This window comes from Cnephaeus nilssonii (genome assembly GCF_951640355.1).
Source record: "Cnephaeus nilssonii genome assembly, chromosome: 7".
In the NCBI taxonomy this organism is placed as follows: domain Eukaryota; kingdom Metazoa; phylum Chordata; class Mammalia; order Chiroptera; family Vespertilionidae; genus Cnephaeus; species Cnephaeus nilssonii.
Genome location: NC_137078.1, coordinates 32,104,954 through 32,238,692, shown reverse-complemented (window position 1 = coordinate 32,238,692; position 133,739 = coordinate 32,104,954). Strand labels below are relative to the sequence as shown.

General features: G+C 40.9%; 1 protein-coding gene across 3 annotated transcripts; it reads left to right on the top strand.

Moving 5' to 3' along the window:
• Positions 1-18,591: 18,591 nt before the first annotated feature.
• ABCD3 (ATP binding cassette subfamily D member 3) lies at positions 18,592-105,106 on the top strand. 3 transcript variants are annotated; one of them, XM_079777582.1, is made up of 23 exons: positions 18,592-19,054; positions 39,534-39,570; positions 47,183-47,281; positions 52,094-52,182; positions 59,862-59,931; positions 61,609-61,706; positions 62,055-62,178; positions 64,489-64,545; positions 69,249-69,391; positions 72,987-73,056; positions 75,782-75,851; positions 75,933-76,030; positions 76,420-76,511; positions 80,553-80,644; positions 80,736-80,808; positions 80,936-80,999; positions 87,431-87,508; positions 87,611-87,676; positions 87,771-87,860; positions 88,253-88,372; positions 97,288-97,392; positions 99,963-100,019; positions 103,232-105,102. In XM_079777582.1, the coding sequence occupies exons 1-23, from the start codon at positions 18,945-18,947 to the stop codon at positions 103,307-103,309; spliced, it is 1,980 nt and encodes a 659-aa protein (XP_079633708.1). In that variant the 5' UTR covers positions 18,592-18,944; the 3' UTR covers positions 103,310-105,102. The 3 variants fall into 3 exon arrangements, with proteins under 3 accessions (XP_079633708.1, XP_079633710.1, XP_079633709.1); XM_079777584.1 differs by lacking the exon at positions 39,534-39,570 and having other exon boundaries at positions 18,927-19,054; positions 103,232-105,106; XM_079777583.1 differs by lacking the exons at positions 18,592-19,054; positions 39,534-39,570 and adding an exon at positions 44,656-44,795 and having other exon boundaries at positions 103,232-105,106.
• Positions 105,107-133,739: the final 28,633 nt, after the last annotated feature.

Below are 133,739 nucleotides of genomic sequence, written 5' to 3'. Positions count from 1 at the left end.
AGCACGATAGTATAGAGCTCTGGCTCCTTAGCATCTATGTGACTCATAATTGCTCTGCTCTGACTGTGAGGCAATGGGAGCTCCCTGGAGGAAAATGGTTATCAGGTGGAAATGAGGCCAAGAAAGAATTACACACAGGACAGCAGGGGCAGAGGACAAACCTGGAGACTCTGAGCTGGCTTGTCTTCAAGATCGAGATCCAGTTTCAGAGACATCAGTCCTGGTCAGCATGACCTAGCCCATTTTTAGAGGAAAGTAGGATCTAGACCCGGAGAAGGGACCTAGTAAAAAGTAGGGTGAGGGGGTGGTTGGTTAGAACTCCAACCTGTTAGGCTGGTGTTCAGGGCTGGGTGCTAATTCTATATTGTAACATTACAGAAGTTTGAGTGGACTAGCCTCTGCCAGCACTGATTAAACAGGGTGCCAATGCTCGTGTGGCACCCTATTTAATAAACAAATATTGAGTATTTTTATGTGGCAAGTATTGTCCTGAACACTGGAGATACAATGTTAAAAAAAGAAAAATAAATCATTGTCTTTTTGGACCTTAGGTAGAAGTGAGAAAGGCACAGTTCAGGTACATTCATTCAAATGCTGAGTTAATCATTACAGTAAAGCATGCTGTGGAGAACTGTGGGCGCTATCATAACACACAACAGGGGCCCTACCTAATAGAGAGTCACGGAAGACTTCTCAGGAGACAAACTTATCTCAGGATCACTAGCTGGCTGGTAGACATGAGAGCAACAAACCACTTCTGTTGTGGTGAAAAAGCTCCCAGTCACTATCCTACCAGCCGTGCTCTGCTGAGTTGCAGCCTGCACAGGAGAGAGCCAGGCAGAGTTGGCCCTGGAAGAGTGTAGAGGAAATAGAACTGCCGCTGTAGGTGTGTGTGGTTATTTGGTGGCTCTAATTCCACTTGCTCTGCGAGTGTAAGATATCTCTCTCTCTCTCTCTCTCTCTCTCTCTCTCTCTCACACACACACACACACACACACACACACACACACACACACCACATGCCTGCGTGCAGAGGAGAGGGGCAGGGGAGAGAGAAAGAACATTTTGTCTTTGTCTCCATGTTATTTCCTTGTTTGCTCCAATGTTGGTTTTTTAAATCAGGAAACCAATCCCAGCAGCCATTAAAAGTGAATTCAGTACTCGAGGCAAATGCTAAACTCTCTCACATTATTCCTGCCTGTCCTTTCTTTTTCTTCTTGGTTCCTTGTGTCTGCTCAACGTTAGACTCTTTCTGTGTTGTGGTTATAAGCTCAAACTCTGAGGTCATACAGATCCAGGTTCCAGTTCTGGCTTCCCCAGCTACCAGCTGTGGGACTTGGGGCTAGTTCCTGAATGTACCTTAGCATCAGCTTTCCCAGTTATAAAAGGAGACTAATGGTAGTACCCATCTCTCAGGGCTAGTGTGAGAATAAAGTGAGATATGCTACTACACATGGAAGCTTTAGTTATTATATTGTTTTTCCATTTTCACCCTGGGACCTGGCAGCAACATCTCACTGCTGAACTTGAATACTCATCCTCTACTAGGACGCAGACTGCAGTTCCTCTCAGGTGCTTCTCACTCAGGATGGCTTCACTTAAACACCCCATTCAACCTCATTCTCTAGGTCACCGGAAGGGGGTTAGCCAGGCAGGCAACGCCATCTGGGAGTGTCAGGAAGCTCCTTTTCAGGACCCTTCCTCTCTCTTTTTTTTTTCATTCCATAACTTTCTAATGTGTATAGAGTTTTTCATATTTATGAAACAATTTTAAGTAAACTCTTCTTAATTTTAAAATCACATGAATATAATGTCACACATTTCTATTTCTGAAAAAAACAAAAACAAAAAACCACTCCAAAACTAACAACCAAAGTGGCATTAAGTTGCTTTGTACTAATGCTAATGATTTTTTTTATGGTCTATGGGCCTGGGTGGGAACGAAGTGCTCCCCAACCTTGATAAGATGATCTCTTGAGGTCCCTTTAGAGATAGAAAAAGCAAGCTAATGACAAAATAATGAGTTCTAGCCTACAGGATGTGCAAGCTACGTGCCCAGGCTTTGTTGATAGGTCTGAGATGCTGTTGTCAGTATTTCAAGAAAAAAGACAGGAGTTGTCCATATTTCTTTTTATTTAAATCTTTTTAGGATTTATTTATTTATGCTAGTTTCTTAAGTAATTTCTGGATTCAACAATAAGGCTATTGCTTAGACATGCATCTTTCTTTTTTGTGATACTGAATGCATTTTTTAAAAATATATTTTATTGATTTTTTACAGAGAAGAAGGGAGAGGGATAGAGAGTTAGAAACATCGATGAAAGAGAAACATCGACCAGCTGCCTCCTGCACACTCCCTACTGGGGATGTGCCCGGAACCAAGGTACATGCCCTTGACCGGAATCGAACCTGGGACCCTTGAGTCCGCAGGCTGACGCTCTATCCACTGAGCCAAACCGGTTAGGGCCTGAATGCATTTTATTATAACATTTTCCTAAACTTTTTATTTTGAAACAATCTAGGTTTACATATAAGTTACAAAGATATTACAGAACTCTTACATATTTTACACTCAGCTTCCCCTAATGTTATTAAATTATCTACTACACTTATCAACCCTAAAAAAATTGACATTGCTACAGCATTATTAACTAAACTACAGACTTTAGTTGAATTTCACCCATTTTCCCACTTAAGGATTTAGTAAGATACCACATTGCATTCAGTCATCCTCCAATCTGTGTCGCATTCAGTTTTCCCTTGTTTTTCATTAATTGACACTTTTGAAGAGCACTGTCGGATATTTCATAGAATGTCACTCAGTTTGGGACCAGAACTTGTCTGATGTTTTCTCATGTTTAGACTGGGGTATGGATTTTTTTTTTTAGAAAACCATAGAGATGAAGTGCCCTTCTCATTGCATCATATCAGGGAAACATGAGGTCAGCATGTACTAGTCAGCTTATTACTGGAGGTGGTGACCTTGATAGCTTGGTTAAGGTGCTGTCTGCCAGCTTTCTCAACTGTAAAATTAGTATTTTTACTCTTTTTATACTTTATTCACTAGAAGCAGTTACTAAGTCCAGTTAATAACACTCAAGGGCTGGGAAAATAAATTACATCTTCTGGAGGGAGGAGTATCAAAGAATTTGTGGACATTTTTTAAAAACCACAAAAGCATTTAACAAATATTTTGGGAGAGGTAGTTTGGGGTTATGATTCTATTCTGTCTCTCTTTAAAGTTTCACCCACTAATCTTATCATTCACCCTTGAATCTTGTCCACAATAATTATTACTATGTAGTTCAAGTGGTGGTTTTTCTATTGCCCTCATTCTGTCTACATTTGTTATTTGAAGTTTTGGAATTTTTCTAAGGAAGAGTTTTCCCTTCTCTACCATTCATTTGCTCAATCATTTATTTGTATCAGTATGCACTAATAGATACTTATTTTATTCTTTGGGTTATATTCGAATGTTATTGTCATTAATTTTGTTGTTCAAATTGTTCCAAGTTTGGCCAATAAGAGCTCTTTTTATTCTGTATCATCTCTCTGCCTGCCTATCTAGCTCTCTGTCTATATGAGTTCATGCTGATATCCTTGACTCCTCCAACTCCACACGGTTCATTCTAGCCTTCCCTCCTTTGCTTATTTGTTATCTTACTTCCTCTGACAATGAGAAACATCACTTCCGTTATCTACAATTTATGCACTTACTTGTTCAACCCCCGTGTACTCAGAAAGCAGTATCAGACTTGCTGACCTGTATTCTTGTGGGAAACAATTATCCGGTAGAGTGCAGTGCTTTTGTCGGTTCTTTTTGTCTTGGGCATTACAGTTTACAGTAGAGCACTGCTTTCCCAGATTACCTAGGTCAGCTCTTCCCCACTCCCGTGCAGTTTTGTTAGATATTTTTCATACAGTTAGATTAAGGTGACCAGATTTTAACATTGGTAAAGCGGGACACCATTGACCGGGGTGGGGGGGGGGGGGGTAGTGGGGGTTCTTGATTAAAAATTTGGTCTATATGGAGCAACAAAAATTTTCATAGAACGCAAAAATAGTATTGTAATATATTTTTTTAAATTTCAACATAAGTACAATTTATAAATATAATAAATAAAAAATTATGTATAGTATTATTTTATTCTTTGGCATATTTCTCATTTGAGTGAATTTTTTATAGTAGATTGCTGTCGTTGTTTAAAAGGTCATGAATTTGCCGTAACGTAAGTTGTAAGTGTCACTTTCAAGGCCGGCGCTAGACTTTTTGCTGCCATTATAAAATATAAATAATATGAGTACTGTCTGCTAAATTCAAGAAAATTTATGTATTTATGAAATAAATAAATAAATAAATTACTTACCTAAATTATCTGAATAGCTGATTTGTAATTACATCACTTGTTTAACTAGCTTACTAGCACGCAATACGATGTGTATCATCTGAGAGACAGTTACAAAATGTTTGCGTCGTTGCCAATCCCCAAAAATGCCATTGTTCATTAAGTCCAAACAATGGTGGTCGAATTCTAACAACTGATCAAGAATGCGAATTTTGATAAGCAGTTCTCGATAATCAGTTCTCAACAATTATTTGTTATTATTAAAGTTTAACATTATAAAATTAACAAAAATAATATAAAACTCATATCCTGGCTAAATAGCCACATGGCCGCCAAAAACCGTATATTCCCTTCCCGTTCTTTCACCGTTCCCTAGCTTGTCGTGCATTCTTTCCAAAAATCGGGACTTTTTTCAAACGCCGCGAGACGTGGGACAAATTGTTAAAAATCGGGACTGTCCCGCCCAAAGTGGGACGTCTGGTCACCTAAAAAAGTTAGATGCATTTGTCATAGTCAGTCTGCATTTCAACTTGGGATTCCCTGACGTCCTGATTTATTTCTTTAAAGCTGCCTGCAGTAAAGTTTGCTCTTTGTGGTATACAATCTAGTGGGTTTTACTAAATGCATGGAGTCAAGTGTTCACCACCACAGCCCCTTTGGGTGAACTCCTTCCCCTGGCCTAACACATATGGTAACATTTTCAATAATATTTCTAAGGACTAAGTTATATTAGGAATCAACTTGCCCCAAACTTTTCTATTTCAAAATTTTTGGTATTTTAAAAATGTATACAAGTAATACATGTACATTTTTGTTTAATGGTAGAAAAGGTATAATATGAAAAACAGTTCTCTCTCAGTCATTTGTATGTGTCAATATGTCAGAGCTTGTCTCCTTCGGTGATTTCATTGGCATGTCCTTGTCTGCCCCAGTGTCAGACCTTTGAATCTGGACGTCTCTCCCAGCAGCTAATGGTTCCAAGTCCCGTTCTAGGAAGTAACTAGTATTGACCCTTTCATTTCACATGTAAGAAAGCTGAGAATCCGATATTAAGGTCAACCAGTTATTTATGACAAAACTTGATGTGAAATTCAGACTCAAGCCTCCAAGCCCATTGTTCTTTCTGCTTCCTGGTGTTTTGTTCAAAGGCACGGACTCAGATCAATCTGCAACCCAAATATGGGTGAGTGTGAAACGGAAAACTTGTAAAACACCCACGAGGTGGTAGGCAAGTCGGTTGCTTAGATTTCAGCTGCTTTAACTGTAGATCAAGAGGCATTTGTGTGCTGAGGGAGGGTCTCAATCCACATGATTTTTATGTCTCCCCCCTCTGGCTGTAGCAGGGGGTTAGTAGGGATTTGTAGAGAAGCTCAGACACAAGGCATCAGTAAAGGTTTTCTTTTTAAAAAAAAAAAATATTTTATTGATTTTTTTTTACAGAGAGGAAGAGAGAGGGATAGAGAGTTAGAAACATCGATGAGAGAGAAACGTTGATCAGCTGCCTCTTGCACCGCCCCCCCCCCCCCCCCCCCCCCCCACTGGGGATGTGCCCTCAACCAAGGTACATGCCCTTGACCGGAATCGATCCTGGGAACCTTGAGTCTGCAGGCCGACGCTCTATCCACTGAGCCAAACCGGTTTCGGCTGAAAAGGTTTTCTTATGGAAGTCCCTGTTTTGTAAAGATTTAAGGAGTAGCAATTAGAAGCACAACATTCTACACCACTAAAAGAATCATTGATAAAATCTGTGCCCTTGAAACTGAAGTTTGAGGAACAGAAAAGAAAAAGAAACTCTAGAATTTGTATACTAGTCATGAAACGACCCCACGACTGGACCAGTGTGGCACTCGGAAGCCAGAAAGGCGGAGGAAGAACCCACAGAGGCAGCCTGACGGAAGACAGAGCTGCCACAGGACCCGAGCAGGACATCAGCCTCCCACCTCCGGAGGAAGCTTCGCCAGCACCTAGACTAGCTGCTGCAGCTCTAAAACGAAACCATGACTCTCGCTGTGAGTACTTGAAATATGGCACAGATATTTAAACCCATTATTTCCATGGTGGAGTTTAGTTTTCTAACTAATCCTTTTATCACTTGAATAAAATGAACTCCATATACTGTTAAAGATAAATGCCTGAGTGGGGGAACTTGCTAACGTGTGTAGTCACAGCCCTAGTGGGTGCCCAGCGTGGGCAGACTGGGACAACATGCCCAGCACAAAATGTTGCCCAAACAGGCCCCAATTCTGTGAAGATGTGCCACTCCTTACAGGTATGAAACAAAACCCCAAGTAGCAAAATTTAGAAGTCCTTCCAGGAAGTGTAGCAATATATTCATCTTTCTGTGTTACAAACTGGTTTATGTTTTGAAATTAATTATACATCTCACAATTGTACATTTATTTTAAGAATATTTTAACATTAGTAAATCCCATGAAACCATCACACAAGCAAAATATAGAACATTTCATCACCCCCAAAAGTTCCCTCATGCTATCTTCCAGCCAGTTTTACCCCACTTTAAAATGCAATTACTTTCTGAGTTCTATCATAAATTTATTTTGCCTGTTCTTTTACTTCATTTAATCAAGGATGTTTTTGTGTGTGTGCATGTGTGTGTATGCATACACATATCTTTCACTGTTTCTGATATTCAGCCATATTGCTGTACTTATCAATAGTTCTTCCTTTTTATTGTTGAATAGTATTCCATCGTAGGGATATACCACAACCTGTTTACTCACTCTCTTATTGATGGATACTGGGGTATCCAGTTTTAGGCTGTTATGAATAAGGTTGCTATGGATATTCCTGAATTAATATTTAATTTTTTTCTTCTTAAAAAACTTATTCTTTTGAATGAATTTCAAATTTACAAAAAGTTACACAAATTAAAATAGCACAAAACACTCATACTCTTTATCCAGATTTATCTATTATAAATATTTAACCTTTGCTTTATCATTTGTGTGTGTATGCTTTCTCTTTTTGTAAATGTATATGTGTGTGTTTTCCCCTGAACCATTTTAAGGCCTTTTACTCCAAAATTATGGCCCTTTACTCCTAAAAGTTCATTGTGTATTTCTTAGAATATGGATATGGTCTAATACAGTGGTCGGCAAACTCATTAGTCAACAGAGCCAAATATCAACAGTACAACAATGGAAATTTCTTTTGAGAGCCAAATTTTTTAAACTTAAACTATATAGGTAGGTACATTGTTATTAATTTAATTAGGGTACTCCTAAGCTGGCCTTTGCTAAAAACTCAAGGGGCCAAAGAGCCGCAAGTGGCTTGCGAGCCGCAGTTTGCTGACCACTGGTCTAATATAACCACAGTATATTTATCAACTTCAGTAATATAACATCAATATAATACTTTAACCTACCAATCATATTCCGATTTTGTCAGTTATTAAGCCAATAATGACCTAACAAAGTCTCTTACTCTCCCCTCCCTCAATACAAAATCCAGTTTAGGTTTAGCTATTGCTTTTAATTGTCACCTCTCTTTAGCCTCTTTTAATCTAGAGTATTTCTAAAGCCTTTCTTTGTCTTAAGACATTGACATTTTTGACAAATACAGTACCCACCCTTTGTAAATGTTCCTTATATAGGGTTCTGAGTTTCCTCATGATTAGATTCACATTATGCTTTCTAGACCAGAATACTGCATAAGAGATATATCCTTTTTAGAGGAGCTCATTTACAGAAATGAGATGTCTATCTATCTCACATTGATGATATTAATTTGGACTGCCCAGTCAAGACGTTTTTCATTTTGTTCACTGTAAAATTACTGTTTTCTCTCTGTTGTAACTAATGGTTGGTCTATGGGGTGATAATTTAGGATTATGAAAATATCTTGTTTCTTACCAAAATTTCCTCCTAGATTTAACATCCATTGGTAATTCTTGTCTGACTCAATTCTTGTATGACTGTTGCAAAATGATAATTTTCCACTTGTGTATTCCTACACATTTACCATTTGGCCCTTAGCATTCCACTGTATCAAGAGCTCTCTCTTCTGCATTATTTATTTATTATAGGTATTAAGTTATTAATTTCTAGTTCTTCAATTACTGTACTTATTTTGGTGCCTAAATTATCCCATATCTGGGCAAAAGGAGTATCCTCTAGATGGCTCTTGTGTTCATGTGACATATGCTCATAATTTTTTCAATCATCTCCTTATTTTCTGGAATCACTAGATGTTCTAGGCTCATCTTATACTTACCCTGCTCCATCCATGGAATTAGATGTTTTTTGAGGAGCTCTGGTTTGTCAGTGAAGAATGGTGTTAAAGATCAAGATCTAGGTACCAAAGCATCTTTGCCCGTTGTCGCTTTCAGTGGACAAAATTAAGAAATATACAGATATACAATTATACACCTGTATAGGGGTTCAGAATGAATGACCCCAAGATGTGCCTCTGTGGTATGTGGATTATTTTGAGCTAAAGGCAACTATGGGCTCAAGAGAAGCTTCTGTCCACCCCCTCCCTCAACTACCAAGAAGAATTTAAATTAGGGGCATTGCCCATAAGAGATGATCAGAGATAAACTTACCAACCTATCTCTATGGCAGGGAAAACTACTAATTATGGAACAGCTCTCTTCTTATTGCCCTGGAAATGACCTTCCTCCCCTCTAAAGCCCCAAAGCGCCTTACCTCATCCTTAGTTCAGAATGTCATACAAACTCATTTTTCTTTCTATCTCTGAACCTCTCATGTATATATAGGATTTCTGACATTCTTATACATACATACATACATACATACATACATATGCATTTAAATTTGGTAATTTTCTCTTGTTAATCTGTCTTATGTCGATTTAGTTAGACCAGGAAAAAGAACTTGGAAAGTAGAGGAAAGTTTATTCCTCACCAATACCTGCAAATATATAAACATATCCTATCTAATAAGGAGGGGATATGCTAATTGACTGTCCTGCTCTCAAAGATGGCGGTGCCCACAGCCAATAAGGAGGGAATATGCTAATTGACTGCCCCACTCTCAAAGATGGCAGTGCCCACAGTCACAAGATGGCGGCACCCAGTCCCCTCAGTCCCCCAGCCGCCCAGGGCTGGCCCGAGGTGCAGGCAAGCCTCAGATGTCAGCTGCCCAGCAGTCCAGGGCCTCCCAGAGCTGCCCAAGGCTCAGATAACCGTGACCGGCTGAGGCTTGCGCTGCCTGCAGTGACAGCAGCAGAGGTGTGATGGGGCATTTCCTTCCTCTGATGGTTGGGTCGCCTCCTGCCCCTGAGGGCTCCCAGACTGTGAGAGGGGGCAGGCCAGGCTGAGGGACACCCCCCTCCAGTGCATGAATTTTCATGCACTGGGCCTTTAGTGTACTTTTATACATGAATTTTATATATGCACTAGTAGCCCGTTTGCACGAAGATTCGTGCAATAGACCTTCATTCACCTGGCTGCCTGCACCAGTTTTCTGCCGGCACCAGGGACCCAGGCCTTGGCTGTGGCCACCGCCTTCTGCCTTTTTCAGGGTCGGGGCTTGGCCCCGGGCGGTGGCCTTGGGCTCGGCGGCACCCAACATCCTTGCTAAGGATCGCAGGAGCCGACCCCCAGTGGTTTCCTGCGATCCGTGCAGGCTGCCCACTGGTGCCCAAGGCCGGGAAAGCCTCCGCCCCAGGCTTTCCTGGCCTTGGGCTGGCCGCACCCAGCGTCCCTGCTACCGATCACAGGAGCCGACCCCCAGTGGTTGCCTGCGATCGGTGCAGGCTCCCCGCTGGTGCCCAAGGCCCGGAAAGCCTCGGCCCCTGGGACCCCCGGGAGGGGCGGGAGGGGCAGGACCACACCCTCCCAGGTGGATGATCAACCCCGGGACCCCCGGGAGGGGCGGGAGGGGCAGGGCCACGCCCTCCCAGGTGGACGATCAACCCCGGGACCCCCGGGAGGGGCGGGAGGGGCCCGGACACGCCCCCCTAGGTGGCCGATCGCCCCAGGCACCCCCCGGGAGCGGCGGCATGGGTCCGGCCACGCCCCCCCGGGGTGCCGATGGGCCCGGCCAGCCCCCCCGGGGTGCCCATCGCCCCAGGCACCCCGGGGAGTGGCGGCATGGGTCCGGCCACGCCCCCCCGGGGTGCCGATGGGCCCGGCCATGCCCCCCCAGGGTGCCGATCGCCCCAGGCACCCCGGGGAGTGGCGGCATGGGTCCGGCCACGCCCCCCGGGGTGCCGATGGGCCCAGGCACCCCCGGGAGCGGTGGTATGGGTCCGGCCACGCCCCCCCGGGGTGCCGATGGGCCCGGCCACGCCCCCCCGGGGTGCTGATCGCCCCAGGCACCCCGGGGAGCGGCGGCATGGGCCCGGCCACGCCCCCCCGGGGTGCCGATCGCCCCAGGCACCCCCGAGAGCAGCGGCATGGGTCCGGCCACTTGGCACCGCCATCTTGAACTTCTCAACGGCGGATATGCCACCCGGAGTCCCGCCCCCAGCCTCCTGCCGGCCCAATCGTGGGCATAGCGGAGGTGCGGTCAATTTGCACGTTTCTCTATTATAAGGTAAGATACACACACTATCTACATGTTTTAGATTTCATAAATTCACACCTGAGAACCCCAATTCCAATCCATCCCCCCAGATTCCTTTTTTTGTCTTCTTCCATTACATATTTCCATGTCCCTTCTACCTTCCTGAGATCTGTAGTTACCAACAACATCAATACATTTGCTCAATCCTATAATATATTCTAAAATAGCTTCAGAATCACTTTGCCCATAATACTACAATAAAGACATTTCTAACATGAACTCAGGATTCATTTGTAATTCGTTCTTATCAACTTCACCTTGCCAAGACTGAGTAGTCAAATATTTGTTCATCATTTACTTGGCTTCCTTCCATCTTTTCTTCCTTCCTTAGCTCTTTTCTTATTGTTGCCCCCCCCTCCCCCCGCTCCAGTTTGGGTTATGGTTTCATCTGAAATACAATTAGGTTCATTTGTTTTGTTTTCCTTTCAGTTTTTCATTTCCCCCTTGTTCTTAGTGGTTGAATTTAATTTCATAATATGTAAAACATAAATATACTTCGAGAGTCAGAATTATGCAAAAAAAAATATTGTCAGAGAAGTGATACTCCCTTCACATCCCTTCCATCTGATTTCCTGCCACCCCATATACCACCAATTCATTGTTATCTGTTTTCTCCTTTAGTGTTTCTTTTACAATGATAAGGAAATATGTATATATATCCTTGTTTTCCCTTCTTTTGTACTTAAAAGGTAGCATTCTATATAAACTTGTCTGCTTTTTGTAACTTAATGATTCCTTCTGAAATTATTTCATTTCAGTTCATAGAGATCTCTATTATTTTTTACAGCTGTATAGAATTCATTCTGTGCCTTTACCAAAGATTTTACAATTATGTCCTATGTTTGATTAGTTTCCATTATTTTGTAATTCCAAATAATGCTGCAGGAAATAATCTTAAATAAAATTGTTCAATGGAACTCATTATTTATCTATGGTGTCATTTAAAATTTAATTTTAAATAACCCTGTTTTGATTATTAAAGCCTGAATTTAATAACTTTAAATAGAAATATCTAAATCCAGTGGGTACCAACACTGATTACATTACTATTCTGAATGGGTCTATCTTAATGTAACTATATTATAGAGGAAAGAAGTGGGAAAGTATAGAAACAGGTGATGGAATAGGAGAGGTAATATTGATTCTACCATTAATTAGTCACAAAACATTGGCCAAGTCGCTTCACCTCCTGAACTCACCTCTCCCGATGATCTGTCTTCATCTGTAAATAAGGCCATTGGTCTGGATGTCAAGGTCCATTGCAGCCCTGAAATCTTCATCTTCTGTTTGTCTTTTTACAGCTTCCCTCTCATAGCTATCATTATTACTTAAATAATGATCTTCTGGTATCTGTTTCACAGAAAAGAAACAAAGTAAATGTGAGACTAGATACCAAGGAATAAATAAATAAAGTCAGTTGAATACCTAAATGTTGGTAGTAATTTTCTTTTTAATCAGTGCTAGTTTTAGGCTTTAAAAATTGTTCCACACAATCAAAGATCATGAGTGCACAATCAAGAATTATCAGACCGGCTGGTGTGGCTCAGTTGGTTGGGTGTTGTCCCATGCATGGAACGGTTGCTGGTTCGATTCCAGGTCAGGGCCACAGGTTGTAGGCTGGATACCCAGTATGGGGCATGCAGGAGGCAGCCAATTGGTGTTGTTCTCTCACATCGATGTTTCTCTCTCTCTCTCTTTCTCCCTCTCCCTTCCTCCACTGAGTGCCTGCTATGTGCTAGCATGGTACAGGGCCTGAGGATATAGCTACTGTAAAGAAACAAGTGTGCACATACGTTTTTAATCAGTATGATCTGCTTCATTAGTCTGGGGTAAAAGTCACATAACATTCCATATTACTTATTTTTCCCAATGAATTGCCCAATTAATTCCCTTATTAGGAAATCCAGTATTTTGCTCTTGGTGTTGCCTCTTTCACCTAGTTCACCAAAACCGATAGGAGCTAACCAGCCCAAAGAGGTTATTAGACTTGTTTGCAGATAAAAGAGGGAATAGAGGTTTCTGATTAGTTTGGTGACTGGAGTTTTGGCTAATAAAAATCTTTGGCTGCTAGCTGGTGTTGCCATTGCAAGTTGGCTCGGTCAGTCCCAAGCACCCTGTTGCACCGCCCAGTGCACCAGGTGCACAGGTTGTAGAATGGCTGAAACACGGACTCCCAAAGCTTCTCTATGCTGGGACATTGTCCCCCCAAAACATGGGTAGTTCCTAGGTGACTTTCATAACTCAGCTCTACCTGTGGCCATGAGGCTTTCCTGTTGAACTAGTTCATTAGCCCAGATTTCTATTCCTCCTGAAGCGTTTCTCTTTAGGACCCTGCGCTAGTGAGACAGGACTATCTCAGTCATCAGAGCAGTTCTAATCATGGTAAACCTGGACAAGAAAGAGGTTGAAATCAAAATCTCTTTCCTCTCAGAGGCTCTCCTGGGCAAACTTTCCCTGCATGGGTTTGGGCTAATAGGGCTAATAGGAATTGTTTTGTCAGGATGTCTTATTACATACTCTCCCTGGTGCAATGGGTACCTAACTCTTCTTCCATTTGTATCAGTAAGAGGAGCTTCTCAAGGGACTCCTTTCTAAGAAAAGATGGTATGTTCCTGGTGACTTATGTGTTTACTTTGTCAGAGCAATGACATGCCTCTCCAGACATCCTATTATACATTCATAGAATTATATATGAAACAGAAGTAGTACAAAGGAGGAAGTGATTGACTTGCCAGGAGGTGGGGGGTAGGTAGAAATGGCCAGAAAACACAGTTTGGAGTAGGAGACCATCAGTGCCTCGTATTAAAGGATGAGCTGAGTTGGGAGTGAGGATGGTAGGGCAGGAAGAGATTGGTATTTTAGGTAGAAGGAATAGCATAGTCAAGGGAAGACAACAGAGGGGAATAGCAGTGTGCTTTTGTCTCCTGGGGCAGAGGTAGAAAACATCGATTGGAGGGGAGGAGTGCCAAGACAGGAATTCAAGGAGGTAGGCAGAGCTTATATCATAACTGCCTTTATGTAAGATGCTAAACATCCTGGAGTTGGTATTGGTGATGAGGAACCAGTGAGGAATTTATTCATTTGCATATTATTACCTTCCTTGATAAACACACACGACTTCTCTGCGCCTGTTCTCAGGTAAATATTATCATCCTCTCAGGCACCCCACCAGGAAATCTCAGCGTCCATTTAAAATTTTTCTTCCAACTAAATAACAGTCTCACCCACCCCATCCATTTGAATCCAAAGTCCTTTCTTCTTGTTTGCTCTGTTTTGCCCTGACTCAGATGATCACAACCTCTTACCTAGATTATTTCAAGAGTGTTCAAACTGTTCTCTGTGCTTGATGTTTCCTCCTTCCATCCATCCTACACACTGCCACTAACATGGTCTTCCTTAAATAGAAGCTGAGGTTACTACTCAACCCCGAACTTGAATTAAACATTAAATAATTAACTCCATTAAATATTGACCTCCATTAATCATTTCAACTATTTGTCCTATTTCACACCCTTCCTTGAACTTCCATCTATACCACTTCTTTGCTCTCATTATATCTAAAGCCCCTTTCTTCTATCTATTTTTCAAGGTGTGGCCCAGATTACATCAGCTGCATAAAAATTACCTCAAAATATAATGGCTTAAAACAAGCATGTCAAACTCACGGCCCGCGAATATTTTTGCGGCCCAGCCAATATAACGGTATGTAAGAAACGTTTTAATAAAAATTTCATAACTTAATTTTTACAATATCCTGTTATATATAATTATTAATAACGAATTACAACGTTCGCTAATGACTGATGACTGTAATCGTTGCATTTCCCTTACGCGCCTTATGCACAGGCGCACCATTTCTCTCCACTAATACTAGCAGCGAATATTTTAGCAGCCGATTGCCATGTCATTAGTCTTGGACTGACTTGTTTGGTGTGCGCAACAGGAAATATTTCGCTTTCGGAGAACAAGAAAAAAAGGTTTATTTGCATAACGCTTATTACTTTGTGCAGTTATTCAGTGTCTGGTAAGTTAATGTTCAAGAAAAAATATTAATTTTTATTAAAATGTTCTATTATTTTATGTTAACAATTACTCATTGATTTCAGCTCTTTGTATTCAGCATGTCTCTATCGAAATAAACCTACATTTCTATGAAAATTGAAGCTTTTGCGGCCCATATAAACTTAAACCTTGTTTATTTGGCCTGTGTTAGTCCTTGAGTTTGACATGCTTGGCTTAAAACAATGATAAATATTTATTATCTTCCACAGTTTCTGTGAGTCAGGAATTTAGGAGCATCTTGGCTGCACCAGCTGGCTCAGGGCTGCTCCTGAGGCAGCAGTCTGAGGCTTGACTGGAGATGCAAGACCTGCTTCCAAGGCTGGCAAGCAGGTGCTGTCTCTTGGGGGGAGGGGGGGAGTCCTCAATTCTCCTCCAGCCTGTCTGAGTGTTCTCTGTGGCAGCTGGCTTCCCCAAGAGTAAGGAAGCAAAAAGACCAAGGTGGAAGCCACAAGGCCTTTTATGATCTGGTCTCAGAAGACACATATTACTCTTTTGGTCACACAGACCAGCTCTGATGTGAGGGAGATTACACATGGACATGAATGTCAGGAAGCAAGGATTACTGAGGACAGTGTTGGAGGCTGGCTAACACAACATCTCTTACGAGGTTTTCCAGAGTCCCTAACTCCATATGACCTTCTCCTCCGTAGTCTTGATAGGTCAAACTCTATAAAAGGCAGAGCTCCTGGAGATCTGATAAAATAATATTTTTTCTTAATTATTCAGTATTATAAACTGTGAGCCAGAAAAATTGCTTTGTTTTTTTAAAATATATATTTTATTGATTTTTTACAGAGAGGAAGGGAGAGGGATAGAGAGCTAGAAACATCGATGAGAGAGAAACATCGATCAGCTGCCTCCTGCACACCCCCTACTGGGGATGTGCCCGAAACCAAGGTACATGCCCTTGACCGGAATCGAACCTGGGACCTTTCAGTCTGCAGGCGACGCTCTATCCACTGAGCCAAACCAGTTATGGCCAGAAAAATTGCTTTGGTTAATTATCAAAGGACAATGCTGAGAAAACTTGTTCTCTAAAAACATAGGTTATCAGAACGTGGTTGTTTGGAACTCATATTAGGGTGAACAGAGCATTCCTTTCTTGCATGGGAGATGTAAACTACCCAAATCACTTTCACTTAGAGAAGCAGCCTCAATTTAGAGTGAGTGCATAGGTTCAGAGAAGGACTCTAGGACACAATATTCTACATTAATCTTAAATTTATGTTTCCATGGAAATAGAACCCCAAGTCTGCTTGTCAACTGAGGTCTGATATTAACCCATTTACATACAGATCTGAGTCTCTTAAGTACAGTTTCACTTAGATCCTACTTAAACTCTCCCCTTCCCCTAATACTATAATGACCCCCATTTCTTCCTTTTTTTGGAGACATGCCCACAGTTCTTCCGCTGTGTGGTGTCCTTTGCTGCAAGTTAATACACCTAACTTTGTTGGGTTATAGGTTTGGCTCTGGAGATTTTTATCTAATGGGCTTTATGAACAGCTAAAATTATTTGCGCTCATATTATCTAATTTCATTTTTTTTAGAATCACCCATGCCTCTAGATCAAGGGTACCTTTTGGAATATCTTGCCTAGTGAATCCTTATCTTTCCTCTGAACTACAGTCTACTTCCTAAATATATCGTCCCTCTGAAATATAGTCTATTTCCTATACAGACTACATTTTTTAAAAAAAATGTTCTTATTGATTTCAGAGAGAGAAGGAGAGAAGGAGAGAGTGAAAGAAACATCAAAGATGGGAGAGAATCATTGATCTGCTATTTCCTGTATATGGGGATCAAACCATCAACACAGGCATGTGCCCTGACCAGGAATCAAACGGTGCCTGTTTCATGGGTTGATACTCAACTACTGAGCCACATAGACCGGGCCGGCCAGACATTTTGGACTCACCTTGCATGCTATTCCTTCACTGCTACAGACTCTAAAATGATTCATTCAGTCACTTTCTCCCAAGGATCCTAATACTTTTACATTACTAAGCAATTTATTACTCAACTAGTAATTTTCCCTTTTGCCCTTCTGAGCAACTTCTTGTTAGGTCACCGAAGGAGGAATGCACGAAGGCAGAATAGTGAGGGATTACAAATTTCTTCAATCATCTGCACACCAGGTGGCTGAGCCTGGATGGCTCCAGCACCCAGTGACAGAAGTCAGCAGCTTTTAAAGGACTTTTGGTGGGCTTTTTTCTGGGCGGAGACTTCTTTATGCATACCCGGAGGGGAGATAATAGAATGTGGTCACCACAAGTGAAATGTGGTCTCAGCAAAGGGAATGTCCATAGTGAAATGACCTGAAAAGCCAGTTCCCGGGGGAGGGGTATCAATTCAATTGCTTGATCAAACCTAACACTTCTCTGGTCTTTAAGATTCAGCTACAAAGTCATCTTCTGTGTCAAGCCTTAATCAAAGGCTCTAGACTTAGAAAAACTAAGCATTTACTCTTTTGTGCCTTGCTTATACCTTCAATGTAGCACTTACCATATTGATAATTTTCCCTATGTTTTTCATCTCCACCACCTCTGCAAAATAGGGATTATAATCTGTTCATCCTTGTATCCACTGTGCCAGGTTTACCTAATCACAATTGTTAAATGAGGTAATGAAATATATACATGGCAAATGAAGAATTTAGTAGAAGCTCTAGTTCATTGAAATTTGGACTGTTGAACACCCCTATACACACAGAGATACACCATTAGTATAGGTATCTGGTCCTTGTGATTCTTGTCATCTGTATTAGGCAACTACCCACTTGTACTGAAACCAACGTTTTGTGGGCTATTTTAATGAGGGCTACTTCAACACACAGGCTACTTCAATATGCGTGCATATTATGCAAGGTTTTATGTATTCATTTTCTGAATGACACACTTTCTTTTCTCCAGTTTTCTCAACTGAAGAGAGGAACTGACCAAGTTACTGTACACATGCCAGTCTAAACGCTAGGAATCACGATTTCTGCATCATTAGGGCCAGGCAGGAGAAGAATGCTGTGATCTGGAATGCTCTTCAGGTCCTGGGAGTAAGGCCAGTTTAACACAATGCACGATTGTTATTTCTGAATGCTTCTTTGCAAAGAACAGTTGTTTCTCAAACTTTTTGTTTGATCAGACCCACGTAAAGAAATGCATCTTATATTACTACTTGGGACACATAGATACAAAAGACTGGAATAAAAATTTCAAAGAACTCCTTTACCCGGGATGCATTCTGAGATTTTATATCATGTTCGATCCTTCCCATTTCATTAAAACACAAAGTAGTGGTCTCGATCTGCCAAACTGATTTCACGGTCCCCTAGAAATTACTAGAATCCATGGTTCGGAAAACACAGGCTTGGAAAAAGGTTTTGGATCTGTAGTCATTCTTTCCCCATCTCCTTACACGTCGGGGTTCCCGACAGTTGTTTTGGGTAAATGATGACCGAGCCCCCCGTTTTATGTAAATGCTCTGTGATCGGGCCATTCCCTCCTCCCAGGGCTCCTTTAAGAGGGTGGTAACGGCCCATCACCCGGGGGTGGAGAGGCAGATCCCACGAAATCCCCGGCGCAGGCCCGGCTCGCTTTTCCAGTTCTTGTGAAAGCCTGGGTGTGTGTGTGTGCGCGCGCGGAGGTGGGAGGAGGGGTGGTGCAGGCACCGGGAGCGGAGGAGTCAGGAGGCGCCGCGGGACGCTCGGTGGTTTCTCCACGCCCGCGTTCCCGGCGACTCTGCGGGGGTCCGCGCGTGCGCGGAGAGTGCCCGGGACGGCTCCGGCCCCCGCGGTGCCCGCGCGCGCTCCCGCGGTGCCCAAGTCCGAGGTGGGCTCCGGCGCGGCGGCGGGGCGCGCGCCAGGGGGCGGTCCTGCGCGGCCGGCCCCGCCCTCCCTCCGCGCTCCTCCCCTCCCAGTCTCCCCCGCGCTTCCGGCACTAAGGCAATCACCGCCGCGTCCCCGGGCCCGGCTGCTCGTTCCCGCGGTGCCATGGCGGCCTTCAGCAAGTACCTGACGGCGCGAAACTCCTCGCTGGCGGGGGCCGCGTTCCTGCTGCTCTGCCTGCTCCACAAGCGGCGCCGCGCCCTCGGCCTGCAAGGGTAAGAGAGCCCGTGGCCGCGCCGCTTTCCCGGCCCCGAGCGGACGCTCCCGCGCGTCTGTCCCGCCCCGCCCGGCGGCGGGCGGACCGGTCCCTTTGCCCCGCGGGGTCAGGCGGAGAGAGCGCCGGCCGCGGCTGCTGCCAGGCTCCAATGTCAGGGCGCCCGGCTGTGCCCGCGGCGCCGGCGTCCTCCGCGCTCCCTGCGCCCCCGCCGGCCTGGCCGGTCCCTTCCTCTGCCCCCGGGAGTGGGATATTCTGCGCCCGCTAGCGAACCAGTGTGTCTGTCCCCGGACTCCCTCCTTTCTGTTACCAACTTTCTGGGCGTGTTCTAGTTTTGCCATCTCATCCCCTGCCACACGGTGGATTTGCTTTGTGGACGAGTGTGTGTGTGTGTGTGCGTGTGTGTGTGTTTGAGGGTGGGATTGATTGGACTTGGACTTGCCAGGCTGGAGGCTGCTCGCTCCTCGCTCCGAGGTTTGGCACGATTCCTTAGTAGTCGCTGTTGAAAGTTGCGAGAATGGTTTCTGTGAAACTGTCCGGATCCGCTTGGCAGAATTGCTTTCTCAAGTGGTGTCACCTTGGAGTTGGCCAGGGAATGCCTGCCCTGGCGTTTCACCCGGAAAGCAAGGTTCCCTCCCGCGGCTCTGCAGGTGTTAAGTGTGTTGTAGGGGGGGATCAAGATTCTTTTTTCAGAAACTGATTTGTGAGAAGAGAATGCAGAGTGTGAGCCTATAATTACGCTTAAATTACGGAGGTAGAATTACTGAATTATTTTAAAACTATTAAGAATGGTGTTGAGCCTGTCGTTGTAGATGTTGTACTTCCAAAAATCTTACGCATGCCTTTTTAGTCGCTGCCTTTTGGCATCACAGTTTGAAGATTAGAAAATTCTCACTTTAAATTGTACTGGCTTTTTTGAGTATATTTGGTAATAGGGCTAGTTAATTTTACTATCCGGTGCCTAAGGAACCTGTGGCTTCTCAGCGTGTTTTTGTTTGTTTGTTTGTTTGTTTTTTTGTCTGTGCTATCAACAGTAGGTTTTCCTTAGAAGATATTTCTTAGAATCGTAGAGCCAGTAAAACCACTTTAAAAGTTACAATATCACATTATTTCAGATATTAAGGGAACAATTAATTTAATGTTCTGAGTTACTTTTTAGTTTTGTTAATGCAGTTTTTTCATCCATTTAAATTATATGTACATATATGACTTTTTATTACAGAAATTTTCACACATTACATATTTGAAAAGTAGATGCAGAATAATATAATGAAACCCCCTACACTTTACCCAAGGAGTATCATCAACATTCTTCAAGTCTTGTTTCATCTATAGCTCTGTGCTCCCCATCCCTTACTTTTATGTTTTTAGGTAAAATTTGCATATATTGAATGTACAGATCTTAGTTATATATATTTTATTTAAAAAAAATCTTTATTGTTGAAAGTATTACATGTGTCCCCCTTTTTCCCTATTGACCCCTTTCAGCCCCCCCCCCCCCCCCCCCGCCCCTGCCCCAGGCCTTTGCCACACTATTATCTGTGTGTGTCCATGGATTATGCATATATATGCATACAAGTTCTTTGGTTGATCTCTTCCCCCCCCCCCCCCCCCCCCCCCCCCCCCCCGTCTCTCTGATATTTAACACTTTGTTCCATGTTTCTATATCTCTGGATCTATTTTTTTTTATTTTAATTTTTATTGATTTCAGAGGGGAAAGGAGAGGGAGAGATAGAAACATCAATGATGAGAGAGAATCATCTGCCTCCTGCACACCCCCTACTGGGGATCAAGGTCACACCCCCAGCATGGGCCCTGACCAGGAATCTAACCATGACTCCTGGTTAATAGGTTGACGCTCAACCACTGAGTTAACACCAGCCTGGCTCTGGATCTATTTTGTTCATCAGTTTATTTTGTTTATCTCATATGAGTGAGATCATGTAATACTTGTCTTTCTCTGACTGGCTTATTTGGCTAAGCATAATACTCTACAGGTCCCTCCATGCTGCCTCAAAGGGAAAGAGATCCTTTTTTTACTGCTGTATAGTATTCCATGGTATAAATGTACCATAGCTTTTTTATCCACTCATCTACTGATGGGCACTTGGGCTGTTTCCAGATCTTAGCTGGTATAAATTGTGCTGCCATGAACATAGGGGTGCATATATGCTATCTGATTGGTGTTTCTGGTTTCTTAGGCTATATTCCTAGAAGTGGGATCACTGGGTCAAATGGCAGTTCCTATTTAATTTCTTTGACGAAACTCCATACTGATTTCTATGATGGTAGCCATTTTGACAGGTGTGAGGTAAAACCTCATTGTCATTTTAATTTGCATCTCTCTGATGACTTTTTGAGCACTTTTACTTATATATAAAATATATGGGCACCACGGTGTGTAGCACACACCTATCATAAATTAGAACAATTTATTCTTCCCAGAAAGTTCCCTTGTATACATTCCCTGCTGTCACTGTACTAACTTTTTTCTCAGTTTTTCCTAATTATACATCTTCTTTTGTTCCTCATTTATGGGGAATAGTAGAATATTTTTACTCATGGATAAAGGAGACCATGTATTCAGTTCAAAGGCATTATCTGTTTTAGAATGTTACATTACTCTGCTAGGTGCTACGGGACGAAGAAAGGTAGTTGTGTGTGTGTGTGTGTGTGTGTGTGTGTGTGTGTATTACACAAACATTAAAAAAAAGATGACTTTTTTTTCTTCTTCCTCGGGGAACTCATGTACTTGTTAGAGAGAAGAAATGTAAATGTAAATTAGGCAAAAATGTAAGGTGCTGACACAGTGTACTGCAGACAGATATTCCTTAGAAGTTCTGAGAAAGGAAAGATTAATGTGTTTGGGAAGTTAGGGGAGGTTTTATTTCTGAAGGATGTGTGCTATGCCTAGTTTGGAGATAGGAATGGATAGCAGGAGATAAATTGAATGTTATAGCAGCCTACATCAGATTTTTGTTGTATGTTATGTTAGGAAGAGAAGAAGTTTTGTGGTGTCCTTTCAATCCGTGTCCCACTTTTTAAGAAACACAAATGTGATTTTTTAAAAATTTTTATTGAAACTTTGCTATGCTAAAATACAAAGTTCTTAGCATGAGAAAATGGTGTTCATGGTGTGGTACTTGATGACTTCTACCATGTGTCCATATGGGATTAAAAATCTCTGAGTATGGCTGTTTCTGCCCAGCCTTTGCAGTCTGATGGCAATCACTGTTATCTCCAGGTCTCCTCCCCACCCTTTGACGTTTCTTTTCCTTCAAGACTCAGTTCAGTCAACACTTTCTTTTAAGTGTTTTCTATCTTTTCCTGATCTCCAAACTGATGTTACTGTCCTCAGCTCTCAGGGTACTTCAAGCATTCCTCTACTCCAGTAGTTACCACTCTGTATTGTATTAGTTCATTTTAAAAAATATTTTTATTGATTTTAGAGAGGAAGGAGAGGGAGAGAGAGATAGAAACATCAATGATGATAGAGAATCATTGATTGGCTGCCTCCTGCATGCCCTTACTGGGGATCAAGCCCGCAACCTGAGCATGTGCCCTTGACTGGAATTGAACCTGGGACCTTTCAGTCCACAGGCCAACATTCTATCCATTGAGTCAAACCGGCTAGGGCTGTATTAGTTCATTTTATTGGCTTCTGCCTACATCAGACTCTGAGTTTCTTGAGGGCATGGATTGAGTAATATTTAAATTCTTTGTTTGCACATGTCATGGGATGGACAATAAGTGTTTATAGGCTGGACCAATGATGTAGGATAGGTGAAGACCTTGTGAAGGTAATTGTTTGACAGACAGTTGGAGCCCTGAGGCCAGTACAAACATGAGTAGGGACATTATCTTCATAGAAGTGATTAATAGTTGTGTACCTAGGGTAGTGTAATATGAGCTGGGTAGTGGGAAATCAGTGGGCTAATTTTAGAAGGCAGGGAAAGGACCAGTCTACATTGCCAAAGTATTTTACGATCTTCAAAAACAAACCAAAAAAAAAAAAAAAAAAAAAAGAAAAGAAAGAACAAAGCAGTTCTTTTCCTTCTTATGAATGCTTATCACAGTTCAGATTTCTTGTCCTGGATTTCAGAGTCTTCCTCCATCTGATCTCATCTTACCTGGCTAATCTTATATGCCACTGCCTGCCAGTGGGCAGTGTCTGTTCCAAATAGGCCAGTTTCTGCAATGTTCTCCAAACAGGCCAAACTCATTCCTGGCTTTGGAGTTTTGTTCACCATGTTAGCCATACCTGGAATATCTCTCTCTGTATCCTCTGCTCTTCGACTCTTCTCCTTTAAGGATGAGGTCAGGGCCACCCCTCCCATGAAGTATTATTTAACAACTCTTGATAATTTAAATGATGATCACTCCCTTGTTAACCTTCTGAAGCATGAATTTAGGTACGTTTCTTGTTTTATCTGTTAACTAGTGACCCGGTGCATGGATTTGTGCACATTGAAACAAAATTAACTAGAAAAAATATTTTAATACTGCTATTCGCCCTTTCTCTATAATAGAAGTGTCAACCAAATTCACGATCAACAATGACAGATGGAAACACACGCGTGCGATTGGTGCCAGTGAGAGCTTTATATGTATCACGCATGCGCGAGTCAACTTAGCCTTTTATATATATAGAATAAACTTGCTTAATTAGACTTGCTTTCTGATTTAGCTAAACTTTTTCCAGCCCAGTGAAGCACCCCGACTTCTCTTTCAGGTAATTGTCAGCAACACAGCAGTAAATATCAACACGAAAAGCAGATTATTATTGTAGATCATGCAGGGAGGACAAAGGGTAAAATATTTATCTGTAGCAGTGTTTGACTGTATTCTGTGCAGTGAGAAAACCTACAGTCATTTTCAAGTTCCCTCATGTCTTTCTTCTTTTCAGTCGGGTCAAGTTTCTAAACATTCTAAATCTCCGTTTTCCGGCTAATGAAAAGAAAATAGGATTCTACCGAGTCTCCTATGTACCTACTCCAGGACTTCTGTGAGGATCAAATGAGATGAGGCCTGGGAAAATGCTTCACAAACATTTGGTTAAATTGTAAAATGTTTGCACCTGGCTATAAAGCAAGTTGTGTCCTGGGCTGAAGAAACTCCAAGGAGGCTAGTTGCTAGGGAGAGGAGGCCTGGCGTTGCTACGTGATGTTATTACCCAGCCCACAGCAACCGTTTCTGGGCTGAGCTGGATTGTGGGCCGTATTTTGTGCCATGGGGTCTTGGCAGCGTTGGCTGCCATTTGGTGGGATGTTGCTCTGGGGTGGTGGTGGGGCCTGTGTCCCACTTGGGGCAAGCTGTGTGTTGGTTTGTCGGTGCCATGTCTGTGATGCCGTTTATTTTTAAATGGCCAGTGCGCGTCATGGTAGCTCCTGCATTGAGTGTCTGCCTCCTGGTGGTCAGTGCGCATCATAACTACGGGTTGAATGTACACTTAGCCTTTTATATATATAGATTGCTTGACTGGGTGTCAGTTATCAGGGTGCAGCCAAGTCCACCAGCTCATGGGGTGATCCTTCATCCTTTTCAAAGCTCCATTCTGTAGATGATGGGAACACAGTCTCCTCCTTCAAATATCTCAGAGGCGTTTCAGGGAGCTTGTGTTTCTCTTAGGCATGCCTACTTCACTTCTGCTCTATTTTAGATCCCATTTACATCTTATCTCTTGAGCCTGTCTTTTTGGAATCTGCCTTCATCCCTTTACAGCATCAGCCACAAAGCAGGTATTTGTAGTAGAGTTTTATTGAAAATTTGGGAATGGTGGCAGGGATTTTATCACCATAATGAACAGCTTAAAATGGAGACTTTCTTTTATTTACAAGCTCTTTAGACATTCCCACTGTTGGAAATTTGTTCACTATTTTTCTCTAAGCCTCAGCCTTGTGGCCTGTTGCTGGGCCTTTTCTGTACTCCTTGGATGTTCTCATATCTCTAGTTTCTGCCCCTTGTACTTTTCTCCCCACTAACCTCACTACAACTTGCTTGAATACTTCCATCCTGAGATCTTTCAAATCAAGCTCTGGAAGGGGCTGGTTTCACCTTTCTCAGTTTCACAGGCCCACTGAATGTTTTGCAAATGTAGGCATGAGTCCAGTGAGGGGCTGTAGCTGCATGAGACCCTTAGGATGAACTGAAAGTAGGTCTTACAGGGGCAGGCCCTGGCCCCATTTGGATCCTCAGAATAAAAAGGAGATGCTTAAGCAGCCATAGGTGAAGCAGGCCTTAAAGGATTTGTCAGGAAAAGCAATGGTATACGGAGATGAGCTAATGGCAAGTATGATCCAGATGCAGATTCTCAAACTGTGTCGCTGTGTGTGATGGGGAAAGCAGGTATAGATTGTTTAATTAATCACACTTGTCAGTTTTGGGCACATTAGCATCATTGGCCAGGCATTTTGTTTCAGGGCTTTTGTACTTGCTGTTCCCCCGCCTGGAATGCTCTTTGCCTAGATATCCACACTGCTCACTCCCTCCCTCTTTTCATTTTTTTATTAGGCATCTCACAGTGAGACCTTCCATTGCCACTCAGTTTAAAATAGCATCCTCCACACACGTACTCTTCCCACTTGCCTGGCTTTACTTTTCTCCTTAGCACTTCTCACTACCAAATGTGCCCAGGAACATCTCTCTACAGAAGCCTTTTGAATTGACAGAATCATTTACTCTTATAACTGGATAGTATTTAAGTTACTTTTATGTGATATGGTTTCAGGCCTCTGTATTTTTTTTTCAGTTGCTGCTTCCTGAATATTATACTCTTTCTTTATTCTAAGTGTAGTCTGACTGACAGAGTGGAACCTGCTTTGTAGATCCTAAGCTTTTGTTAGAATAGGTGAGGTTACATTCATTTTTATGACAAATAATATTCTTCACTCATATTTAGCTTACACAATTGCTTTCCCTTTACTCTCTTCAATTTATTTATTTATTTTTTTTAAACTTAGGTGCAGGTATTTATACTTCTCTTTGTTTGGGCACATCACTTCCTTCCTCTAATTTTTAAAAAAAATATGGCACACTTTAATTAGTACTATTCCTTCTCTCTCTTTTCCCAATAGATTAAGTATAGAACAGAGTTTGTACACCACTGTAACTTGTCTATTAATTGACACCCTCTGGGTATTATATTGGTTCTCAGCTTTAACAACTACCTTGCACCTTTTCACACATTTCATTTTGCTAATGACCTAGCACTGACCACAGGGCAAGGCATCTGATCTATACTGGGCCAGTCAGAATCCTCCTGGGGGGTATTTCTGCTGGAGTCAGTGGGAAGGAAGGGCCTTTTCCCCCTTCTAGGTTACCGAGCTGTGAAGATGAGACCCCAGAGCTGAATGTGGCATTGGTCTCCTTTACCTGGAAAAGGTGGAGAATCCCCAATTGGTACAGCATCAAGTGCTTTGTAGCATAATAAACTAAGTTTACAGATTTTCATGATTTCCTTCAGGGAAGAGAATGAGTTTGATCAGACATGACTTTGATGAGTTCATTTTTGCTCCTAGAATTTACCATTTTCTTCTAAGTACCTATGCCATGCTATCAATTTAGATAAATAAGTTGTAATTTTTTTTCGGATTAACATCAAACTAATCCATGGTCTGATGAATAAAATATAAGCTGTTTCAATAAAGTATAAGCTGGAATTATGAAGAAGAAAGACAGGCTCTTTGTAATTTTCTTTAGAATTATATATACCAAATTAAGTTTAATGTAAACTGGGTACTGTATTTCTCTATTGTTTTGTTTTTTTTAATTAATTTTATGGAACATTAGAGTTGTTTAAAAGTGGCATTTGTAGTCATTTCTACAAAAAATTTAGGCATCAGGCCTTTGTTTAAGAACATGGCTTTCATTATAAAAAAAATTTTTTTTTTTTAAGGAAATCACTTTGGTTTTAGGCATCTCTGTCAAGAACATAGCCTTCCATAATATAGGATAAGATGCTTTGGATAACTGATGTTGTGCTTTAATGGGATTATTATTATTATTTTTTTTGAGATAACTTGAAGCCTTATTAGGTAAAATATAGTGAGTATGCTTAAAGTTGGTTTTTTGAAACATGCATTTGTTATCTCTTGCTAGATTAGCAGTCCTGAATTAATGCAATTAAATTAATAATCTATAACATTGAAAATAAAGGTCATCAAAGCATAACCAGTTATTTTAATGTCTGAATAGATATAGCAATCTCAGATATTACTATAATGGTACCACAATACTACCCATAAACATAGATTGTATGATTTATTCTATGCTTAAGAAGTTATCTGTTGCCATTGAAAATAAATATGCTATGTGGAATGAGGCAGTGTCTTTTGGTAAATAATAATTTAGTTATTTAATCAGGATGTTGTGTCTATATGTCACGGTTTAAAACATTTGTATACTTTCATTAACATATGAAGTAAACAGCATGACATGCTATTTCCTCAGAAGGAAAAAATATGGTCCTATAAGGTTATGTTACTTTAGTGAGAAAGACTAAAATTTTTATAAAAATTTATCTTTAATGTTGAAAGTATTACACATGTCCCCCTTTTTCCCCACTGTTGACCCCCTCCACTCTGCTCCCACCCCCTCCCCAGGCCTTCCCTACACTGTTGGTTTGCCCATGGACTATGCATGTATGCATATAAGTTCTTTGGTTAATCTCTTCCTACCTCCCCCTCCCACCCCCAACCTTCCTTCCCTCTGAAATATGTCAATGTCGCTGGGCCTGTTTTGTTCATCAGTTTATTTTGTTCATTAGATTACACATATAAGTGAGATCATGTGATACTTGTCTTTCTCCGACTGGCTTATCTTGCTTAGTATAATACTCTCCAGGTCTCTCCATGATGTCTCAAAGGGTTAGAGAGCCTTCTTTTATACTGCTGCATAGTCTTCCTTGATGTAAATGTACCACAGTTTTTTAATCCATTCATCTACCTATGGGCACTTGAACAGACATATAGATCAAGGGATCAGAACAGAGAACCTAGAATTCGACAAGCCATTATACTTAAATAATATTTGACAATAGAGGCAAGGGCATACAATAGAGTAAAGACAGTCTCTTCAATAAATGGTGTTGCTAAGGGGTAAAAGGCATCCTAGACAGGGCAAACAGCATGAGCAAAGTCATGGGATTACTGGAGTTAACATTTGAGAAGAAGAGACTGCAAGGACAGGAAGCTGAAGACAATACTATTAACCATTTATTGAGCACTTAATTATATTTTAAACATTGTTCTAAATAGTTAACATTTATTCCTCACAACAGTTTTTTGAGATAGTTATTTTATTATTTTCATTTTACCAGTGAGGAATCAGGTAAAAATGGTACCTGATTCTAAGACTTTTAAGTTTGAAATAGCCATGTGGGAGGTAAAAGTCAGAATAAAGCATTTTTATCTGATGGACTTACATACAAAAGAACAATCAAGAATTATTCAGGGGTTTAAAAAGTCTTACATTAAATTCAAAATGAAGTTAACTTAAAATTTTACTGTTGTAAATTAATATTAAAATATATAGTCATGGTATAATACTCTTAAGATTTTTAGACTTTTTTATTGTATATTATACCACAAATACAGGAAACTGCATAACCCTTGTAAATACTCCTCAGATCAAGAAATAAATCTTTGTCATCTACCCTAGAAGCCTTCCACATACCCCTTCCTGATCTTAGCCCCTTCCCTCTCCCCTAACTAGTTACTGCTATCCTGACTTGTATAGTAATTGCATTTTAGTAGTGTTTTATAATTTTATCACCCAAATGTGCATTCTTAAAATACTGTAATTTAGTTGTGCCTATTTTTTGTTTGTTTAAAGTCTCAATCTTCATGGTCCAATGCCATCTCTCCTTACCACTTTTTACATTTTATTGAAGCAATCAGGTTTTTGACTGCTAAAGATTAAATAATCTGGGTTATGCTATTTGTATAATTTTTGTTCATTCTCTGTATTTCCTATAAATTGGTAGTTGGATCTAAAAACTTGACCAAGTTCAGATTTTTTGTTTGTTTTTGGACAAGAATTTTCCTAGGTGTTGATGTGGTCTAACCTCCATCAGAAGGTATATCAGTGTCTGGTTATTTATTTTTCGTGAGTTTAGCAGCCATTGATGTTTAATACCTAGATCAATGAATTTATTAGCGATTACAGAATGGAGATATTTAAAATTCTGTTATTTACTCATTTATAAGATGAAATGCTTTCATAAAAAGAAACTTTTCTTCATCTACTATTTGGTTACCCAGTGGTACAGTTTAGTTAGGAAAGGCAGGGTAGACATTTGCTTCTTTACCAGTTTTTAAAGTAATACATTAGTTTCCTGTTATCCTCTGGCGGTGACCAACGAGTTCTTTTTAAGTATCATTAAAAACCTATTGATTTACTCTAAGTAAATAAATATTTAATGCTCACTGGTAGGGTCACTGAAGGAGGAACACACGAAGCTAAAGGGGGTAAAGAATTATGAATTTATTAGGTCATCTGGAAAACCAGATGGGTTGAGCTCCAAAATGGCACCAGCCTCCAAAGATGGGAAGTCAAGAGGGTGTTAAAGGACTCTAGGCGGGCTTTTTCTGGGTGGAGAATTCTCTGTGCAGGTCCAGATTCTGGGAAACTCTGGAGGGGAGAGATAATTGTCTTAACAAGTGGAATGTGGTCTAAGTACGTCAAATGTCCATTGTGAAGTGGCCTAAAGGTCAGTTCCCAGGGATGGGGGTATCAATTCAATTATTTGATCAGACCTAACACTCACTACTTTATAAATGCATGGGAGGAACCATATTTTAAGACAGTGACTCATAAACAAAATATAAAAAGTACCTCAGTTGTCAACATTTGCATTGGTATTACTTCTTTATAAATTTTGAGGCTTATAGTAAACATACCTTCAGTATAGGAGGAAAGTTTTTCTAAAGGTTCCTGGAAGCCATATCAGCCAGGATACAACTTAAACCAAGCTCCTAAAGAGCACATTCTAAAATTTTTCGTATAGCATCTTAAAAAACAGATGCAAGACTCACATTTCAGATTTCATATTTTTGTTTCTCAAAGGAGTATATCATTGTATGTCCACATCATTGTCATGTTAATGCCTTTGAAATCAATGTGTCTACTCTTGAACTTTAAATCTATTCAAAATTGTCTCTGGCCCTTAAAATTTATCGTACTGAGACTTGAAATTTAACACTTTTACAATGAGTCCATTGTAGAAAAGCATTATTTCCTTTAATGCTTCTTCTACTGTTATTCTTTTTAAAAATTATTATTAATTGATGTTAGAGAAAGGAAGGGAGAGAAAAACATCCCTAGGTTGCCTTCCACCTGCACACTGACTGGGGATCGAACCTGCAGCTTTTTGTGTACAGGACAATCCTCCAACCAACTGAGCCACAAAGGCCGGGGCTACTGTTATTCTTTATTAAGGTTAACTAGAGGCCCAGTGCATGATTTAATCATGCACCTGGTGCACCAGCGGGCTGGCTGTCCGCGGGTGCCCCAGGCCTTCCGAAAGCCTCCGGCGCTGCGGAGGCTTTCGAAAGGCCTTGCGCCGGAGCAGACAGCCGGCCAGATCCCCCGCTTTGGCCTTTGATCGCGGGGGACCTGGCCGGCTGTCCGCCGGTGCCCCAGGCCTTCCGAAAGCCTCCGGCGCTGCGAGCTCAGCGTCCTGCTGGCCCAATCAGCTACCCCGGCCACCCTGAGTCCCGCCCCCTGTGCCTCCTGCTGGCCCAATCGTGGGCGTAGCGGAGTGATGGTAATTTACATATTATCATTTTATTATGTAGGATGGAATCACTGTCTTCTGTTCACTCACTGTGCATATTGTTTGTGAGATCTTAGGAAAATTATCTGTGCCTTTCAGGGCATCAGTTTGGACCTAAATGTTTCTAATACCTCCTCTACCTTTACATAGTTTTTTAAGTCTCTGCTCCTCTTCTCTTATTTCCATATTCAGTTAGTGCCCAGCTCTTATCTATGGTATTTCCTCACCTGTATTTCTAGCTATTTTCCTATATTTTTCTTTCCATCCCCATAGCCAGTGCCTTTGTGCATGTCTTCATCTCTGGGCCCTGATTTACCTCGGCTGTGTACATCTAGGCCAACCCCATCAGAACTATGATACCAGCTTTCACCCATGCCCTAATGACTCCCCAAATCTCTAGCTACCTCTTCTTTCCTGAGCTTCTGACTTAAATATTTGTGTGTGTGTGTGTGTGTGTGTGTGTGTGTGTGTGTGTGTGTGTTTAAAATAAGTTATCAGTACCTGGACCTACTAAAACCTTTTGAAATTGGCATGTCTTTGTTTGAATTTACCTTTCCATCCCAAATCTCTTTTTCCAACTTCTTATAATGAACATGGGCCCTAACTCTTTGAAGGTTTCTTTAGGGCCTGGAGACAATAGATCTAAAAATGAATTCTCTAGGGTCCTAAAATTTTTGGAGAATTTTCTAATTTTGTGTTTTCATTTTGCTGATAGATCGCTCATTTGGTTAGAGAGAGTGTCCTCTGGATATGCCAAGATTGCAGGTTCAATCTCTAGTCAGAGCACATAGAAGAAGCAATCAATGAATGCATAAAGAAGTGGAACAACAGATTGAGGTTTCCCCCCCCCCCTCTCTTCCCCCCTCCCTCTCTCTACAATCAAATAAAATTTAAAAATATGTAAATAAATTAGTATGAGCACATTCTGGGTCATCATGTAACTGATTACCATACTATTGAAAATGTTTGTGCCTATATTTGCATATGAATTGTTGCTAAGTGATCATCCAAAGACCCACATGCATGGTAAACGAATCTGCTGCACTAGTATCTGCCTTAGGTTGAAGTGTAGTAATTTAAAATTAAGAAAATCGTCTTTGACTTTTGTACTCATACTAAATAATTTTGCCATTAAAAAAATTTTTTTTGTAGTGGTAATTAAAGGTAAAAAGTGTTTTTATAGAATTTCTAAGAAACTGAAATCTTATAAAGAAGCTTTTATTTGATATGAAAATGACACAGAACAATAGAGTAATGCACCATTTTAATTGTCACAGACTGATAAAAAAATACAGAATTTACATGTAGATTATGAGAAGGCCTTATAAGATGTCATGGTACACTCTGATGGGGTATTTCATGGAAGCCTGAAGAGAGAAAATTGGTAGGAGATCTGACTCATCCTGTGGCCCAGTTGTATGTGTGTGCGCGCGTGTGTGTATGTATGTAAGTAACATATATGCTTTTGTGTGTCACATAAAGTAAATTTGTTTTTTATTGATTTCAGAGAGGAAAGTAGAGGGAGAGAGAGAAATATCAACGATGAGAATCATTGATTGGCTGCCTCCTGCACGCCCCCTACTGGGGATTGAGCCCTCAGCCTGGTCATGTGGCCTTGATCGGAATTGAACCCGGGACTCTTCAGTCCGCAAGCCAACACTCTATCCACTGAGCCAAACCAGCTAGGGCAGTGGTTGGCAAATTGCGGCTTGCAAGCCTCGATTTGCCGCTCTGTTGACTAATGAGTTTGCCGACCACTGGGATAGGGGCTTAATCACTAGGAACAACAACAGCCTGTAATTATTGGAATCGAGAGTCTAGGTCAGTGGTCGGCAAACTCATTAGTCAACAGAGCGGTAAACCGTGGCTCGCAAGCCGCAGTTTGCTGACCACTGAGCTAGGGTGTAAATACTTATTTTATTTCTAAATAAATTGGGGAGAATTGACATCTTAACAATATCGAGTCTTCTGATCCATGAGCATGATATATCTCTGTCTAATCTTTAATTTATCGTCGTATTTTAGTTTTCAGCATGCAGATCTTGCACATCTTTTTTTTTCCCTCCAAATTTATCCCTAAATTTTACTTTTGATGCTTTTGGAAAGGGTAAGTTTAAAATTTCAATTACTAATTGTTCTTTGCTCTTATGTAGAAATGCAGTTGATATTTATGTATAGATGTTGTATCCTGGAACCTGATTGAACTCAGCTTTTCTGTATATTCCTTAGGATTCTCTATATAGATGTTTATAAAGTCTGCAATAATGTTTCTCCCTCTCCCCCTCCCTTACCCCTCCCTCTCCTCTTCTCCCCTTCCTCTCCCTCTCCCTCCCTAAAATCAATAAACATATCCTTAGGTGAAGGGGGAAAAAAGATAGTTTTGCTTCTTCTTTTCTACTCTACGTGCCTTTTATTTCTTTTACTTACCTTCCTGTAGTGTATGTGTCCTCCAATACCAATATTGAATAGAAGTGTTGAGAGTCGGCATCTTTGTCATATTCCAGATGTTACAGCCTCAGTCTTTCATTAATATGATAGTTATCGGTTTTTGTTGATGTCCTTTATCAGATTGAGGAAGTTCCTTTTTATTCCTAATTTGATGAGAGTTTTTATGATGAATAGGTATTGGATTTTTATCAAAGATCTTTTATGTATCTGTTGATATGATCATATGTTCTTTCTTTTTTAGACTGTTAATATGATGAATTAAATTGATTTTTTAAAAAAATGTTAACATAAGCTTCCATTTCTTGGATAAAACTCTCCTATATGTTTTATAAATAGTTTGTTATTGGTCTTGTCTTTAACTTTTTTGTAATGTCTTTGCCAAAGAAAAATAAGTTTTCACAAAGCAGTTCTTGAAGCATACTAAAGTACAGAGGTTATCTGGAGGGAAAGCACTTTTGCAATTGTTTGAGCTGTGAACTGAACTCGGCCACCCTGTTTGTGGAACATCATTTTTACTTGAGAATGACTGAATCACTGTGCGTATTCAGCCTTGAATAGTACAGATATATTTTTTTAAGGCCTTCAAGGAAAAACAACTGGTAATATTTGTTGCTAATGCTACAATTTAGGCTTACAGTTGAAATTTAGAATTTGGAAAACTTTTCTCTGCCACTGTGAACTTGATAGCTTCCAATGCTTAAGACTTTTCTTATGAGATTAGTGGCAATATTAAAAAATGTAATTTTATAAAATATTGTATAATAAATGTATTACATTGGGAAAGTCTACTTCATAGCATATTAAATCAATATTTTCCAGGTGACTAATGCATGATGTTACAAAATTTTTCATGAGTAAAAGATTCATTGAAAGTGTAACGTAAGCTAATGGATTTAATTGTAGCAGAGTACAAAAGTTCATTGATATGGCTTCAGATTGCATCGCAACATTTTAGTATCACGGAAGAATATCCACAACATGGGACCACCCCGAGTCCCAGAGTCCCACCCCGTGTGCCCGGCGTGCCACGGGACGGCCCTGCGTCCTGGAGTGTCGCCCTGATGCCCCGCCTCCGGGCTGCGCAGAGTGGCGCTGGGCCCCGCCCCCGCGGCATGCATGCAGGGCCACAGAAACCCCAGCAGAAGCTGCGCAAAGCGGCTGCCGGAACCTACACGCCCCCACAGGGCCGCAGGAACCCCGGCAGAAGCCATGCGGAGTGGCCACCAGCCCTGCCCCCACTGCCCAGCCCCCGCTGTGCATGCCGCCATCTTGTGACAGTGTTATGGTGTGAGGGTCAATTTGCATATTACCTCTTTATTATATAGGATTCCTGTGTTTTTAATACCTATGTGTATTGTAATAGCTAGAAAGAATGCAGAATCAGCCGAAACCGGTTTGGCTCAGTGGATAGAGCGTCGGCCTGCGGACTCAAGGGTCCCAGGTTCGATTCCAGTCAAGGGCATGTACCTTGGTTGCGGGCACATCCCCAGTAGGGGGTGTGCAAGAGGCAGCTGATCGATGTTTCTCTCTCATCGATGTTTCTAACTCTCTATCCCTCTCCCTTCCTCTCTGTAAAAAGTCAATAAAATATATTAAAAAAAAAAAAAAAAGAATGCAGAATCAGATGTGAGAATCCATTGTCTTCTATCAAGCCAGGCATTAATGAGATTTGCTGCAATATAAAACAAATAGAGGCCCATTGCATGAATTCGTGCACAGGTGGGTTCCAGCCGGCCCAGGCCCAATCGGGGCAGATCAGGGCCAGGCCTGTCAGGAGGAGGAGACAGCGGAGGTTGGCTGGCTTGCCTGCCCTGGTCAGGGCCGGGCCAGCTGGGGTGATAGGCCGCAGGCAATTGGCTGGTGAGCCCTGCCCCTGATTGGGGTGGGGGGGCCGATTGGGAGCCAGCAGCCTGGGGGAGGGGCCATGGGTGGTTGGCCGGCTGGCCCTACCCCTGATCAGAGTGGGGGGGACCAGTCAGGGGCAGAGCTGGCTGGGGAGGGGTCGCGGACCAATTGGTGTGGTGGGGGCCCATTGGGGGCGGGGCCTGCTGGGAGGAGGGGCTGCAGGTGGTTGGCTGGCTGGCCCTGCCCCTGATTGGTGTGGGGAGGCCAATCTGGGGTGGGGCTGGGCAGAGGGAGGGGCTGCAGGGGGTTGGCTGCCGGCCCACCCCCCATCAGGCCATTTCGCTGTTCGTAAGAAAAGTAGCATCTGTATATATATAAAGTCAGTGACTGGTTGTTCTGGTTGTTATGGTGTTCTGGTCGCTGGCTTTATATATATATAGATGCTAGCTACTTTTCTTACGAAATTATTTCATTTGGGAAAATAATAGCTATTTTTATAAATTTTTACTTAATATGTAAGGTGTCTGTTTTCTTTAAATGAGGAAATAAATACTTTAAACAGTATTTTGGCTTAATTAACATTATTGAGGCTTAATTTCCATATGATAAATAGCCCTAGATATAATACAAGTGAATAAACCTGAGACCACAAGGTTTGAAACATACTGATCTGGAATAGTGCCTTGTATATAGTAAGCAATTCATAAACATTTGAATGGTTCTTGACCATGTCACTTTTATAATTGACATATCTTTCCAGGAATACATGTAATTGATGTGTATCTTTTTTATGTACCTTTCTTTCATACTTTAGCCACTAAGTTTTTTCATATCTTGTCTTGGTACAGTGATTCTCTTTTCCTTGCCTCTGCTCAGGCAGGGGTGCTGTGCAAACAGTAAAAAGGATTGATTCAGGGACTGCCATTCTATTTTGGAAAGTCTGGTGATTTACTGAATCAGAAGAAAATAGATTATCAGCTCCTCACTGAACATGGCATCGCTATTGATATAGACTGGATATATAAATGGTCCCAAAATTAGATTTTAAAATACTTTCAATTGGTTATACCATGAAATATAACAAGACAACTGATATTTAGTGATTGTTACAGATATTATGGATATCTTACCATTACTATGCATATATTTTGAACATGTTGAATACCTTTATTTTAATCTATTAGCTGATAAATTGATCTTTTTCATTAGGCAAAAGGAATACACAAAGGTAGAAGACATGCCTATTTGTTGTAGAGCCTTTTTAGTTTCATAGGATAAAAATCAAGAAAAGGAAAATACTGAATTTTTGTTAGACTTGAATCTGCCTACCAGTAGATCATGTTTCTAGAATTAAATTCTCTCCAGTCTTTAGCATAGCATTTCAAGTGAAAACAATATAACCAATTAAATGGGATTCTAGTATACTGTTCTAATTTATCCTACATCTCTATGTTTATATAGCTAGTATCTTCAAAATTGAGAACATGTGGAAAGCATTTAAAGAATTCCTTAAAAAGTGGATTTTAGTAAGCCTTATAAAAGAGGGCTCATAATTAAGTTAGTATGCATTTCTGAAACAGGTTTGCAATCTCATAAAAATTTAAAAACAGATAATCCTGTAATATAATTGAGATTAGAAACAATAATAAGCTTAAGCACTTTTAAAATATGAACATCTACTCTTACTAAATTATAGTTAAGTTTGGCTTTCTAGCCTTGTTCAGTGTGACCTGGTATCTTATTACTGAAGATGTTTATTCTACAGATTCTTGAAGCTCAACTAGATGTTGAATAGAGGGCTGAGTAATATATGACCCCTATAGTAGGTGTGGAGATATGCTACCCAGATTCCCCTTCAAGAAGGTCTAGTCCAGTGGTCGGCAAACTCATTAGTCAGCAGAGCCAAATATCAACAGTACAACGATTGAAATTTCTTTTGAGAGCCAAATTTTTTAAACTTAAACTTCTAACGCAAAGGCCGTGGTATTTTGTGGAAGAGCCACACTCCAGGGACCAAAGAGCCGCATGTGGCTCGCGAGCCGCAGTTTGCTGACCACGGGTCTAATCCAGCCGTGATAAGTGCAGACAGGTAACTCTTTCAGCCCACTTTTTAGGATCTGCATTAGTTGCAGAGCCACCTTCCTAAGGTCATGACCTCCCTGGAGCAGCATGCATTTGTACACTGAGCAAGGAAGAGGTATAAACACCTGGTCATTTCAGCCAATCAAAGTTTCCCACCTGGTTAGGTGAAATTTTGTTGGGCCTGCATCACAGTTTAAATTATGCCTAATCTTGCTTTCTTCATCTTCCTTTCACAGGTGTTGAGCCCAAATAAACATATTGTATCCCAAACACCACCTTACCTATATTTTGGAGAAGCCAATCTGCAATAGCTCCTGATCTCATAGAACTAATGTACTGGGAGGAAATAGACATTAAACAAGAGATTTAAAATGTGATCGTAGCATAGGGTGCTATGATAGTGTGTTTAAAAAGAACCTAAGCTTGGTCATGGTATTGTTCAGGGTGGTGGCCTAGATCTGGGTTAGTGCTAGACTAGCTACTTTGAGTAGCATGAAACTTAGATATACTACTTCCTCCTTTCCAAGCCAGTTTTTTCATTTGTAACATGGGAATGATACATGGTCTCTCATCCTATAGGTAACTAACCTGGGATTGTTCACATGGCTGGGAAAAGGTTCCTAGCATCAAGAGAGAGTGTCCAACGCACAGACATTTTCTGGCCTTGCTTGCATCAACTTGCTAATGTCCCATAGCCAAAGCAGTTTACATGGCCAAGTCTTGATTCAAGGATGGAAGAATAGACTTAACCTCTCTATGGGAGAATTTGAAAAACAAGTATATATGTGTACGTGTGTAAATTTACCAACATATATTATCTGATAGTAGTAGTTAACATTTATTAAACACTTTCAGTAAATGATCTACCTAATAAAAGAGTAACATGCTAATTGACCATACCTTCGTGACACCCACCAGCCAATCAGGAGTGAATATGCAAATCAACCCAACAAAGATGGAGGGTTAATTTGCATAAACAGGCACTGAGCGGCTGGGGACGGGGTGGGATGCTTTCATCGTCGCCATGGTGACGACGCAGGCGTTCCGCACCACCCCAGCCGCTCGGGGCCTCTGGGCAGTGTTGGAAAGGCAGAAAGGCGGCTCCGGGCCAGATCGGAAAGGCTGCTCCAGCCAGAGTGAAGGCAGTGCCGGCAGCCAGGGGAACGAAGGCCCATTCGTGCATGAATCTTCATTCATGCATCAGGCCACTAGTTCTATATAATAAAGAGCTAATATGCAAATGGTTGTCACACACCATAATGGCTCAGACACTCAACACTGAGAGGAATGGGGACCAGCCAGGCATAGATGAGCTCACAAGAACGGAATGGGGACCAGCCAGGCACAAATGAGCTCGCAAGAGAGGAATGGGGACCAGCCAGGCTGCGGCCTGGGAGAGGGACAAGCCTCATGCCCCACGGAACCAGGTGCCAGCGGCTGCGCCTGCGCCTGTGGCCCGGGAGAGGGACAAGCTGCACACCCCGTGGTCTTGGGCACCAGCAGCTGCACCTGCGGCCCGGACCGGGAGAGGGACAAGCAGCACGCCCCGCAGTCTCGGGTGCCAGCAGCTGGGGCTGTGGCCTGGAAGAGGTACAAGCCGCCTGCCCCATGGTCCCGGGTGCCGGTGGCTGTGGCCCAGGAGAAGGACAAGCCACCCGCCCCATGGTCCCAGGCGCCTGCGGCTGTAGCCTGGGCAAAGCCATCCGCCCATGGTCCCTTGTCGCTGTGGCTGGCCTGGGCGAAGCGGGCCCAGGTCCTGGGTGCCTGCAACTAGCCGGAGGAGGGAATCCTGGGTCCCGGGTGCAGGGTGAGGCAGAGGTGGTTAGGGGCAATCAGGCCAGCAGGGGAGCAGTTAGGGGCGATCAGGCCAGTAGGGGAGCAGTAGGGGCAGGCAGGCATGCAGACAGAGGTGGTTAGGTGCAATCAGGTAGGCAGAGGTGGTTAGGGGCTATTAGGCAGACAGGCAGAGGGGTTAGGGGTGATCAGGCAGGCAGGCAGGCAGGCAGGCGAGCGGTTAGGAGCCAGCAGTTCCGGATTGCGAGAGGCAGTAGGACATCCACGAGGGGTCCCAGATTGAAGAGGGTACAGGCCGGGCTGAGGGATCCCTGCGCGCGCCAACCTCCCCCCCCCCCCACCTTGTGCATGAATATCATGCACTGACCTCTAGTACTTAATAAGATGCAGCTGTACTATTATGCTTAATATATTCTATGTATGATATTGTGAAAGAAGAGACATTTGGAGAATTTAGTACGTTCTTTTGATATCTTAAAACAAATTTTATGATGGGAACAGTTTGCAAATAAAGTGCTTTCTTTTTTTTTCTCTGCAGTAAGAAAAATGGAAAACCACCATTACAGAAAAATGAGGTAAAATATTAAATCATCAACTCTTTGGAATTTTATGCATTTACTTAATTTGTTATATAATTTTGAATTAAGATAAAAATCATAGCACTTTAGAATTGGAGAAGTTAAATATCACCTCCAATCTGCTATATATTATAGGAATTCTTCCTGAAATAGGAGTCCTTGATAGACTTCTGGTATTTACTTGAATTTGTTCATTTGTTGGAGAGTACCTAGGAGGCAAACATAACTGTATTAGTTCTAGCCCATGATGAGATTAATCCCCCCCTCTGGGCACTTAGTGATGGACTATTTTGTCTTTTGCAGCAACATAGGGCAAGTCTACTCTGTTTTCTCTGATAGGCTCTCATACTGTTTGAAGATAGTTATATCCTTTGAGTCTTTTTTCTCCCATGCTAAGCAACCCTCATTTTTTTCCAGTGTTTCTGATCCCTTTTCAATTCTATATTCATTTCTCTGGACCTATACTCATTAGTTTCTCTAGACATTGTACTTAGAATAGAATGTAGTGATCAGACATGGTCTGACTACCATGGAATATATCAGCACTATTATATCTCTTGATATGTATTGCTCAAAGTCAGCCAAAAATTGCTTTTATTTCTTTAACCATAACTACTGTTTACATTCAGTGGAAAGTGAGTAAAAGGAAGTAAATAATAAAGATGAGAGCAGAAATTATGAAATAGAGTTCTTAAAAAACAGTACAAAAGATCAGTGAAACCAAGAACTGGTTCTTTGAAAAGATAAACAAGATTGATAGACATTTAACTTGACTCATCAGGAAAAACAGAGGACCCAAATAAATAAAATCAGAAATGAAAAAGGAGAAGTAACAACTGACACCAAAGAAATACAAAGGATTGTAAGAAAATGTTATGAACAACTATATGCCAACAAACTGGACAATCTGGAAGAACTGGTTAAATTCCTGGAAACATACAATCTTCCAAAACTAAATCAGGAAGAATCAGAGAATCTGAATGGACAGATTACAACTAGTGAAATTGAAGCAGTAATAAAAAAAACTCCCAACCAACAAAAGTTCTGGACTGCATGGCTTCACAGGTGAATTTTAACAAACACTAAAAGAAGAACTAACACCTATCCTTCTCAAACTATTCCATAAAACAGAGGAGGGAAGACTCACGTGCTCATTTTATGAGTCCACTATTATCCTAATTCTGAAACCAGATAAAGACACTACACAGAAAGAAAGTTATAGGTCAATATCCCTGATGAACATAGATGCTAAAGTCCTCAACAAAATATTAGGGAACTTGCCGAAACCGGTTTGGCTCGGTGGATAGAGCGTAGGCCTGCGGACTCAAGGGTCCCAGGTTCGATTCCGGTCAAGAGCATGTACCCAGGTTGCGGGCACATCCCCTGTAGGGGGTGTGCAGGAGGCAGCTGATCGATGTTTCTCTCTCATCTGTGTTTCTAACTCTCTATCCCTCTCTCTTCCTCTCTGTAAAAAATCAATAAAATATATTAAAAAAAATATTAGGGAACTGCCTCTAGCAATACATTAAAAAAAAAATCATACACCATGATTAAATGAGATTTATTCCAGGGATCTAAGGTTGGTACAATATCCACAGAACAACAAATGCATCACATAAACAAAATGAAGGATAAAACCACATGATCATAGTAATAGTTGCGGAAAAATGCATTTGATAAATCCAGCATCCATTTCTGATAAAAACTCTCAGTAAAGTGGGAATAGAAGAAACATAACTCAATGTAATAAAGGCCATATATGACAAACCCACAGCCAACATCATACTCAGTGGGCAAAATTTACAAGTTTATTATAACCTTCAGGTATCATTCTGATGAACTGGTCATTTGACATTTCTTTTTTTTAATAACAGCTTTATTGATATATGATTTATATGCCATAAAATTCATCTATGTAAGTGTACAGTTCAGTAGTTTTAGTTGTGAGACCATCACCACTAATTTTAGAAAATTTTCATCTCCCCAAAAAGAAATCCTGTACTCATTAGGAGTCACTCCTCATTATCCTCTCCTCCTGGGCCCTGACAGCCACTAATCTATTGTTTCTACTGATTTGCCCATTTTGGACATTTCATAAAAATGTGGCTATTTGTGTCTGGCTTCTTTCACTTAGCATGACATTTTTAAGTTTCATCTGTGTTGTTGCATGTATCAGTACTTCATTCCTTTTTATTGATGAATAGTTCTATTGTGTAGACACACCACATTTTATCAGTTGAGGGAAATTTAGATTGTTTCCATTTTTGGGCTGTGATTAATAATGCTACCATGAACATTCATATGCAAGTTTTTGTGTGGACATATGTTTTCATTTCTCTTGGGTATATACCTAGGAGTAGAATTGCTGGGTCATATGGTAACTCAGTTAATTTATTTGAAATAAACATTAATTTTTCCTGCAAATGTCAGCTTATTTGGTTTATAATATTAGTCTGTCTATATGATATCTATACTATTATACATATTACACTATGTACTGTTATATATGTTACTGGAGGCTTGGTGCACTAAATTCGTGCACAGGGCAAGGTGGGGGGTCCTTCAGCCTGGCCTGCACCCTCTTGCAATCTGGGACACCCCTCTCGCAATCTGGGACCACTCGCTCCTAACTGCTCAGCTGCCTGTCTGCTCGCTCCTAACCACTTGCCTGCCTGCTCAATGCGCATCGTTCCGGTCATTCTGGTTGTTCCGTCATAAAGATCGCTTAGGCTATTATATATATAGATAATATGTCTATCTATTAGTATAATTTTGAATGTAATTCTAACATCTAGTCTATTAGATAGCAGGTATTATCTATAAATTTAATTGGCCTTCTCTTTCATCGTCAAAATTGCTGATAGAATTGACTAGGTAAGGACTAATGAGATTACTCTGTGACATCTCTTAATTTTTTTTTATGGTTATGTTTTATTCAGCTATAACTTTATTTAACTGTAGCGAAATCTGTTTTTTATTTCTCCATTAAGGCCACAATAATTTTATAAGAAACACCAAATTCCTTGATTAATTTATTAATCTTTCAACAAATATTGACTCTCTTATATATGCCTGACATTGTTCTTGGCTCTGGGTATATAGCAGTTATAAAAGTAGGTCCCTAACGTTATGGAGTTTACATTGTATATGTCAGCTAAATACTAGTATAATATCCTCAAAAAGAAGAAAATTAGAAGAGTTTAAGATGACTTATTCCTAGTAAACTCACACTGGTTTAGAGTTTCTTAAGTATTCCTAAATCCTCCATATTAATATCTATTCTCTGAATATCCTGGAGATTGACATCAAAATTGCTCTTCTTTAGTTTCCATAATCTTTTCCCCAAACTTTGAAAAAATGGGACAAAGATGTGTTTATCTCTAGTGGTCTGGTATATCTCCATCTTTATAATCTCTCATATCTAAGTTATATCTGAGTAATCAAACCATGGTTGATTTATATCAAACCTTATTTATATCTACTATCTGCATATTATATCTGCAAGTTCTAGGACATCATCGAAACTAGTTAGTACAGCTAAATTCATTCACTTGTTTTAAAATTTCCTTTTTTTGTACAATGTTTTTATCATATACTTATTTGCTGATCGTACTGTGTGAGCAAGATAAATTCAGGTTAGATTAAATTGTTGTGCACACTGATACCACACTTGTAAAACTTATTGAGGATGTGCACACACATGCACATTATACATATGTATACTAAAATGAAATCTGGTATATATGCCAAATATTAATATCTCTAAATGGTAGGTCTAAGCCCCTTATTTTTGCTAATCAGAATTTTCTAAATTTTTTTTTAGTGAATATGTTACTTATGAGGGAAAGCAATTAAAAAGGGATTTTTTTCATTGAAATTTGTTATCTGGTAGGATGGGGTGGATTGAAATAATTTTCGTAAGACATAAGATTTAAGAAGGAGAAAAAGATTGAATTTAGTTAGAAAATAGTATATAGAGATAAATGACTTGATTTAAAAATACTTTTTTATTTAACTTTGTTGTAATTTACATGCTGTAAAATTCAAAACACATAAGGTTAACAGTGTGCTGGGATTGGTATTTAGCATTCCCATGCATATTTTTATACTTTTGAGGTATAGATATGTATAGCTCCATAAACAATATAGGTAAAATTATTTTGCATTTTGAAACATTTTATAAATTGAATCACTATATGTATTATTCTACCTTTTTTCCAGCACATTTTTAGATCTATGTTGATAGCTATAGATTGATTTAACTGCTCTATAGTATTCTGCTATCTGAATATGAGCTGCTTCCATTTTTATAATTGTATAGATTTTTATTGCATAAATTTATCAAAATGTAATATCTCATTGATGTACATGTAGGTTTTTTATTTTACAGCATTATAAACATTGTGAATGTTTGTTTTTCATTTATGTGTTTAGGCATATGTGCAGGAATATCTGTAGGATAAGTCCCTAAAAGTAAATTTGATGGGTTGTTTGACATAAAATGTCATAAAGTGTACATTTTACATTTGATAGGTGCTACATAATAGTTGCACTAGTTTATACTTTCCCAGGCAACATACAGGAATGCTTACACTCTTGTCAGCACTGTATGGCCTTTTATTTTATTTGCTATTTCAAACATCTATCTTTTTCAGTCAGTTTTAGTTCATCTCTCCTTTCCAAGTGATTGACACATAAATAGGAACTTCTCAACGCCCTTATTGCCTCCTGAATATTAGGTACATTTTTTCCTGGTTACATTATTACTTCAACTTCTTAACTGGTCTTTATCTGATGGCTTGTGTGCTTTTTCTATAATTTACATGTTAAATTTATAGCATCAAAGTGGTTTTTGTATTTTTAAAAAAATACTGGGAAATTTAGAGGTGGGGAAAGTCAATTATAAATTTAAAGCACATGCTACTGTTTACAAAATGTACCGTCTCTGTAGGTGTTATCATTTAGATTGGTTTCACGTATGAATTTTATTAAGGTTCAAGAATGGTAGAGCATCTCTATTTCTTGAGCTCTTCTGAGCCAGCCCTCCAGTCCAGGTGGTTTTTTGGTTTTTTTTTGCAGAAAACCCTATGAGGACTTTAAGAAGTATATAGTTCCCTTCATGGATTGAAATGTAATGAAAATCAAGGCAGGCTTTCAGACAGCTTAAGAAATAGGAGCAGTGACAACAGGAACAGAAAAAAAGAGGAGGAATTATATACCAGGTAGCTGTTTTTTGTTTTTTTTGTTGTTGTAATGCTTCAGTGTTATTAATCTGTAACTTTTTTAAAAAAAAAAAACCTTCCTCATTGTTTGCCCTAGATATTTATTTATTTAATGTTTGTGAACCCATGTAGAAATAGGTAGTGCTCTGTTTAAGTCAGAAGATGGCCATTTCACTTTGGAATTACTCTATCTCACTTCAAGTTAGCAATGGAGAACTGGTTATTGATGGGATGAGGTGAAGCAGGGAGGCAGTTATAGGAGAAAAAAATTGAGAGTAGTTTAACTTTTTTTTTGTTTTAAGGTAGTTGGTGTATGTTGCCTTTACTTTGTTCTTTTCTTCACTTTGGTGAAGTAAAAGGGAAGATTTAGGTTGAAGTTGTGAGGTTGCCCGGAGGAGAATAGGCTAAGTAAATAGAGTAGGGCTTTTTTGTCTGTTTTATTTACTGCTGTGTCTGCATCATTGAGAACAGTGCCTTGGGCCAAGTAAATATTGAATCAATGAATGCATGTATGTGTAAGTGAAGTAGACTGGGCCTGTAACTCAATAGGATGAGGTTTGCAGTCTTCAGTAAGGTTTGAAAAACCTGAACTCTATTCCAACAATTGCAGGATAGGCTGATTTTTATCCAGTTCTTTTTATCAGTCTTCCTGATCTAATTCTGCAAACACAAACTTAAGACTTCCTTTCTTGGTCTATAATTTTGTACTACATTCTGTAGTACAAAATCCGATCTAATAAAGAGGGAATATGCAAATTGACCCTCATGCTGTTGCAAAGATGGTAGTGCCCACAGCCAATAAGGAGGGAATATGCTAATTGATTGCCCTGCCCTCAAAGATGGCGGTACCCACAGCCAATATGGAGGGAATATGCTAATTGACTGCCACGCCCTCAAAGATGGCAGCGCCCAGTCCCCTCAACCCTGCCAGCACGGCAGGTGCGCGCCTGCTTCCGGAGTCTCCCAGTCCCCTCAGACCCTCAGCCGCCCAGGGCTGGCCCAAGGAGCAGGCAAGCCTCGAATGGCAGCTGCCCAGCCACCCAGGGTCGCCCGAGGCTCAGGTAACCAGGGCCGGCTGAGGCTTGCACTGCTGGCAATGGCAGCAGCAGAGGTGTGATGGGACGTTGCCTTCCCCTGATCTCTGGGTTGCCTCCTGCCCCTGAGGGCTCCCAGACTGTGAGGGGACAGGTCTGGCTGAGAGACCCCCCCCTCCAGTGCATGAATTTTCATGCACCGGGCCTCTAGTAGGATTATAAAGCACTTAGCACAGTGTCTGACATATAGATGGTAGCTTATTACTAGTCTAATTTAGTACAAAAACTGTTCACTATAGGGTATCAAGATAGATGCTAATTTAACTATAGCATATTTATACTAAAGTTTGTCTAATAGAATTTACTGTATCTTGGGTATTTATCAATAGTATAGTCGTTAACAAATAATTGAGCTGTGATTATGGGAGATGGGGGAAAGGGCTAGGTAGGGGATGGGTTCCTTCTGGACTGTCTTATTTATCCCAAGAAGTTCCTCCAGCCTATTCTTCCAGACAGTCCAAGGGTAATAAAATAAATAGCCTCCACCATACCCAATTCATATCACTTTGCCCTTATTATTGCAAACCAGTCAAAATGAAGAAATGTCTGAGGGTAATAAGATTAATTACTATTTTTAAATATCTTTAGTGGTTTCCCTCTACACTGACAATAACCTCTGTCTTTTTTAGGTCTTTGCCTACCTTCAGCTTTCTCATTTTTGTTTCCTTTGCTCTAGCAATACTATCATCTTGCTCCAATTTTATTCCCACCACTAGGTTTTTCTGCTTGGTATTTCCTGTGCTTCACTACCCTCTTCCCTCCAAGCTGATCACATAGCTTCACTTTGTTTATATCTCAGCCTAAATGCCACCTTCCCAAAGAGACCTTTTTCATCATCTTGTCTGAATCATTCTTTGTTTTTTCATGACCCTGCCTAGTCTATCTGTAACAATTTACGTATTAATTTTTATGTTTCCCTTGCTCTATGAGCTGTATGAGTGAAGAAACTTTGTCTGTCATTGAATTTATGAGGAAGAGAGAATGAATTGGCAAATTGCATATTAGAAATGCTAAATGATAAATTTAGGAATCTAAAAGTTTCCTGTAATTGATAGGGAAATTCATGTTCAAGATAAAAAAACAAACACAGCTTATTGTTTTTGGTAACATCTTATTTTCTTGAAAGCATGTTTGAATATGAAGAGCAGTACAATTCTGTATTCTCTCAAATTAATATCATCTTGATAGTTGTTTATATTGACTTAGATGATACATGGTTCTTTAATCTTATTTGTTGTAGATTTGTTATAGCTATATTAAAAGTTTTTGTTTTGTTTCGTTCTTTTAATATAGAAAGAAGGAAAAAAAGAGCGAGCTATGGTGGACAAAGTGTTTTTTTCAAGGCTCTCACGGATTCTGAAAATCATGGTCCCTAGAACATTTTGTAAAGAGGTAAGTCTTATTAAATTATAATGTTAAGTGTTCAACTTTAAAGGTTACATGAAATTAGAGCAATAAGATTATAAAGTTTTGTCATACTACAGGTCAAATGTTTTCTAAATGGGTTATGATGACTACTAAATTGTTGTCTTGTTTATGAAATATTATTTTATTATATTTTATCTAACATTCTAGAGTACATTAGTGCAGCTACCCTAAGTTGTGTTGCTCTATTATAATGAAAACAAGATTAAATTTAGAAAGACATATCATTTTATTTCATTAAGGTATTAAGTCACATTGATATGGGATATGTTTGAAGGTTACTGCTTCATATTTGACTAAATATGTTTTATTTATATATTTTTAAGCTTATTTATTTAATTTATTGGGGTGACATTGGTTAGTAAAATTATTAAACAAGTTTTTAAAAAAGATAACAAAATGATATCTGAAATTTTAAATATTTTCAGTGAGCTGGTTGTAGGAATAAAGTTTTATTATCCCTTTCCTTGCCCTTTTATCAATATTATCTTTATTGATGTGTCTTTTTTTTTTTTTTTTACTGGCCTGAAATTTTTTTTATTGTTTAAAGTATTACAGATAAGTGTTTTTAATGATTAAAAAATAAAATATTGCTGTGTTTTCCATCTTTAATCACTTCAGTATTTTCCTTCTATATAACTAAAAATACCATCACCTTTTTAAAAAAATTTAAATTCTTTATTGTTTGAAGTATTACATCTGTTTCATTTTTCCCCCATCTCCCTGGCCACTTCCACCCCCAGCTCATGCCCTCATCCCCCTACTGTCTGTGTCCATTGGTTTTGCTTATATGCATGCATGCAAGTCCTTTGGTTGATCTCTTATCCCCCCCCTCACCCTCCTCTGCCTTTCCTCTGAGATTTGACAGTTCTTTAGATGCTTGTGAGATCATGTGATATTTGTCTTTCTCTGACTGGCTTATTTCTCTTAGCATAATGCTCTCCAGGTCTATCCATGCTGTTGCAAATGGTAAGAGTTCTTTCTTTTTTACAGCAGCATAGTATTCTATTGTGTAGATGTGCCACAATTTTTTAATCCACTCATCTGCTGATGGGCACTTAGGCTGTTTCCAAATCTTAGCTATTGTAAATTGTGCTGCTATGAACATACGGGTGCATATATCCTTTCTGATTGGTATTTCTGATTCCTTGGGATATATTCCTATAAGTGGGATTACTGGGTCAAATGGGAGGTCTGTTTTTAATTTTTTGAGGAAACTCCATACTGTTTTCCACAGTGGCTGCACCAGTACCATCACCTTTGACTCTTCTTCTCCTCATATCTCATCTTTTCTGTCACTGGAATCTGACGATTTTTCTTCTAAATATTCTTGCCTGGATGTCATAGTGTTCTTTAATTAGTTTCACTTCAGAGAATCTCCCCTTTTAATCTTTTCTGCCAAATTTATCTTATGATGTGTCCCATTGTTCAAATTTTAAAAAGCATTTGCCTTATAATCTATTAATAGCAAGAAAAGAATAAGATGCTCCAAAAACACTGTGATTCCCAAGGAGAACAAACATTCCTCTATCACACTGGACTTGCTCTCCTTCCCCCTCACTTCCATGTTGTGGTGATTCCACCCTTAAGAAACTCTAAAAAATAAAAACATTTGTTTATTTCTGATTAGAGATAATGTGTTCCTTGAAGAAAAATTGGAAAATCCAGATAGGTATTTTTTTTCTTCTTGGTACCTGTTAGCCTCCCACTCAGAAAGAACTTCTATTATTGTTTTGGTGTGAGCATATAATAAAAATGAGATCACACTGAAACTTTTAAAATATGCTTCCTCCCTTGTATTTTAAATGTTTTTCCAAGTATCCTTGAGTTTCTCTTAAATTAGTCTCTTTCCATTTCAGCTGGATTGTTATAATCTCTTAATTGGTCTTTTTGCTTCTCCTTCCCTAACTAGTTAAAATCCTAATTAAAAATAAATTTTTTTCTTATAGGATAAATCACAACCTGACTTTGACCTTCCTTTCAATATCATCTGCTTAGAAGATTCTTTGCCATGTTGTAGTCAGGCTGTGTGCTGTCATGGCTTTATTTCTGTGACATCCCGGGCCCCCACCCCAACAAAATTAAGTTATTTTTTAAATGTAACGAATACATCTAAAAAAAAAAATAGCTTAATGCTCATTATCTTGTTTGTGAAGGTTTCCCAGGACTTTTCAGGCATAGTTAGTTTTTTTCTTATTCTACAACCTACCTGACTTGGGAGAGTTCTTATTTAAAATACAAGTTTCTCTGGAAAGATTCTTATATTTTCCCCCTCATCAGTTAACAGTATATATTTATTTAACTATTTAGTAGGGGTTTGTTGACTACAAAATGACTGTGAGACATTGGATAGATCTCTGGGAGTTAGTAAGGAGGTAGAAGAGTCAACCTGCCAGTTTTGTCTAGAGTTATTTTAGGAACCATTTTTGAAGGATATGAAAATCCAAATTTAACCCTAGTTCAAGAAGTGAAATAAACTCCTATAGAAATCACAAAAGATTGGAGGTAGGGGTAGATTAACTGACTTATGAAAAGAGAAATGAAAATACTACATAGGAATATATGGAAATTTATATATACCAGAAGGTGAGAGAAATCCTACATCAGTGCAGATCTTCAATTTCTGTTGTAGTCTGCAAACTCATTAATAATGGGAATAATGGTGATTTTAACTATATCCTATATAATAAAGAGGTAATATGCAAATTGACCATCTCTCCAACACACAAGATGGCTGCCCCCATGTGGTCAAAGATGGCCACCCCCATGTGGACACAAGATGACTGCCACAAGATGGCCAGCTGAGGAGGGCAGTTTGGGGCGATCAGGCCTGCAGGGGAGGGCAGTTAGGGGTGACCAGGCTGGCAGGGGAGGGCATTTAGGGGCAATTGGGCCAGCAGGGGAGCAGTTTGGTGTCAGTAAGGCTGGCAAGGGTGTGGTTAGGGGGTGATCAGGCTGGCAGGCAGAATCGGTTAGGGGCAGTCAGGCAGGCAGGCAGGCAAGCGGTTGGGAGCCAGCAGTCCTGGATTGTGAGAGGGATCACATTGAAAGCAGTTTAGGGAATCATATGTTTAGACATCCCTCGAAGGGTCCCCGATTGAAGAGGGTGCAGGCTGGGCTGAGGGACACAACCCCCCTCCCATGCATGAATTTCGTTCACCGGGCCTCTAGTCTTTTATATAAAGACTGTCAATAATTAAAGTTAGCCAGATTTTGCTAAAGTGACACAAGTAAACTTGATACTTACTTTAAGGATAAATTAAGCCAATAGCATAAAATGAAGGAATAAATAAACTATCTTTGTCTAATGTTACCTTTATATAACTGAAGAGATTAATTTAGGATTGATACTGTATGAAAGGTCTGAATTAAATGTTAACATTACAGTTAAAATGGCATACAGACAACATTTATTAAAGTCAATAGGTTGTACTGTCAATTGAATATCTAACTTTGAGATGGTAAGATAGGGTAGAAAGATGGTATGTTTCTTTCTAGCAAACATTGGGGTAGCATTTGTCATAGCTCAATCACAGGCTTTATTTCACACCATCTTCTTTCTTATGGCTTCATTCACTCGTTCTGTGTATGACTCCCTGCCTTGTCTTTCACTTAAAGGGTTATATTTTTAGTACCTTCATCTTTTAAAAAAAGTATTTGTTTTGCAAAGATTATATAAGTATTAGATGCAGTTGCCCCTCAATTTAATAACTTTGAAATTAAGCACATTATTCAACAAATGTCCCCCCCTGCCACACACCAGCTTCCCTGACTTTAGCTTCTATGTTACTGTCATATTCTTCCTATTTAGAAGGTTTAAGGTCAGCTTTGAATGTGTGTTGGAGGTTGGAGGGTAGATTCTCATCTTACACAGAGATAATTGATTACTAGACAGCCACTGGTATCTCATCTCTTCCCCCTTGATAATCTGTCTTGTACAGCATTACTTCAGTGATGTTTTCTAAACAGTACCTTTAACATTTTGTTCTACCTACAAACTTTTATTAGTTTTATATTGTCTAAACTCTGCTTGATATGCTATACTGTAATTCATATGGTTTTAATCCATTTATTTTCCATTAAGTTATTCATCTTTTTTTACTCATAATCCTCATTCTTTCCTTTGTTTACTTGGTATGGTTAATGTATTTCTAATGCCATTACCCTCTTTTGCTACCCCAGGCCTTCCCATCCTGTTACTTAGCACATGAAGTGATGCAAATATACCTACATTGGTCTGTTTTCTTCCTTTTTTTTTAGTGTAAATTTTGCCTTAATAACTAAATTGAAAGTCCTGTGAGGGCAGAGGCACTCTTAGAGATTTTCCTAAAAAACGGAACCAAACTTATTCTACTTAGGTAAAATTATAGTCTTCCATATTTGTTGTTTAATTGTATATTGACAGTTATTGTCATTTTTCTTTATTAGTAATATATTAAAAATACAAGATAATCATAATACATGTGGTTCAGGTAATTTAAGAAATACTGCTAATTTCTGACACTGACCAGTTGTATGAAGGCAAGTCATTTAACCTGCCTGTGACTCACTTTTGAATTCTGAATAAGAAAGTTAGATTAAATGATCTATAAGGCCTTTTCCATTTATATTTTAAAAAAATTAAAAAATTCCCTATAGGTAAAATATCACCAATTGTATTAAAGCTAAAATAAAGCCTTGAATTTAGAAATAAAAAATCTTTACCAAGGTAATATTTGTTTGTTTTTTTAAACTTTCTAAAATGCATTTGTTTAATTTACTGTACCTGATTTATTTTAGACAGGTTACTTGATACTTATTGCTGTTATGCTGGTGTCTCGAACATATTGTGATGTTTGGATGATTCAAAATGGGACACTCATTGAAAGGTACTTTTCTATTCACCTTCCTCCCATATGTATGAAATACTAATCTGTGTTAATTTAAATAATATCTTAATGAGCAAGCAATATATTCTACATTAGGTAAATACTTAAGTCAAATTATGTCTCTGTTCATTTACTTCGATATTTATTGATTGTCTCCCATGTGCCAGGAACTCTATGAGAGGGATATACTGATGAACGGGAGAGACCCTCCCTGTATCCAGGCCTGCAGAGCTGTGAATTTGTAGAGGGTTAGAGACAAATAAGAGGAAAACTAAAATTCAGTATAATAAATGCTTTATTGGGGATTTTAAAAAGTCATCACGTTGGATTACTAAAATTAATGAGATAATTTGGAGGAAAATATCAAAGCGTTTTAGGGAATCACATTGAAAATGTTGATTAAAAGGAAAAACAATTCTTAGACATTTCTTTCAGTTTTTGAAGTTAGTGTTTATACATTTTTATTACTATAGTCTTTTACATATTATTAATTACTGCAATGGATAATTTTGGATCTAAAAACAAAAATAACATATGTTGATAAAGAATTTATTCCTCATAATACCAATTTGAATGTCAGAGTAAAATTTTTCTTGTAATTATGTTTACTGGTATGTAATATTTTATTAGGAAATGTCTTAAATACTTGATCTAAGATAACTTTTGGAATGATAGTACTTAGACTTTTTAAATGTTCCCAAAGTTTGAAATAAAGATTTCCCCCCTCATATCCTTGATTTGCTACTTTGAGGATTTGTTGGAAAAGGAAGAATGCTTTCTTTATTTACATGTTTTATGACTCAGCTGTCTCAGAGAATAAAGGTTTTTCTGCATAAGCTTAAAGCCCTAATCACATGCCTCTAAATATGTGTAAATTGTGTAGGCTCCTATATTCAACACAAGTCTCTCTGAAACCTGTGGTCAGTCCCAGGCCTTTTAAAAGGTTTTAATCAAAGTAATATATGAACAACTTAAAAATGATATGTGAACGTAGCTTAATGTCAGATAGCCTTGCAGGAATTAGTCACAAACGTATCAATCCTGTGCACCATTTCTCCCAGTCATAACTGTCATTCCTGGAGGCAGCCATTTTCTGTTCTTTTTACTGTTTCATCTCTTTTTTGTGTGTTACTGTTTCTAGATTTTTCAGTTTTAAAGTATGTGTTTATTTCCTACTTTAGAAGATGAGAATTAGCTTTTTACACTGTTACCCATGCCCATCCTTTCCCTCTCAATGTTGTTGTTACAAAATTTTATTAAATTGGAATTCATTGTTTACCTGATTTTGACTATTGTTTATAGCCGAGCCACATAGCATATAATTTAGTAGTTTTTTTTATATACAATTTTTTGTTTTTCCTGGCATTTAGAAATTGCAAGGTTTTGTGTGCTTTAGGTTTTTGCCTATTTCTTACTAATTCAACTTAAGCTTATTGACAACACTGTAAAATCGTCTCAGTATTGTAATATGGTCAGATATACCAAATAATCTATTGATTTTATCTCTATTACTACCCACCCTATGTTTCTTGTTAGTTTCCTTCCTTCTGCTCTAACCAGGATGGATTGCATTTTAGGCCCACTAAATAGCATTCTTGTTTGAATTTGCTTTTATCATGATCTTGGGAGTTTCTTTCATATTTCTCTGCTGCATTAAATAACCTGTTTTCTGTATCTTTTGTTTTCTTCTTCCTCAGTTTATGTTCTCATTTTGGCAAATTCAGTCTTTTTCTGAGAAAAGGTACAAGGGAAATAAATTTTTGAGACCTTTTAGATCTGATAAAATCTTCTCTAACACTTGATTGGTAATATAGCTGTATTTATAATTTCCAGTTGGAAATTACTTTTTGTCAGAATTTGGAAAGTATCCCCTGTTATCTTCTATAGTACTCACTGGTTCTTAACCTTTGGAAGTTTTTATGATTATTTGTTACTGATGTACTGCTGGTGTTTGGGAATTTTACTGAATATTGATATGATTTGTTTGTTTTGTTTTTGTTTTTGACCTCATTGCGCTGGGCATGAGGTGGGCTCTTTTTCATCATTCTTCCTCTCCATTTTTATCTATACCTTTTCTGGAATACTTATTAGTTGAGTGTTGGGCATCCTGGATTGATCATCTGATTATGTTATAATTTCTATACTGTTTGTTTTGTTAAAATGTTTTTATTGATTTCAGAGAGAGGAAGGAAAGGTAGAGAGAGAGAGAGAGAGAGAGAGAGAGAGAGAGAGAGAGAGAAACATCAATGATAAGAGAATCATTGATTGGCTGCCTCCTGCATGACCCCTACTAGGGATCGAGCCTGCAACCCAGGCATGTGCCTTGACCAGGGAATCGAACTGTGACCTCCTGGTTCATGGGTTGACACTCACCCACTGAGCCACACCGGTTGGGCTCTATACTGTTTTTATTACTGACAAGTGACCCGGTGCACGAAATTTGTGCCCACCCTGCACCCTCTCCAATCGGACATCCCTCTCGCAATCTGGGACCGCTGGCTCCTAACTGCTCACCTGCCTGCCTGCCTGATCATCCCTAACTGCTTCTGCCTGCCCGCCTGATTGCCCCTAACCCCTCTGCCTGCCTGTTCGTCCCTAACTGCCTCTGCCTGCCTGATCGCCCCTAACTGCCCTCCCCGGCCGGCTTGATCTCCCTCCCAACTGCCCTCGCCTGCAGGCCTGATCTCGCCCCCAGCTGCCCTACCTTTCTGGCCTGGTTGCCCCCAACTGCCCTTCCCTGCCGGCCTGATTGCCCCTAACCCCATGCCGGCCTGATCTCACCCCCAACTGCCCTCCTCTGCTGGCCTGAGCACCCCTAACTACCTCTGCCTGGCCCCTACCACCATGGCTTTGTCCGGAAGGAAGTCAGACGTCCATAAGATGGCTGGTCGACCCGGTCTAATTATCATATTACCCTTTTATTAGTATAGATAGATTATATTGGATAGGATTGCTTAAAAAGGGGGGAGCCTTTTTCAGTAGGAGGAGATGCTCTTGGCAGACAGAAATACATAATCCCTATATCTGGACTGATAGCCAGCCATATGCACTATACTGCCAAACCGGTCATTAAAAAATTGAACCGCTTTCTTACACCTTACACCAAATAGCTGTTGCCCTTAAAACCCCTCCTCAGCCCCCACCTTAGGTTTTGCCTTTGCAGTTCACCCAGATTTGGTTCTGATTGGTTGGTTTCTATGCCAGTCAGAGTCAAAAGCTCTGCCTCCTAGGCAGCCATTGGCTCCTCGCACTTCACCCAGATTTGGTTCTGATTGGTGTGTTTCTATGCCAGTCAGCGTCTCCAGGCCTGATCAGAGAGGTGGGGCTGATCAATAGCCACCCCAGGCTGCTGGTGAGTGGGCTGAACTGCTGATCTGTCAGAGAGAGAGAGGCGTGGCTGCTCTCGAGGTCCAGAGAGAGAAGCAGGTCTGATCCGCATCCTCGAGGCTGTGGATCAGACCCTGCTTCTTTCTCTCTCCGGGCCTTACCAGCAGCCGCGGTAGCCGCTGATCAACCCCACCTCTCTCTCTCCCTGAGAGATCAGCAGTTCAGCCCACTCACCAGTCCCTGCCCACTGGAGCCTGCTGCACGCGCAGCCTGGCGTTTGGTTGTCTTCGGTTGTTTTGTACATTACGGACCCTGGGTTTTTATATATTAAGATATTTATTCTATATTCTAGGAAATTTCTTTTAACTTTATCATCCAGAGCATTTTCGTTATATTTTTATTTCTAAGAGTTATCTTTTTGTTTGGATGTTCATTTTTATAGCATTGTTTTTTGTTTGTTTCCTTCATGATCCTTTGATTGTTGTTCTGATCTTTTTAGAGGCTTTCCTCAAGCAGTTTGCTACTCTTGGCTGTGTATTCATATTTAAAAGTGAAGGCCTAAAAATCTTGTTAGAAGCCAATTTGAGGGCTTGTTGAGTGTCTGATCTCCAAGGTTTGTAGGTGTCTGTGGGCAGAGTGTGGTCAGTTTTGTGTCTGTGTGCCTCTAACAAATCTAAGAATTTCAACCTAAATATAGTTCAGATGTTCATTGTTGCTAACATATTAGCTTTAGGAGGATCAGTTTTATTGGAATTCTTTATATATTTAATGTAGAGAAAACTGATGTTCTTTTACATTATTATATAATTTTATGCTTTTTCTTTGATGGCTGTATTATTTAGATGCCATATCTGTTAACAAAAATAGACTCCCCAACTATTACCTGTGGCAAAAATATATAGCTTACATCCACTCTGAGTAACATTATAAAAGTGTAATATGCAAATCAACCGAACGACCAAACAGCAGAACCACCTTTTGGACAACCACGCTATGACACACACTGGTGCCAGGCCAGCCAAGGCGAGTGCGATGCGATTGGTTGGGGGGCCCTGACATTGCCCCAAGATCACCCTGCAGAGGGGAGGCCCAGGCCCACAATCGATTGCCCCAAAGAGGGAGGCCTAGGCCACTGGCTGGCGGGGTGATCGATGGGAGGGCCCTCTGTGATCGTCCCAAAGAGGGAGGCTCAGGCCACCCTCTGGGTGGCGATTGATTGCAGGGCCCTGGCCAGGTGGGCAGGGTCTCCCTTTGCTGGGTGATCGATTGCCCCAAAGTGGGAGGCCCAGGCTACCCGGCTGGGTAGGTGGGGCCTTCCTCTGCCTAGTGATGGATCGTGGAGCCCCGTGATCGTTTGCCCCACAGAGGGAGGCCCAGGCCACCAGCCAGCGATGCTGTGGCGGGTGTTTGGGGCCGGCTAGTGATCGTCCTGCAGAGGGAAGCCCTGGCCAGCCAAGCAATTGCATCCCACACAGCCAGGGAAAGGAAAGCCCTGCTAGGCCCTGATCGCCGGCCAGACCTAGGGACCTTACTTGAGGGGTCCCAGATTGCAAGAGGGTGCAGGCTGGGCTGAGGGACACCCCTCCGCACTCACCCCCCCCTTCGTGCACGAATTTCATGCACCGTGCCTCTAGTATTAAATATCTGTGTAGAATTCGTCATATGTTACATATTAAAACCCTGCAGAATCATGGTATAATACAGGAGATTAGTTTATTTTTAAAAGTTTTTTTCTTTTATTCAGATTTTGATTTCAGGTTTTTGTAATCCAAAAGTATAATATTTACTCTTCTAAACTAAAGATTTCCAACTTTAATTGAATATATGCTAATGCATATTTTCTCAAAGACTTACTGTCCTGTAGAAAATGCCTTACTAAGAGTATGTGATGCATTAAATTAATTGGTGATTGTGGATAGAGGAAAGTTATTATGTAGCATGAGCCAGCCTTTAATTGTAGAGTAATCATCTTGTTGCAATTTTAGTTATGAGATGTAAAAAAATTTAAAAAAAATTTAGTAGTTTCTAAAACACTTATTTTGATACAATTTAAACTTACAAAAATGTTGCAAGAATAGTATAAGGAACTTCCTTATATAGTACTTTTAATCCAAATTTACCAATTGTGAAATGATCATTTTAAAGTTAATTTTCTCCTTAATAAATATTTTTGAGCTTCTGCTATAGCAGAAATATGAACTATTTTATATTTGGTTAAATTACAAGTTTTAAAATATTGTGAGTTCATAATATGGAACATTATTTGAGAAATTTACGCATTTCTCTAACTTGCTACTAAAGCTGCATTGTAAATGGATTTATCTATTGTTTCCCTTTTGTCTTCCAAATTAGGTTTAGATTCATCTGTTTCTGTTTTGGTCCTTAGTGTACTTCATTTTAATATCCTTTATACCTTTTAGGCTTGTTAGCAGTGGCTAATTACTTTGGAGTGTGGGCACATTTTAAATAGGACACACGTTTTCTTTAAGAAACTGTGGTAATCACATGATATGGAGGTGAATCCTTTTATCTTGTTGCTGTTATACGTAATCATCGACATATATATTTTACTTTCACCCATTTGGCTACAAGTAGCATCTTTATCTTTTTATTTATAAGATTCTTATATGTATGGAAAGTAATAATGACTGGGGCTACTATAAAATTATTGTTCATTATTATTTTTTTTTTTGCAGTGGAATAATAAGCAGAAATAAAGCTTTATTCAAGGAGCCATTTTTTAAATTTATAGCTGCTATTCCAGTGGTAAACAATTGCTGAATGATGGCATGTGTTTTACCAAGTTTTATAATTTTGTGTGTTTCGCAGCTTGGGCAGCACTTAAAGCACTTGGTTTTATGTAAAGTTTGGTTCAAACAATTTTAAATCTCTAAACCTTTTGTTCTATCTTAATTGCTTCGTGTCTCTAATATTCTTATTGCTATAAACAACACTTTTGTGTGGTTCTATTTTAACTTTTTTCTAGCTCAGCTTAAGTTTTTTAACTTTTTAGTAGTTGTATCAAAATTGGACTATTGATTTTTATACCAGTCTAAAGTAACATTTCCCAAAGTATGTTCTGTGGAATGCTAGTTTTGACAGAGGAAGTGCTACATGCTACAAAGTCCTCTCAGAGAGTTACAGTGCACATATACATTAAGTGCTTTGAGAAGGTTTTCAGTAAAGATTTGTTAGCTTTGTTTAACCCAGGTTTTTCTGAATTTATTTGACCATGGAATTATTTTTTTTCCCCTCTAAAAGATCAGCTAACATAACTTGGCATTATTCACCTAATCCTTCATTTAAAGCAAATTATTTCTCCATCATATACCCATCCTGTGTGTGTGTGTATGTGTATGTATGTGTGTGTGTGTTTGTGTGTGTGTGTAGTTAGGTTTCAATAATTTAATGCAGTATTTTTCAAAATATATTTTATTTATACTTGAAGTATTAATGTTATTTGATGAAAGTGTATGATCAAATAAATTCTATCTCTTTACTAGATCATAGATGTACAATACTCAAATATTCTTTACTTCTATGATATTAATGGCTTTCAAACTTTTTAACAAAGTAGTGGAACCCTTACATTAAAAGTTCTTAATGGATACTTTACAAACAAATAAGTATGTAAAATTGATCAAAAACAGATTTAAAAAAGAGGAGCTGGTTTAGTTGAAGTATGTTAACAGACCTTGAGACTGAGGAACCCTATTGATTTACTGAGTTATTTAGTCTCAGGGTCAGCAAAGTAGACCTGTAGGTCAAAGTCCAATGCCGTCTGTTCTGGTAACATTTTATTAGGACAGTGCCAGTTCATTCTTGGAAATTTTTGTTCTATAATAGCAAAAGTGAGTGTTTGCAACAGAGACCCTATGGCCCATAAACTTTAAAATAAGAATTTTATAGTACGAGTTTGCTGATCTCTCATTAGTCTATGTGTTCATACAAGGCAGAATCAGAATGTTAAAACATTTTAAAGACAAATATTAGTTTGTTTTATCCATAGTAACCCATTCCTGAGTCTGTAGAGTTAATTGTTTTGCCATCTAAATCCTTTTTGTGGCGCCTAAGCCTTTTTAAAAAAATAACATTTTTACTAAGGAAAGAACTAGTTACTCTTATTTAATGTTGCCTTTTATATAGAGTGATTTTCAAGAAAGCTGTTTAAAATGATAAAATTTCAAAAGTTGGAAACATGTTTTTATAAGAAAATATTTAGCATATTTTTTTCTTATTCTTTTGATTCAATACAAATTTGCAAGAGTAATTTTACAGCTGTTTTCAGAAGTTTTCTTAGTGTAAAATATTGCTTCTTTTGCAACTAATGCATTGCATGTGGTGGTTTGCAGTGGTATCATTGGTCGTAGCAGAAAAGATTTCAAGAGATACTTATTCAACTTCATCGCTGCCATGCCTCTCGTAAGTGGAATTCTTTAAATTTATACAGGGAAAAAAATTGCATCTTCCAAAAATCTTTAAGGATATTTACTTATTAACTTCTTTAAAGATTTATGATACTAAGTTCCTATTTTGAATTTAGTTTTATAACTGTTGTAGAACATTTCAATGTAAACCTTTACACTAGATTGAAAAATTAAAAGAATGTCTACATATGTGGATTTTTTTAACCTTTAAGCCAAGGTTTTTTGAATATTTATAGCATCCCACTAAATGGCAGTAGTATCCCCCTCCCCCATCCCCCCCCCAGTGTGAAAATAAAAAATGTCCCACAGGGCTGAGGTTGGGGGGGGGGGCGGCACAGTCATCCTGATTTAGATTTATTGCTTCAGGCCACAATATTATAGTAACTTAAACCACTGATATAGTTTAAGTTAAACTGGAATTTATTATCTGAATTTATTAAAAATAAAGGTGAGTATTTGTTCTACATTATAAGTGATTTTCTTAGCTTTGGTTTTTGTTCCATTTTATTGGCACTATAAGAATTTTAGTATTTTAAATGTAGGAGTTAAAAGGAGGAACTTGATTATAAAATGCATTAATTATATTATATGCTAGGTTTAATAAAGCTGAGATAAGTAGCTTAGCTATCAGTCAAAAATTGAGATTCCGCAGAAAATCAGGGTTTTTTTGGATAAAAATTTTATGTAAATATGGCTCGAACTATGGGAAAATTAATCTATATATATAAAAGGCTAATATGCAAAGTGTCCCCTCGGGAGTTCGACTGGGAGACCGGGAGTTCTATCGTTTGCTATGATGTGTGCTGACCACCATGGAACAAAGGAAGGCCCCGGCCAGCAGCCAGAGGCCCCAATTGGCCCTGATCGCCAGCCAGGCCTAGGGCTAGGGACCTTACCCGTGCATGAATTTCATGCACTGGGCCTCTACTTTTAATATAATGATGGAAAAAAGTAGTAAATATGACTCTAGAAATAATCTGTAGGTATAAGACTTTTTAAAAAAAATATATTTTTTTATTGATTTCAGAGAAGAAGGGAAAGGAGAGAGAGAGAGAGAGAGAGAAACACCAGTGATGAGAGAGAATCATTATTGGGTGCCTCCTACACGCCCCACACTGGGGATCAAGCCTGCAACTTGGGCATGTACCCCGACTGGGAATCAAACCATGATCTCCTGGTTTATAGGTTGATGCTCAACCACTGATCCATGCTGGTCGATTTATACTACTTTTTAAAACAAATGCAGATGCAATATGTATAGAATTCCATTGTCTGGGGTTGTAACATTGGTAGTAGGAAGAAGAAAGTATACACATACATGTCAGTACTTCTAAAAGCAAGTCCTTTACATTAGATAGGAAAGTGACATATTTGGCTTTTTTTCTACCAAATTAAAAGGTAGCAAGAAACTTCTCAGAATTAATGACATTAACATACTCTAAAATTAAGTTCCAAGTAAAGTTTAACATATCAGGATAATAGAGCCTTTGGTTTAGCATGTTCTTTTTGTATCTTTGTAAATTTTAAGTAAAACAGAACTGAATTACATAAATTTGGACTATTAATTATAAAAATCATAGGATTTGGGGACATAGCCAATGACAGAGAAATACATTATGATTTAGTAAGTAGAAATTAAGCAAAATCAGTAATATGTGTTTGTTTGTTTTAGATCTCTCTGGTTAATAACTTCTTGAAGTTTGGGTTAAATGAGCTCAAACTGTGCTTCCGAGTAAGGCTAACTAAATACCTCTATGAGGAGTATCTCCAGTAAGTAATAACCTATTTTTATATTAAAATCTTAAATTGAATGATAATACTTATGATGTTGAGATGTAGATTTTCTTTTTTGTTGGCTATGTTTTCAAGAACATTGCTTATAGACCCAGAAACATGTAGGGAAAGACTCAGTATTTAGAATCTATAATTCTGGCTCTTCCATTAATTGGCAAGTCATCCTTCTCTAGACTTGTTTCCTTACCTTTAAAGTAAATTAGGACAATCTCTGGGGTCTCGTCCAGCTCCAAACTTTTCTGTTTCTATTAATAGGAACTAAGTAGTATAATGTGAGTTTTTAATATCATTTGTTTTAAAGTCATTTTCTTATTGCTATTTTAGAGCTTTCACATATTACAAAATGGGAAATCTGGACAACAGAATAGCTAACCCAGACCAGCTGCTTACACAAGATGTAGAAAAGTTTTGTAACAGTGTAGTTGATCTGTATTCAAATCTTAGTAAGGTAAGTTTCTTAATTTTTTATTATTACTTGTTAATTTATTGAATTTTGAATCTCAGCCAATTTATGTAGGATTGTTTTGATTCATATAAGAGCATCCTGTAAATATTTAATACTTTTATAAGAAAATTTGAGTTATAATAGTTTTAACTATAATTATTTAATTTTTTAATGTTATTTTTATAATGTGCTTTAGCTAAGAACTGAGAATTTAGTGTCATATAAAGATTTCATAAGAATATTCAGGCTGATTTCAGTAAAACAACAAAAATTTACATTTTTATCTTTTGACCTGTCTATTTTCTGCAATTGTTAAGAGATCTGAGGTCAATTTATGCTTCTAGTTCTACATCCATTACCATTAGGCTAGCATTTCCTTCTGCCCACTTCTCTCCTTCAGTATCTCTAACTCTATTGGATTATTTAAATAATAGTTAAAAAGCTTTCATAAGATACTAATTTATTTCAGTTTTCTAATTACTGTTTCTCCCCCTTCCCAGAATATCGCCAAAGTTCTTTTAGATGATAGGCCTTAACCAGTTTTTCCTTCTAATTCCTTAGTTCTTACCTCATTCATGTTATCTCACCACCCTTAGCTTTTGCTCTAGTCTTCTCGTGAAGCTATCTTCTTGGCCATTACCTCTGATATGGACTTGGACGTGTAGTGGGTACCTGTGGGTATCTACACAGCATTTCCTCCCCTCTTCATTTTAGATGGTGCTCCATTTCCCACTTGGACGCATGTGCAGCTCTTGGTCTGGGGTGGGAGCTTGTCTCAGACTGGACCATTTATAGCACCTTTGCCTCTGGCGACAATTGATCCAGATATCCGTATGCAAGGGGCTTGGTCACAGTGTAAAAACAGGAATGCTGTGCTTCAGCCAGGTGGATGGAGGGAGGATAGGCAATTCTTAGAAAAGTAATATGTATCCACAAGAGATTCACTCCTCATGATAGGCCCACTGCTAAGATACCTTTTTACTTCATGCCAAACCTTGTCTTTATTCTGCTCTCTAGAAGCCTTTGCTAACTGACTCCAAACTCTAGGAACTCTGACAAAACTATGTTGTTCAGTAATTCAGCTTTCTTTTCACCCATTACCATATTTATTTATTTATTGTTTAAATTTATCTTTATTGTTGGAAGTATTACAGATGTCCCCTCTTTCCCCGCCTGCTCGCCACCCCCATCCCACCCCACTCCCCCGGGCCTACCACACTATGGTCTGGGACCATGGGTTATGCATATATGCATGTAAGTTCTTTGGTTAATCTTTTCCTGTCTCCCCCTTCCCTCTGAGATTTATCAGTCCATTACCATATTTTAAAGTTTGTTCTATATGTGTGTGGGGGGTAATTATGTAAAGTTTTTCGACTTCTAGTCTTTACATCTTGGCACTTGAGCAAGTCTACAGCTCAGGTGTTGTCACATCTGCTATAGAATAAAATACCAAATTAATTGCTATGCATTACAGTATATCTACTTTTAATATTATTTTATTGTTTGAACTCTGACTTAAATTATGAGTCATTTTTATCAACTTTTAAATATACTTGAATTTCACAAGTATGATAATTTATAAGGTGAAAAGAAATTAGTACAAGCCAATTAATAAACCAAGTCCCTGATCCTTGTAATGTATATATTAGTTAAAAAGGGGTGGCTATAAACTTAAGTGAATGAATACAATTTGGATTTCTTGAGAAACACTTCAAAAAACACTTTTAGCATGTCAGTTGAGCTGTCTCTGTGTGAGGTTCTTAATGTATTGTTTTAGTTCTAGAAATTTTAATTTTATATCAGAAGATTATATTCATAAATAGGCTTACTATGTTATTTCAACATATAGATGTTCTGACAAAATAATAGAATCAAACAATAATAAGAGCAGGAAGAGCCTCTCATTTTATAGGTGAAGATATATAGAAACCAGAAAAGCTGGTAGCACATTTGGAGTTACAACTTGGGCCATTTTATTTATGTCTTTGCACTACCTTGAGAAATTGCTTAGTTACTAATGGTCAGTTATCACAGTAGAGCTATCTTAGTTGATGAAAAGTGATAAAGTTTTTCCCAGCAGTCAGTAGACATTGGTCAGGCTTTTCCATTTTCTATTTTTTGACAATAAGTACTGCCTTTTATCTCATAATTGATCAACATATTGTTACAGTACATTATACACAGTGGGAACTCTACATGTTAACAATTACATGTTATATGTTAAATAGCATTTTGTATTTAATGTTTTATTAGCTATCAGTCTAGGTAACCTAGTTCTTTTTAATGATATGCCTTCTTATATTTATTTTACAGCCATTTTTAGACATAGTTTTATATATCTTCAAGTTAACGAGTGCAATAGGAGCTCAGGTGAGTTTATTTTATTCTGTTTTTTTTTTTTTAATTACCATAATGCTGTATTGTAAATAGCTAGATGGTTTGTAAGAATATATTTTATATTTCAAGAACATGTTTTTATAAGATTTACCTAATAAAGTCTAGTTATAAAATAATGCTACACTATATCTTTAAAATTTTTTCTAATATGGCTTTTAAATTTTCCTTAAATCAGATACTTGGAAAACTTTTGTGGTATTGATAACCATAAGTGCAGTGTTTAACATTGAACATACATGTACTTATTGTTGCAAAGTAATGTCTAAGAAGAGATTTGGAGACAATGATTTAAATAAGAAATCTGAATGTTAAATTATCAGAAATACTTTTAGAATTGCTATACCAGTTTCAAGGATATTTTATAATAATATAAATGGTTGTTCCATGAGCCTAATTACCCTGTCTCTGATATTTGTGTTGGTAAGAATGACCTTTAATTTTTTCCTGAGTATTCTTATTAAAGTTTAACTTTAGTCATTTAATATGTAATGTTATTGTTATCTATACTAATAAAAGGGTAATATGCTAATTAGACAGGGACACCTTATGGGAGACCTTTCAGACGTCCTTCTGGACAAAGCCATGGTGACGGGGCTGAGGCAGAGACAGTTAGGGACGATCAGGCCAGGAGGGGAGGGCAGCTGGGGGTGATCAGGCCAGCAGTGGGGGGGGGGGGCAGTTGGGGGAGAGCAGGCCAGCAGTGGGGGGCAGCTGGGGGCAATCGGGCCGGCAGTGGGGGCAGTTGGAGGCAAGCAGGCTGGCGGGGGGGACAGTTGGGGGTGAGCAGGCCAGCAGGTGGAGGCAGTTGGGAGCAAGCAGGCTGGCGGTGGAGGCCGTTGGGTCGATCAGGCTGGCGGTGGGGTCTGTTGGGGGTGAGCATGCCAGCAGGGGTCAGTTGGGGGTGATCAGGATGGCAAGGGGGGGGCAGTTGGGGGCAAGAAGGCCAGTGGGGGAGCAGTTGGGGGCAAGCAGGCTGGCAGGCAGAGTGGTTAGGGGCAATCAGGCAGGCAGGCAGGCCGGTGAGTGGTTAGGAGCCAGCGGTCCCAGATTGCAAGGGGGATGTCCAACTGCTGGTTTAAGCCCGATCCCTGAGAGGTCCCAGATTGGAGAGGGTGCAGGCCGAGCTGAGGGACACCCCCCCTCCCCCGTGCATGAATTTCGTGCACCGGACCACTAGTCTATATATAAAAGCCTAAGCAACCGGCCCACCGGCCAGTAGCTATGACGCACACTGACCACCAGTGAGCAGATGCTCAACACACAGGCATGGAAACTGGAACAGACTGATGAATCTCAGAGGGAAGCGGGGAGGGCAGGAAGAGATTAACCAAAGATCTTATATGCATACTAGGGGACCAGTGCATTGGTGGGGTCCCTCAGCCTGGCCTGTGGTATTGGGTTGAAACCGGCTCTCCAACATCCCCCGAGGGGTCCCAGATTGTGAGAGGGTGCAGGCCAGGCCGAGAAACCCCACCTCTGCATGATTGGGGCCAGGGAGGGACGCGGGAGGTTGGCCAATCTGGGAGGGGCTGTGGGAGGGCTTCAGGGTGTGTCAGGCCCATCTCACTCAGTCCCGATAAACCAGACCCCAGCAGCAAGCTATCCTACTGGTCGGAGCGTCTGCCCCCTGGTGGTCAGTGCATGTCATAGTGACTGGTCGACTGATCTTCCATCTGCCCCCTGGTGGTCAGTGCATGTCATAGTGAGCGGTTGAGCGGCCTTAGCATATCATTAGATATCATTAGCATATTATGCTTTGATTGGTTGAACAGATGACAGGACACTTAGCATATTAGGCTTTTAATGATATAGGATATATTATAAAAGCCTAAGCAACTGAACGACCAGTCATCTGGTCGCTATGACGTGCACTGATCACCAGGGGGCAGACGCTCAATGCAGGAGCTGCCCCCTGGTGGTCAGTGTGCTCCCACAGCCAACATCCTGCAGTCGGCCAACATCCCATGGTCCTTCCCCCCGGCCGGCCCGTCCCAATCACCGGCCAGGCTGGGGGACCCCACCTGTGCACAGTTTCGTGCACTGGGCCTCTAGTAACTATATAATAATGTAGTTGGTGTGTGTGTGTGTGTGTATGTGTGTATATGTATGTATGTATGTGTATATACTAGAGCAGTGATGGGCAACCTTTTGAGCGTGGTGTGTCAAACTTCGCCAAAAAACTGAGCATAACTCAGGTAGTGTGTCACTTTGAGGAAAAAACTAACTCCAAGACTCTAGTCGCAAATGTTTCATCCTCAGGAGCAGCAAATGTTTCATCTTCGGCATGCAGCCGCGTGTCATCAGAAATGGCTACGCGTGTCAGTGCTGACACGCGTGTCATAGGTTCACCATCACTGTACTAGAGGCTCAGCACTGATTGAAATCATGCGAGGAGGCACCCCACAGGGGGCTGGGATCCGCGCCTGACCTGTGTAGCGCCGGCTGCCGTGTTGTGTTGGCTGGGGTGGGGGCGTGCTCCGAGCCACGCGGCAGCCGCTCAGAGCACACCCCCGGCGCCATGTTGTGTCCACTGAGGTGGGGGCAGGCGCTCCTGTGTGTTGTGTCTCTGCTCTGGCCCTCCCCGAGCCCCAGCCTCTCCGTGTGTTGTGTCTCCACTCCCGTGCGAGGAGGCATCCCGCGGAGGGCCGGGACTCGTGCCTGACCCGTGTAGCACCGGCCGCTGCATTGTGTCTGCTGGGGTGGGGGCAGGCGCTCCTGTGTGTTGTGCCTCCGCTCCGGCCCGCCCCCAGCCCCAGCCTCCCCACAGTCTCTGGGGCTGGGGGCGGCACGCAGTCCCCTCCCGCCCATCTGCACACGCAGCTCCTCCTGATTGGTCATGATGCAGCCTCCTCCTGAGCGGTTGTGACACCCAGCTAATTAGCATATCCCCTGTTTATATATATATATATAGATATACTAATAGCCCATCACGCGATATCACGCGCAGTAGGCTGCCTGCCGCTTCCGTGGGAGCCGGCAGGAGCTGCGCTGCTTCTGTGGGAGGCGGGCCCACCGTCTCCTCTCCAGGCCTGCGCTCGGCCACGGAGGCTGCAGGCTGGCACCCCTGTACCCAGAGGCCCTCTGTGGCTGGGGCGTCACCACAGCGACGAAGCAAGCGCCCCACGCCAGCCACTCCGCGCCCGCTGCCCAGAGGCCCTCCGTTGCCATGGCGACGAAGCAAGCATTCCTCCATGCTGCTCACGCTGCCCGTTCTCAGCGGCAGCCCCACCAGGACTGGGGGACTCTGGCGAGGATGAGGGGACTGGGTGCCGCCATCTTGTGGCTATGGGTGCCGCCATATTTGTGATGGAGTGATGGTTAATTTGCATATTACCCTTTTATTAGATAGGATATTTTGTAGTTGATTAGTAAATAATTTATATAGTGGTTTTTCCAAAAAACTGGGAAAAGCAGTTTTCTATTTGAGTTTTATTGTCTACTTTTCTTACTTTTTGCTATTTCATGATCCAGACTTATTCTTATAGCATGTTTTCATTATAAGAAGTGAATAGACCTAATCCCTCTTGTCTCTATGCTGTAATATTTTTATGGTTCTTTTTACATTTTATCTGATTCTTCATTTTTTTGAAGGTAAAAACTATGTTTTAGTAATATTTTTGCCCATACTTATTGCAATGCATTGAATCAGTCGTATTTAATTTTAAACATCTTGAATACACACTGTATTCTACACATATTGTGCTGGGTAGTAGGAATCAAAAGATGAGTAAGACAGGAACCACTGAGGAGGGATTATGATCTGGTAAAAGAGGTATTTAAGCAATTATAATGCAGAGTGATAAGTCCAATAATAGAAGTTTGAATAAAGTACTTACTCTTGGAAGAATTGGAGGTGATATTTGAGCTGCTTTGAGGAGGATGAGTAGACATCCCTAAATTTCAGGCTTGCCAGACATAAGAACAACTTCATTAATGGCATGTTCAGGAAACAGTTATTTTAGTATGGCAGAACATAGCATATATATGGGAATGAGGGAAATGTCGTGATGAGCTTGGAAAGGTCAGCTTGAAGATTTTTTCTTGGAATGGTCAATGGGTGATGAGGTCCCTTACCAAGTTAGAAAATGTAGAGCTGGAAGCAAGATGTATGAGAATGGAAAGGCAGATGGAGTTTGTTTGGAGGAGCTAAGCTTGAGGCTCTACAGAGCAGTGAGGTGATGAATAGTGCTTGGAAATAATGCCTTGGAGTTTTAGGAGTGATGGGACTAGAGATATAAATTTGGGAGAAGAAAGCTAAGAAAGAAACCTCAGAGGATATTAACATTCAAAGAGAAGGTAAAAAGGAGATCTGAATTATTGTGGAATCTTGAGTAAATATCAAGAAGAGTTCCATTGGAAGAGTTTTAGATGCCATAAAGAGTGATGATGACTGACTGCAATTAGGAGTTCTTAGGTGAGCATATTTGGGAGAGCTGGAGATAAGCTGCCAGAGGTGGGAGGAGGAGTAGATGAGTAGTAAAAGCTTAGAGGTCCAGTGTGTGTGTGTGTGTGTGTGTGTGTATACTTTTTTTTTTTTTCAGAAAAGAAGGGAAAAATTAATCAAAAGTTCAACTTCTCTCAAAGTCAGAACTTAATTATAGAAATTGTATACGTTGTGTTCGGTAAATTTATTAGATATCCTTGAACTTTGTATCTTTCTCTTGCAATAATAATAGGGCCCAGCGAGCATGATGGCCTATTTGCTTGTTTCTGGGCTGTTCCTAACTCGACTTAGAAGACCCATTGGTAAGATGACAATAACTGAGCAAAAGTACGAAGGAGAGTATAGATATGTTAATTCCCGGCTCATCACAAACAGGTAAGGAGAAATGTATTAAATGTATTTAGCTGTACTAAAAATTTATTTTTATGGATATTGATATCATGTAAGTTGACTTCAAAAATCAGTAACTCTGTTACTGAAATTAGGGGTGTATGTGTATTTACCTCTTTTGAAAATATACATTTTGAAGGATATCAGTTTTATAACCTTTTTTCTAGTTAACTATGTATTATCTCTGATTCACCTCTTTATGTTATTGACTAATTTTCTGTTAATTTTACTTTAAACATAGTCAAAATACAATTCAAATTTACGTATAATACTTCAAAGAAAATTTTGTCTCAACTTATCCCAAAATATTTTTAAGACTGTGTTTGTAATACTCAGTAATTCAGTCTTACTGCATGTGCCTCTACCTATTTTCCACAAAAATCCAAAATAGGGAGAAAAAGTATTGAGCTTTGGAGCCAGCCTGATTAGTTTCAAAATCTACCTCTTCTACTCATCCATTATACATATTCAATGACTTTTGGCATGTTGTTTATAGCTTCACTTTTTTTGTTTATAATAGGTAGATAACATAGGCCAATTTTGAGGATTAAATATGAAATATATATAGCTTACAGGATAGTTTTTTCCCCCCAAAATACATTTTTATTGATTTCAGAGAGGAAGGGAGAGGGAGAGATAAAAACATCATTGATGAAAGAGAATCACTGATAGGCTGCCTCCTGCATGCCCCCACTGGGATCGAACCTGCAACCCGGGCATGTGCCATTGACCAGAACCAAACCTGGGTCTCTTTAGTCTGCAGGCTGATGCTCTATCCACTGAGCCAAACCAGCCAGGGCTATAGGACAGATTTTTAAATTTTTCTTTTATTTTTTTTAATATTTATTATTGAGAGCATTATAAATATCTACCCCTTCCCCTGCCCCCCCCCCCCCCCATTTCCCCGTTTACCCAGATCCCAATCCTCTCCCACCACTCTCTACCACTCTATTATTTGTGTCCATGGGTCATGCATATCCTATCTAATAAAAGAGTAATATACAAATTGACAGTCACTCCAACACGCAAGATGGCTACCCCCATGTGGACACAAGATGGCCACCACAAGATGGCCAGCAGGGGAGGGCAGTTGGGAGGGACCAGGTCTGCAAGGGAGGGCAGTTGTGGGTGATCAGGCCAGCAGGGGAGGGCAGTTGGGAGGGACCAGGCCTGCAAGGGAGGGCAGTTGGGGGTGATCAAGCCTGCAGGGGAGGGAAGTTAGGGGCAAACAGGCTGGCAGGGGAGCAGTTAGGCATCAATCAGGCTGGCAGGGAAGTGGTTAGGGGGTGATCATGCTGGCAGGCAGAAGTGGTTAGGGGCATTCAGGAAGGCAGGCAGGCGAGCAGTTGGGAGCCAGCAGTCCTGGATTGTGAGAGGGATGTCCGACTGCCTATCGGGATCTGGCCTAAACGGGCAGTCGGACATCCCTCGAGGGGGACACCTCCCCCCACCCCCTGCATGAATTTGCACCGGGCCTCTAGTATGCATATAAGTTCTTTGGTTAATCTCTTCCCACCTTCCCTCCCCTTTTCCCTCATTCCTCAGTCTGTTTATAGGACAGTTTTTGATACGTAGCGGTGCTCAGTAAATTTTCTCATATTTTGACTGTCAACTGTATGTTATTTTTAGGGTAATAACATTTATTATTATCCTATTGACATTTAAAAAATTACTCTTTTAATAGTTCCCTCTTCCTTTACTTCCTTAGATTGCTAAAATGGTACTGGTTTTAAATAAGGTTTTATGCTCCAGGGAGGCAGAACTAGATGGTTGCATAGAGAGGTGATTTGCCAAGTGACTGAAAGATGGTATCAGCTAGGATTCTTTCTATTGTAAGAAACAGAAAACCCTGACTCAGAGGGCTCCAACCTAAGGACATTTACTACTTCACATAAGAACTCTGAAGGTAGAGCAGTTCCTGACGCTTCTTTGATGTTCTCTTTGCTCTGCCTCCTTTTATGTTGCCCCTTTCTTCATCTTGGTTCTTGTTGTGATAACAAGATTTCAAAAGTAGTTCCAAATCTCATTAAGCTTCTTCCCTTGCAAAAAGTCTGGAAACAAAAATGGAGCCATCTCTTCTGCTGTATGAGAGCAAGGCAGCTTCCCCAAAAGCCCTACTGCCGACCTTTTTTCACATCTCATTGGCCAGAATTGTGATTTGCTCAGTCATGCCTCAAGCATTTACAGCAAAATGATTGGCTTAGAACATAGAAACTCATCCCCTGTAGATGGTGTTGAGGCCATTACCAAACCTTTGGATAACATGACAAGGTTAGGTAACTAAGAAAATTAGGGTTCTCTTAGGAAAAAGGATGAGGATGAGAATAGATGTTGGAAAGGCAGGCATCAGTACTCTAGGATGTCTTGTCCTTTCAGGTTTTAGAGGGGGTCTAAGCTGACTCAGTTCAGGGGAAGTAGAATTCTTATCCCATCTTCCTTCATCAGCTTAAATATGAAGAGGAGATCGAAGGAAGTAAGAAAACTAATTACAGGTGTAGAATTATATTTCTGTTTCTGATGCTTTGGGCTCTATCATTGTATCTAGGGAACCATGAAACAGGTCAAATATGATGAGTCTTTATGGAAAGTTAATTTTACTTGAAGGAGTTGAAATAGAAGTTGCCTTATTCTTATGATGGAGAAATACAGGCATGTTTTGGAATAGAATATGTAATTCCCATAAATTATTAAGGGAGAAAAGAAACTTGAAATAATTATTAAGTGTTTATTGAAGGCTGTTTTAACTGTGCCTTCAGGACTCCTATGTAAATCTTTACTTTCCTTTGCTGTAAGAGGTGCTTTGCTGGGAAAGTTTATATCATACTGAATAAAATGGAAAGACTGAAACATGAGGGTCAGATATGGTCATTTTTAATCTCAGCTGCTTGACTTGCTAGCTGTATGACTTTAGCAAATTCACTTAATTACACTGAACCTTTCTTCATCTGTAAACCCACCTTTTCTTTCTAGTCAAGACCCTTGTGGCCCTGTGGGCCCATTCTAACCAGCTCAAGAAAACACAAGTTGTGAGGATATGGTGGGGTTCCAAGAAGAAGAACAATTATGAACTAGGCCCCCTGGGAGCTGGCACTGTGAGGCCGTGAAGTCTGAGTTTGCTTTTCTGTCTTTCAAAGGCTGTATGTCATGGCGTCACTACCTGTCTTTCTCTAGCTGTTGTTTTCCCCTTTCCTTCCTATCTTGGTCTGTACTCAATTTGTAGTTAATGATGGCTGTCCCTGTCCTGCCTTCTGTATATCATGGCAGCTTCCTTCTCATTTCTTATTTCTTCATTCTGATTTCTGAGGGTTAGCTCAGCACACTTTTCCCAGCCAGATACATACGGCCCATACAACACATGGTTGCAGTCCAGTCTAGGATCTAGTCAGGTATGTATTCCTATGCTCTGATCAACTGAGCCTGGAGCTGGGTCTCAAGTGCAGATCACTGCTTGAGATGTACTTGGTAAGCTCTTAGTCACAAAATGCCCATTTAAAAAAAAAATTCAGTCATAAATTACTGTTTTGCAATTTTTCAGGCTTGGTTAACATAAAAATTAATTGCTAAATTATTTTTTTAATAGTGAAGAAATTGCCTTTTATGATGGGAATAAAAGAGAAAAGCAGACAATCCATGCAGTCTTCAAAAAACTGGTAAGAAAACATGCTTGAGGCTCATGTATTTGGGAAAGGTTTTTTTTTTTTTTTTTTTGCTTATGTAAAAATACAAATATATTGTTTTCAGTAAACAATATGAGAATAAAAACTATCATATCAATATATTAAGTTGCCTAATTATAAAATGGTAGATTTATTAAAATAATTGTCAGCATATTTTTAAAGAGGTTGCATAGGAGTCTTATTTAGTCATAAATTTAGTGATTTGTACAGAAAATTTGTTTTAATAACATTCATGAAAATACTGTGAAGATTATTTAGAGCAAGTGCCAGCAAATATTTTCTGTAAAGAACAAGATAATACATACATAGTTTAGGCTTTTCAGGCCTTATGGTCTCTATTAAAGGTATTAAACTCTGCCACTCAAATGTAGCCATCTATAATCTATAATAATAAAAGCGTAATATGCTAATTAGACCAGAAGACCTTCTGGACAAAGCCAGGGCTGTGAGGGAAGCCCAGGTCCCGGGTGCCAGAGGGAAGCCGGTGCCGGCAGCTGGGGGAAGGAAGGCCTACTCTTGCACGAATTTCGTGTATTGGGCCTCTAGTAGCCTATATAATAAAAGGCTAACATGCAAATTGACCAAACGGTGGAATGACTGGTCACTATGATGCTCACTGACCACCAGGGGGCAGACACTCAACCCAGGAGGAGCTGCCCCCTGGTAGTTAGTGCGTTCCCCAAGGGGGAGCACTGCTTAGCCAAAGCCAGGCTCCGCAGCAGTACTAAGGACCCCTAGGGATGTCCGTCTGCCGGCTGACATCAGTTGGACATCCATCAGTCGGACATCCCTCGAGGGCTCCCATACAGAGAGAGTATGGGCTGGGCTGAACAACCCCCTCCCCCGCCCCCGCCAAGTGCATGAATTGCGTGCACCGGGCCTCTAGTACTATATATACATGAATGAGTGTGGCTGTGTTCTAATAAAGGCTGGATTTGGACTGTGGGCCATAGTTCGTTGGCCCTTGATTTAGAATATAAACATTGTTTCTTTTGAAAACTATATTTCAGTTTTTATTTACTTGCCACTTGGAAAATTTGAATTCAAGTAATTTTATTTATTATTCATTCAGAAGATATTGAATGCCATCTAGTTGCCTGAGTCTGTTCTAGGTGCTAATGTGTTAATAGCGGTGAATGTGATGGCAAAATCCTGCCTTTATGGAGCTTACATTTTAGTTGAAGCTGGTGAAATTTAATACATATTTGAAGTGACTTAAGAAGATTAAAATGGTTGCCATTTAAAATTATTTCATAAATTGGATTTTTGCCTTATGTATATTTAACATGACAACTTTGATAGTGCTCACTAAATTGCATTTAAGGTAATTTTCCAGGACACTGTTGTTCAACAGCCCACTCTTCACATGGCCTGTTTATACTTATCCTTTACATTTCATCCCAAAAGTTTACATCTTGTTGATGCCTTGCCTTCTCTGATTAGTCTGTCTGAAATGGCCTCTACCAGTTACTTTCCATTTTAATGATCTGTGTCCTTAAATGCATATATTGCAATTTATAATTACCTGGTTTGTTTGTTTATTAGTTTGTCTGTTTCATTAGAATGTAAACTCCATGAGCTCAGGAACTTTATCTGTTCTATTCATTGTTGTATCTTCCGTATTGAGCACAGGTTGTAGCACACAGCATTCATTGAATAAATGTTCCAGCCATTGTTCTTTTGCAGAAGGTAGTAAGAGCAAGCTAGCCAGTACTTAGGAAAGCCACATTTTAGTGGAGGAGTCAATAAACATGTAAACAACTGGGTATTTTCTATGATTTCAGATGGTAATGAACTCTGTGACCAAAGATATAAAAAGATAAAGTGGTAGAGTATGATGGAGGCTGTTTATTAGGTATTTTAGCTAGGAAGGCAAGAAGATCTTTTTTGAGGAGATGGCATTTCATCAGAAGCCCGTTTGAAGTGGGGGGTGTTAGTTGCAAAATATCAGTATCTCAGAAGACTTATTCCTGGCAGTGAGCACGGCAAGAAGAAAGCCTTAGGCAGGAGCATGTTTTCGAAAGCTGCATTTCTGGAACTCAGTCAAAGGAGCAAAGTAGAAGCAGATGAGGTGTGACAGATCATGCAGGACCTTGAACAATCCGATAGATGAAAAATGTGAGAACACTAAAGATGCAGAATAAAAAAATATTTTTAGAATTGTAATTTTGAGATAATGCATGCTCAGATTAAAGCTACACACTCGGACTTTGTGGCCTTAATTTAGATTGAGTAGTGATACTATTCATCACAAACCGCATGTCTCCAACTAAAGTAAAGCATTTTGAGTGCCAATCTGGACTGCTAGTGTTCAACCTAAATGCTCTCATCCTTCTGATCTTTTTGTTTTGATTATTAACAACCAATAATCAAAACAAAGCAAAGCATATATGTATCTGATAGTATTGTGAATAAATATCATTGTACTATTACATGTAAAGGATCCCACATTAACATTCTTTATGAAATTTTCATTCTGTTTGTATAAAAGTGGTTTCATGAAGTGTTTGTTTGGCACCTGCTGTGAGATCATCATTGTGCTTGATGAAATGTGATATACAATATAATCAGAAATTATTTGCACTCAGTAAATATTTGTTGAATAAATATATTATACAGTTTCTTTTATCCTTATGGTAAATTTGTGTGTTTTTTAAACATAGAAAATAATTATATTTTTGCTTTTGCTTTCTGCCAGGTGGAACACCTGCATAATTTCATTTTGTTTCGGTTTTCTATGGGCTTCATCGATAGCATAATTGCCAAATGTACGTATGCTATAAAAGAGATAATGGAATGAAATTTGTGGAAAAAGTGGAGTATTTTAAATCTTAATTGCTTTGTTTCAGATCTTGCCACTGTAGTTGGTTACCTAGTTGTCAGCCGCCCTTTCCTAGATTTGTCTCATCCTCGACATCTCAAGAGTACACATTCAGAACTTCTGGAGGTAAAGTAGTAATAATAATAATGGTACATTGAAAATTTAAATTTAAAAATAAGGAAAACCTAGTTTTTGCCCTAGTTGGTTTCGCTCAGTGGATAGAGCGTCAGCTTTTGGACAGAAGGGTCCCAGGTTTGATTCCAGTCAAGGGCACATACCTTGGTTGTAGGCTTGATCCCTGGTCCCTGTCGGGGCATGAGCAGGAGGCAGCCAATCGATGTGTTTCTCTCGCATCGATGTTTCTCTCTACCTGTCTCTCCCCTGCCCTTCCACTCTCTCAAAATTAATGGAAAAAATATCCTTGGGTAAGGTTTTAAAAAGAAAAGAAAAGAAAAGAAAACCTAGTGTTTAATCTTAGAAATGTAAGTGAAAACTAATATTTATTTCTATTTAAGGATTACTACCAAAGTGGAAGGATGCTTTTGCGGATGTCTCAAGCTTTGGGTCGAATAGTTTTGGCTGGCCGTGAAATGACTAGATTGGCTGGGTAAGTGAGATTAGTATTGAGCAGTTGCAGAGAATTTTTAAAAATATGTTATGCTTAGTGATTGTGCTCTGTTGAGGTTAAGATCAGTGATAACTGAAGCTGCTACTGCTGGTTTTGATAAAGAATTAAGTAAGATTTATCTCTGATAGTGAAGTCTTTATGTTTTCTCTTAGATAGTTGTTTTGAGCCTTAAACTAGGTTAGGATTTCTTAAACTGCTTCATGGACACTGGTTTTCAGTAATCTGGGAAATGTTCAATCATGGCAGTCTTATTCATTCACAGAAAATTAAGTTAATGAATAGAATCTTCTCAGTTGAACTTTCTGTTTCCCGTAATACATTTTTTCCCCTTAAATCTTTGATACTGGCAACCTAGCAAAAGATGAACAAAGATGAAGTTGATATTAATGGGATAAAATGAAAAGTTATCTTGTGGTATCTGTAGGTACAGTTGTAAATATGGTCATATTGTCTAAGAAAATTGTTCTTAGACCATAAAATGGAATTAAATATTTCAGTATTTCAAGCTCTTAATATAAAAGGTTGATATAAAAAACACACTATAATGTATAAAAGGACCATAAATTTTAGATCATCTGGAAAAATTGGATGGTTTAAGGTCTTTGCCAGGCCTAAGGTTCATTTGCGTATTTCCTCTTTATTTCTCCCCCTCCTCCTATGGCAGTTAAGTTAAAAGTCTTCAGGGCAAGACAGAAGAAGTTGTAAACTGTATGCGGAGCCTCTGTCACTGGCGAATGCTGACATTCTTCCTATTTAACTTTCTGGTGCAGTTCATGGCATACGGGTGCTTCTGTTCCTTTAGGGGATTTCTGCTTGTTATTCACAGGAAAGTCCTGTTTTGTGTCTCTGATATAGAACACTTTCTCTTTGACGATCATGTCATTCTTATATGCCTCAACCTTTTGTCATTAGTTTCAATTCCTCTCTATTGCCACAGTGATTTCTATTTAATATTAGGAACATTTTATCTTTTCTCCTCTTTATTTTTTAAAACACCTTTTAATTATTTTTTAATATATATATTTTTTATTGATTTCAGAGAGGAAGGGAGAGGGAGATAGAAATATCAGGGAGAAGAGAGAATCACTGATTGGTTGCCTCCTGCACACCCCCTTCTGAGGATCGTGACTGCAATCTGGGCATGTGCAGGAATTGAACTAATGACCTCTTGATTCCTGGGTCAACGCTCAACCACTGAGCCACACCAACTGGGCTCTTTTCCCCTCTTTTAAAATAAGAGAGGAATCTTCCAAATCTTCTGTTTGCAGGTTGGTAGCAGCCATTTGGGATAGCCTATATACTAAAAGCCTAATATGCTAAGTGTCTGGTTGGCCACTCAGCCAATTAAAGCATGATATGCTAATGCTGCTCAACCACTCACTATGACGTGCACTGACCACCAGGTAGCAGATAGTTGACTGGTCAACCAGTTCCTATGACGTGCACTGACCACCAGGAGGCAGACGCTCCAACTGGTAGGTTAGCTTGCTGCTAGGGTCTGGCGGATCGGGATGGGTCGGACACGCCCTGGAGCCCTCTTGTGGTCCCTCCCCAGCTGGCCAACCTCCCACGTCCCTCCCTGGCCCCGATCGTGCACCGGTGGGGTCCCTCAGCCTGGCCTGCGCCCTCTTGCAATCCCGGCTTAGGGACAACCCCCACCCCCGAGTGCACGAATTTTGTGCACCAGGCATCTAGTCCTCTCTAATAAAATGGTAATATGCAAATTAACCATCACTCCGCTACATAAGCCACGCCCACCAGCCAAGCCACGCCCACCAGCCAATCAGGGCGAGTATGCAAATTAACCCCAATCCAAGATGGCTACAGCCACAGAGAGCAAGGTTTCCCAGGTAACAGAGGAAGCCAAGCTTTCCATAGCCATTGAAGGCCTAAGCCTCCACTCAAGCTACAAAGTTTCAATTATAGAAGGTAAACAAATTCAAACAAATGGCGGCAGAATGGAGCTTGAGAGAGCAGGCCAGGGTTGCCGGCGGCAACAGGGGAAGCAAACCTTTCCGCACACCCTGGCCGGGCTCACCCGCTTAAGGCTACAAAGTTTCAATTGTAGAAGGTGAATTAACTGCCACAGAGATGGCTGCCTCCCCGGAGGGAACAGCAGGCTTGGCTCCGCTCCAGGCTACAAAGTTTCGATTATAGAAGGAAAATAAATTCCAGATACCAGGGCCTCCACTTGGGTTGCCAGGGGGTGTGGCCGGCCTGCAAACCACCACAGGCCCCTCGCTCAGGCCGCCCCACACCCCAAGGGAACCCCCACCCTTATCTGTGACACCCTTCAGGGCAAACCAGCTGGCCCCCACCCCTGAACCAGGCCTCTATCCTATCTAATAAAAGAGTAATATACAGATTGATCATCACTGCAACACACAATATAGCTGCCCCCATGTGTTCAAAGATCCTGCCCCTATGTGGACACAAGATGGCCACTACAAGATGGCCAGCAGGAGAGGGCATTTGGGAGGCACCCGGCCTGCAAGGGAGGGCAGTTGTGAGGGACCAGGCCTGCAAGGGAGGGCAGTTGGAGGTGATCAACCCTGCAGGAGAGGGCAGTTAGGGGTGACCAGGCTGGCAGAGGAGGGAAGTTGGGGCAAACAGGCTGGCAGGGGAGCAGTTAAGCATCAACCAGGCTGGCAGTGGAGTGGTTAGGGGGTGATCAGGCTGGCAGGCAGAAGCGGTTAGGTGCAATCAGGAAGGCAGGCAGGCAGGCAAGCAGTTGGGAGCCAGCAGTCCTGGATTGTGAGAGGGATGTCCGACTGCCCGTTTAGGCCCGATCCCACCAGGATCGGGCCTAAACGGGCAGTCGGACATCCCTCCAGGAGTCCCAGATTGGAGAGGGTACAGGCTGGGCTGAGGGACAACCCCCCGCCGTTCACGAATTTCGTGCACCCGGCTTCTAGTGTATAATAAACACCTTCATCCGATAGAAGGCCATCTTTATACCAGGCTTTATAGCTCACTGTAGCAGGAACTCAGGGCCTATGGAATGCCCTAGTACTAGTCCTTCTATAGTATCTACTAGAAACTTCCTTAAACTTCTAGCAGCAAACACCTTTCTTGACTTACCTACTAAAGAAGTATCGGTTGAGATAGGAATCCTATGAAACCTCTCCCTTTATCCCATGTTTCTGCTTTCCTGCTGAAATGTAATAGTAAAACATGCATACTATCACTAATACTTTATGTTAATGAGACTTCTTTTAGGTTATTTTATTTACACTAGATAATAATTTTAAACTTCAGTTAAGTTTGTATAAAATAAAAGATGTGGTTCAGGATGGGTGACTCAGTTGTTGGGAGCATTGTCCCATACACCAAAAGGTTGCAAGTTTGATTCCCAGACAGGGCACTTGCCTATGTTGCTGGTTTGATCCTGGGTGTGGGCATGCATTGGAGGCAACCAATCGATGTTTCCCTCCATCCCTTTCTTCCTCCCTCCTTTCCTCCCCTCCTCTTTCTCTAAAAAAGTCTATACTAATAAAAGGGTAATACGCTAATTAGACTGGATAGACTGGACGTCCTTCTGGACAAAGCCGCAGTGTCTGCGAGGGCTGAGGAGGGCAGGCAGCCACCATGGCTGCGAGGGCCGGCTGTGGCAGCAGCAGCGAGGTGATGGGGGTGGTGGCTTCCCCTGATCTGCCTGGTTGCCTCCCGCAGAGGGAGGCCAGACTGCGGCTTAGGCCCATGGGGAGCGGGCCTAAGCCATCAGTAGGACATCCCCTGAGGGCTCCCAGACTATGAGAAGGGGCAGGCCGGGCTGAGGGACACCTCCCTCCCTCCCCCCCCACACCCCCCCCCCCCCGCCACCCAGTGCATGAATTTTCGTGTACCGGGCCTCTGGTAAATAAATAAAAACAAATCCTCGGGTGAGAATTAAAAAATAAAATAAAACAAGATAGGAACTTACACAATGTTATATGTCATTTTATCTCAAAAAAATAAATAATATAAAAGATATGATAACCTCTGGAGATTTGACCATAGCTTTTTTTTTTTTAATTTCAGTTTTACTGCTCGGATTTCAGAATTAATGCAAGTATTAAAGGATTTAAAAAATGGAAAATATGAACGCACAATGATCTCTCAACAAGAAAGGGGTAAATATGAATGTTCTAGGTCTTATAATTTAAGTTTTTGCTTTAATACATAATGTGATTATGATACTTTAATACTTATTTTCTATTTAAGGTATTGAAGGAGCACAAAGCATTCCCTTGATACCTGGAGCTGGAGAAATCATCAATGCTGATAACATTATAAAGTACATACAGAAAAAGTCTTTTTAGGACCATAAATATTTGTTAAACTACATAATACCCTTTTCTTTCAGCTATACTTGCTTAGTGTTTAATGTAAAATTATCCTTTCTTTATTAATTTCTTCTGTAGATTTGATCATGTTCCTTTAGCAACGCCAAATGGAGATATCTTGATCCGAGATCTTAATTTTGAAGTAAGTTTTAAAATTGTTGTATAAAAACTTATCTTTAAAATGTGAAATGCATAAGGGTTGAATATTTAAAATAATTTTAAGGCTTGACTTAATCTCTGAATCCACAAAATAGCTTTAACAAGTAAGTGCTTGAAATGCTCAGAAATATATTTTTTCTTAATTGATAGGACTTTAGAGTTTCAGATATTACTATAAAAAATCTTTTGCAGCCCTAACCGGTTTGGCTCAGTGGATAGAGCGTCGGCCTGCGGACTCAAGGGTCCCAGGTTCGATTCTGGTCAAGGGCATGTACCTTGGTTGCCGGCACATCTCCAGTAGGGGGTGTGCACGAGGCAGCTGATTGATGTTTCTAACTCTCTCTCCCTCTCCCTTTCTCTCTGTAAAAAATCAATAAAATATATTTTTTTAAAAATCTTTTGCAAATAAAGTCCTTGGCTAGTACAACTGAGGAACTGAATTTTAAATTGTATTTAATTTTAATAAATTTGATCTTAAGTAGCCACATAACTAGTAGACAGCATAGCTCTAGAATTCCTCTCTATATGCCTTTGTATGTGGCCTTTTGTAATTTGTGTTATGTGTAGGGATTCTTTTCAACTGCTTTCTGATAATTTACAAAATAAGGTATGTAATTATTGTATTTGTTTTTATTTTTTTACTTTTAAAGATAATTTTATTGATTTCAGGGAGGAAGGAAGAGTGAGAGAGATAAAATATTAATAATGAGAAAGAATAATTGATTGGCTGCCTCTTTCACGCCCCACACTGGGGATCAAGCCCACAAGCCAGGCATGTGCCCTGACTGGGAATCAACTGTGACCTCCTGGTTCATAGATCAATGCTCAACCACTGGATTTGTTTTTAAATTGTTATAATCTTACATGTCTTCAATTTTCCTATACTTAGTAATGTATATTTATTAATTACATCTCTACTTCCTTTTTGAAATGAAAAATGTTAGTTATGCTAAGTAGTTTAACTTATTTAAATAACAATGAGTATTGTATACTATATTTTTTAAAGCCAGGAAACACAAGTGGAAGTAGAGAAAATGTAAATATAGTTGGTAAATATTGAATGCCTACAAGTATTACAGAAGTGTTCTCATTTAGCTGTAGGTACTTTAGTCAGTCTTGATTTCAGGTATAAAACAGATCAGAACCCCATCTTTGTTAGATTTCAGTAGCCCCGTTACTGCCACACCCCAAGAATCAAACGGGTCATCAAATTTCTTCATTAAAGAATCCTCTTGGCCCTTTGTTCCACTTTCCCTCACTCTGTCTTTATGCAGAAATAATTAATCCAACAATACAGATGCACACATGGCTTAAGCATGTGTGGTGGGATTTGAGACTCTGTATGCACAGATACAGATAGTAGGTAAGAGTGTGATTAAGGTCTGTAATATTACTCACTTTTATCATAAAGTACCACACGAAAGCTCTCATTTGCCTTTTAGTCCAAAAGCCCTTCCCTTTAAGGCCCTTATGTTTGGATTTAATATACTTCCAGCCAGTTCTTATAACTTCACTTTTATAGTCTCAGAAAGGCCGCTACTTTCTTGCTCTTATATTGGTTTCATTTGGCAAATCCTAATTGAGTACCCAGTTATGCCCCTACTTGTTCAAGTTTTTTACTTTGTGACTATATTTCATACCCTCTGTTATCTATTCTGTGATTCTTTTGTTTTCTCCACTGTTTCTTTGACTTCTGTCCTTTTGAGCTACTGTAATGAATTCCTCTTTTCTCTTCCATCTCTGACTTAAGGAATTTTAAGTTAGACTTTGCTTTTCTCATTTATTTTTAATAAAAATACAAGACTTATTCATAAAAAAATAAACAGACTTAACCACCAAAAATAAATGTCTTATACTTTATGATTAGTTTGTCAGATCACAAAGCAAATAACATAAGATTATTTGACATAAGAGATTGTGTAGCTTATTCCTATAAAAACTCAGCACAGGCATATTTATCTATCTAGGTGTAGATTGAAGAGACCCTAAGATAGCTTATAAATTATAATATGGACGTTAAAGTAGTACTTTGTAACTTACTCAAATATTTACCTTTTAGTAAGGCACATTTATAATGTATAAGAAGCCTATGAATCCTCATAGACAGCATATTTATACATAATCTCTTTTACCTAAATCATTTATGGGTAGATATTTTTCATGATTTATTATGGTAAATTAATAGAAAGGATTTATAAAGAAGTTTTATTTTTCAGGGAATATTTATTAAAATATTCAAAGCATTTGAATATCCATTAAGTCAATCCAGTAGCCTCAATAATAAAGTATTATTACAAATTCAGTTTTCAGTGAAAGTTATTGTTGGCTTTTAGTCTTTTTCTGTTGTCGTTAATCCTCACTGGAGGATTCTTCTCCCCCCCATTGATTTTTAGAGAGAGTGGAAGAGAGAGAGGGAGAGAAACATTGATGTGAGAGGGACACATTGTTTGGTTGCCTCCTGCATTCACCCTGATGGGGGCTGGGGATAGAACCAGCAACCCAGGTATGTGCCCTTGACTGGGAATTGAGCCCAAGACCCTTAGGTGGGCCGACTGACCCTCTGTCTATTTAGCCACACCAGCCAGGGTAGCTTTTAGTCTTAATTTAATCCAGGAAAAAAATACATTTTTATAAATCTTTAATATGGAAAAATTACCACTGTCTTTATCATGACTGATGTCATAAGAGGAAGTTTTATCCCAACATTACTAAAAGCCAATGAATAAAGAAAAGTTAATGCTGAATCTAAGACAGTTGAGCATAGGAGTAACTGAAGAATGTCCATAAGTCTAGCTATTATTTACATAATTACAAACTTGGTCTTATAGTTCCCTGGCATATTGAAACAAATAGTATGGAGAAGTATTAGATACCAGTGAAGATTATAATGAGCAGTGAGGAGTAGAAAAAAGATATGACATTACTCAAAGCATAGTAGTAGGGAACCATGTAAGTAACAGCTCTCTGAACTGCAGGAGCTCGTGAGGGCATCATTGCCCTAGAAGAGTAAAATTACTATCCTTCATAATAAAAAGGCAATATGCAAATAACCATCACTCCGCTACGCCCAAGATTGGGCGGTGGGAGGCTCGCTGAGGGGGGCTGCCTCGGACACCCTGGACACCCAGCTCCGCTGCCATCGGAGGCGGGGAGCCGGTTGTCCGCACCCGGATCCCCTGCCGTGCTCCCCTTCGTCAGCGCCTCAAGCCCCAGCAGCAGCGGCAGCAGCTGGGGATGAGCTGGTGATCCCAACAGCCTGGCAGCTCAGTGGCGGCGGCGGAGGCAGCATTGGGCCTGGGGACTGGCGAACAGGCAGAAGATGGCCCTGATCGCAGGAGGCTAGGCCTAGGGACCCTACCCACACGATTGAATCGTGCGCTGGGCCTCTAGTATATAATAACTTTGTACTGTCAGGAATAGTCATTATAGTCCATTTTATAGGAAAAGGAAATAAATTGCACATAAAGAAGTTCATCAAAATGCTTCTTAAAAATAATTTCTCAGTTCATTCATCTGGAAAAGTCATTCAGAATAGTTTATTCTTTAACATTGATTGCATAAGATGTGGTCAGCTATGTGGTAGACCAGTGATTCTCAGCCTTTTTTTTTAGATGCTCATTCTTTCTCTGTTTTTGTTGTGGTAAAATATACATAACATAAAAGTTAACTGCTTTTACCATTTTTTAGGGTACAATTCAGTGGCGTTCAGTACATTTAGTGTTATGCAATCATCACCACTATCTGTAGAACTTTTTCATCATATCAGACAGAAATTGTGTACCCATTAAACATTAGCTTCTCATTTTCCTCTCCTCCCATTTCCTGGTAACCTTTGTTCTACTTTATGTCTCAATGAATCAGACTACGCTAGGTACTTAATATAAGCAGAATAATACAATATTGATCCTTTTGTTACTGGTTTATTTCACTTCATAATGTCTTCAGAGTTCAAGTTGTAGCATGTTTCAGAATTTTCACTCCTTTTTAAGGCTAAATAATATTTTATTGTATATATATGCTGCATTTTGTTCATTCATTCTCTTGGGTCACCTTTGTTTTGGGTTGTTTTTTTTTTTTTTGCTATAATAAAAGCCTTAAGTGACCGTTATGGCGGAATGACCAGAATGACCAGTCGCTATGATGCACATTGACCACGGGGGGGTGGGGCAGATGCTCAACTCAGGAGCTGCCCCCTGATAGTCAGTGCGTTCTCACAGGGGGAATCCCGCTTAGCCAGAAGCCGGGCTCATGGTGGGGAGCGCAGTGGTGGTGGCGGGAGCCTTTCCCACCCCCATGGCAGCGCTAAGGAGCAGTGAGCCGAGCGGTAAGGAGCAGCGAGCAGGCGGGCAGTAAGGAGTGAGGGGGTCCAGGACTGTGAGAGGGATGATCACCTGCCAGCTCCTGAACTGCAAGGAGGTGCAGGCCCGGCTGAGGGGACCCCGACCCGCCTCACTCCCCCAGTGCATGAATTTTGTACACTGGGCCTCTAGTTATGAATAATACAAATGGTTCTTCATTTCATCAGAGCAAAAGCCTTCAAAAATCCTTTCAATGGCTTACAATGCCCTGTAGGATTTGCCTGCCACTATCCTGTCCCCACTGCTTATCTCTCTGAGCTCATTTCCTACTACTATTCTGTTCATTTTTCTTTAGCCAAATCAGCCTCCCTTCTTTTTTAATAGAACAGGTACATTCCTGCTTCAGTGCCTTTGAATCAGCCTTTTGTGGTAGGGTTAGTACTAGAACAATCTTCCTCTAGATAAATTCCTAATCCATTCCTTCTTTCAGTATTTGCCCAGTTGCCTGCCCTGACCCCTTTAAAAATGCAACCTCCCTCACCACTCCCAAATTTCCTTATGTTCTATTTTTTCTCCATAGCACTTATTTTCGAACATTATTTAATTAGCTTATTTATTATGCACACTTATTGTATGTCTCTCCCACTAGAATGTAGGCTGGTAAGGGGAGGGTTTGGGTTTTTTGTTTGATTGTTTTGGGGGATGGTTTTGGTCTCTCTCTTTTTTTTAATGTAGCTCCATTGTCTAGAACAGAGCCTGACACTGAGAATTTAGTAAATATTTATTGAATTAAATAATAGGAACCTAAAGCTCAACATTTAAAAAAAATGTCTAAGGTAGGTGCCACAGCTCGAGTAACGCCTTTCTCTTCACCTTCGTTGTCTCCCTTCCTCCTGTGTACATTGCTGTATAATGTTATGTGCTAGATCAGTGGTCGGCAAACTCATTAGTCAACAGAGCCAAATATCAACAGTACAACGATTTAAATTTCTTTTGAGAGCCAAATTTTTTAAACTTACACATCTTCTAACGCCAATTCTTCAAAATAGACTCGCCCAGGCTGTGGTATTTTGTGGAAGAGCCACACTCAAGGGGCCCAAGAGCCGCATGTGGCTCGCGAGCCAGAGTTTGCCGACCACGGTGCTAGATTATAACCCAGGTTTTCTGAATCTTCACAGGGTTGATTAACACAAGACTGCAAGCTTAGAACTTAGCCAGATTTTTACATATTCTTATTTAACTTTATGTTGTTGCAGACCAGTTTGGTGGCACTTGCAAATAGTTATAATGCATATATACTTTGATCCAACACTTATTTCTAAGAATCTGATATATAGAAACATATTTCACTAGTGCATAAATTTGCTCACTGTCTTGGAGGTTCATTGCACTATTACCTAAAAGAGCAAAATAAAATGCAGACAACCTAAGTATTTAAATAAATTATAACACATCGTTAATATAGGATACACTGCAAGCATTAGAAAAAAGAATGGAAGGAATCTGAATATACTGACCTGGAATAATATTTATTATATGTTGTTAAATGATAACAAATGTAGGACATATATAGTACAGTTCCATTGTTTTTTTTTAAGAAAGATTGGATAGCATAGGAAATATAGTCAATGATATTGTAATAATTATGTGCCAGGTGGGTACTGGAAATATTGGAGAATCACATTGTGAAGTATCTGATTATCTAACTACTATGCTATATACCTGAAATTAATACAAAATAATATTGAATGTAAACTGTAATTGAAAAATAAAAATTAGAAAAAAACATACATATTGATTGTTTTCAAGAATTCTCAAATTTTTAAGCTTTAGCTCTTTGTATTTGGTTGAGATTAAGTTGATAATATCAATAATGATTTTTAAATTAAAAAGTGAGTAAAATTTGAAAGTAAACAAAAATGAAGGGTCCCTTCAACCATACCCTCCACTGCTTCTATTTGGTATTACATTTGTAGATAAAACAGAAAGCTTATCGTTAGCAAAGAACGTTTGGACTCTGAGGAAATGTTCATTGTTTACAGATTCACTCTAGTTCATTTACTTCATTTAATTAAATTAAATCTGTTAAAATTATTCATTCATAATTTTCTTTCAGGTTCGATCTGGGGCCAATGTTCTAATTTGTGGTCCAAATGGATGTGGGAAGAGTTCACTTTTCCGTGTTCTTGGTGAAGTAAGTACAAATTGGCCTCAAAATTTTGCAGTTTTATTTTGCCATATGATCTACCACTTTGTGAAATTTACTATTGCTCATTCCACTTCTTTCCTTTTATAGTTATGGCCTCTTTTTGGAGGACGTCTAACTAAACCTGAGAGAGGAAAGTTATTTTATGTTCCTCAGGTAAGACCTTGAATTATTTTTTAACCTTTAATTTAAAGATACTTTTACTTATTGCTTAAAAATTCACTTCTAATGAATTTTGGTCTGTTATCAGAGACCTTATATGACCCTTGGGACCCTTCGAGACCAAGTGATATATCCAGATGGAAGAGAAGATCAAAAAAGGAAGGGAATATCTGACCTAGTACGTAACGGTTTATATCCCAGAACTGCTGAAAATACTCTGTTGAAGGTTCTTTTTCTTAACTAGTTACGTACTTTTAATGCCAGGCAGTTTAATCCCAACCTGTAGAGCTTTTAAAGCTTTGACAGTAATTATACTTTCCAAGTTGAGGTAAGATGTTAACCACTTTGCGTAAATCTGACTCTTGAGTGTTTAACCTTGTTTACAATATTGTTTATTTTCTCATTGTCCTTGTCCTTTAATTATGTACAATAGTATCCTCCTTGCTAGATATATTTTGTCAAGATTAGTATAGATAGGATTATAGTGATTTTAGTTTAAAAAATAAAGCAAGATAGAGAATGTTGGTATATTATTAGGCTTGATTTCACCTTTAATCATTTTTCTGAAAGGTACTGAAGGAATACTTAGACAATGTCCAGTTGGGTCATATCCTTGAACGCGAAGGAGGCTGGGACAGTGTTCAGGATTGGATGGATGTGCTCAGTGGTGGAGAGAAGCAAAGAATGGCAGTAAGTATACTCTGAAGACATTGCACAAAAATGCACCTGTTTGATTAATCAAGGCACACATTTTTACTTTTATATTTTTAATGGCAATTTTTATAGTATAGGCTAGTTTAAATAATAATAAAGGTGCTTGAAAGTAAATTGCATGTAAATTTGAAATTCTGAAAGATTTTGTGTTTTCCTGTGAAAGAAAAAACTACAGATCCAATTATATACCATTAATCCATTTTTTGTAAAAGTTGAGGAAACTTTGTACCATGTTGGTCTTGGGACATATATAATTACGGTTGGGTTATGAGATCTCATTCAGTATCTTTTCCCTACAGACATCTCTTTGTCTTACTCAGGCTATTCTCTGAAGTAGCTGAAGATATTAGAGGTGATCAACCCTAATTTTATTATTTTATTCTTTATTCTGTTTTTGCCCTTTCCCTCTGTCATTATATATATACTAGAGGCCCGGTGCACGAAATTCGTGCATGGAGGGGGGGTTGTCCCTCAGCCCAGCCTCTACCCTCTCCAATCTGGGACCCCTCGAGGGATGTCCGACTGCCCGTTTAGGCCCGATCCTGGTGGGATCGGGCCTAAACGGGCAGTCGGACATCCCTCTCACAATCCAGGACTGCTGGCTCCCAACTGCTTGCCTGCCTGCCTTCCTGATTGCCCCTAACCACTTCTGCCAGCCAGCCTGATCACCCCCTAACCACTCCGCCGCCAGCCTGTTTGCCCCCAACTTCCCTCCTCTACTGGCCTGGTCACTACTAACTGCCCTCTCCTGCAGGGTTGATCACCTCCAGCTGCCCTCCCTTGCAGGCCTGGTGCCTCCCAACTGCCCTCTCCTGCTGGCCATCTTGTGGTGGCCATCTTGTGTCCACATGAGGGCAGATCTTTGACCACATGGGGGCAGCTATATTGTGTGTTGCAGTGATGATCAATCTGTATACTACTCTTTTATTAGATAGGATAGAGGCCTGGTACAGGGCTGGGGACAGCTGGTTTGCCCTGAAGCGTGTCCCGGATCAGGGTGGGGTTCCCTTGGGGCGTGGGGCGGCCTGAGCGAGGGGCCTGTGGTGGTTTGCAGACCGGCCATGCCTCCTGGCAACCCAAGCGGAGGCCCTGATATCTGGAATTTATTTTCCTTCTACAATTGAAACTTTGTAGCCTGGAGTGGAGCCAAGCCTGGGGCTCCCTCCGAGGCCCGCAGCCATTTGTGTTGGGGTTATAATTGAAACTTTGTTGCCTTAAGCGGGTGGGCCCGGCCAGGGTGTGCGGAAAGCTTTGCTTCCCCTGTTGCCAGCGGCAACCCTGGCCTGCTCTCTCAAGCTCCATTCTGCCACCATTTGTTTGAATTTGTTTACCTTCTATAATTGAAATTTTGTAGCTTGAGTGGAGGCTTAGGCCTGGCAAGGGCAGGCGGAAAGCTTGGCTTCCTCTGTTACCTAGGAAACCTTGCTCTCTGTGGCTGTAGCCATCTTGGTTTGGGTTAATTTGCATACTCGCTCTGATTGGATGGTGGGCATGGCTTGTGGGTGTGTTGGAGGTATGGCCAATTTGCATATTTGTCTATTATTAGATAGGATCCTTGTGTCAGGGCTCAGTATCTGCTACCTAAAGTTATTTAGATTTTAAAGTTTTGTTACTATAAAAAAGCATTTGAGAGGAACTTATCTCTAATCAAATGTCACTATGGAACAGTAATATTAAAAGTATACTTTGAGTACTCTGTTAAGAGGGATCACTTTTAAAGAGTCATTTTCTAATGGAATATATCACAGTTTGAGCAGATACAGAGGAATTTTTCTTTCCAGAATATTAGTCTTGTGGAAGTTAGAGAAAACTGCAGCCAAGGAAAGACAACAAAAGAAATGGCTTATTGCATTCTTTCTTATTCAGTATCTTCAGGCTATATTCTACCTTCTTGTTGCCTCCTACCCCCTGATATTGTTGTTTTTTCCAAAATCATACCCATCCTATGCAAATGTAATATCAACCTAATATTGTGATTTGTTTGGCTAGTGCTGTAATATGAGTATAATTTGGACTGAAGAATGAACCATAAACAAAAGAATAGGGAGATGACAGCGATACTCAGAATGGAAATTGGGCTGAAGGAGTGAAAATTTGAAGTGATTGGGCATTTCTTGAATCAATGGATGGCTATAGGAATAACTACAAGTCAAAACAACAAATTTAAATTTCTGTACTATGACTTCAAAGAAAATGGGAGGATAGTCAAGATTTATAAATGGACACAATGGAAATTCAGGGGAAAAATGTGCATAACTAATGAATCCTGTGTGTGTGGTATAAAGGTACAGAAGGGATAGTTTTTATTGAAGACAATGCAAGGCCTCGAGTGAGAGGATATCTTACAGAGTAAGGGAATGGGGGCTTAGCCAGTTTGGCTCAGTGGATAGAGCATCAGCCTGCGGACCAAAGGGTCCCAGGTTCGATTCTGATCAAGGGCACATACCTCCGTTGCCCAGGCCTGGGCCCTGGTCAGGGCACGTGCAGGAGGCAACCAATTAATGTGTTTCTCTCACATCGATATTTCTGTCTTTCCTTCTCTCTTCCACACACTCTAAAAATCAGTGGAAAAATATCCTTGGGTGAGGATTAACAAAACAAAACAAACAAGTAAGGGTGTGGGGAAGGAATCCTGTAAAGCCTGTTGGACAGTGATAGAGTTGTTAGGAAAACGGAGAAAGCTCACCCTTGGCACTGCTGTATGACCGTGCCATTCACAGTATGTTCTGTGTGGGCCAATGTCTGGAGAATTGATCAGAAGTTTAAAAGACAGCATATTGTTTTACTACTTTCAAAGGGTTTGTGGCGAGAAAGAAAAGGCGAATGTAACAAATATTAACTGATGAAGTTAGGTGAAGTATGTATATTCATTTTACTATTCTTTCATTTATTTGGTAGGATTAAAAATTTTCAAAGTAAAAAGTTGAGTGAAGACAAGACAGTTTTTATAAATTTTAAAAATTTACATTCATAAATTATAAAAATTATAATTTTTAGGAAGAACAGACTTGAAAAGTTTAACCACCTAAAATAAAATAGCGAATTTGTAAGAGTGAAGGTTTGTGTAGAACAAATGAACCAAAGGAATTTTGGGCAAGGAGAGTTAGGCTTTGAATGTGAGGGAATGGAATAATACTATTGAATAATAGAAGGTCTGGTGACAAACTTCTAAAAGTTCCTTTAGTATAAATGTAGGGAAATGAGATTATTATCCCATTATTTTAATAGTAAGAAACCTAATTTAATTATGGTATAATTTCCACAGAGCTCGGTATTAGCCAAGTGTCTGCCCTTATAATCTAGTTAGCACATGGGTGGGGAACGTGTGGCCCTCAGGCTGTATAAGGCCTATGAAATCATTTGTTCTGGCCCTGCCAAGGCATTAGAGGTGAGTTAATTAAATATTTGACCAAACATATAGCAGGCTCTTTTAAATATATTTTTATTGACTTCAGAGAGGAAGGGAAAGGGAGAGAGAGAGAGAGAAACATCAATGATAAGAGAGAATCATTGATTGGTTGCCCTCTGTACATCCCCTACTGGGGATCGAGCCCACAACCTGGGCATGTGCCCTTGATTGGAATTGAACCTGAGACCCTTCAGTTTGAAGGCCAACACTCTATCCACTGAGCCAAACTGGCTAAGGTGAGCAGGCTAATTTTTAACCAAAACCGAAACCATCCCCACAAGCCATGATATTTTGAATTTAATTGTGTCTATAGACACTTATGGTGTACAAAGGGTTAAGTCGATACTTTAGTATGACCTGAAAATGATGTTATAAATATCCAAATGGCCTTTGGCAGAAAAAAGGCTTCCCACTCCTATGTTAGGAGATCCAAATATTTTCAACTAACTGTAATACAAGGCAGTATATAGCTACCAAAAAAGTGCACTGGGAAAATGATGAGGAAAAGTAGATTGTGAATGGCAGATCCTGTTTAATTCTTCCAGCAGCCCTGTGAAGTAAGGTACAGGCAAGGGTAAGACTTGGCCAGCCTAAGCACCCATATAGCTCCTGAATGGAGATTTGAGATTCAGGTGCAGGTGACTCTGACACCAGCACTCTTGCTCTTAACCAATATATTGTAGTCTTCATTGTGCAGGTGGGCGTCTTTCTGGTTCTCTTCTCTCATTGCCCCTTGACATGGAGAGAAATGTCTCAAGTGACATTTCCTTTCAATGAAGTGACATTTCCCTTCATTGCACCCATTTGGGCCCAGCCAGCATCAGCCAGCATTGTTCCACCTAATATTATAAATTGACGTATCTTATTTCTCTGACTGATAGTTAACCTTCCCACTCCACTATTTTTGTTCTTGTTTAGTAATGGGTTTTCTTACTGTGAATTAGAAAAATATGCATATGATAGAAAAGTTGGAACATTTATAAAATTATGAAGAAGGGCCAAACCTCCTTACGAGCAATACCACTGTCATAAAAATTTTAGTGACTTTTTAATCCATTTAATTACAAAATACTTTCTTTTGCCTAATTGTAAACTATCCCCCTTCAAACTCACTGTGATTTCTTAAATATTGACCACTCCCTCCTCTTACAATTGATCAGTTCTCTCTTGACTGTCTCCTTTCCTGCCTGGTACAGACCTAATAATCCAGGGCCTGGCATGGGGCCTAGCACATAGGTATTCAGGAGGTGTTTCTTCAAGGAATAAACAAATGACTTCTTCCCCTTAACTTCCTTCCCCACTTTTTGTTTCCTCATATTACATGAATCCCAACCCAAGAGCGGCCACCTGCCCTGGCATTTCTGTGCGTAGTTCTGAGCACAGCAGGAACAGCCAGAGTGGTATGGGTTGGTGCCACCACACTGCCATGGTTTCCGGGCCCACAGAGGCTCATAGCATGGCTTGGCAACCATTTCACTCTTTTTTGCCCCCTCTCTTATTTTTTTGATAATTATTTAAAAACCACCAACCTCAGGCTTCCTACACTATTACCTTACTCCACCACTCTCAGCAAGATAATGCTCCTCCTGCTTTTAACAGAAAAAGAGAAGCTGCTCAGTGAAATGACAGCTAACTCTTATTGAATGCTTAATAGATGATAGGCAACATGCTAAGCACTTTACACAGGATATCTCATTTAATTCTCACAACAAGGCCTGCGAGATAAGAATGATTGAATGCCCCATTTTACAGAAGAAATTGAACTGTAGTACAATTAAGTAGGTTGCCAAGCAAAGACAGCTAATAAAAACTAAAGCTGGTGGGGGTTGGGGTGGCTTATCCAGCTCAGGCAGCAGTGTGACTGCAGTATTCATAAGGATGGGGCAAAAGTACATTTACAGTTGTTTGTATGGAAAAATAATACAATAATAAATAATAATACAGGAATAAACTCTGTGATTCACGTACTCACAGCTGTAAACCTACTTTTTGCCCCACCCTGTATTTATTCACTTTACAGTCTTGTATTGTGGTATCAAGTGGCTGACAGCATAGTGGCAGAGACATACATGAGAAAACTTCCTCATAATGTGGTAAGTGTGGTGAGGAAGGAATGCAAAAAGTTCCATGAGAACACAGAGGAGGGGCATTTGTGCAATGCCTTCAAATAATCACTCCTCTTAATTAACTGCACTGGGCTGTCCTGACCTTCCTACTTCTACTGTCAATGGAGAGTATGCCATCCTTCATCTTGAAAAAAGCTAAATGCCTTTATCTGTGTTTTTGGACCTTTTCTCCTCTAACTTTATCACATCCCTTTCTTTCAGTTATATAGGCATCTATACACACACTATTTAATCTCTTGTAGCTTTCTCTTTCAAAAAGAAATTTTCAGGTCTCTTTGATCTAAAAAGCAAACTTGTATCTATAATATTATCAACAATCTTATCTAATAAAGAGGGAATATGCTAATTGACCCTCACACCATCACAAAGATGGCGGCGCCCACAGCCAATAAGGAGGGATTATGCTAATTGCCACACTCTCAAAAATGGCACCCACAACCAAGAAGGAGGGAATATGCTAATTGATTGCCACGCCTTCAAAAATGGCAGCGCCCAGTCCTCTCAGCCCTCCTGGGGTAGCAGGTGCACGGCAAGGCCGGGCCCACCCCCAGGCGGGCCTGGCTGCTCCATACGCCTGCCTATGGAGTCCCCCAGTTCCCTCAGGCCCCCAGCCATCCAGGGCCGGCCCGAGGTGCAAGCAAGCCTTGGATGGCAGCTGCCCAGCCCCCCAGGCAAGCTTCGGATGGTGGCTGCCCGAGGCTCAGGTAACCAGGGCCAGCTGAGGCTTTCACTGCTGGCAGTGGCAGCAGCAGAGGTGTGATGGGGTGTCACCTTCCCGGGTGTCACCGTCCCTGAGGGCTCCTGGACTGTGAGAGGGGGCAGGCGGGGCTGAGGGACCCCCCCACCCCGGCCCAGTGCATGAATTTTCATGCACCAGGCTGCTAGTAAAATATATATTGAATAAATAAAAGGCAAACTTTTCTTTCTCTATACATCTGAACTTGATAATTTATACTTGCTGCTTCCCCTTCCTTACCTCATACAAATAGGTATAAACCCCAAGAAATCTGTTTTATATGTTTTAGTCATTCATTTATCCACTATTTTAATGTTTCTTATATATAAAGTGTTCGGTGTACAGTATTAAATAAAATGGGGTCTCTGCTTATGTGAATATTCTAGCTTAGGGAAGTAGACAAAGAAACAGGTAACATACAAGTCAGAATCTATGAAGCGCTACAGAGATGTTATAGAAGAGACCCATTTGGGTTGACAGGGAGGGGTTCAGGGTGGGGTGTTAGAGGAGGTGACATTAGCAGAAATTTGAAGGATGCCAAAAGCTAAGTAAGACGTTTGAGACATAAGGAAAGAGACATGTGCTAAGTCTCTAAGTCTAAAGCCTGAGACTAGACCTTGTGTTCTGATAGGCAAGAACATTCAGTGTTGGCTGGAATGTGGAGGTTAGACAGTGAGTAGGAATAAGATTGTGCAGGGCCATGTAGGCCATGGTAAGGAATTTGAGTTTTATTTTAAGTGAAATGGAAATTGTTAAATTGTTTTAAGCAGAAGTGAAATTCTTGTTGTGCATTTCTGAGATCCTCTCTGGTGACCTGGAGAATGGATTGGAGACTTATTTGTGGTCAGATGATTGTGTTCTGGGCTAAAGACATGATTGTGGAGATGGGGGAAGAGTGAGTAGATCATACATGCACTAGGATTTACTCAAGTAGACTAAAAATGAGGGGTGTGAGGAGGTAAAAGGAGGGAGGAGAGATGGGACAGGAAGAACTCATGGCTTTCTCGCTTGAGCAACTATCTGATAGTGTCATTTTCTAAAATGTTTAAGATTGGGAGTGATGCATGAATGGATATTAAGGGGAAAATCTAGGAAATCTGAGTTTTAGATTTTTAAAGTCTAAGAGTCCTGTGAGATATCCAAGTGGAAAGATCAAATAGGAATTTTTATATATCAGTCAGGAAATGAGAAGATGAAGTATGAATGAGAGATATGTATTGGGAGTTTACAAATGTATATAATATTTGAAATCATGAGATTTGATGAGAACACTTAGGAAGATACAATATAGGAAAAAGAGAGTTAGCCCAGAGGAACCCCAACATTTTTTTAAATTTTAAATTATTTATTGTTTAAAGTAGTATTACATATGTCTCCTTTCCCCCTTTTGAGCTCTCCCTGCTTATATGCATGTATACAAGTCCTTTGGTTGATCTCTTACCCCCACCCTCCCCTGCCTTCCCTCTGAAGTTTGATGGTCTCTTCGATGCTTTTCTGTCTCTGGATCTATTTTTGTTCATCAGTTTATGTTGTTCATTATATCCACAAATGAGTGAGATCATGTGATATTTATCTTTCTCCGACTGGCTTATTTTGCTTAGTGTAATGCTCTCCATGTCCATCCATGCTGTTGCAAATGGTAAAGAGTTCTTTTTTACAGCAGCGTGGTATTCCATTGTGTAGATGTACCACCGTTTTTTAATCCATTCATCTGCTGATGGGCACTTAGGCTGTTTCCAAATCTTAGCTATTATAATGCTTAAGTGGAAGATGAAATGCTGGAAAAGAAACTGAGAAAGCAGCCAAAGAAGTGTGAAAAAACTTAAGGTCATGGTTTCACTGACACTTTCTTAAGAAAGAGGGAGTGGTTACCTGAGTTGACTTTTGCAGAGAAGATAAATTGGGCAAGGATAGAAAAGTGTCCATTGGTTCAGCAACATGGAGATCATTGTTAGGGGCAAATGATAAATTGGAGTATCTATTAGACAAAGGATCAGAATAAATAATTCCCAGAAAATAAAACACATATCTAAAGTAAACATGAGAAAATGTTCAGCATTTCTGCTAATCAAAGAAATGTAAGCTATAACAATCTTGATGTTAATTTTTACTTACAAAATTAGCAAAGGCTTTAAAAAATGAACAAGCCGATGAAACTGGTGCACAATTAGTGGGAATATTAATAATTAATATTGACAATGTAATATTAATGGGCATTACTTAAGCAACAGAACATTTAAAGATAGACATATTTTTGTACCTGAGCCATTTATAAGTCTAAATTCTAAGATTTGGTTAAAATAGGTATCCTTTAATCTTGTGTACAGAACTTCTTTTAATATTAATTGAAACTATACTTCACCTCATAATCAGTCCTGAAAGTTTTGTTTTACTCTGACCAGTATTTTCCATGCATTATATTTCTGTCTTTGTTCAGGAACACAATAGAAACAATTAGGTTTATTTATATAGCTTTCATTTCTGGGAAATAGATTTTTTGAGTTAGAATAATTTTCATACTTGCTTTATAAGACTGTAAGTGCATACTTAATTTAAAGTAAATCTATTTTAGCTTATCAACTTCTGCAGGTGATTATGCAAAATATTTCTTTTGCTTCAGATGGCAAGATTATTTTATCATAAACCCCAGTTTGCCATCTTGGATGAGTGCACCAGCGCAGTGAGTGTGGACGTGGAAGGCTACATCTACAATCACTGTCGAGAGGTAAGTGGACAGGTTTGCAGTGTGAGGGTTCATGTCCTCCTTTCTGCTCTACTCTGTGTCCAACCAAATAGCTACCCAAAGAGAAGACTCTAAGTCATTAAGTAACAAAATTACTATCAAAGAAGATAACTCTCTTTAGCAAGACTTTAAGGTGATTATAGATATAAGAAAAAGTAAATGAATTCTGTATATAATTCTCTTTAGCCACATCTTAGATATGACACCAAAAATATATTTAAATTTATTTTTCTTTTACTTCATTCCCTATATTAAGAGTTCATAAACTGGTATATTTTTAATTTGTTCCATGAACTTTACCTAAATATGATTTGTGGGTTTTTTTGTTTGTTTTTTTTAATCAAGAAAATGCAACAGTAATCATTTGGCAACTTTAATTTATCTATTTTTTTCCCTCTGGCCTAGGCAGTATTTTACCAAAGCCTTTTCTGGGGCTATCTACATTGGTTCCATTCTATTCAGTAGTCTCAGTTGTTTTTTTCCTGTGAGAGATTATCACGAACATCTATACAAAATTTGGAGCAAAATCCAATAAGAATTTACATAAGTAAATGAAGTATAGTCTTTTAACATTTTGTAACTGTTCTTTGGGAGTTTATCCTATCTAATAAAAGGGTAATATGCAAATTAACTGTCACTGTGTCACAAAGATGTCGGCGCCCAGTCCTCTCAGCCCCACCGGAGTCCCCCAGTCCCAGGGGACAGCCGCTGAGAGCTGGCAGCGTGAGTGGCCTAGTGGAATGCTTGCTTCGTTGATTGACATACTGATGAAAGAATATATTTGTTACATTCATCTTTATAGGGAGATTTTAACTACTGATTTTGTTTCTTTAATGATTTGTTTTCTATTTTTGAATAAGTTTTGGTCATTTATAACTTTTTATGCATTTGTATATGTAGGTTTTCAGATTCATAGGTATTAGAGGTGTTGGTGGTGTTCTCTTACACATAAAACCAGATAGTCTCTATTTGATCAGTGATATAGAGGTCCTTCGCTGGTAACTTTGATCATGTGATTTCCTTTATCTAGCCATAGCCTCTAAGTCCCCACATAAGATGTAGTTCTCCTGTTTTGTATCTTGACTTTAGTAATTCTGTTATAAACAGTGCCTCACTAAGTCAAGTTCTAATTTAATTATTGTAGAATCATGAAAAGAAATGATAAATGAGCTTTCAGAAGTCAGATAATTGTACTGTTGAAATTTATGCTTATTAACAACTGATATATAATATGCTTATTTTGTCCTACAGTTTCTAACCAACTTGAGAACCCTTCCATGTGGCAGCTAAACTTAAGACGGTTTAAGTGATATTACTTTATATTATCACTTCATACAGCAGACGTGTAAATACAACATTAGGCACTTAAATCTCATGATTGAAGTGATCCAGAATATACTTAACGCTGATTTTTTTTAAAAATTATCACATGACAATAAGATTTAGAACTTATGATGGCAAGTTCCTGGATACAAATAATGATGTACAGCAGGATTTCTCAGCCTCAGCTCTATTGACATATTGGGCTGGATAATTTCTTAGTTGTGGGATGCACCACAGGCTGTTTGGTGGTGTCTTTTGCCTCTGCCTGTTAAATGTCAATAGCACTCTCAGTTGTGACAATCAGAAATGTTTATGGACATTGCCAAATGTCCTCTAAGAGACAAAATCACATGCAGACACCACCACCTAGTTGAGAACCACTGATCCAAAGCAGTTAGTTAAATTAGTGTTGTTGTTTTTTAAATCTGAAGTTCAGATATGTGGAAGCTTATTTGCAGTCTAAATCCAGTAAGTTTTTTTAAAACCAAAAGATTTTTCATTATTTTCTGGCAAGCTTACTGGGTAGCCAAACCTGGCCTGAACTAACAAAAGGTACTTAAACTCCTTTAACTATCTCACTGTCACTGTCCACATGTGTTGCAATAGAAACATTCATGTGTTTATATATAGAATTTGTCCCAGAACCGTCTGGGGCTGGTAAATACTGCATCTCCAAAATCTGAATTCCAAGACACATTCCAAAACAGCGTTTTCCAAAAAGGATGATGACTCTGTATTTAAAAAGCAAATTGACTATGGATAGAACTATATTGCTTTAATTTTCCCGATCTTGACTTTTTGCGATTTCTATCATTCTTATACTTTTTTTCATGTATTTTTCACAATACATAGAAAATGTGCTAGGATATATATTTTTCTGCCCCAAACAAAATAATACATAATGCTAGTACCTGTTAGTTTTTTTTTTTTTTCATAAAGAACTTTACTGATATCTGTTCATTTTTATTATGTGGTTGATGGCCTATGCTTTGTATTACCTTGAACATTTGGCATCGATTGTAATTATTTTCTCTTTGACATTGATTTTTTTAACTATAGCTACTAAAGATCTTAATATCTTAAACCAGCGGTCGCCAAGCGGTGGTCTGCAGACCACTGGTGGTCCGTGAGGTCTGAAAGGTTGGCGACCGCTGTCTTAAACTATATAGAGTAGTTTAAATTGTAATCTATGTTATTGGTATAAACATAAGTCATTTTCTTTATAATAGGTTGGCATCACCCTCTTCACTGTGTCTCATAGGAAGTCTCTTTGGAAACACCATGAGGTTTGTATTTCTTACATTTTCTTTCTTTTTCTTTTTATCCTCACCCAAGGATATTCTTTCCATTGATTTTTAGAGAGTAGAAGTGAGGGAGGGGGAGAGAGAGAGAGACACAGAGAGAGAAACATCAATGTGAGAGAGACACATCAATTTTTTATCTCCCCTGTGCACCCCGACCAGGACCGGGGATCAAATCTGCAACCCAGGTACGTGCCCTTGACTGGAAATCAAACCCAAAACCTTTCGGTGCACGGACCGATACTCTAACCATCGGGCCACAGGGGTCAGGGCGGTTTGAGATTTCTTGGAGTATATTCCTTTATATACATAAACCTTAAGGGGAAAGGTTGATTCTGTTTCGGTCTTATAAAATGAAAGAGGATTTCCTTAAATATTATCGTAATTGTCAGTTTTGAAAGCTACAATATATATAAACAATCCCTTGTTATATACAATGAATATTCGAAAACCAGTTAGTGGTTCTCCAGTTTTAGATATCACTGTCTACACTAATAAAAGAGTAAGATGCAAATTGACCGTACCTTTGTAACGCCCACCAGCCAATCAGGAGTGAGTATGCAAATTAACCCAATAAGTATGGCGGGTTAATTTGCATACGCAGGTGCCGAGCAGCCAGGGGCGGGGCAAGACACAGGTGTTCTGCTCTGCCCCAGCCACTCCGGGCCTCTGTGCAGCGTGGGAAGGCGGAAAGGTGACTCTGGCCAGAGTGAAGGCGGTGCTGGCAGCCAAGGGAAGAAAGGCCCGTTCTTGCACGAATCTTCGTGTATCAGGCCTCTAGTTATATAATAACTGACTAAAATTTGCATAATTTTATCACAGCTGTGGCCAAGTAAACTTTTTCTTACCATCCAGTATTAGCAGAAGGGGAAAGAGTCTTCAGAAGGATTAGATCCCAAAAAGTCTAGGGACACTTTTAGTGGAGATCAGCATGACAGGAAACTGAGTGTTGTCAGCTATGTGTATCATTGCACTGTGATAAAGTAGAATTCATTAGGTAGTCACCACAATTTGCAAAGATATTCTAGTGAGATATCTACACTGTGCAGATATCTTATTCTTGCCATTCCAGCAGTGCCACTCTCAGGATGGCAGGCAGTTCTTTTCAACTCTTAGTATAAAATGCTCAAACCCTAAAAATAAACCCAGTTTAATTCATTTTATTATTATTCTTTACTATATGTTTTTATTGATTTCACAGAGAGAAAGGGAGATGAAGAGAGAGATAGAAACATAGTGATGAGAGAGAATCATTGATGGCTGCCTCCTGCACGCCCCCTACTGGGGATTGAGCTGGCACCCTGGGCATGTGTCCTGACTGTGATCTCCTGGTTCATGGGTTAATGTTCAACCACTGAGCTACACCAGCTGAGCTCATTTTATTTCCTTCTTTTTTTCTTTCCCCTTCCTGCTTTCCTTATTTTTCCTTCCTAAAAATACAGAAAATTTAGGTAAGAGAAAGGGTCTGAGAAAAGTTGGGACAATGGTAAGCATATCTTATCCTATGAAATACACCACTGTTTGAGCACCTTTTGTGTCAAGTACTGGGCTTAGTGTCTGAGGGATACAGAGTACTATCTTTACCTGCAAGAACCTGTAGTTTAGATCAGCCGTCGCCAACCGTGAGGTCCGAAAGTTTGGCGACCACTGGTTTAGATGACAGTGTGCAAATGATAAAATGAGCATGGGACTGAAGTCAGAAAACCTGGGTTCAGACACCACTGTTTCTGGCATCAGTTGCTTCCTTTGTGTAATAAAGTTATTGACTCTTACCTGCCTGTCTCATAGGTTACCTTGAGGATCAAAGAAACAGCCTATGTGAAAGTACTTCATAAGGCGTAGTGAAATTCTGGATAGCTGTGTGACTTTTAAAGATAGTTTTGCCCTGGCTGGTGTATCTCAGTAGTTGGAGCATCAGCCCTGGCACCGAAGGTCCCCGGGTTCAATTCCCTGTCAAGGGCACATACCTGGGTTACAGGTTCGATCCTTTGTCCCAGTCGGTTTGTGTGGGAGGCAACCTATCAAAATGTCTCTCTCACTTAGGTGTTTTTCTCTCTTCTTCTCTCTCCCCCTCTCTCTTTAAAAATCAATGGAAAAAAATATCCTCAGGTGAGGATTAACAACAACCAAAGGTAGTTTTTATCTTATGGCATTATAATTTGTCCATATTTTCATGAATTGAATGAGAGATTGAATAACTAGAAATCAAAGCAGTTTAAATTATATCCAAGCCTTTGTATTTTCTTTTTTTATTCCCACCCGAGGATATGTTTATTGATGTTAGAGAGAGAGGACGGGGGCGGGGTGGGGGAGAGAAAGAGAGAAACATCAATGAGTTGCCTTTCATATGTGCTCCAACTGGGGATTGGATCCACAACCTAGGTACCCTGATCGGTAATCGAACCCACAACCTTTTGGTATATGGGATGATGCTTCAATCAAATGAGCCACCCAGTGAGGGCAAGTCTGTGTTTTCTTAGAAGTTCATAGGACAGTGAATGGTCTTGGGTTTTACCTCTCCTTGTCTTCTGGATATATGTATAGATAACTAGCAAAATAACCATCAGGCCAGTACCATGTGAAGGAGGGATGACAGGAAGAACAGCAAAGTTAGAGCCAGAATAGCTAAGAAATAAGTATGGAAAACAGAAGTCTTTTCTGTCAATGAAAAGCCACTAAACAGAAGGTTTTATTAACCATTGTCCTGAGTCTCTTCATTGGATGGGAAATATAGGGAGAGCTCTTTTCTTCCTCTGGCAAATAAAAAATAAACAGGAAGCCTTTAGTGAGAGGTTCCAGGATGACCTCGGAAACATCATTCCAGAAGCATGAAAGGCTGTCGGATTGAACAGACTGGCACTTGCTGCAATTTGACCTATGGCAGCTCAGGCCCTTGGTTGTAGAAACATTCTAATTTGTGGGGTGCTTCTATATTTGGTTCCTTTAAATAGTGAGCAAGTCTGGTTTTTTAATTACAAGCAGAGTTATATTGTTGCTATTTTTTAAAAGAATAGATTTCCTTGTTTAGTCTTACCTTGAGAGCTGTATGCGTTTCTGTGTATCAGCTTTTAAGAATTTAAGCTTAGTTGCTTAAAATAATCATTTCTAATCATTTACTTGTATAATTATCTCTACATAAGTTCTTGACAAGAAGGAAATTCTCTTAGTTATTGATTTTCCCCCCTTCTTTCCCACAGTACTACCTGCATATGGATGGCAGAGGCAATTATGAATTTAAACAGATAACAGAAGATACAGTTGAATTTGGCTCTTAGAATCCAGAGAACTGTACCCGCTTTGATGAAATAATTACAGAACACACTTAGAAATGCAAAGTACATTGTAAAATAAAGTTGAGCTTTTTTAAAACCAAGCAGCAAATTAACTAAATATAAAATAATCGAGAACAAGTTGTTGAAACATTTAATATTATGTAGGATATTGCTAATTGTGTATATGTTGGTTTAATTATTAATATGTACTAAGAAGGACCTTATTCTTGTGGTTGAAAAACTGCCTAAATTAACTTGGGCTTAAATCAGTGTCATCTGATTCATCTTGGGATATAAGCCATTGAAAGTCAGCTAATTTGACTCATGGCTTTGTCTTTTCCTTGAATGAAGAACCCTGTTTAAAACTGGGGTCATCACATGTCCTGTTCTAACAAGATAGTTTTGAGTTTAATTTTCTTGTGCCCCTGATGGGGGGAAGCAAACAAATCATAGTGTATTATCAAAATGTACAGCATCATTGCTTAATTACACAGCGGCAGATTTCTTCAGCTGCCACAGTTATACTCATTCCTTGTATATGTCCTGGGGTACATTTGACTCCAGGAAAGCCATTTGAATTACCTTTGGCCAAATCATAAATGTGTCCCTCTCAATCTTCAGTGTTGAGTTGTTTTAAGGGTTTTTACAAAAAGTATACCCAGTCTTGCTTACAAAAGGTGGTTACTATGTTTCACACTTATTCTTCCCAGTGTTTGAGATATTAAAACACAAAGTCTTTAAATGTAAGTTTAAGGTCTTAAAAGATGTTTAGATTTTTTAAAAGAATTGGACGGATTTGTGTACATTAAAGCCCATTCATTAGAAGTGTGGTGGTTACATGGTGTGAAACTCCAAATGAGTCAGGAATGCACTACATGAACGAACACACTGAGTATGCAACATTATCACTGCCTTTGACTGTGATTTTATGTTTAAAAAATGTTATAAAAATATTATGCACATGGTTGAATTATGTTCCCTAGGTACTGTTTTATCTCCATGAATTTTTCATAGCTTTTTAATATTTGGGTTATTATGTTGAACTACCCTAAGAGAAATTGATTTCACCTTACCAGACCATCATTAATGACCACATATATTATTTGCACAGGGAGAACTGAAACTGAATATTATAAATAAGCTAGATATTAAATCAGTCTTATCAAATGGGGGTTCAGAAAGGGACATTCTTTATTCTTGTTTCTCCGTAACTGGTTTTGTTTTGTTGGAGAATTAATTATAAGAATTATCAGCTACTAATGTAAAACTTGATGAACTGATTCCATAAAACATAACATTCAGTTTTTACCACTCTCTTTAACAAACTTGTATACTTAATTTCTGTTCAGATTTTTTTAAAAAATCAGATATTCTATACACCCTTTGCTTGTTCTTTTTATTCTGGTATCTAAATAATGGGTAGTTCATACAGCCTGACTTGAAAAACACACAAATAAATTAACATTCAGAAAGCCTTTTTTGCACCCAATGTCTCTTTTTTTGAAAAGTTGTGTCAAATGTGGTTTTAATGAAATTAATTTGTCTTTTAGAAAAGCCTGTTAAAACCTTTAGTGTACCTGACAGATGCTACCAAATAGCCAGGAGACCTTAAAATATATTACTAGCCCTGGGAAAGATTTTAAGGCATTCGGGAAGTTTGAGATTTTCAAATTTCTAGATTTCCCCAAACCTTCTAATAGTTGTCTCCCAATTCCCTCTATAGTGGATTCTTACTATTAGGATTGTTTTGTTTCTTTTTTAATTTACCAAATTTTAAAGCACCTCACCACCTGAGTCATGGGGAGGCGCCTCCTGGAGAGTCACAGTGCACAGTAACAGAAGGTGTTTCAACGCGTTCCCCAAGTGACGGACCACGGAGCATTGTCTCCCCGTAATTCCTGTGAGCATTTTGTATAAATTGCACAGGAAAATGGAAGTTTAATCTGAAGGATAAACTCAATAATAAGAACTTCCATCCTTGAGCAACACACTGCATATTACGTATTCTGTGTTGCATACCAAGCTTCTGCTTTTTATATAATGAGAAAATCAGGATGTAAGCAACTAAGATTGTTTGCTATGCATTAGCGGAATAAATGTGCCTAGGGTTTGCTACTGCAGGGGAGGCAAAAGTTTACTTCTACCCTCTTAGGGTTTTTGGCTGGGCCTGCAAATTAAATTGACATAAAACAGATTAACAGGAAAAAGTCATGAAAGTTATAGTTTTATGTGAAACGAGCCCTCATGAGTATATGAAGACCCAAAGAAGTGGCAGAACCTAAAGGCTTTTTTATACTACAAAGACAGGCAGTTGTGGGAAAGTAAACTGTGAGGAGGCTGAAGAAAGGTAAGAATTCTTTTAATCAGGTTTGTATAGAATTCTCTAACATCCTGTCCTTGGTGTTAAGAATGTTACTTCTGGTGCAGGAGGGCATCTTCCCTGTGGGGTTTTATCTCCTGTTTTCAGGAAGAAAAAGGAAAGTCGGAGTGCTCCTCTTTCACCTGCTGTTTTTATTTTATTTTAAGTGCCTTTAGCTCAAGTAAGCCAAGGTGGCATATTTTGGGGTGGCATATTTTTGGGGTGGCATATTTTGGGGTGGCATATTCTGCCACCCTTCACCTCCTTCCTCATTTCTTAATGATTAACATTTGGCTTTAAACTGTGGAGATATAGCATCTATCATTTTCTTATATAATTTTTTAATTTTAAACTTAGTGTTTAAAACTGTAATTTGCCTAAAAGCAATGAATTTTCTTCTATCAGAAAGACTTTAGCATCATTAGTTGTAGGAAACTGTTTACATTTTTACCTACATCGGTAATTTTTCCTTTGTGAAGAATTGAAATGTTTTGATCTATAAACATATGCATGTCACTTAAAAAATATCTAATACCAAAAATTACTGAAAAGCAATTCTTTCCCACTCACCAGGACAACCATTCTTAACTTTTAATTGTTTTGTGGTGATTACTTTTTATTTTTAAACAATATGCTAGCTATTTCTTGATTTACCAGTTTAGACATTCCTATTACCCATATTTCTGCTTCATCCCCCACATATAGTTAAGTCATTTAAAAAAATTTGCAAACACTTTTTAAAATATATATATTTTTTATTGATTTCAGAGAGGAAGGGAAAGGGAGAGAGAGAGAGAGAAACATGATGACAGAGAATCATTGATCAGCTGCCTCCTGCACACCCCACATTGGGGGTCAAGCCCGCAACCCAGGCATGAGTCCTTATCAGGAATCGAACTGTGACCTCCTGGTTCATAGGTCAATGCTTAACCACTGAGCCATGCTGGCCGGGCAAAATTTGCAAACATTTTATTGTACTACTGGGGGCCCAATGCACAAAATTCGTGCATGGGTAGGGTCCCTAAGGCCTGGCCAGCAAACAGGGCCAATCTGTGGGGTGACCGGTGGGGCGATTGGGGGGCCCCCACTGGCATCCGCCTTGGCTGGCCTGGCACAGCCCACTCATTGGTCCCGCCCCCCGTCACCACCACTGGTAGGGGCCTGCGGGCTGGGGGCAGGTCCTGCTTTGAGCGTCTGCCCCCTGATGGTCAGTGTGCATCATAGCTACAGTTGTTCCGCCATTCAGTCCATTTGCATATTAGGGTTTTATTATATAGGATAATACATATGCAGAAAAGCCCATAAACCTTAAGCTAAATAAGTTTTTAGAAAGTGCACATTCTCATTACCCCCCCCCCCCACCCAAATTAAAAAATCACTGTCTCACCTCAAAGGCCTCCCTCTGATCGTTTTCCAATTATTAGCCCCCAAAAGCCATTCGGACTTTTATCACATAAATTAGTTTGCCTATTTTTGAACACCATGTGCACTAGACACCCTTTTGTGTATGGCTCCTTTCCCTTGACTTACCCTCAACTTATTGAGACTGATCCATGGTAGATGTGGCAAGTGTTCCTTCACTTTTATTGCTCTATCATATGATAGGCCATATGGGATTCATCTTACCAATGATGGACATTGGGTTTTCTGGAGCGATTATGAATAGACCATATAAATGTTCTTATGCATGTCTTTGGTGCACACATATGCATTTTTGAAATGAAACATGTTCAGCTTTGTTATGTACTGCCCAATTGTTCTCCAAAGTAGTACTGTTTCTACACTCTACCATAAATGTATGAGAATTCCAGTCTTCCTAGTCCTTGCCAACGCTTGGTATTGTGAGTGGGTTTATTTTATTTCATTTTATTTTTACTTATGTATTTTTAGCTATCAACAGTAAGTTATTGGCTTCATTTTGCATTTCCCTGATCAGTAATGAGCTTGAACTCATTTCATGTTTATTGGTCATTTGTATATCCTCTTAAAAAAGAAGGTTGGGAAACTAAGGAGAAAAACAAATGGGACTACATCAAAATCAAAAGCTGTTGCACAGCAAAAGAAACCATCAACAAAATGAAAAGGGAGCCCACTGTATGGGAGAACATACTTGCCAATGACACATCTGATAAAGGGTTAGTTTCCAAAATATATAAGGAACTCATACAATTTAACAAAAGGAAGATAATCCAGTTAAAAAATGGACAAAGGACCTAAATAGACACTTCTCCAAAGTGGACATACAGATGGCCAAGAGACATATGAAAAAATGCTCAAAGTACTGATCATCAGAGAGATGCAAATTAAGATGACAATGAGGTATCTCCTCACACCTGTCAGAATGGCTGCCATCAACAAATAACCAGTGCTGGCAATTATGTGGAGAAAAGGGAACCCTAGTACACTACTAGTGTGAATACAGACCTGTGCAGCCATTATGGAGAAGAGTATGGAGTTTCCTCAAAAAATTAAATATGGAACTGCTATGTGACCCAGTGATCCCACTTCTAGGAATATATCCTAAGAAACCCAAAATACCAATTAGAAAGAACGTATGCACCTCTATGTTCATAGTAGCGCAATTTGCAATAGTTAAGATCTGGAAACAGACCAAGTGCCCATCAGTAGATGAGTAGATAAAAAAGCTATGGTACATTTACACCATGCAGCAGTAAAAAAGAAGGATCTGTTAACCTTTGAGACAGCATGGAAGGACCTGGAGAGTATTATGCTAAGTGAAATAAGCCAGTCGAGAAAGACAAGTATCACATGATCTCGCATGTGGAATCTAATGAACAAAATAAACTTGAACAAAATAGATCCAGAGATAGAAACATGGAACAGACTGTGAAATCTCAGAGGGAGGTCAGGAGTGGGTGGGAAGAGATCAAAGAGCTTGAATGCATATATGCATAACCCATGGACATAGACAATAGGATGGTGAAGGTCTGGGTCAGGGGTCAGGGTGGGCTAGAAGGGCTCAATGGGGGAAAAAGGACATATGTAATACTTTCAACAATAAAGATTTAAAAAATAATTTAAAAATGTTTTTAAAATTTGTATCCATTTTAGAGAGGAAGGGAGAGGGAGAAACATCAATATGAGAGAGAAACATCATCCATTGGCTGCCTCCTACACACCTCCTACTGGGAATCAATCCTGAAACCCAGGCATGTGCCCTGACTGGAAATTGAACCAACAATCTTTTGATGCATGGGACCACGCTCAACCAACTGAACCACATTGACCAGGGCTGTATATTCTCTTTTTTGAAGTGGCTATTTAAATCTTTGGGCCCCCTTTTATAAATTGTCCCAAAATATCAACATTTTTATATATTCTGGATATGAATCCTTTGTTAGATAAATGTTCTAGAGTCAGACAATGATAAAAAAGATCAATCCAACAATTACACACAAAAATAGCAAAAACCCACATAAATATTTCAACATAGTAACCAACTTGATTTAATTGACCTAAGTGCCTTGTAACTACAGAATTCTTTCGATTCCCGAACATGATATGTCCCTCTGTTTAGTTAAGACTTATTTAATTTCTATCAGTAATGTTTTGTCATGTTCTGTATAGAGGTCTTATGTATCTTTCATTAGCTCTATTGCTAGGCATTTGATATTTGTTGATTCTAGTGTAAATTGTATCTAACATTTCATTTTCTAATGGTTGCTACTGAATAGAAATGTGGTTAATTATCCTATCTAAAAAAAAGAGTAATATGCAGATTAATAAGCCACGCCCACCAGCCAATCAGGAGCAGGTATGCAAATTAACCCAACCAAGATGGCTGCGGCCACGGAGCGAGCAAGAGACTTGGGTTTCCCCGGTGATGGAGGAAGCCAAGCTTCCCCAGCCCTGGCCTGCCTTGGCCTCTGCTCAAGGCTACAAACTTTCAATTATAGAAGACAAATAAATCCCAACAAAAATGGCTGCGGCCACGGAGCAAGCAGGAGGCTTGGCTCTGCTCAAGGCTACAAAGTTACAATTATAGAAGATAAATAAATCCCAGATCCCAGGGCCTCTGCTTGGGTTGCCGGAGGGCGTGGCCGGCCTGCAAACCACCACAGGCCCCTTGCCCAGGCTGCCCCATGCCCCAAGGGAACCCCCACCCTGATCCGGGACACCCTTCAGGGCAAACCAGCTGGCCCCCACCCTTGCACCAGGCCTCTATCCTATCTAATAAAAGAGTAATATGCAAATTGACCATCACTCCAACACAAGATGGCTGCCCCCATGTGGACACAAGATGGCCACCACAAGATGGCCAGCAGGGGAGGGCAGTTGGGAGGAACCAGGCCTGCAAGGGAGCAATCAAGCCTGCAGGGGAGGGCAGTTAGGGGTGACCAGGCTGGCAGAGGAGGGAAGTTGGAGGTGACCGGGCCTGCAGGGGAGGGCAGTTAGGGGTGACCAGGTCTGCAGGGGAGGGCAGTTAGGGGCAAACAGGCTGGCAGTGGAGCAGTTAGGCAACAATCAGGCTGTCAAGGGAGTGGTTAGGGGGTGATCAGGCTGGCAGGCAGAAGCGATTTAGGGGCAATCAGGAAGGCAGGCAGGTGAGCACTTGGGAGCCAGCAGTCCTGGACTGTGAGAGGGATGTCCGACTGCTTGTTTAGGCCCGATCCCGGTAGGATATCCCTTGAGGATATCCCTTGAGGGGTTCCAGATTGGAGAGGGTGCAGGCTGGGCTGAGGGACACCCCCTCTACCATGCACGAATTTCGTGCACCGGGCCTCTAGTTGTAATAATAAAGGCCCCGTGCACAAATTCGTGCACAGGTGGGGTCCTGCGGCCCAGCCCCAATCAGAGCAGATCGGGGCTGGGCCTGTCAGGAGGAGGAGATGGTGGGAGGTTGGCTGGCTGGCCTGCTCCAATTGGGACCCAATCAGGGCTGGGCCAGCTGGGGGTAGGGGCTGTGGGCAATTGGCCAGCAGGCCCCAACCCTGATTGGGGTGGGGGGCCCAGTTGGGGAGGGGCTGTGGGAAGTGGGTTGGCTGGCCCCACCCCTGAATTGGGGGGGCTGATCGGGGGCCAGCGGCCTGGGGGAGGTGCCATGGGTGATTAGCTGGCCGGCCCTGCCCTTGATTGGAGTGAGGGGTGCCGATTGGGGGCGGAGCTGGCTGAGGGAGGGGCCGCAGGCCGATTGGTGTGATGGGGGCCCATTGGGGGTGGGGCCAGCCAGGGGGAGGGGCCACAGGAGGTTGGCTGGCTGGCCCCACCCCCTGATGGGGTCAGTTGGCTGGCCACAGTGGGCAACATATCGACCGGTCTTTCCGGTTGTTTCGGTGGTCCGGTCGCTGGCTTTTTATATATATAGATTGATCTTCATGACGAGTGTGTTTGCCAAGGACAGTCCTGTAAATAGCTCACCCACATGCTCTTTATAGTGTGGTATCAGCATCCTCTGTGGGGAGGGGAGGTCTACATTTCCTCCCCTGGCACCTGCAACCCCTGTCATTTTTTGTGGTAGGTTCAGGGATCTGGGGTTTAAAGGAGGAGCTGGGATCATGAGAGGCAGTAACACAAACTTTATTTGGTTGGTACTTGGACAGGACTGCATCAGAGGGGAAGTCCCAGTAACATCGGCTCAGGACAGAACTAAGGAGATGGTGACGTGGGACACTACCCATTAGGGGAATAGGGCAAGGGGACTCCCAGGGGGGAAAGGAGATATCTGAGGGGCTTGTGTCTAGGGAATGTTGCTCAGCAGCAATTGTTCCGAAGGGTAGCTGTGGTTGTCTATGGTTAGCAGATGTCAGATTCAGTTTTGTGGGCTATGTAAAGCAGGTGAGCTCTGATTGGCTAAAAATAAAGCTTTGCTGGACTATAAAGCAGTTGGGTATGTGAGGATTAGGGTTTGGCTCTGGCAAGCTTTGGGCTAATGGTCCTAGCCCACTGAAGAAGTCAACACCATGGGGGTCATTAAAGGCTAATACAGAGGGGGCATCTCTGGGCTATCTATAGCACAGTTCTGCGACCAGTAGAATGCAGCATAAGTTCTAGTTAAATCATTTTAAATGAACAATCAGTGTTTGCTTTTTGATGAATGTGCAGTAGTTCCCCCTTATCCCATTTCACCTTTAACAGTTTCAGTTATCACTGTCAGCTGCAGTCCAAAATAGTAAATGGAATGTTCCAGAAATAAACAATTCATAAGTCATTCTAAATAGCGTGGTAAAATTTTGCACCATCCCACTCCATCCCACCCAGGACTGAATCATTCGTTTGTCAGGCTTCTTCACACTCTAAACTCTATCCAACTGTTAGTCAATTAGTAGCCATCTCAGTTATCAGATCGATTGTGGGGGTATTCAAGTAACCCTTATTTTACTTGATAATGGCCCTAAAGTGCAAAAGGAGCGATGCTGGCAATTCAGATATACAAAAAAGAAGACATCAAGTCCTTCCTTTAAGGGAAAAGGTATGCATGTTGAGGAAAACATATAGCGTATATTGCATATGATATGGTACTATCCGTGGTTTTAGGCTTCCCCAGAGGAATCCTGGAAGGTATCCCCTGGGGCTAAGTGGGGGACTGTAAATAGTATTTTTCACTGCACAGCCAAGTAGAGAAGTGTGAATTCTTTTTAAACATATTTTTATTGATTTCTGAGAGGAAGGGAGAGGGGGAGAGAGATAAAAACATCAACGATGAGAGAGAATCATTGATTGGCTGCCTCCTGCATGCCCCACCCTGGGGATTGAGCCCATAACCCACATATGCACACTGACGAACTGGACCTCCTAGTTCATAGGTTGATGCTCAACCACTGAGCCATGCCAGCCAGGCAAGAAGAGTGAATTCTTACTATCTTTTTCTTTTAGTCTCAGATTGCCTTCCTTCTTTTTCCTAAACTTTGCTCTGTCTGCCAGGAATCTCTTAACAGATAATAGTCCCTAATTATTCTCAGTTGTGCCGTCACATCCATGTCCTTTTTCTTTCCAGGGATGTTCTTCCCAGTCTTCTGTCCTCCTCCTCCACTCGGGCTCTGTAGCTGAGCTATCAGTCTGACACTGAGCTCCCTTGTGTTGGACCCCATGTCTTCCTCTGCTGGGGTTTACTTCTTTATTTACTGGAACATGTCCTACAGAGCTTCCTGGAAAAGGGGACATGGCAGGGAAATTCTTTGAAGTCTTGTATGTCTGAAAATATCCTTATTCTGTGATGCCTGGTGGGGAGTTCAGCTGGAATGCTGAATTTAACCTGAAGATCATTTTCCCTTAACATTTTTGTATAGTTCTTTTCCTCTTCTATTTGTTCTCTTATATCCAATTTGTTGTTGAAAAATTCAGTATTCTGATTCCTGTTCCTATGCATGGCCTATGACGCTCTGTCTCTCTAGAACAGTGATTCTGAACCTTCTAATGCCGCGACCCTTTAATACAGTTCCTCATGTTGTGGTGACCCCCAACCATAAAATTATTTTCGTTGCTACTTCATAACTGTAATTTTGCTACTGTTATGAATCGTAATGTAAATACCTGTATTTTCCAATGGTCTTAGGCTCTACAGCAGCGGTTCTCAATCTGTGGGTCACGACCCACAGTTTGAGAACCGCTAGCAGGGTCGCCTAAGACCATCGGAAAACACAGGTATTTACATTACGATTCATAACAGTAGCAAAATTACAGTTCTGAAGTAGCAACGAAAATAATTTTATGGTTGGGGGTCACCACAACCTGAGGAACTGGATTAAAGGGTCGCGGCATCAGAAAGGTTGAGAACCACTGCTCTAGAGTATCTCCTTTGCTTTATCTGGCAGGTCCTTAACTTCCAAGAAGGCATATTAACTTTCTTCCTCCCTTTCCTCCTCTGCACACAGAGTATGGCTCCCTTTTCTATGTACACATTTATATGTCTTTGTCCATTAGTTACTGAAATCTCTACCAGGCGTCCTCAAACTACGGCCCGCGGGCCACATGCGGGTGTTTTTGCCGTTTTGTTTTTTTACTTCAAAATAAGATATGTGCAGTGTGCATAGGAATTTGTTCATAGTTTTTTTTAAACTATAGTCCGGCCCTCTAACAGTCTGAGGGACAGTGAACTGGCCCCCTGTTTAAAAAGTTTGAGGACCCCTGCTCTAGTCCATTAATTTAATCGCTTCTTTTCTCTTTGTCCCTATGGATTGAAACCTTTTAAGTTTACTTAGTATCATGTTAGTGGGATCTTGGGAAGGAGAGAAAAAAATGTATGTTTCATCTTTAACTGGAAGTCCATATAGACTTTTTGAAGTCTATATTTATATATTTTTTCACATAAGATTGCATATTTTAGCATTAAAGAGGATAATGTATTTAAGAAAACTCAAAATGAAGAATTGGGCCATGATTCTGAGATATTCGTTAGAGCAGTGGTCGGCAAACTCATTAGTCAGCAGAGCCAAATAGCAACAGTACAACGATAGAAATTTCTTTTGAGAGCCGAAAACCAACTTCTACGCATGGGCCACGAAGTTTCAGTCACACTGTACGTGCGTGCCCGCACGTGGTATTTTGTGGAAGAGCCACACTCAAGGGGCCAAAGAGCCGCATGTGGCTCGCGAGCCGCGGTTTGCCGATCACTGCGTTAGAGCATCGATTTCACAGTGATTTTGTAAAGTAGACTCACGAAGTTTCCTTCCTTAGAGCTCTCTGTTGACTTGGGTAAAGCTTCTCTTGCTAGTTCTTAGAGTGGAAGGGGAAGCTCAGTAATCTGGTCATCCTGGTTCTCTGGAAATGCTTTTAAAAAATCAATAATCAACCTAAATAAAAATATAGATATTGCCCATATTTTAAATGCTGTCTTTTCTTTAAAAAAGGTAAATTAATTGGCCAAACTCTCCTTTTAGCCAAAGACATTTTGCCAAATAGCTTTCAGTTTTGGATGCTTGAGGCAACACAAAATGCCAAGCTTTGCCAAACACACATATGGTTGGCATTATTGTATGCCCAAGGCATGGGTTTAATGACGCAAGCATTCCTACTTCCTGAACACTTCCTGTACTCTCTCCTCTTCCTTTCCCCCTCTGCCCGGTTAGCTCTGTGTCCTCTAGCTGGCATTTTAGATAGCCTTTCCAAGTCCAAGCTAGGTGGCCCTACATGAGTTCCCCCAAACACCCTATACTTTCTCTGTCATAATATTTACCTCCTATTATCATTACTTGTTTGTCATTTTACCCTATCCTACATAATAAAATGGTAATATGTAAATTACCATCACTCCGCTACGCCCACGATTGGGCCAGCAGGAGGCGCAGGGGGCGGGACTCAGGGTGGCCGGGGTAGCTGATTGGGCCAGAAGGACGCTGAGCTCGCGTCGCCTCTGGCGCCGCGAGCTCAGCGTCTGTACCATGGCTGCCGGAGGCTTTCGGAAGGCCTGGGGTGCCTGCGGACAGCCAGCCGGACAGGTCCCCCGCGATCAAAGGCCAAAGCGGGGGACCTGGCCGCCTGTCTGCTCCGGCGCAAGGCCTTTCGAAAGCCTCCGCAGCACCGGAGGCTTTCGGAAGGCCTGGGGCGCCTGCGGACAGCCAGCCGGACAGGTCCCCCGCGATCAAAGGCCAAAGCGGGGGACCTGGCCGCCTGTCTGCTCCGGCGCAAGGCCTTTCGAAAGCCTCCGCAGCGCCGGAGGCTTTCGGAAGGCCTGGGGCACCGGCGGACAGCCCGCTGGTGCACCAGGTGCATGATTAAATCATGCACTGGGCCTCTAGTAAATGCATAAGCTCAAATAGAGAGCTGGGATTATACCTGTTGTATTTTAATCAAACCCACAATGCCTGGCACATAGTAGTTGCTGAGTATTAGAATAAATGAATGAATGAATGAGTGAATCCAAATGCATAAGCATTGTTCTTACTAAGGAATTTATGATCTAGTAAAGGGCCCACGGCAGGTAAAGAACTATTCTGCACAATATTAAGGACCTTAAGCAGGACTTGTGAGAGTGCAGTGATGAGGCAGGGAGAGGACACTGGGAATCCGAGAGAGGCAGGCTCCTGGTGAGGGCCAGGAGGCATGACGAACAGCCTGGAAGGATGGGCAGGTAGAAACAGCACACATGACTCGGTGGAATTGAGGCATCAAAGCTTTTGGTCTTTGCAAAGCTGTGGATTGAGGCAGAGGTTGTCAAATAATTGTCTGTGGAAAATGTGTAGTATTTACAAAAGGACCATGGCTCTCTCTCACCTTTGTCTTGAATTATTAACGGGCTGATAGTTCAGTCTAATAACCAGCATCTCCTCATCAAGGCTGTGCAGTTCTATCCATTGGTGTCTGTGTTCCTTCTCCACTCCCCACCCCCACCCTGCTTTTGTAAAGTCAGGACCAGTGGGCTAAATGGTTGGGGAAAGCACAGAGGGCAAAGTGTCTCCGGTCTCCGTGAGCACACACATTGAGCACACACCTCAGCTGGCCAGTGCGATTCTGCTCCAGCGGTCTTGGTGCGGCCTGAGAATTTCCATCTCTAACGAGCTCCCATCATGCTAAGCCCCCAGACCACACTTTTTGAGAAGCAGGATCTGGGGTGGGAGTTCTAGCTGGGGACTAAAGAGACCATCACAGGCGGCCTTGCAGCGACTTGGAGAAGGTTCTCTGGTTCAGTGATTCCAGGCTAAGCATTCTGGTCAAGTTTTGGATCCTCTGCAGGAACTGAAGATGGCGCCACAGCCTTGGTTATAAAGGACACTCCCAGTCTCAAATGTTAATATGCAAAGAAAGGAAAAACATTTTCCTGCCCCTCTGAGTGTTACATTTCTTATTCTCTGGCCCGATATACGCTCAAAGAAAACATGTTACTTTGCAGATGGAGCATAGTTATTTGGTGGTCTTTAAAAATATGGCTGAAAAAAATTTATGTCAAGAAACTTTTTAAGAGCTTTTTTAGAACCCTGTGTTTTTAAAAAAGAACATTAAATTTTTAAAATCTCTTTTTAATTTTATTTTTTAATTACAGTTTACATTCAATATTACTTCATATTAGTTTCGGGCGTACTGTACAGTAGTTAGACAATCATACTTTATAAAGTGATCACCCCAATATCTCCAGTACCCACCTGGCACCAGACATACCGTAGTTATTACAATATTATTGGCTATATTCCCTATGCTGTACTTCACATCCCTGTGACTATTTTGTAGCTACTAATATGTACTTCTTAATCCCTTCACCTTTTTCACCCAGCCCCCCAAAGCTCCTCCCTCTGGTCTGTATCTATGGGTCTGTTTTAATTTTATTTGTTCATTTATTTTGTTCTTTAGATTTCACAGATAAATGAAATCATATGGTATTTCATTGTTGGTCTTTCTCTGTCAGAATTCTTTCACTTAGCATAATACCCTCTAGGTCCATTCATGTTGTTGTAAATGGTAAGATTTCATTTTTTTCTTAATGGCTGAGTAATATTCCAACAGTATGAAGGGTTTTCAAAAAGTTAAAAATGAAACTGCCTTATAACCCAGCAATTCCACTTTTGGGTATATATTTGAAGGACCCAAACACTGGTTCAAAAGAATATATGCATACCTATGTTCACTGCAGTATTACTTACAATAGCCAAAATATGGAAGCAACCTAAATGCCCATCAATAGATAATTGAGTAAAAAAATTGTGATACATATATGCAATGGAATTTTAGAACCCTATTTTAAAGTTTATTAAATTTTGTGTATTCAAGATGAATCACAACTTCTCAGTTTCAAAATTCTTAAATTAAATTTTTTTTTTATTTTCCCTAGGGAATGTATCTATCCTATATAATAAGAGAGGAATATGCTAATTATCCATTATGACTTGAGGCATAATGACCAACCACGTAATGACCAGATCATGGATCTGCCGGAGGGTGGGGCAGCGAACTACAAGTGGACGGCAAAAAACTACAGGAGGGGACAGGGCAGCAAGCTATGGGGGGAGAGGGAGATGGGGGCGGGGAGAGCTACAGGAGGGTGGGGCAGCGGGTGGAGAGCTACAGGAGGGCGGCAGAGAGCTACTGGCACACGGATTCGTGCTCAGGGCTACTAGTATATATATATAAAAGGCTAATATGCTGTGTCTGACTGTCTGACTGGTCACTATGACATGCACTGACCACCAGGGGCCAGATGCTCAATGCAGGAGCTGTGGTGACACGCACTGGTCATTTACAGAGAAATGGCACTGTGGACCTGGTGCTGACAAAGCAACACTCGGCTTCCCCTAAGTGAGACACAGACCCTGCCACCACCCCAGAGCAACACCCCCCCAAATCACAGCTGATGCTGCCAAGACCCCATGGCGCAAAATGCAGCCCGCAGCCCAGCCCAGCCCTGAAATGGTGGCTGTGGGTGTTGGGTAATGATGTCACATAGCAACACCCGGCTTCCTCTCCTTAGCGACTAGCCTCCTTGCAGTTTCTTCAGCCCAGGAACACGACTTGCTTCATAGCCAGGTGGAAACATTTTACACTTTAACCAAATGTCTGTGAAGCATTTGCACGCGTCTCATCTGATTTGATCCTCACAGAAGTCCTGGAGTAGGTAGATAGGAGACTCGGTGGAATCCTATTTTCTTTTCATTAGCTGGAAAACGGATATTTAGAAAGTTTAGAAACTTAACCCTACTGAAAAGAAGTAAGAAATGGTAGACCTTGGCCAAAATCGGTTTGGCTCAGTGGATAGAGCGTCAGCCTGCGGACTGAAGGGTCCGAGGTTCGATTCCAGTCAAGGGCATGTACCTTGGTTGCGGGCACATCCCCAGTGGGGGGTGTGCAGGAGGCAGCTGGTCGATGTTTCTCTCTCATCGATATTTCTAGCTCTCTATCCCTCTCCCTTCCTCTCTGTAAAAACTCAATAATATATATCCTATCTAATAAAACAGTAATATGCAAATTGACCGCACCTTCGCTACACCCATAAGCCACGCCCACCGGCCACGCCCACCGGCCACGCCCATCGGCCAACCAGGAGCAAATATACACGTTAAACCAGCAAAGATGGCGGGGGGGAAAGGGCAGCACCCATGTCAGTGAGATCCAAGCCATGATGGTGGACCAGGGCAGGCGGCGTGGGTTAAGGCCGGCAGCCGCCTGCCCAGGTCCGCCATCACCAATCACGGACCTGGGCAGGCGGCGTGGGTTAAGGCCGGCAGGCGGCTGCCCAGGTCCGCCATCCCCGATCGCGGACCTGGGCAGGCGGCGTGGGTTCACGCCCGCTGCCGCCTGCCCAGGTCCGCCATCCCCGATCGCGGACCTGGGCAGGCGGCGTGGGTTCACGCCCGCTGCCGCCTGCCCAGGTCCGCCATCCCCGATCGCGGACCTGGGCAGGCGGCGTGGGTTCACGCCCGCTGCCGCCTGCCCAGGTCCGCCATCCCCGATCGCGGACCTGGGCAGGCGGCGTGGGTTAAGGCCGGCAGCCGCCTGCCCAGGTCCGCCATCCCCGATCGCGGACCTGGGCAGGCGGCGTGGGTTCACGCCCGCTGCCGCCTGCCCAGGTCCGCCATCCCCGATCGCGGACCTGGGCAGGCGGCGTGGGTTCACGCCCGCTGCCGCCTGCCCAGGTCCGCCATCCCCGATCGCGGACCTGGGCAGGCGGCGTGGGTTCACGCCGGCAGCCGCCTGCCCAGGTCCGCCATCCCCGATCGCGGACCTGGGCAGGCGGCGTGGGTTAAGGCCGGCAGCCGCCTGCCCAGGTCCGCCATCCCCGATCGCGGACCTGGGCAGGCGGCGTGGGTTAAGGCCGGCTGCCGCCTGCCCAGGTCCGCCATCCCCGATCGCGGACCAGGGCAGGCGGCGTGGGTTAAGGCCGGCAGCCGGCTGCCCAGGTCCACGATCACAGATCACGGACCAGGACAGCTGCCTGCCCAGGTCCATCACTGATCTCAGAGCTGGGCAGGCAGCGTGGGTTAAGGCCTGCAGCCGCCTGCCCAGGTCCATGATGAGGGATCACGGACCAGGGAAGGCGGCGAGGGTTAGCGCCCTTAGCTGCCTGCCCAGGTCCGCCATCACCGATCTCGGACGAGGGCAGGCAGCTTGGGTTAGCGCCCACAGCCGCCTGACCAGGTCCTGGATAAGGGCTTCGAGTCAGCCATTGCCAGTGGCAGCTGACTTAAAGCCCCTATCAGGGATCATGGACCAGGTCAGGCAGCGTGGGTTAAAGCCCACAGCCGGCTGCCCAGGTCCGTGATCACCGATCTCAGAGCAGGGCAGGCAGCGTGGGTTAAAGCCTGCAGCAGGCTGCCCAGGTCCACGATCATGGATCACAGACCATGGCAGGCGTCATGGGTTAGCACCCGCAGAGGCCTGCCCAGGTACCGGATCACGGATCCAGGTGGCGTGGGTTAGCACCCACAGCCGCCTGACCAAGTCCCCGATAGACTTGGAGTCTAGCATAAGGAAAAGAATAGTCAGCAAAAGCAGGAGACAAGGTTTCATAAGTTCTCCCCCAGGTCACCACTGTTCTCTTATACATTTTAAGTATCCCAGACTTTGCATGATGGGATTTGATTTGAATTATGCCTGATAGAGATTTCATGACATGAATTGTAGGCTCATTCTTTCTTTTTGTGGTTGCCTGACTGAGAAAGGCCTTGGAATGAGAGAAGGCACTTTTATTTTCCTTTTTCATTCTTTAGAGGCTGAGGAATTACAGTTATATGAAGAAGTTAGTGAGAGAATGAAAGTCTCATGCTGTATTATTCTGTAAGTTTTATCATGTGGACTATCAAAAACTTGGTGGGATCCTTTTCAAGAGGTGTTACAAAAATTATGTTGAAATTAACATTCAAGAGTAAAAGGAGAGAAGTGAGTGGTGGGTAAAGGAAAGAACTTTGTCCTAGAAACCAAATAGAAGCCACATAAACCTTCAGATTCTTACTCATTGTGCTTTGGAGGTATCCTATCTAATGAAAGAGTAATATACAGATTGATCATCACTGCAACACACAATATAGCTGCCCCCATGTGGTCAAAGATCCTGCCCCCATGTGGACACAAGATGGCCACCACAAGATGGCCAGCAGGAGAGGGCAGTTGGGAGGCACCCAGCCTGCAAGGGAGGGCAGTTGAGAAGGACTAGGCCTGCAAGGGAGGGCAGTTGGAGGTGATCAACCCTTCAGGAGAGGGCAGTTAGGGGTGACCAGGCCGGCAGAGGAGGGAAGTTGGGGGCAAACAGGCTGGCAGCAGAGTGGTTAGGGGCAATCAGGAAGGCAGGCAGGCAAGCAGTTGGGAGCCAGCAGTCCTGGATTGTGAGAGGGATGTTCGACTGCCCGTTTAGGCCCGATCCCATCGGGCCTAAACGGGCAGTCGGACATCCCTTGAGGGGTCCCATATTGGAGAGGGTACAGGCTGGGCTGAGGGACAACCCCCCTCCGTGCACGAATTTCGTGCACCGGGCCTCTAGTATATATATATATATATATATATATATATATATATATATATATATATAATATTATTAAAAAAAGGCAAAAGATAACAAATGCTGGTGTGGATGTTGAGAAAAGGAAATCCCTGTGGTCTGTTGGTGGGATTGTAAGTTGGCACAGCCACTTCGGAAAACAGCATGGCGGTTCCTCAGAAAATTTAAAACAGAACTACCATATGATCCAGCAACTCAACCTGTGGGAATATATTGAAAAGAAATGCAAACACAAACTCAGAAAACTACACACTCATGTTCATAGCAGCTTTATTTACAATACCAACACATGGAAACAACCTAAGTGTCCATGGATAGCTGTATGGATAAAGAAGATGAATGGATAAAGACCACAAGGGTTTCCTTTTCTCCACATCCACATCAGCATTTGTTATCTTTTGCCTTTTTGATAACAGCCGTTCTAACAGTACATTTTTATGCACCTGTTGGCCATTCATATATCTTCTTTATCCATCCCAGATGAGGAATGGAAATTCTACCATTTTCAAGAACATGGATGGACCTTGAAAGCAGTAAGTGAAATAAGTCAGACACAAAAAGACAAATACTGTATGATCTCACTTATATGTGAAAACACAGCCCCCCCCCCAAAAAAAAAAAAGGAAAAAAGAAACCAGATTTGTGGTTACCGCAGGTGGGAGGCGAGATTGAAAGAAGATGGTCAAAAGGTACAAACTGCCCAGCCTGTGTGGCTCAGTGGTTTGGTGTTGACCTATGAACTAGGAGGTCACGGTTCATTTCCTGGTTGGGCACATGCCCAAGTTTCTGGCTCATTTCCCAGTGTGGGGCATGTGGTCTATCCTAGAAATGTTCCATGGATACTTTAAAATAATGTATATTCTGCTGTTTGAAGGTGACATGCTCTGAAAGTATTACATTCATCTGGTCTAGTGTGTTATTTAAGGCTGCTGTTTTCTCGACCATTTCCTACCTGGAAGATCTATGCATTGGTGCCAATGGGGTGTTAAAATCTCCTACCATCATTGACGTTTCTATCTCTCCCTCTCTGAAATCAATAAAAACATATTTTTTAAAAAAGGTACAAACTTCCAGTTAGAAGATAAATAAGTACTAGGGATGCGATGTACAATATGATGACTATAGCGAACACTGCTCTATGATATAGGAAAGGTATTAAGAAAGAGAGAGTAGATCCTGAGTTCTCATCAAAGGAGAATTTTTCTTTTCTTTTTATTGTATTTATATGAGATGATGGATGTTAAATTAACCTATTGTGGCAATCATTTGACAATATGTGTAAATCAAACCATCATGCGCACACCTTAGACAGTGATGTATGTCAATTATGTCTAAAAAAAAATCACCTTGGAACAAACCACACAGATGGCTAATTCAGTGGGTCTGAGGTCAGGTTCACAAATTTGCTTCTGTAAGGAGCTCTAAGGTGATGCTAATGCTGCTAGTCTGGGGAAACACCAAGAACCAGTGGATAAAGCTAACAGTGTAACCAAGCAATGGCTTGGAAGTATCCAGGGAAATGAACAAATTTCTTCAGGGAATCAGATATGCACACAAGATTTAATCTTTGCCACCATGCAGACAGTTTCCCTTTCAAAGAAAGAGCATGACTTAGCCGTTCATAGAGGGAAAGTGAGAGACTACTAAAAATGTGGGCAAGTGGGAACCCAAACATGGAGTGAAGTGTAGGAAGGGTAAATGGGTGTGTCAGGAAGGCATGGGGCCTACCCTACAGCATGAGGTCAGATTTAGGAAAGAGAAGACTCCTTTTCTGTCTTCCCACCAAACCCTCTCACAACAACTGCTGAGTGAAATTCCACCATTACTCTCTGATTCTTTTTATTTAAAGAGTATAACTCTTGGTTAAATATTATTGAAAGGAGTTTTAGGGGTAAAATAGGCAGGTTTAGGGAGTTTTAAAAATAAAGAGGGTCCATGGGGGAGGGAGACAGTTGGCAGGGGACTTGGAGCTGGCCAAAGGCTACATTCACAAAGAACTAAAGGCGCCACAGCCTATGGGGAGAGGACGACACCCATTCATAGAAAACAGGGGAAAGCCACGTGGAACAGAGAAACAAAAGGGAGAAAGAGGAAAACAGGTTTTCACAGGGATTCTGCCACAGAAGGGGGAAATAAAAAGAGGGGCCCCACGTGGGGTTTGAGCTTTGAAGCTGCTATAGTGACCAATAAGAAGGGAGTATCAAAAGACAAAGAACTGCAGCCTTTATAAATCTTAGGAAAAAGGGGCTTAGGGGCTACCCCTTTGGGACCCCCTCCCCATGTGGGAGTCTGTACTTGTTTCCAATAAATTTCCACCTTTCCATATACCACCTTTTGTCCGTGGCTTCATTCTTCAAATCCACCTGGACAAGAACCAGGAAAGAAACCACCTTTGCATCCTGCCCAAAGAAGAAACCACGCATTTCAGTTTGGTTTCTGCGTTTCATTATTATGAGCCATTGACATTTTAATGTGGGTGAATTTTCAATCTTTTCTTTAGTTGGAGTGGTGAAATGACGTCCTTTGAAATATCTACCTGTGCTTTTCCCGGGTGTGTTCTTTACCCTTGACCCTTCTGATTCAGTCAGTCACAGTTCTGTGATCGTTATCTCAGGAGGAGAAACAGCAGGTGAAAGCAGAGCAAAGCAGAATCTCCTCTGGTTCAGGATAGGATTAGAGCACAGATAACAGACTGTAGGAATCCCTTTCCACGTCCCGCGTGGTCCAGGGTTCCGGTTCAGGGTTCGAGTTCTGGAGAAGGGCCGCACCCAAATGAATGGAGACTTGAAGAAATTCAATTTGGCGAAATGGGGGGCCAGGCGGTAGTCCACCTCTAGTGGGAGAACTACTCCTGCTCTGGCCCTGCCATCCCTTTTATTGAGGCTTTGGGGAAAACATCTTAGCCAGGATAAACAGAAATGTACATGTAGCCCTTAGGCAGGAAATAACAGAAACTTACATGGGACAAACAAAGATGGAAGCTGCTTCAGCTAACAATGTAAACAACTAAAGGGTGAGTGGTTAGAGCAATTAAGGTTGTTGACCAGCCTTCCTGGCTTCCTGTCAACATCTCTCTTTTAGTGAAACTGATTTGTTTCCGACAACAGACTTAAAAGAGAATGTGGAGAGAAAACATTTATACAGGTTTCTGTCAAGGTGGCAGACTAGGTGGATGCTGTACTTGTCTCCCCCACCAAAATTACAGCTACATTATGGGACAGTCAGCCTGGATAGCCATCCGAAGACTAGCTGAACAGAAGTTCTATAACTAAGCATATAAAGAGGGAACCACGAAGAGGCTAGTAAGAGGGTCAGCAGAGGTTCTCCCTGAGGAGCGGGGTCTCAACCCCACACTGGGCTCCCCAGCCTGGAACATCAGTGCGGGGAAGAGAAGCCCCCATAACATCTGGCTGTGAGATTCAGCAGGGATTCCTCTCTCTGTCCTGGTGAGACAGAAGGCTGCTGGAAACCCAGTCAACCTCCTTTTTTTTTTTTTTTAATATATTTTATTGATTTTTTACAGAGAGGAAGAGAGAGGGATAGAGAGTTAGAAACATCGATGAGAGAGAAGCATCGATCAGCTGCCTCTTACACACCCCCTACTGGGGATGTGCCCGCAACCAAGGTACATGCCCTTGACCAGAATTGAACCTGGGACCCTTGAGTCCGCAGGCCGATGCTCTATCCACTGAGCCAAACTGGTTTCGGCCCCAGTCAACCTCTTAAAAGGCCAGTGCTCAAAGTCTCCCTCACAGGTACTCACCTTGGGCTCTGGAAGGGACAGTGGCTCAGGGATGGGAGAGGAGCACCAGAGACATGCAAGGAGGGACTGAGTTGTGTGTCTTCAGTGCAGGGGCTGGAGGGAAGGCTGCCTGTCAACACTGTCCTCCTATTTGGCTGGCAGGTGCCATCTTTCCTGGGTCAGGCACCGCCCCCCCTCTCCCCCCCCCCCCCCCAACTGGCCAAATCTGAATGTACAGTAGTCTGGTGAACTCGACCTCCATGATGACTCCCTGAGACACCATCCCACCCAACTTACCAGTAATCAGCGTAGGTTCATGCTGCAGTCTTTCTTTGAAAACTTGAGCAATTCCGGTTAAACTTGAGAGTGCCGGAAACCTTCAGGGAATGGCTGAGTTGCATGACTTCCGGGTAGGGGTTGGAGGGATGGCTGCCATTGTCCCTGGGCTGAGTCCTCTCTCAGTGTGGCAGAAGGGTGCCGTTTTTCTTGTGTAGAGGCCTCCCCCAGTGGCCAAATCTGAACCTGCATTGGCCTGGTGAATCCCTGAGACCACACCCTACCCAGCTCCTGCATGACCCAAGGCTCTTCTGGGGACAACCAGCCTCGGCCTGCATTGCAGTCTTTTTTAAATAGCCTCTGGTCAAGCTTGGAGGGTGCTAGAAACTTAAAGGGAAAACTTAATTGTATGTCTGCAGGATGAGGGCCGGAGTGACAGCTACCAGCTCTGGGCTGAGCCATCCACCTATATAGACAAACCAAACTCTGTATTAGCCTGGTGAGCTCCATTAGCTCCACCCTGATGGCTCCCTGGTGGCCTTATCCAACTTGCATTTGCCTCGAGGATCTGTCAGCAACTAAGCCTTATGAGTAGCTAGCAGGTGCTTAATGAGTAGCTAGCAGGTGCTCAGGTGCCTTGGGTCATTTATTGACCTGCCCAAGGCCCAGTCTGGTGGCAGCTGACCTCAGTTTGCAGCATGGCCCCTCCCGTACACATCACACATCACTGCCCAGAACAGGCAGCTATAAACCACTGATTACTTTGTAGCTCCTAATAGGCAGCCTCAGGTGGTCACAGGTAGTGTCTGACATTGACCTGAAACAGAGTCTATCCCAAGAGGCCTCAGAACCAACACACTCAATGGCCAACTTCAGACCACAACAGAACACCACCCAATTAACTCCACAAGTGGCACACCCAGAGGGGAATCTCAGCAGGCAACAGATCATGCTGGGGTGAATGCCATGTAACTGTAGTGGTGGCCAATCCTCACAGTGAGTTAGCCTGAGGGTTAACCCCACCCACTGACATGCAAGCAGCAATCAAGCCTCAACTACAATAGGAGGGCACACATAACCCACACAAAGGACTCTCCGAGAGTACCCAGCTCAGGTGATCAGGGAGACTGTGTCACTGGATCTCATGGGACACCTACTATATAGGCCACCCTACCAAAACTGGGGAATGTAGCAAATCTATCTAATAAATAGAAACACATAGAGAGAGACAGTCAAAATGAGGAGACAAAATATATGTTCCAAATGAAAGAACAGGAAAAATATCCAGAAAAAGAACTAAATGAAATGGTGGCAACAAGCCTACCAGATATAGAGTCCAAAACACTGGTTCTAAGTATGCTCAAGGAACTTAGAACTTCAACAAAAAAGATAGTAAGCATAAAAAAAGGACAGAGAAACCATATGTCAGAGCAGCCATCAGGAGCCCTGCACAGCTCTGCTGGTCTGACTGGCTCCGAGTCCATATATTCTTCTAAATTTTCCTATCTGACTATGCCAGGGCAGTCCTTCTTGAACCCTGCCCACTGTACTAACTGTTGGGAACTTAGTTCAAGTTCCTCCTTTATCTTCTGCTCACTGGACACAGGTCAGTTCTCAGTGGTGGGCAGATGAAGAAGCCATGAGAGGTTGTGGGTGTATAAGAATGAATCTTTATTGCAGAAGCCAGTGGCCACATAGCCATCAGACAAGAACAGTCCTCACAGCAAAGTCCATACAGTCAGGCAGCCGGATACTGACTGGTGAATACATATGTTTCCCATAAAGCAGCATCAGTCTCTATACCCGCAGCTATTATCTGAGCAGCTGCATGCTGCTCTCCAGCTCAGCAGCTTCTCCTGTCTCCCCTGCCCAGCTGCTCTCTTTAACAGACTTCTTCACACACTCCATCCTAGCTGCTCTCTCTCCAGACTCCAGCCTACTAGCTGGCCAGTAACCTACTTTTACACTATTTAGACAAAGAAGGCTTTGTGCCAATAGTTCCATCAATCATATTGGCTACTGAAGAGCACAGCGCACTGTGTATCTTTGCACCCGCTCATGGTATCTTGGCCTGATTAGGATTCTCAGGCTCAGAGTCCTTAAATATCTCATTTAGGCACATGCCTAGAGCCGCCTTTGGCCATTCTGGTGTATTGATAATAAGGCCTCTGTACTTCCACTGGCCTTGACTATCCAGGGACCTGGCATGGTTCCCACATCATAAAAAAAGAACCTGTAAGAAATGAAGCCTACAACAACTGAAACGAAGAATACACTAGAAGGAATCAACAGCAGATTAGATGAAGCAGAGCATCAAATCAACGTTAGATAAGATAAAGTAGAAGAAAAGAAAACACCTAATCAAAACAACAACAATTTTTTTTTAAATGAGGATAGCCTAAGGGACCTTTGGGACAACATAAAGTATAATAACATCTGCATCATTAGAGTACCATAAAAAGAAAAGAGAGAATAAGGGATCAAGAACCTATTTGAAAAAAATAATGACTAAAACCTTTCCAGACCTGGCAAAGAAAATAGACACAAAGTCCTGGAATTGCAGAGAGTGCCACAAAGATGAACCCAAAGAGGCCCAAACCAAGATACATCATTAAAATGGCAAAGGTTGAATACAAAGAGAAAATCTTAAAAGCATCAAGAGAAAGATAGTAGCCTACAAAGGTGCTCCCATAAGACTGACAAGCTAATTTTTCAACAGAAACTTTTAAGGGCAAAAGGAATTGGCAGGTAATATTTAAAGTGATGCAAAGCAAGGTTCTACAATCAAGACTACTCTACCCAGCAAGGCTATCCTTTAAAATTGAAGGTGAAATAAACAGCTTTCCAGACAAAAAAAAAAAAAAAAAAGGAGTTCATTACCACCAAAGTAGTATTACAAGAAATATTAAAGGGTCTTCTTAGGAAAAGAAAGAAAGAAAAAGAAAAGAGGAACATAGTTATAAATAATGAAGTGGTGATAAATATGTACCTATCAATAATCACTATAACTATAAATGGATTAAATGCTTTAATCAAAAGATATAGAGTGCCAGAAGCTAATTCCAGCATGTCATAAATGCAAGAGTTTCATCAAAATGTTGATGGAGCCCTAACCAGTTTGGCTCAGTGGATAGAGTGTCGGCCTGCGGACTTGGGGGTCCCCGGTTTGGTTCTGGTCAAGGGCATGTACCTTGGTTGTGGGCACATCCCCGGTAGGGGGTGTGCAGGAGGCAGTTGATAAATGTTTCTCTCTCATTGATGTTTCTAACTCTCTATCCCTCTCTCTTCCTCTCTGTAAAAATCAATAAAATATATTAAAAAATAAACTCACACCTCTATCATCCATTAATATATGACATGGAAGTAAGAATATATAATCAGGTAAAGATAGGCTATTCAATAAATGGTGCTAAGAAAGTTGGACAGATATATGCAAAAAAATAAAACTAGACCACCTTATTATACTGTATGCAAGAATAAACTCAAGATGGATTAAAGACTTATACGTAAGACCTGAAACCATAAAACTTCTGGAAAAAAATTGACAATAAACTCTTTGACAGTGCTCTATTTTTTTCTTTTAATCTTGACCTCAGAACATTTCCATTGACAGAGAGAGAGAGAGAGAGAGAGAGAGAGAGAGAGAGAGAGAGAGAGAGAAAGAAACATTGATATGGGAGAGAAACATTGATCGGTTGCCTTCTGTATATGCCCTGACCAAGGATTGGACCCACAACTTTTTAGGGTACAGGATGATCTCTAACCAACTGAACTAGGGCTGACATTGCTTTTAATAATATTTTTTCCAATACATCATCTCAGGCAAGGGAGACAAAACAAAAACAAATGGGACTACATCAAACTAAAAAGTTTTTGCATAGCAAAGGAAACCATCAACAAAATGGAAAGACAATCTACGGAATTAGAGAACATATTTGCCAATTATATATCTGATAAATGTATAAAAAACTCATACTACTCACCACCAAAATCAAACAAACAATCTAATTTAAAAATTGACAGAAGACCTAAATAAGATTTCTTCAAAGATGACATATATATGGCCAAAAAACATATGAAAATATGTGCACTGTCACTAATCACTAAAGAAATGCAAATTAAAACCACAATGAAATATCACTTCACACCTGCCAGAATGGCTATAGTCAATAAATCAACAAACAAGTGTTGGCGAGGATGTGGAGAAAAGGGAATCCTGGGTGCACCGTTGGTGGGATTGCAAATTGGTGCAGCCACTATGGAAAACAGTGTGGCATTTCCTAAAAAAAAAAAAAAAAATTAAAATAGAGCTACCTTATGACTTAGTGATTCCACTTTTGGATTTCCAAAGAAATTCAAAACACTAATTTAAAAAGGCATATGCACATCTATGTTCATTGTGGTGTTAGTTACAAGAACCAAGATATTAAAGCAACCAAAGTGCTCATGCATAGATGACTGGATAAGAAAGAGTTTTGTACATATATACAATGAGATATTCCTCAGCTATGAAAATGAATGAAATCTTACCATTTATGACAATGTAGATGGACCTAAATGGTATTATGTTAAGTGAAATAAGTCAGCTAGAGAAAGACAAATGCCATATAATTTCACTTATAAGTGGGATCTAAAAAACAAAATAAACAAAACAGAAACAGACTCATAGGTACAGCGATCAGACTGATGTTTCCAGAGGGCAGGAGTACTGGGAAGCTGGGTGAAAGAGGTAACAGGATTAGAAATACAAATTGGTAGTTACAAAATAGTCATAGGATGTAAAGTATAGCACAGGAAATAGTAAATAATATTTTAATGACTATGTTGGGGGTCAGGTGGGTGCTAGAATTATCAGGGGGACCACTTTGTAAATTATGTAATAGTCTAACCACTGTACACCTGAAAAAATATAAAATAATAAAATAACAAAATAAAAATAATATGAAATAATAAAAAAAGAACCCTGACCAGTGTGGCTCAGCTGGTCATCCCATGCACTGAAGGATCACGGGTTCGATTCCAATCAGGGCACACACTCAGGTTGCAGGTTTGATCACCAGTTGGTGCATACAGGAGGCAAGTGATCAATGTTTCTCTTTGACATCAATGTTTCTCTCTTTCTCTTCCCTCTCCCTTCCTCTCTCTCTCATCAATGAAAAACATATTCTCAGGTAAGGATTTAAAAATTAATAATAAATAAAAATAATAAAAGAGAAAATGGCAATAAGTAAAGGGTGAGGTTTTCCTACCCCAGCCCACCACCATTTGACTAGAAAAGGATTTCCCAAGCTGGTGGGAGAGTCTAGTTAGAGGGGAAGTGGAGGGATATAGAGTGCAGGAACAGTGTCAGTGAGGTGGTGGACTTGAGCATCACTCCAGGGAAAACGTGGATATTCAGGGGAATCTCCAAATCACTTGGGATAGTTTCTATCCCCTGGTGGAAAGGGATCCTAAATTTTAAAAAATTAAATCAAGTGTTAGAAAAATGAAGGAAGTTACAATTATTGTGCTCATGGGCTATGTACTGTTACTTATTCCATATTAGTGACCCAATGCACGGATTTGTGCACATTGAAAGGAAATTAATTAGAAGGTGCTGGCAGGGCGGGACTGGGTGAGACGGGCTGGACATGCCTGGGAGCTAACCTCCCGCAGTCCCTCCCAGGCCGGCCTCACCTGAGGTGGCATTGTGGCTCGAAGGGCGTCTGCAGAGTGAGCAGGGTTCCTCTGGCAGGTGGGGTCCCTCGGCCTGGCCTGGGGGATGGGACCAAAACCAGCTCTCTGACATCCTCCAAGGGGTCCCGGAGTGTGAGAGGGCACTCTGCAAAGTTGCTGTTGTACAGAGTGTGGAACACAAATGCAAGTGTGCAGTAAACCAGATTCGGAGCCGACAGTGCCCCAGGAACAACATAACCCATGGCCGAAGGTGAAATCGTGTGGTCCCATGAGGAATCAAGCTCCCTTCTCTCTGGTTTTGGGGTGTGTCATCTGAGAACCACCACTGCCAAGTCACTGCAGCTCAGCAGATCCTGCATTGAGCATCTGCCCCCTGGTGGTCAGTGCGCATCATAGCTACCAGTCAGACAAACACTTAGCATATTAGCCTTTTATATATATATAGAAAGGGGCCTTGTGTGTGGGAGGGCATCAGGACTCTTGGCTCAGGGGTACGGAGTGAGAGCCAGATGGTGAAGGGCTGGGCAGGTGGCTCCAATGCATGGACTGGCCTCTGCTCAACAGTCTTCGGTCCGCGTACTGCCAGGGCAGCCACCAAGGACCTGAGTGCTCTGCTGTGGAAGCTGGGGAGACTGTGGGAGGAAGGAACAGTGTCAGTTCCACCCCCCTCTTCCTCAAAGCCTTGGTGGATCCCCACAGAAGAATGTGGTCATTCCCTCATTGGACTCCCAGAGAAAGACCTGGTGGAAAAGCCATGTAAAACTGTTCTCTCTGCATCTGGTGCAGGGGTCACTGGTCGGCAGGGCTAGACATCAGGAAGAAAAACTGTTACAGTGTAGGGGAGAGTGAGAGCACCCTAGAATCTGCTGGGACCTTTGCATCGGTCTAGCTCCACCTTTAACCATGCCAACCTTCCAATGTTGCTGCTTAACGTATGTTCAAATCTGGTGCATATTTCTCTTTTGGTTAACTCTCTTCGAGAACCACACAGGGAAGAGTCTGGGAATCATGGTCCAGATTAACCAAATTGACACACTATAAACCCCCAGTAGAATCCTCTTGAAGGGTTGAGAACAGTACCCAGAAAAACATAATTTGCATATTTTCAAAGAATTACTCTGTTTGCAGTAAGGAAAATAGACTGCAAGGGACCAAATGTAGACATAGGGAAGCCAGCTAGGATGCTACTGCAATAATCCAGTAGGAGATGAGAGTAGCTTGACTGAGAATGGCAGAGAAGGAGGTGACCTTTGGAACTGGAATCTATTTTAAAGGTAGAGCTGACAGGATTTTCAGATGGGCTGAATGTGGCATGGGAGAAGAAAAGAGGTCAATGATGACACCAAGGGTGCTAGCCTGAGCCAATGGTGGTAACCTTTCTTTTTTTTAATTAAATTAAATTAAATTAAATTTATTTTTTTATTTTTATTTTTTGGTGATAACCTTTCTTGAAATGGGAAACATTAGGGGAGAAACAGGTGTTGGTGTGGGGAGAAATATATTCTCTTCAGCCATTTTAAAATTGAGATGCTTGCCCAGCCATGTGACTCAGTGGTTGAGCGACGACCTATGAACCAGGAGGTCACAGTTTGATTCCCAGTCAAGGCACAGGCTCGGGTTCAATCTCCAGTAGGAGGCATGCAGGAGGCAGTCAATCAATGATTCTCTCTCATCATTGATGTTTCTCTCCCCCTCTCCCTTCCTCTCTGAAATCAATAAAATATATATATATTAAAAAATAAATAAAATAAAACCGAGATGCTTGTTAGACATTCTTGTAAAGTGTGTAAATAATGGGATCTACAGTGTAAGCCTGGAGTGTAGGGAAGAGGCGGGGGCTGAGACATTTGGGAGTCATCAGCACAGAGATGGTATGGACAGGGAGCATGACAGAGCTGGGTGACAGAGCTGGGCTGGGATATATCACCTGCAGAGGGATTATTGATAGAGAATAAGTTGGTGCACTAAGGTAATCAACATTTAGAGTCAGAAGAAGAGGATGGTATCCAAGGAGTAGGGGGTGAGAAGAAAACCCAGACGAGGGCTTTTATAGGTCAAAGGAAGATTATTTTTTAAAGAGGGAAAATAACATGGTATGTTGTGTTCTGTAGGAATGCTCCAATAGAAAAGAAGAACCTGATGATGCTGGAAAGGGGTTAATTTCCGTGTAGTCTTTGAGTAGTTGAGAATGGACTGTTACTTTACAATATAAGCTCTTTATATTATAAACTGACATTACTAGTATAGGCATCTTCTCCCTCTATGTTTATCGTCCATGGCCAATGCTTACACAGCATCAGTTAGGGTGCTTTGAATTGCAAGTCAGAAAAGTCAAGAAAACCTGAATCAAGCTTGAGGAAACAATTACTGGCTTTTATCCTGTGAAAAGCCCATGGGTAGTGATAACCTCAGGCCAGGCTTGATCCAGCAGTTTGGTGGCTTAGTTTCTTTCCATCACTCTGCATTGCTCTGCAGTGCGCCAGCTCTAGTTAAGGCTGCTCTCGTTATGGTCTCAAGATAACTGCCAGCAGCTCTTGGGGCTACGTTTTTTCATTATGTTCATCAAGAAAGAGACTATTCCAATATTCCCAGGAAAAGCCCGGAGATTCACACTTCCTAGACTAGGTTAGGTCATGTGCCAACCCCTAAACCAATTTCCACAGCCTTGAGAAAGGAATGTGCTGAATGGCAAAGCCAGCGTCATCTAGACACCCGGCTGGAAAGCATGGGCTATGGGGAAAAATAATCTCCACTGTATACATCTGAATGAGGGTCGTGTCGTAACAGGAACAAACCTCCTCAAGCAACCCCTGGAGAAAAATAACACATGCTAAATGTGCATATCCTAAGAAGGGTAAAAATTGCATTTAGGAATGAGTTTATTTACTATTAGATGGATAGAGATCCTTGTTCTTTTGTTTATTCGAGACAGGTACTTAGATTGTAAGCCATCAGCTATAACTAAGGTAAAATGTCTTTGGATTCCACAAGTATTAGTTTCTTA

What these genes read in the sequence shown, in the direction of transcription:
- ABCD3 (XM_079777582.1), top strand. Translation starts at nt 18,945, where the DNA reads ATGGCGGCCTTCAGCAAGTACCTGACGGCGCGAAACTCCTCGCTGGCG. An exon ending in TGTATTCAAATCTTAGTAAG is followed by an intron (nt 62,179 to 64,488) that starts GTAAGTTTCTTA and finishes TTTATTTTACAG; the next exon opens with CCATTTTTAGACATAGTTTT. An exon ending in CTCTTTGGAAACACCATGAG is followed by an intron (nt 100,020 to 103,231) that starts GTTTGTATTTCT and finishes TCTTTCCCACAG; the next exon opens with TACTACCTGCATATGGATGG.